The 134,724-nt window shown below is 57.5% G+C and overlaps 8 protein-coding genes and 1 long non-coding RNA gene across 24 annotated transcripts; 3 read left to right on the top strand and 6 right to left on the bottom strand.

Annotated features, from left to right (window-relative positions):
• Window positions 1-13,730: 13,730 nt before the first annotated feature.
• Window positions 13,731-51,304, bottom strand: MEGF8 (multiple EGF like domains 8). 2 transcript variants are annotated; one of them, XM_013063977.2, is made up of 41 exons: window positions 50,381-51,304; window positions 44,680-44,843; window positions 44,208-44,414; window positions 43,238-43,418; window positions 43,076-43,164; window positions 42,079-42,494; window positions 41,493-41,638; window positions 41,241-41,363; window positions 39,422-39,576; window positions 39,047-39,166; window positions 38,548-38,692; window positions 38,301-38,464; window positions 35,927-36,127; window positions 35,331-35,531; window positions 34,672-34,908; window positions 33,676-33,794; window positions 33,456-33,587; window positions 33,247-33,360; window positions 32,555-32,803; window positions 31,868-32,067; window positions 31,322-31,532; window positions 30,971-31,220; window positions 30,329-30,461; window positions 28,680-28,927; window positions 28,490-28,600; window positions 28,238-28,356; window positions 27,457-27,664; window positions 26,941-27,121; window positions 26,279-26,442; window positions 25,392-25,536; window positions 23,341-23,572; window positions 22,053-22,176; window positions 21,728-21,941; window positions 21,385-21,599; window positions 18,589-18,796; window positions 18,244-18,403; window positions 17,731-17,923; window positions 17,072-17,242; window positions 16,850-16,980; window positions 16,206-16,338; window positions 13,731-15,307 (listed from the first exon to the last, which is right to left on the bottom strand). In XM_013063977.2, exons 1-41 carry the CDS (start codon window positions 50,565-50,567, stop codon window positions 14,039-14,041), a joined length of 8,370 nt encoding a protein of 2,789 aa, XP_012919431.1. In that variant the 5' UTR covers window positions 50,568-51,304; the 3' UTR covers window positions 13,731-14,038. The 2 variants fall into 2 exon arrangements, with proteins under 2 accessions (XP_012919431.1, XP_044933181.1); XM_045077246.1 differs by lacking the exon at window positions 34,672-34,908.
• Window positions 51,305-51,731: 427 nt separating this feature from the next.
• TMEM145 (transmembrane protein 145) lies at window positions 51,732-60,400 on the bottom strand. 3 transcript variants are annotated; one of them, XR_006605858.1, is made up of 16 exons: window positions 59,963-60,400; window positions 59,109-59,183; window positions 58,918-58,995; window positions 58,750-58,836; window positions 58,556-58,657; window positions 58,383-58,467; window positions 58,203-58,274; window positions 58,019-58,087; window positions 57,469-57,549; window positions 57,307-57,385; window positions 57,068-57,161; window positions 56,170-56,342; window positions 55,246-55,366; window positions 53,039-53,245; window positions 52,171-52,549; window positions 51,732-52,074 (listed from the first exon to the last, which is right to left on the bottom strand). XR_006605858.1 is itself a non-coding variant. In XM_045077249.1 (15 exons), exons 1-15 carry the CDS (start codon window positions 60,080-60,082, stop codon window positions 51,994-51,996), a joined length of 1,524 nt encoding a protein of 507 aa, XP_044933184.1. In that variant the 5' UTR covers window positions 60,083-60,400; the 3' UTR covers window positions 51,732-51,993. The 3 variants fall into 3 exon arrangements, 2 of the variants coding, with proteins under 2 accessions (XP_044933184.1, XP_044933183.1); XM_045077249.1 differs by lacking the exon at window positions 52,171-52,549; XM_045077248.1 differs by having other exon boundaries at window positions 51,732-52,549; window positions 59,963-60,399.
• A 1,417-nt stretch (window positions 60,401-61,817) lies between these two features.
• On the bottom strand, window positions 61,818-65,943 carry PRR19 (proline rich 19). Of its 4 annotated transcripts, none has more exons than XM_004767764.3 (3): window positions 65,210-65,943; window positions 62,436-63,042; window positions 61,818-62,350 (listed from the first exon to the last, which is right to left on the bottom strand). In XM_004767764.3, the coding sequence occupies exons 2-3, from the start codon at window positions 63,034-63,036 to the stop codon at window positions 61,878-61,880; spliced, it is 1,074 nt and encodes a 357-aa protein (XP_004767821.1). In that variant the 5' UTR covers window positions 63,037-63,042; window positions 65,210-65,943; the 3' UTR covers window positions 61,818-61,877. The 4 variants fall into 4 exon arrangements, with proteins under 4 accessions (XP_004767821.1, XP_004767820.1, XP_004767823.1 ...); XM_004767763.3 differs by lacking the exon at window positions 65,210-65,943 and adding an exon at window positions 63,489-64,439; XM_004767766.3 differs by lacking the exon at window positions 65,210-65,943 and adding an exon at window positions 63,647-64,439.
• A 166-nt stretch (window positions 65,944-66,109) lies between these two features.
• On the top strand, window positions 66,110-68,594 carry PAFAH1B3 (platelet activating factor acetylhydrolase 1b catalytic subunit 3). Of its 2 annotated transcripts, none has more exons than XM_004767768.3 (5): window positions 66,110-66,494; window positions 66,676-66,765; window positions 67,390-67,506; window positions 67,587-67,709; window positions 68,270-68,594. In XM_004767768.3, the coding sequence occupies exons 1-5, from the start codon at window positions 66,417-66,419 to the stop codon at window positions 68,555-68,557; spliced, it is 696 nt and encodes a 231-aa protein (XP_004767825.1). In that variant the 5' UTR covers window positions 66,110-66,416; the 3' UTR covers window positions 68,558-68,594. The 2 variants fall into 2 exon arrangements, with proteins under 2 accessions (XP_004767825.1, XP_012919418.1); XM_013063964.2 differs by having other exon boundaries at window positions 66,425-66,567.
• An 883-nt stretch (window positions 68,595-69,477) lies between these two features.
• On the bottom strand, window positions 69,478-96,639 carry CIC (capicua transcriptional repressor). 7 transcript variants are annotated; one of them, XM_004767760.2, is made up of 21 exons: window positions 96,530-96,639; window positions 90,541-93,354; window positions 78,423-78,572; window positions 78,106-78,340; window positions 77,894-78,023; window positions 77,616-77,798; window positions 77,367-77,532; window positions 76,196-76,398; window positions 75,888-76,113; window positions 75,351-75,454; window positions 73,869-75,105; window positions 73,602-73,789; window positions 73,103-73,224; window positions 72,836-73,002; window positions 72,445-72,732; window positions 72,022-72,347; window positions 71,457-71,716; window positions 71,202-71,356; window positions 70,991-71,122; window positions 70,571-70,702; window positions 69,478-70,474 (listed from the first exon to the last, which is right to left on the bottom strand). In XM_004767760.2, the coding sequence occupies exons 2-21, from the start codon at window positions 93,341-93,343 to the stop codon at window positions 70,107-70,109; spliced, it is 7,575 nt and encodes a 2,524-aa protein (XP_004767817.1). In that variant the 5' UTR covers window positions 93,344-93,354; window positions 96,530-96,639; the 3' UTR covers window positions 69,478-70,106. The 7 variants fall into 7 exon arrangements, 6 of the variants coding, with proteins under 6 accessions (XP_004767817.1, XP_012919412.1, XP_012919410.1 ...); XM_013063958.2 differs by lacking the exon at window positions 96,530-96,639 and adding an exon at window positions 95,744-96,465 and having other exon boundaries at window positions 71,202-71,353; XM_013063956.2 differs by lacking the exon at window positions 96,530-96,639 and adding an exon at window positions 95,744-96,464.
• Window positions 96,640-105,745: 9,106 nt separating this feature from the next.
• On the top strand, window positions 105,746-113,345 carry ERF (ETS2 repressor factor). The gene is made up of 4 exons (XM_045077245.1): window positions 105,746-105,925; window positions 110,325-110,559; window positions 110,945-111,060; window positions 111,182-113,345. The coding sequence occupies exons 1-4, from the start codon at window positions 105,904-105,906 to the stop codon at window positions 112,480-112,482; spliced, it is 1,674 nt and encodes a 557-aa protein (XP_044933180.1). The 5' UTR covers window positions 105,746-105,903; the 3' UTR covers window positions 112,483-113,345.
• Window positions 113,346-115,560: 2,215 nt separating this feature from the next.
• LOC101682534 lies at window positions 115,561-117,182 on the bottom strand. Its single transcript, XR_200594.3, has 2 exons — window positions 115,985-117,182; window positions 115,561-115,758 (listed from the first exon to the last, which is right to left on the bottom strand). It is a non-coding gene; the product is annotated as an uncharacterized LOC101682534 (long non-coding RNA).
• Window positions 117,183-117,338: 156 nt separating this feature from the next.
• Window positions 117,339-126,785, top strand: GSK3A (glycogen synthase kinase 3 alpha). The gene is made up of 11 exons (XM_004767758.3): window positions 117,339-117,721; window positions 119,610-119,797; window positions 121,179-121,262; window positions 121,418-121,528; window positions 123,055-123,185; window positions 123,281-123,387; window positions 124,361-124,458; window positions 124,537-124,632; window positions 124,988-125,174; window positions 125,443-125,535; window positions 126,094-126,785. Exons 1-11 carry the CDS (start codon window positions 117,439-117,441, stop codon window positions 126,165-126,167), a joined length of 1,452 nt encoding a protein of 483 aa, XP_004767815.3. The 5' UTR covers window positions 117,339-117,438; the 3' UTR covers window positions 126,168-126,785.
• A 2,376-nt stretch (window positions 126,786-129,161) lies between these two features.
• ZNF526 (zinc finger protein 526) lies at window positions 129,162-134,003 on the bottom strand. Of its 3 annotated transcripts, none has more exons than XM_004767756.2 (3): window positions 133,943-134,003; window positions 131,953-132,052; window positions 129,162-131,861 (listed from the first exon to the last, which is right to left on the bottom strand). In XM_004767756.2, exon 3 carries the CDS (start codon window positions 131,842-131,844, stop codon window positions 129,787-129,789), a length of 2,058 nt encoding a protein of 685 aa, XP_004767813.1. In that variant the 5' UTR covers window positions 131,845-131,861; window positions 131,953-132,052; window positions 133,943-134,003; the 3' UTR covers window positions 129,162-129,786. The 3 variants fall into 3 exon arrangements, with proteins under 3 accessions (XP_004767813.1, XP_004767811.1, XP_004767812.1); XM_004767754.2 differs by having other exon boundaries at window positions 133,898-133,989; XM_004767755.3 differs by lacking the exon at window positions 133,943-134,003 and adding an exon at window positions 133,639-133,851.
• Between the last annotated feature and the right edge of the window lie 721 nt (window positions 134,004-134,724).

Here is a 134,724-nt window from a genome sequence, read left to right as displayed (position 1 = left end):
AAGTGAGGGAGATTCTTGGGATGGTGGGCTATGGTAGGCTGTGGATACCTCGGTTTGCAGAGATTGCCTGACCTCTCTATGAACTGGCAAAAGGGGGGCCCACTATGACAGAGTGGACAGCTGAGGCAGAAGGAGCATTTTGTGAATTACAAACAGCCTTACTGAGTGCCCCAACATTGGCCATCCAGATGTTACCAAGCCCTTTCACTTGTATGTGGATAAAAAAGCAGGGGTGGCCAAAGGAGTTTTGACTTGGATTCTGGGGCCTTGGCAAAGGCCAGTAGCCTATATTAGTAAGAAACTCGATCCAGTAGTGGCTGGGTTCCCCCCTTGCCTTCACATAATTGCTGTCATGGCCCTCCTAGTCAAGGATGCAAGTAAATTGACTTTGGGTCAAAAATCTCATCTTGACCACCAACCACGCTACCAAGGGCCTTCTTCGGACTCCACCAGACCAATGGATGACGAACGCCCAAGTGACAGGGTATCAGGCCCTCCTCAACGAGCCAAGAGTGACCTTCCGGCCCCCAGCGGTGCTAAATCCAGCCACACTGCTGCCAGAGGACCTGGCTGACCATCCACACAATTGCGGGGAGGTCCTAACTCAAGTCACAGGAGTAAGGCCGGACCTCAGAGACATTCCCCTTCTGGATGTAGAGATGACTCTGCTCACAGATGGGAGTAGCTACAAGGTGGATGGAAAGAGGTATGCGGGGGCTGTGGTGCTTTCCCCTGAGTAGGAACTTTGGATGGCAGCCCTGCCACATGGAACACTGGCACAAAAAGCAGAGCTGATTGCACTCAACAAGGCACTGCAGATAGCCAAAGGTAAAACCACCAACATCTATACGGACAGCAGGTATGCCTTTGCTACTCTCCATATACATGGGGCTATTTATAAAGAAAGGGGCTTATGAACAGCAGAAGTAAAAGGAATTAAAAACAGAGGAGAAATATTGGCTCTCCTCCAGGCTATTTGAAAGAGGTGGCCGTTATGCATTTCCCAGGACACCAAAAGGGGACTGATCTGATTTCAAAAGGAAACCAAATAGCAGACTGAGCCGCAAAGCAAGCAGCCCAAGAAACAGTTCAGGAGCTGGTTACACTCTGGGCTCCAGTCCCACCAGAAAAACCGAACTATTCAGAAGATTTAAAGTATTTACAAAAATGGGTTAAATTGGACTATGAAGGGGGACTGGGCTAAGACTAAAACAGGAAAGTTAATTCTTCCTCAAAGATTAGGTAAGAAGTTAGTAGACCAGATACATCAGGGTACTCATTTAGGGACATGCAACTCAAGGAACTTATAGGCAAGCAGTTCCAGGTTTCTAAATTAGGGCATATGGTTCAGGATATAGTTGATAGATGTGCTCAATGCCAGGCAGTTAATGTGGGAGGAACTAGAATGGGAAGAGGGAAAAGAGAAAGACGTAAAGAACCAGAAGTTTATTGGGAAATAGAGTTTACAGAAATGAAACCCGGAAAATATGGGCAAAAGTATATGTTAGTTTTGTAGATACCTTTTCAGGCTCGGTAGAGGCTTTTCCCACCAAACATGAGACAGCAGGAGTGGTAGTCAAAAAGCTATTCGAAGAAATAATTCCTAGGTTTGGGCTGCCTCTTGCGATCAGGTCAGACAACGGCCCTGCATTTGTGAGTTCAGTCTCACAGGCATTGGCCAAGGCCATGGCCACTAATTTGAAACTACATTGTGCCTACCGGCTTCAGAGTTCTGGGCAAGTAGAGAGAATGAAGAGGACTCTTAAAGAGACCTTGAAAAAGCTAATTCTGGAGATTGGCGGTGAATGGGTGGATCTCCTTCCTTTCACCCTCCTCAGGGCATGATGTACACCCAACTTAAACAAGGTGACCCCATTTGAAATCATGTTCGGGAGACACACACACCCCCGCCCTCGGCTACAAGAGGTGGCCTTAGCAGAAATCACTGATCAGTCTGTACTCCAATCACTGCAGGCATTATAGTCTGTCTTAAAAAGAACCCTCGCAGGGATCCGAACTGCCCACACTAAGACAGAGGCAGAGGTGGAACCACATCCTTACCAACCTGGGGACTTGGTTTGGATACGTCACCACCAAGTGGGGAACTTGGAGCCTCGCTGGAAGGGACCATTTACTGTCATCCTGACTACCCCCACGGCAATAAAAGAAGGCATCAGGGCCTGGACTCACATGGGTCATGTCAAACGAGCCGAGGACAAGGATGTCCCCCAAAGATGGAAGCCGCAGCCAATAGACCCTGCTGACCGTGGACTAAAGTTAAGACTCAAAAGACTATGAGTTTATTGTTGCTCCTATTGTTACCTGTTAGTGTATTATTGCTCCTACCATTACCTGTTTATGTAAAGTATAGGTGGGAAATTAGATGAACAAAATTAGGAAAAATGGAAAAGTTTATACAAAGCGGTAAATGGCTAACTCATCAGCTGACTGTGCACTAGTGTCATATGTACAGAAGAAAACTAGAGCAATAAAATGTTAGACTTACATGCTCAGTATAACCCCTTACAACAGAAGAACATAAAACTGGCTGAAAAGTCAAGGATTTGACTAATCTCCAAAGAAAAGGGGGGAATATAAGGGCCTGCTTGGCCAGAGGGAGTCATTCTATGTTTATATAGTGAACTTAGATTGACCCCACCCCTCCCAGAGGAACTTAATTGCAAAGCCTAGACACAAGGGCAGGTCAGGCCAGGTGAAGACATCTAATCAGCAGGGTGCGCAAATATCTACTAGGGTAAAATGAAATTCAATTGCCCACCCGTGTGTTACCTAGCAGTTCTTGCTGTGTGGCAGACCTAGCATGACTGTGCAGTTTTCTCTGTGTATTGCAATCTCATTGGCCACCTGTGTATAGGCTGGCTAAGCTACCTCTATAAAAGTTAGTCTGTGAGGCTGGGAGGGGTCGCCTCTTTCCAACTGCCCTGACTGGTCAGTTTGATTCTCGATGCCTGGCACGAAAAAGCTTTGCTTGACCTTTGCTTTTTATCACTCTCAGTCCTTTGATTACAGACCCGAACATTAACTATCTGACTCTTGGTTGCAGCTGAGGTCATGATTTCATGGGTGGTGGGATGGAACGTTCTTGTCCTGCTGCATGCTCTGTGGGGAGTCTCCATGGAGATTCTCTCACTCTGCCCTCCCCCAAGTCATGCGCACACCCCAACCCTGTCTTTCTAATGAATCAACAAAGTTCAGAATGGAAGCACTAGCCCAGTCTCCCAACGAGTTGGCTTTCTCAGGACTAAGACACAAGTCTGGGGGCGCCTGGGTGGCTCAGTGGGTTAAGCCGCTGCCTTCGGCTCAGGTCGTGATCTCAGGGTCCTGGGATCGAGTCCCGCATCGGGCTCTCTTCTCAGTGGGGAGTCTGCTTCCTCCTCTCTCTCTGCCTGCCTCTCTGCCTACTTGTGATCTCTGTCAAATAAATAAATAGAATCTTTAAAAAAAAAAAAAAGACACAAGTCTGGATTCAGGCGACAGGAAATCCCCACTGGCTACACCAGAGAGTTGGTCAGCCAGATGTTTCCATTCATCCTTTAGGAAGAAGAGGAAACCTGTCTGGCCTTAGATATTTCTCCACCCTTCAAGCCAGTGACCAGAGATAGCAGTCGTTCAGGGGAAGCAGTGGTGGATTACTCTCTGTGGAAGCTCCTGTGTTTGCAACTGGGCATTCGGTCAATATTCCCTGAATATGCTCGGAAAAAGGCCTCAGCAGGACTGGCAGAATACTCTGCCCGCCCTCGCCATCTGGTCTTCCGAGTGGAGGCATCAGAGGGAGTCAAAGAATAGAGCCAGCTGACCACCCATTCCAGTCCTTCCTCCATGCAGCCAAGCAGCATGCAGTCCAAAGCAGGAGCCCAAGAGTCCTTGGCAATATCTGAGCCTGACTGCTCTGAGCACAGGACCACAAGGGAAACTTGCCACCAACCAAGGAGTGCTGGCTGTGTGAATGACAGCTCCATATCCCAGGAATGGAAGCCACAGGAAGGTTCAAAATTCAGCAAGCTTGGGAGAAGAGCTACAGGAGGGCCCATGTGGTCCATTCCAATGGGAATGAAATCAATCTGACAATTGTATTAACTCTGTTTCCCTTTGCTACAGAAATGTGACCAGGTGTCTCTGAGAACCTCCAGCCCAGCCTCTGCTGCCATATGACAATCCGCAATCCCTCCCCATGTCCATGTCTTTCTGAGACGAGATTGTAGCGGATCCTGGGGCCCAACCTAATGTAGAGGCCTGAGGTCTCGGCCAGACTCCCCGTTGACTGAGACACAGGATTTGAATGGCCTCGGGCCTAAAGCTAGTGTACAATGAGAAGCAATGCATGGAAGTGGATACCAAGGGCCAGATTTCTTCAGTACAGAGGAGGGTGTGATGATGTTGAAAAGGAAGGGACTAGCAAGCACACTTTCCTAGCGAGGTCCCCATATCAGGAATAAGAATCAGCTGTGGGTTTGGGCAAAGGGAACCTCCAGAGGCTACACCTGGGAGCCCTGTCAACATGTGGCCTGGGTCCTTTCTGCCAAAAGACAATGAATGCTTCTGGCCCTGGCTCCTTTTCCTGTCCTTCCCATACTGACTACCATTAGGAGTGGCTCAGGGAGAGCTGGGGTGCTTTGGGGGGAGACTCTCAAGTGTTTGGAACTGGGACTCAGTGCACTCTACCAGGCAAGGGCTCTTACAGAGCATGCCCTGCCATGCAGCATTCTGGACAGGTGTGAACAATCTCTTCTTCCTCATGAAGGCATGTCAGTCAGCCTGTGGAAGGAGACAGCCTGGCTATGCATAAGCAGGCTGACACCAGCCACCCAAGAAGGAAGCAGAACTCTGTGTTTGTGTGTGTGTGTGTGTGTGTGTGTGACTGTGTGGTCAGTGTTGTTTCAGTGTGGTTTGAATCTGACAGGTGTTGACTCTTGAGGTGGTTGTGTGTTTTCCATAGTTGTGTTTCATAAGTGAGTGTATCTCTGTTAGAGGTGTGTTGAGTGCATGCAGTTCACGAGTCTGATGGATATGGTGTGTATCTTGTTTGTTTTACATGGCGTTGGTGTGTGATGGAGATGTGTTTCGTATGGTGGATGTTTGATGTTTCTCCAATGCCTATGGGTGGGGGGTAGGTGTTGTGTATTCATGATATCCATGCACTGTGTTAGTGGGGTATGTGTTGTGTATGGGTTGTTTGTGTTCTTTTCTTCTGGTGTGTGTGCAGTGTAGATTAGGGTGCACTAGGTGGGCTGAGTTTGGGGTATCTATGGTGTGTGCATGGTGTGCTTGTGGGGCCCATTAATGTGGTCTCTGTGTGGTATGCTTGTGGGAGATGCCTGGTGTGCGTGGTGAATCGCGGTGTGTGTATGGTGTTTGTGTGGTGTGGGCATGGCGTGCCTCTAGGTGGGCTAAGCATTATGAGCTTCTTGTATAGAAGGGGTGTTGTGATGTGACCGCTGCATATGGAGTGTATGCACATAATTTATGCTGTCTGTGCAGTGTGCATTGATCCATGTAACAGATGGCTGTGTGTGTCGGTTTTGGCATGGGTTCACTGTGTGTTTGGCATATGCCTGGGGTGTGTGTGATGAATATAAGGAATTCCTGTGGTCCATGTGTAGTGATGTGAGGTGTGGGTGAGGGGTAGAGTTGTGGTATGTAGGCAGTGGATGCGTGGATCATGGGTGCTGTAAGTGCTGTGATTCCTTGGTTGCCTGTGGAGTGTGGGTGAGGGGAGTAGGTGACTTGATTGCCCATCGTGGAGTGGAGTGTCTTGGTGGTGCGTTGGTGCGTTTGTGTTTTGTATGGGTGGTGTGTGCAGGAGATATGTGTTCTGGGTGGAATAGGTGTAGTGAGTGTGGAGCATAGGGTCATATGTGTGGTCTCATGATGTGTGTGTGTGTGTTCTCTATGTTGTCTGTGTCATGTGTATCTGGTTTGTGATGGACATGTGCAAGACGGGACAAGGATGAGTGGTATGAATCGGTTGGGTGTGTGTTAAACAAGTGGTATCAGTGTGGGGGGGGTGTTTTTGCTGGGCACAGTTTGGATGGCATGAGGTGTGTGTTGGCGCTGTAGGGATGCCGGTTGCTGGAGGTGTCCTGTGCCAGTGAGGGAGGTGTTGCCTATGTCTGCTGTCCTTCCAGTGTGTGTGTGTGTCCTCTGAGTGCTGTGTGTGGTGTTCATGGTTTTTCATGGTCTATGTGTGGGTGTGGTATATGGGTGGATCCTGTCCCTGGGAGCCTTACCCCTGTTGGTGTTATAGGTATGGTGTGACTCTTCTGGGTATTGTGTGTTCCATTTCTGGAATTTCTTGGTGGTATGCATGTTTGGTGTCCTGGGACATTTTGGGTTCCCTGTGTGTGTCCTGCCTATGTAGTTGTGTAGTGCATGGGTGATGTCTGCCTGTGTGCTTGTGGCGTATTTCGTTTTTGTGGAGTGCATGCCTGTAGGCTTTGGGTGGGTGTTTGGCCATGTGTCCATTTGACATATGTGCTGTGTGTGTGAGGTTTACGTGTGATGTGTTTGTGAGGTTGAGGCGAGGGGAGTGTGTTGTCCATGAGGTAGGAGTGTGGTGTCTGTCGTGCGTGTGAGTTTTGGTAGGATATGGACTGTGTGTGCCTTCGATGAGTTTGCGTGTAACATCACCATTCCATGCAGGTGATCTATATGTGTAGATCGTAGGGGGCGTTTTGGGGGTGACTGCTACATTGGAGGTTGATGAAATGGGTGTGAATGGTGTATGTCTGCAGTGCATGGTTTTGGATGGGTGTGTGGTGTGCATTGTGTGTTTTGTACGCATTGTGTGTGCGTGCGCACATGTGTGTGTGTGAGTGTTGTGAACTTGGGGTTTCCCTGCTAGGTTTGTGCTCTGTTTGTCCTGTGAGAGTCTTGATTGTGGCCCCTAGGCCCTAATATTAACCCTAGGTTGGGTTTTCAGGCTTCCATCCCCTGAGGCCTAGCCCCCAGGCCTTCCAGGTTAGGGACCCTGAGTCACACCCAGGACTCCAACTCCCCCCTAGGAGGAAACCAAGCCTTTTGGACCTGCGAAAAACCTTCAGAGTGGGAGAAACCTGCATTCCCTGAGGATATCCCCAGGATTGGCTGCCATCATGGTTACAAACCCTGAACCTAATGCGCCAGCAGTGTGCTGCCCTAAACTCAGCCCCCAGGACAGCCTGTCTCAGTGCCAGCGGATTGGTCCTGCCTTGACCCTAGGCCCTAATCCTAATCCTAGATTGGCTTTTCAGGCTTCCATCCACAGAAACTAGGCCCCCAAGTGCTCCAGAATGGGGACCCGAGAGTCACACTCAAGGATTCCGCCTGCTATCCAGGAGGAAAGAATGCTGTTTGGAGCAGAGCAGTACCCTCAGAGCAGGAGATTCCTGCATATGGCCTTAAGACACCCTTACCTGCCTCCCTGGCATAGTCCCAGAGCCTGACAGGCCTCTGGAACACTGCCCTCAACTTGACCCTCAGGGAGACCACCTCAGCACCTGCAGATTGGGCCTGCCATGCCCTGAGGCACTAACCCTAACCCTATGTTGGGTTTCCAGTCTTCCATCCCCAGAGGCCTGGTCCCAAGCCCTCCAGATTCAGAACCCCTGAGCCACACCTCAGGATGGCAGCTGCCACCCAGGAGCAAACCATGCCGTTTGGAGCTGCACAGAGCTATTGAAGGGGAGAAACATGCATGCCTTCCTGAGGACACTGACTTTTGGTGGTGCCCTATCCACAAATCCAGAGCCTGATGTGTCATCTGACACCCGCCCTCAATTTTTCCACCTGGAGAGACTGCCACAGTGCAGGAAGATCAGATCTATCATGCCCCTTGTCTCTAACCCTAACCCTAGTTTGGATTTTCAGGCTTCTGTCCCTAGAGGCCTCACCTCCAAGCCCTCCAGATTTGGGACCCCTGAGCCACACTCCAAGACTCTGCTTCCTACCCAGGTGGAAACAGTGGTGTTTGGAATTGCGCAAAACTCTCAGAGTGAGAGAAATCTTCATGAACCACTGAGGCCACCCCCACATTTGGTGCCCCTTGGGCCTGAAATGCCCCCTGACTCACAGCCAACTAAGCCATTGGGGGTCCCTGCTTCAATGCCAACTGATTGGGCTATCCATGTCCCTAGGCCATAACCATAAAATAGGTTATGATATTCAGTGCCCTGAGTCCTGGCTAACAAGGTCTCCAGATTTGGGTCCTCTGGGCCATACCCTAGGACTCCGCCTCCTACACATGTAGAAACTGTTCTGTTTGCAGCTGTCCAGAATCCACAGAGTGGGAGAAACCTGCATACACCCCTGAGGCCATTCCCACCTTCTGCAGCCCTCCAAACCACAAAATTGGAGGATAACGGCCACCAGAATATCGCCCTCAACTCAGCCCTCAGGGAAGCCCGCCTCAGCAAGAGCAGATCAGGCCTGCCAGGCCCAGAGGCACTTATCCGAACCCTAGGTTGGGTTTTCAGGCTTCTGTCTCCAGACACGTGGACCCCAGGCCTTCCCAGTCAGGAACCCTGAGCCGCACCCCAAGACTCCGACTGCCACCCAGGAGGAAACTGAGTCATTTGGACATGTGAAGAACCTTCAGCACGGGAGAAACCTGCATGCCCACCTGAGGACAATCCCAGCATCAGCAGCCTCCGTGGCCACAAACCTGGAGCCCTAAAGCGCCACCAGAGTCCCACCCTAAACTCAGCCCCCAGGGCAGCTTGTCTTAGTACCAGCAAATTGGGCCAGCTATGCCCATAGGAACTAATCCTAACCCTAGTTGGGCTTTTCAGGCTTCCATCCCCAGAGGCCGGGGCCCCAAGCCCTCCAGATTGAGGACCACAGAGCCATACCCCAGGATTCCTCCTGCAACCCAGGAGCAAAGTGTGCCATTTGGAGTGGCACAGTACCCTCAGAGCAGGAGATACCTTCATTCCCCCTTAGGACATTCTCAACTTCAGTGCCCTCTGGCCACTACGTCTTAGCCTGACAGGCTGCTGGAAATTTGCCCTCAACTTTGCCCTCGAAGGAGCCTGCCTCAGTGCCGGAAGTTCCGGCATCCCATACCCTGAGGCTCTAACCCTAACCTTAGGTTGGGTTTTTTGGGTTCTGTTCCCACAGGCCTGGCCCCCAAGCCCTGCAGATTGAGAACCCCTGAGCCACACCTCAGGACTACAGCTGCCACCCAGAGGGAAACCACCCTGTTTGTAGCTGCACAGAACCCTCTATGTGGGAGAAACCTGAATAACCCCCTGAGGTCACCTGACCTTCAGCAGTGCCCCGGCCACAAACCTGGGGCCTGATGTGCCATCTGACACCACGTTGAAGTTATCCCACTGTGGAGCCCACTGCAGTGCAGGCAGATTGGGTCTGGCATGCCCCTGGGCCCTAACTCTAAGCCTAGGTCATTTTCTGGCTTCTGTCCCCAGAGGCCTAACCCCAAGCCCTCTAGATTTGGGACCCCTCAGCCACACCCCAAGACTCCACTTCCTACCCAGGAGGAATCTGTAGCATTTGGAGCTGTGCAAAACCCTCAGAGTGAGAGAAATCTGCATCGACACCTGAGGCCACCCCCACATTCGGCACCCCTTGGGGGACAAACCCAGGGCCTGACCTGCCTCTTGACCCCACCCCCAACTCAGCCATTGAGGGTACCCACCACAGCACTGACTGATCAAGCCTTCTATGCCCCTAGACCCTAACCCTAAACATACATTGTTATGATGTTCAATCCCCAGAGGACTGGCCATCACAGCCTCCAGATAGGGGACCCCTGAGCCATACCCTAGGACTCCACCGACATGCATGTTGAAACTGTCATGTTTGGAGCGGTGCAGAACCCTCAGAGCTGGGGGAAACCTGCATACAACCCTGAGGCCACTCCCACCTTCAGTGACCCCCCCACACACACACAAACCCGGAGCCTCACGGCCACCAGCACATCACCCTCACCTCGGCCCTTGGGGAGACTGCCTCAGCTCCAGCAGATTGGGCTTATCATGCCCAGAGACCCTAACCCTAAGCCTAGGTTAGGCTTTCAGGCCTCCGTCCCCAGAGGCCTGGCGCCCAGGCCTTCCTGGTCAGGAAACCTGATCTGCACCCCAGGATTTTGACTGCCACCCAGGAAGAATTAGAGCCATTTGGACAAGTGAAGAACATATAAATGGGAGATACAGGCATGCATCCCCTGAGGGCACCACCAGTACTGGTGGTCTCCCTAGCCCCAAACTCGGAGAGTAACACACCACCTGAGCCCCGACCTAAATTCAGCTTCCAGGGCAGTCTGCTTCAGTGTTGTCAGATTGGGCCTCCATGCCCCTAGGCCCTTGTCCTAACCCTAGGTTTGCTTTTCAGGCTTCCATCCCCAGAGGCCAGATCCTTAAGCCCTCCAGACTAGGGATGCCAGACCCACTCTCCAGGATTCTGCCTGCCACCCAGGAGAAAATGGAGTTTGGAGTGGCACAGCACCCTCAGAGCATGAGATACCCGCATACCCTGATCGGCTGCTGGAACAATGCCCTCAACTTGGTGCTCCAGAGAAACTGCCTCAGCGCCTGCAGATCAGGCCTGCCGTGTCCCTGGTCCCTAACCCTAACCCTAGGCAGCATTTTCAGGCTTCTGTCCCCAGAGGCCTCACCTCCAAGCCCTCCAGATTTGGGGCCCCTTTGTCGCACTCCATTAGTCTGCTTCCTACGCAGGCCCTATTGGCCTCCAGAACATCCCCTTCAACTTGGCACTCAAGTTAGTCCACCTCAGTGCCAGCAGATTGGGCCTAACATGCCAGGAGACCCTACCCCTATCTCTAGGTTGGGTTTTCAAACTTCTGTCCCCAGAGGCCTGGCCTTCATCCACTACAGGTTGGGGAACTCTGAGCTACACCCCAGGACCCCAAATGCCATCATGAGGAAACCAAACCTTTTGGACCTGAGAGGAACCCTCAGAGAGGATGAAACCTGCATTCTCCCCTGAGTACACCCCAGCATCAGTGGCCCTCCTGGCCACAAACATGGAGCCACCTGAGTCCGCTAAACTCAGCCCCCAAGTCAACCCACTTTAGCGCTGGCAAATTGGGCCTGCCATGCCCCTAGGTCCTAACCCTAATCCTGGGTTTATCAGGCTTCTGCCTCCAGAGGCCTGGCCTCCAAGCCCTCCAGACTGGGGACCCTGGAGCCATACTCCAATATTCCAACTGTTACCCAGGAAAAAATATGGCTATTGGAGCAGTGCCGTACCCTCAGAGCGGGAGATATCTGCATGCCTCCTTAGGGCACCCTCACCTTTGGCACCCCCATGGCCATAATCCTAGACCTAATGGGCCACTGGTACATCACTCTCAACTTGGCGCTCAAGAGAAACTGCCTCAGCACCAGATCAGGCCTGACATGCCCCAGGACCCTAATCCCAACCCTAGGTTGGGTTTTCAAGCTTTTTTCCCCCACAGGCCTGACCCCCAAGCCCTTCGAATTGAGAACCTCTGAGCCACACCTCAGGACTACAGCTGCCTCCCAGAAGGGAACCATGCCATTTGGATCTCACAGAACCCTCCAACTGGGGGAAACCTGCATGCCCACTGAGGTCAGCCCAACCTTCAGCTGCACCCTGGCCACAAACTCCGAGCATGATGTGCAGCCTGACATCTGCCCTCAATTTATCCCCCTGGGGAGACTGTTGCAGTGCAGAAAGATCAAGCTCTCCATGGCCCTGGACCCTAAGCCTAACCCAAGCTGGGTTTTCAGGTTTCAGTCCCCAGAGGCCTCACCACCAAGCTGTCTAGATTTGGGAACCCTCAGCCACACCTTAAGACTCTGCTTCCTATACATGAAGAAACTGTGGTGTTTGGAGCTGTGTAAAAGCCTCAGAGTGAGAGAAATTTGCAAGCTTCCCTGAGGCCACCCCCATATTGGGCGCCCCTTGGGACATAACCCCGGGACTGGATGTGCCCTTAACCCACACCCACCTCAGCCATTGGGGTGCCCAGTTCAGTGCTGACTTATTGGATCTTCCATGCTTCTAGGCCACAACCATAAAAAAATGTTTGATTTATGATATTAAGTCCCCAGAGTCCTGGCTAACAAGGTCTCCAGATTTGGGTCCTCTGAGCCATAATCTAGGAATCCGTCTGCCACTGTCAAAACCACGCCATTTGGAGCTGTGCAGGACCCACAGTGCGAGAGAAACCTAAATACACCATTGAGGACACTCCCACCTCAGTGGCCAAACTGGCCACAAAATCAGAGGCTGGTGGCTTCCAGAACATTGCCCTCAACTCTGCCCTCAGGACAGCCCACCTCAGTGCCAGCAAATTGGGCCTGCCGTACCCAGAGGCCCTAACCCTAACCCTAGAACGGGTTTCCAGGCTTCCGTCTGCAAAGGCCTGGCCCTGAGGCCTTCCAGGTTGGGATCACTGAGCTGCACTCCCACACTCTGCCTGCCACAGGAGGAATCCGAGCCACTTGTACATACGAAGAACCTTTTCAGCAGGAGAAACCTGCATGGCCCCCTGAGGATAACCCCAGCATCAGTGGCCCCCCGGCCACAAACCTGAAGACTATCGCAACCACCCGATCCCTGCCCTAAACTCAGCCCCCAGTCAGCCCACATCAGTATCAGCAAATTGGGCCTGCCATGCCCCAGGGCCCCAATCTTAACCTTGGGTTGGCATTTAAGGCTTCCATCTCCAGAGGCCTGGCTTCCACACCCTCCAGATTGGGGACCCCAATACCATGCTCCAGGATTCTGCCTGCCACCCAGGAGGAAACCATTCCATTAAGATTGGCAAAGTACCCTCAGAGCAGGAGATACCTACATACACCTTTAAGGCACCCTCACCTTTAGTGCAACTCTGGCCACAATCTAGGAGCCTGGTGGGCCGCCAGAACATCACCCTCAACTCAGCCTTCAAGGAAGCCTGCCTCAGTACCCGATGTTCTGGCACCCTATACCCCAAGGCCTTAACCCTAACCCTAGGTTGGGTTTTCAGGCTTCCATCCCCTGTGGGGACGGATTGAGACGGATTGAGAATCCCCAAGCCACACCTCAGAATTACTGCTGCCACCCAGGAGGGAACCCTGCCATTTGGAGCTTCACGGAACCCTCCAATTGGGAGGAACCTGCATGCCCCCCTGACGCCACCCTGAACTTCGGCAGCACCCCTGCTACAAACCCAGAGCCTGAGGTCCGCCTGACAGCTGCCCTGAAATTATCCCACTGGGGAGCCAACCACAGTGCAGGCTGTTCAGGCCTCCCATGCCCCTGGTCCCTAAACCTAACCCTAGGCTACATTTTCAGTCTTCTCTCCCCAGAGGCCTCACCCCCAAGCCCTCCATATTGGGGACATCTCAGCCACTCCCCAAGACTCTGCTTCCTACCCAGGAGGAAACCGTGGCATTTGGAGCTATGCAAAACCCTGAGAGTGAGTGAAATCTGCATACTCCCCTTAGGGGACCCACACATTTGGCGCCCCTTGGACAATAAACCTGGGACCTGACATGTCAGGTCAGGTCACCCCCAACTCAGCCATTGACAGTACCTGTCTCAGTGCCAACTAATCCGGCCTTCCTTGTCCCCAGGCCCCACCACCTGCAACTCCTTCCCGGAGTTCTCCCCGTAGCCGATTCTCTCGGTCTTTGGGCCCAGCTTCTCTGAATGCCCTACCAAACCTATCCCACGGTCCCTCACGGCCACATCCCGTGATCCCCTCCTGGCACCTGTCCTTCACAGACATGATCACACTCGTGTGTGTGTGTGTGCGCATGCATGTGCAAGCATGGACACGCACTGATTGTTTCCCCCAAGAACCGAAGCCCCACAAGGTCAGGGAACAGGTCTCAGTTTCTGTTCTGCCCAGCACCTTCAACAGCGTAGAGTAAGTATTCAATAAATAATTGTTAAATGCAGAACGTCAAATGCCCTGCCTGGGGAGCCCCAGAGGAAGGGAGCCAGAGGTCTCTGAGGACATGGTGTCTGGGGGCCCCCAGAGGAGCTCCAAGTCCAGGGCGGCGTTATCAGGGCACCCAGCTGCCACAGCTGAGGGCCCCACTGTGGGTCAGAGGGACATGCTGGTAAGATTGTCCTGGCTCAACAGTCCCTTCCGGCCTGCAGCACCCCCATGCCCACTGCCCCCGGCGCCCCCGCCACCCCCACAGTACTCGTGCAGCCGGTGTCGCAGCGTGACGAGGGCTGAACCCAGGCAGGCACCGTTGGGTGCCTGGGGTCCCCCGGGCAGCTGGAGCAGCAACGTGGCCACACCAGCCATGCCATCTTCAGTGGGCTCAAGGGTGATGGGCCCAGCTCGCAGGCCAGCGGTCGCGGCGGGGATGGCTGGAGGGCAGCAGCCTCCTCCCACGGGTCCCCAGGGCCCACCGGCCCCGGTCAGCAACAGGGGTGCCAAGAAGGGTTCGGAACGGTGGAAGGTGGGTGGCGGGAGCCCGGCAGGCTTCCAGGCAGGGGCTAGGGCAGTGGGGTCGGGTGGGAAGCAGACAGTGACCTTGGCAAAAGGGCGGCTGGCCATCTTGGTCATCTCTTGCAGATGCCGGCGCTGTTCCTGCCGCTGGTCCAGGGCCTGTTTGGCCTTCCAGAGGAGCACACAGAGTGAAAGAAAAAGGAAAAAGCAGGAGAAGAAGACAGAGAAGAAGACAAACAGGTCGATGTGGGCCTGGTCCTGACGGAAGAAGAGCAGCCCTTGCGAGTCAGCCGAGCCATTGGCACCAGGCCCGTTCGGGTCCCCCACGCCCAGCAGAAGCAGGTAGAAGCGGCTGGACTTGAGAGCGTGCTGCTCATGTGGGTAGGTGATGACAAGCCGGTCCCGCACGCCACGAACCACGAGCACAGCCGACGGCTCCGTCACGGTCACGTAGGTGATCAGGCCCCGTGGCCACACTTCCCGCACCCGTGGCTCGGCCAGAGTGCCTGACCCGCTCCCAGCTCCCGGTCCCCCTGGGTCCCCAGCCCCCCGGGTTCCGCCGTCAGCAGGGGGTGGGGGAGGCGGTGGGGGTGGAGGTGGCTGGATATGCACGGTGTGGACGCCTGTGTCGGGAGCCACGCGGACCACGAAGGTGTCATAGGAAGTGGACACATAGAGATCCACGGCACCGAAGGTCACATCCAGTGTCAGGCGGATGTCCACATTGGTAAACTTGGGCTGCACACCAAAGAGGACGGTGCGGCCGGGGCCCAGAGCCCGGCGCTTGGGTTCGTGGAAGCAGTTGGTCTGGGACGTGGGGTCAAGGCAGCACTCCTGCTCCACAGAGATGAGGCGGTAGCACTGCTGGCCACCCAGCGGGCTCCCATGGAATGATTCCCGGCACTTAGCACACTGCAGGCACGGGGGGTGGTCGGGTGGCGATCAGGGCTGAGCTCAGCACCCGGCCACCCTCCAAGTCCTGATGTTCTGTACCAATTGGGGAGCAGCCACTGCCCCAGGCTCCCTCAGTCCCCAGCAGCTTCCTTGTGACTGTACCTCCCCTGAGGCCTCACTGACACAGTGTGGAGGCCACCGGAACCCTAGGCTCCATGCTGCTATCCCTCCCGTCAGCCCCAGTGACCACAGCACCCTGATGTGGAGGCCTCTGGAACTCTCAGGAGTAGCGATGAAGGGCTCTGTTGAATCTGCCTCTACTCCTCACTACCTGTGTGGCCTCAGACTAATGACTTAACCTCGCTGAACTTGAGATCATTCCTCTGTACCCAGACAGTAAACAGGACTTGCACATGGGACTGCAGAAAGCCCAAACAGAGCACAGGATGGGCTGGCCTCACCTACCAGCCTGAGATACATCCCACCACAGGGCCTTTTCACTGGCTGATCATCTTGCCCAGATTACTCTCTGCTCGCCCATAACCCCCACGGCTGCTTGTCTGGTATCCTGACTTCTATCAGATCTTTTCTCAAGTGTCACTTTCTCACCAAGGCCTTCCCTGGGTCATCGTATCTTCCATTCCCACTCCACAGTGCTGGCCCTCCTTTCTCCTTACTGCTCATCACTAACATACTCTGCATTTGACTGACTTGTTCATTCGTTGCTGGACTCTTCCATGGGAATGTAACTTTCCCAAGGACAGTAGGCCCTGCCCATTTTGGTCCCTACTGCATTTCCCAGTGCCTCCCAAATGGCCCAGCACATAGTAGGTGCTCAGTAAATGTGTGTTGGATAAATGAGTGGGCCTCTCGGGGTGTGGGGCCCTTGGCCTGGGACTCACTTCTCCAGCCTCACCTGGTACTTGTAGCAGTCCCGACGGTCGCTGGGGGAACTTCCCTGGCATGTGCCCGTCTCTGTGTTGTTCTGACACGGGCAGCCTGTCCCGTCCTGCTCATTACACGTATCTGCATGGCCGTTACACTGGCACCTGAGGAAGGTGGAGAAGATGGGGGTCACAGAGCTCCCCTGGCCCACAGGGCTCCAAGCTGGACACTGCATAGGTGAACTTGAATCTAAGCTCCAAGCCAGAAGAGGAAACTGAGGTTCCCGGGGGCGAGGGGTGTCAAGCCATTTGCCCAAGGCTGTGGAGCCAGTCAGCAGTAAGCTGAGGATTTGAAACGGGGTTGGAATGACTCCGGTTGACTGAGCATTCGGAAGGAAGGCCTGGGGTGGGAGGCCACCCCAAGGCCTTGCCCCTTGGCAGCTCTCTACCCCCGACATCCACGGGGGTGCTCGGTAGCCTGCATGTCAGCACCAGCCTCTGAGCGAGGGGGTCTCCCACCTGGGTCTGGCTCAGGGCCTCTATCTCAGCCTCAGCCCAGGGCCTCCCTGGGGATATTGTCCGCTTCTGCCCAAAGGAAAGAACTGGGGAGGGGGTGTGGCTCCCGGAGTCATTCCCCGTGGGCAGGGCAAGGGTCCCTGGGCCCCCTCCTTCTCACTTGGTGCACTTCCCATCCAGGAGGAAGTAGCCGTGTAGGCAGCTCTCGCATTTGTCCCCGTAGCTGTTATTCTGACAGTTCACACACACGGCCTCATCTTCACTGGGCCCCTCGGTCACCCAGTTGTCAATCTGGCCAAGGAAAGACAGGGTGATCGCAAAGAGGCGTAGGGCAGTCCCTTCCTTCCCGAGACCCAGGAGTCTGGGACCATGGCTTCTATACCTCCTCTGGATCCAGTGAGTACTTCTCAGGCTCCCTCCTGGCCATTTCGAGCTCTTTCCTGGAGACGCAGACGTGGCTGTTGCCACGACAGAAGGCATGGCAGGGCCGGCAGGTCCCACCCCCAACGGCTGAACCCACGAACAGGGGGAGGCACTGCTCACAGTGGCTGCCCTGGAAACCAGGGAAGGGGTGGTCAGAGCAGGTGGTGAGTGGTGGCAGTGGGGGTGCTGGGGAGCGAACAAGCAGCCTCAGGGAGCACCATGGGAGTGCAATAGGGGCTCAGGCTCAGGGTTTCAGGCCTGAACCCCACCTGGGTGCAAGTTAGCCCTCCACCCTCACGTGCCAGCGACCTGGGGCGTTGGGAAGGGGATGGTGTTCTTGCCCATCCAGCCCGAAGCGTTGAGCTCAGAAAGCCCTTCCCTACACCACGCTGTGTCCTCCCCCCCATGGGCCCAGCCTCCCTAGTCCAGCACCAACTCTGTCCACTATTCCAGGGTGGCCCCTCTCTGACACAACTTCAGACAGTGTCCCCAAAGTCTCCCCACGTCCTCCCTGGGCTGGCTCCACAGGGCTCAGAGTAAGGCTCACGACTCTAGCACGTGGGCGAAAAGCCCCCCAGGCTCTGTCCCAGGGTGTGCCTGAGGCCCAGGACAGCCCACCTTGGTGTGGTTGCGGCAGAGCAGGCAGTGGTCGCGGGCCCCCACCCCTGCACACTCGCTGTGGCGGTTGCAGCGACACTCTGTGGAGCAGTTGCGGCCCACGAAGCCAAAGTGGCAACGGCAGTGATCAGGTTCCACACACGAGCCGTTCACACAGCCCTGCGCGCACACGGGGCGGCAAAGTCCAGTCACACTGCAGGGGTGGGGGGTGGAGGGTCAGGGCCCGGCATGGGTCCTCAAGCCTCTGGCCGGCCCGCCACCCACTAGATGGCCCTCAACGGGTGGCTCATCCCTGGGCTGTTCCACGCTCCCCCTCCAGGGTCGCCTCCATCTCCCTCAGGGGCTAGCCTGCCACCCTCTCTCTTCCGAGCAAGCCGTGTTAAGCTCACCAACGTGGCCCCTCCATGCATTGGCCCTTCACCCCTTCCAGCGTGAATCCCACGCCTTGTGCCTTCCCGCTCCCACAGGGCCCCCTGCCGCAAAGTCACCTAGGCCCCGCCCCCACCACCTCACTTGTCCATGGTGTAGCCCGCCTTGCAGCTGCACTCATAGCCGTGCGGCCGGTCGTGGCAGTTCTGCGTCTCGTTGCAGTCATGGTGCCCGTTTGCACACTCATCCTCAGGAGGGCAGGACAGGAAAGCCCAGGAGGCCCCAGGCCGCCCACAGGTCAGCCCTGGCGCAGGGATGCAGAGCTCCGCCTGAGTGCCTCTGTGGCAACGCCCCCCCCAGCCTCCTGGGGCTTTGCTCCACCTTCCCCTGACCCCCACCTCCGAGACAGCCCCCAGTGCCCCCCAGGTTCTCCACGCCAGACCCCAGCCCAAGGGCAGTCCCTCTCACCCGACCCCTAGCGCAGCTCACCGTCACGAGGACCGCTGAGTCCACCCTCCAGGCAGCGGCCACCCCCATCCTGGCCCCCCCAGGCACACCAGCCACAGTGGGGGCGCTGCAGGCACAGGGCACACTGGGTTGCCTGAGCACAGCCCAGGGAGCAGCTCTCGGGTCCACGGAGCAGGCGGCCACAGCCTCCAGCCATACATCGCAGGGGCAGGTAGGAGGGGCTCAGACACTGTACAGGGGAGGGGAAATGAGAAGGGGGGGCAGGGCAAGAAAGAGGGAGAGAAAGAGGATCAAAGACATCCTCGGTGTCCTCCCGGACCACAGTCCCTCCTAGGAGCTCTCACCCCTCTCTGGCCACAGCCGATGGGCCAGAGTGGACACCACTTTGTCAAGCATTTGTAACTGGGAGTCCACAAGGGGAGTCAGGCTGGTGGCATCATTTAAACTGGAGGTGAGGCCTAGAGGTGCTGATTGAATGAGTAAATCACAGCAAATGAAAAGAAGAAGGGGGCAGGAAAAGAGCAGATCCAGAAGGAAGCATTGAGAGGACCACACACCCCAAGCCGGCGGTGGGCAGGGGCGTGGGGGGCAGCTTTCCAGGCTCCGTCTCCAGTCCCTTGTCAGGCCTGGCTGCGCTTTGCACCCTGACCTCTAACAGGTACCACTGTGTTGGTGTGACTGGGGGTGTCAGTCTCCCCACCTGGCTTAGGTCTCATGGCTGTTTCTCACAACCAAAGGGAGGCAACCACCCCAGCAGAGACAGAAATTAGCGACAGGAGCGGGGCTGCAAGCCACCGCCACTTAGGAAAAACGTGGAGCTGGCTGTTGGGGCCCAGGGTCCTCCCGCGCTAAGCTGGGAAGCGGAGTCTGTGGCCAGGGGCTGCCCAGCAGCTCATGCGCCATCACTTAGCACGTCCTGGAGCCCAGACAAGGTGCACGGTCAGGGTCAGACTCTTGGGAACTTACCACAGGGTGTCAGAGCATTTTATTTACTATTCGGGCCGGAAGTATAAGAAGATGGGTATTAGTCCCAGCTGTCCGACAGCACTCAGCAACCACACGATCCTCAAATAAACAGCCCTGCCACTGCGGCCAGAGCTCAAAGCCCACAGACGCTGACGGCCCGCAGTGAGCTAAGCTTTGCCCAACCAGCAGAGCTAGGCTTCCATATCTGTGGGGTTATCTGGAGGGGAGGGACCGGGGGAGCGCAAGTCCCCAGTCTGTACAGCGTTTCTCGCTGTGACCTCCCTAGTGGCCACAGGGGATGCTGTCCAACACGTAAATTGCATTCCTTGTGCTCCCGGGAGAGATGCAAGAGCGTTAAGTCCTGGAAGCGGGGTTCTGGTTCGTCCCGACAGGTGCCTGCAACCTGGCGAAGCACCTGGCACAGGGAAGGGGCTCGGTCAAGAACTTGGTGAAGGGGTGCCTGGGTGGCTCAGTGGGTTAAAGCCTCTGCCTTCGGCTCAGGTCATGATCCCAGAGTCCTGGGATCGAGCCCCGTATCAGGCTCTCTGCTCAGCTGGGAGCCTGCTTCCTCCTCTCTCTCTGCCTGCCTCTCTGCCTACTTGTGATCTCTGTCTGTCAAATAAATAAATAAAATCTTTAAAAAAAAAAAAAAAGAACTTGGTGACGAGGGCACCTGGGTGACTCAGATAGTTGAGCATCTGCCTTTGCTCAGGTCATGGTCCTAGGGTCCTGGGATCGAGTCTCACATCAGGCTCCCTGCTCAGTGGGAAGCCTGCTTCTCCCTCTACCTTTCTCTCTCTCTCATGAATAAATAAATAAAATCTTTAAAAAAAAAAAAAAAAAAAGAACTTGGTGAAAAGAAGCCAGGGAAGGGAGTACTTTATTGCCCATCCCAGGCTCTGAAGCCAAAATCATTCAAAAGAATGACTGCCGGGGGTTAAAATAACAGCACTCCTTGAGTGCACTCCTTATGGGGCTGCTCTGTGCATCTGTTTTGTCCAATCTGTGCTGTCGGAGTTGTGAGAAGCAGAGCCAACACTCCAGAGCTGGCACACGGCATGGAAGTCCAAAGCCCTGACAGAAGTGACCTCCCTGCCACGTGCAGCGCCCTGGAGGCTCCTGCCTTGCTGACAGGCTGGGCGGGCGGGATGTACCGGCCAGCAGGCTCCCTGGCATCGACTTCTGGGCCTGGGAGTGCTCACAGAAATGGATGACGGGCATCCTGATGCTATTTGGGGAGAACCCGTATCACCACAAGGACCCAGGCGTGGGGATGAGGCCTCAATGGGTTAAAGACCCACACTAGAGGGGTCACAGAGAGAACCTCGAGGGGGAGCACTGCCCACCTGGCCCTGGTGACCTGCTGGGTGTGTTCCACAGCGTGGAGGCTAGGATCCTCCCAGTGGGCAGAACTTGGGGGCAGAAAGCAGACAATGGAGAACGGCTGAAATTAGAGACCTCAGGGCTCCAGAAGGTCAGAGCCGCAGGACTTCCTACCCCAATTCTGTGTAATAAAACCGAGGGGGGTCTCTGTTTCTTACAACCCAAAGTTCCAAAAGCAGAGAAAGGGACAGAGAAGGCAAGCATGGAGGTTGGGGAGGGAGAGGTGAGACGGCATGAGCGGTCACAGGAAGGATGGAGGGGACCGTGAACCCAGCTGCAGGGTCCAGAAGGATGTGGTGTCCAAGCAGATATGACAGGGAGACTCAAGAGGCCAGGAGGGAAGGAGGAGATGCTGGTGGGAGAGGAGAGGCAAGGAAGAGAAGGACAGAGGAAGCACCACAGAGGGACCACAGCCAGGGAGGCGGAGAAGGAAGCAGGGCAGAGGCACAGGGGGACAGGCAGGGGTACCTGCTGCAGGCTGCTGCTCCACACGCAGTGCTGCCAGCCCCCATCCGCACCCTTGGAGTCTAGGCAGGATGTGCAGTTGGGCAGGAGATGACAGGGGGTGGGGCAGGACAGCGGGGGCGACGACTCCACCGGCATTGGGGACACGTTCAGCAGGGAGTGGCTGAAGCACGTCCAGTCGTATGTGGGCTGCACTGAGAGGATGCGGCGAGTCTCCCCTGGGGTTGAGGGCACAGGAGTCAGAGCCCGGTTCAGGCCACCAGCCTCTCTCCCCAGCTCTGCCCTTCCTCGGGCCCCCAAAGGCTAGGACCCCAGCCTGTCCTCGTGGGGAGTTCGCTGGCCTCACCTGTCCTCTTGAACTGCCTCGTCCACATGCACTTGCCCTCTCGGGTGCACTGCTCACAGTCTGCCGCCCCGCACACCGCCTCCGAGCAGTTCCCGGCCCAGAACACCTCTCGCTGGTTGATCCGACAGTCATTCTCCGAGGTGCAGGACCCATTCCGGCCGATGCAGGCGCCCTCTGGGCAGTTGGTACACCACTTACAGCGGGGGGCGGATGCCTGGAGGGGGCAACATGGGCTCGCTGGGGTCCTCAGGGTCGCTGGCACCCCTTCTGACCCGGCTCTTCCCACCCAACCCCAGCTGAAATCCCTGAGACCAACCCCCTTCACCTCTCCATCTCCAGGCTGAAGGGTCCGGGGATGGCGGGCCAGGCACTCACTGCAGGTCCGGAGACGACGACATTCCTCGGGGGAGCGAGGCATGGGGGAGCATGAGGGGCCCCCGCAGCCCAGCCTGGGGAGGCATGAGGCCTGGCTCAGCACACCCAGCAGACCCCATCCCTCCTCCACCTACCCTCGCCTCTTCCCGGTGCCTCCTGGACATCGTCCCACAGGGTGCCCCCACATGCATCTTGGACTGGTCTTAGCCCAGGCCTTCCCAACCTGTTCTCCCCCACCCCACTTGGCCGTGGTCTTCCATCCCCCGCCACTCTGGCCAGGGATACTAGACAATATCCTACACTCCCCTGCCCCTTCAGCCACCAAGGTGTCCCCCACTCGCCACTCCTGCAGCCCCTAGCCCAGTTCAGGCCTCTTCTCCAGCCTCCTCCTCCTCCTCATCTCTGGCCTCCCAGGTTTCCACAGCCTCCCCTCACCACTGGCTCCTTCCCAACAGCCCGGGGACTTTCTGCCCAGGCCTGCCCCTGCCCTCCCCTGCTCAAACTTTTCCTGGCTCCCCATCACCCACAGTGGAGGTTCATAATCCCTTACCCCAAATCCCTGAAGGCACATATTTCAGAACTTTCCAGATTTTAGAAAAGCAGTGGGTGTATCCACTGTTACATAACACTCCTAGTGGAATCTGGGGGAGCACCTAAATCAAAGCTTTTAATAATTCAGAAGCAAACACAGTGACACATTTAATGGGACAAGCCAAGGCCATTAGTGGCTTCATACCAGTTCAGGATAATCATGTAGCCAAAAGAGTTTATGCTGAACCAAGGTCAGCCCTTTCAGCTTCCTGAGATGTCTGGCTTCCCAAACAGAAGACCAGCACCATAGCCAGGCTCTGGGAGCCCTTTCTGAGCTGCCCCCACGCACTGCTCTAGTCTCATGTTCCCCCAGCATAGAAGGTCCCTAAAATACACCGGGCACAGCCCCGCTTCTGAACCTTCGCTGGTCTAAACTCCAGTGGTCATTCGGGACCCAGTTCGGTCCCAGCTCCTCCAGGAAACATTCCTGGATGACACCCCAGCCCACAAGCAGGGCTTCTCACCCAAGGGTCCCCCAGCCTGACCCTGCTTGTGGTGTGGTTGTCCATTCTCCCACATGAGCTAGTGTCCTGCCTGGACAGTACACTGCTGAGCACCCCCGCACACTGCAAGCCTGACCTAGCACAGAACCCCCTTCGGGGAGCACGGGTACTGCCCACCATGTGCCGTTTGGTCACCATGGTTACCTATGAGCCTGGTCCCCAGACAAGCAGGCCCCGTGGCACCAGGTGCAGGCCTCAGACTGGTTACAAGCTTCGGGTGAGGGCAGCAGGCGGCAAGGGTCAGGGGGCAAGGTCAGGGCCAGCAGGCGGCCCAAGGCCACGCCCCCGAAGCCCCCTGAGAGGTACAGACGGCCCCCTACTGCCGCCACAGCATGGGACACGGACTCCTCCATCGGGGCCCCCACGGAGGCTGGGCCTGGGAAAAGACAGACTGTTCAGAGACTTAGGGAAGAGAGCCCCACGAAGAGGCCGGTCAGAGAGGGACACCGAGCAGGGCAATGGACTGAGGACCGCAGAGATGGAGAGACAGAGAAGATACGTAAGGCCAGACAGGGCAAAAGAACACAGATGGCAGGACAAGAGAGTGAGGGACAAACAGGAAAAGGAAGTGGAAAGAATGGAATAAGGAAAGGGAGCAAGCTTCTGGAACCCAACAGAGGTCGCACATGGGGAAGGCGCCAGATGCCGCTGCATCGTCAATTTCACAACTGTTCCTTTTCTTATGTGAAGTTCACCTCAAGTCTGTAAAATCCTCCAGAAAAGGGGACGTCCGGGTGGCTCAGTGGATTAAGCCTCTGCCTTCGCTCAGGTCATGATCCCCGGATCCTGGGATCAAGCCCCGCATCGGGGTCCCTGCTCAGTGGGGAGCCTGCCTCTCCCTTTGGTGCTCCCCCTAGTTTCTTTCTCACTCTTTCTCAAAAAAATAAATCTTCTTAAAAATTAAAAAAAAATAGTGACGCCTGGGTGGCTCAGTTGGTTAAGCAGCTGCCTTCAGCTCAAGTCATGATCCCAGCATCCTGGGATCGAGTCCCACATCGGGCTCCTTGCTCAGCAGGGAGCCTGCTTCTCCCTCTGCCTCTGCCTGCCATTCTGTCTGCCTGTGCTCGCTCTCTTTCCCTCTCTCTCTCTGACAAATAAATAAAATCTTTAAAAAAAAAAATTAAAAAAATATTTATTTCTTTATTTTTCCCTGGAGAATTTTTAATTTTTTTTTAATTTTAAGATTTCATTTATTTTTTTTTTGAGAGAGCGTGAGAAAGCACTCTCTCTAAAAAAAATAAATGAAATCTTCTTAAAAATTAAAAATAATTTTTAAAAATGCTCCAGGGGAAAATAAAGAAAGAAAAAGTCACAGAGCATTTAACAATATAGGTTAAGGGCAAAAGGGAATTAGAGACCGAAGGCCAGAGAGAGAACCAAAACGGAAAAGGCCCAGAGGCGTACACAGTCACGCTGGAAAGCAAAAAAGACAAGGTCCAAGCCCCTTTCTGGCCTCTCAACAACAGACTGGAAAGAAACACCCCCAAGTATAACAGGGGTGTCTCCAGAAAGTGGGATCATGAGGATTTTTTCCTTTTTATTTCACCAATTATATACAATGACTGTTATTACTTTTTTTTGGTTTAAGATTTTATTTATTTATTTGACAGTGAAGGAACACAAGCAGGGGGAGCAGTAGAGGGAGAAGCGGACTCCCCACTGAGTAAGGAGCCGATCAGGGCTCTGATGCAGGGCTTCATCCCAGGACCCTGGGGTCATAACCTGAGACAATGGCTGATGCTTAACCACCCAGATACCCCTATTACTACTTTTATAATCAAAACAATAAACAAACGGGGCGCCTGGGTGGCTCAGTGGGTTAAGCCGCTGCCTTCGGCTCAGGTCATGATCTCAGGGTCCTGGGATCGAGTCCCACATCGGGTTCTCTGCTCAGCAGGGAGCCTGCTTCCCTCTCTCTCTCTCTCTACCTGCCTCTCTGCCTCCTTGTGATCTCTGCCTGTCAAATAAATAAATAAATAAAATCTTTAAAAAAAAAACAATAAACAAACTTCCCAAGAAAAGAAAAGGAAGGCAGGCATCTCTGTGGGTATTTAAGTACCAGAGAGTTAAGCAGCTTTGCTTAACTCTGGGGGGTCTAATGGGGCCAGAGGGACTCCAGATGAGTGGGGTCCTAGGACAGGGCCAGAGCTCCTACGGGACGTCCCCAGGGCCCGCTGGGGGGGCACTGGACTTACGGGTCAGGTCAGGCAGGAGCCAGGCATTGCAGTTGACCTGGTAGAGCAGAATGTCGCTGCTGAACTCATCAGGTTCCGAGCGCCCCCCAAGGACCACCATGGTGTCCCCCAGCAGGGCTGAGGCATGGAAAAGTCGGGGGCGGGGCTGTTGGGGAGACACCGGCAAAATGGCCGGTCAGAGCCCACATTCCTCTACTCACCTCTCAGCCCACCCACCACCCTCCCACACCTCAGCCCCCACCAGCCCTACCCAACCCAACCTCCCTCAAATCTCAGCTCCTTCCTCCAGAAGACCTCCTTCATTCTTCAGAGCAGCCCCCAGGGCCAGCTCCCTCTCTCAAACTCCTGGAACCCCCATGCCCTGTGCTGTTCCCCCAGGAACCTGGCCCAGGCTGCTTGAGATGAATCCCACATTTCTCATGTGACCTGGCCAGCTGGGCTGAGGACATCTAGGGGGAGGCTCAGGCCTCCCTTATAGTCCAGTCCCCAAAAGGAAATATGTTCGCAGATGGAACACTCAATCATCTCTAACCAGCACATCCAGGGACCACGTACTCCCACCTACTATCTCCTCTGGCCTTGAAGGCGGCCACCACAAGAGGCATCAGTCCCAGGTTTTACAGAAGGGGAGGCTGGGAACTGGAGGGCCACACCAACAGTGGGGCAGAGTTGGGGCAGAAGCTAGGCCTCTGACCTCCTGCTCTAGGATGCTTCCCTCCAAGTGAGTGATGGAAGAAGGGGAGATGTGATGGGGGCACAGTTGAGTCTAGGGGACTGTAAAGGAGGGGACTAGTAATCCAGGTTTCAGCCAGTCCCTGGGGCACTGGGTTGGGGTGGGGGGCCCTTCCTGCCCTCTCGATCAAGCTGTATATGCCTCTTTTCCTGACCTTTGCCCCCTGGGAAGGGGCCAGCAGGCTCCAGGTGCGATCGGGACAGTGCAGGGAGTAGAGCTCAGGGGATGGGGCAGCCAGCTCCACGTGGAAGCGGAAACCCCCAAACACATAGAGGGAGTCAGTGGCCTCGTGGTACACCGCAGAATGACCGTAGAGACCTGGGGAGCACAAGTGAGCAGACAGTGCGGGGAGGGCTGGTAATTAGGACTGCCCTCCCACTTTCCTAGGTTCCCCTTCTTCCTAGGCTCCCATACCAGGCAGGAGCTCTTGTCAACCCCCGCCTCCTGCTTCGGCTCAAAAGGACCAGCACTTGCAATTCCCGGCAAGAGAAGAGGGGGAGATGGGGTTACCTGAATGTCCTGGGGGATACAGTGAGCAAAGAAGGGAGAAGGGGAATGCCTGAGGGGCAGGGATCTAGAACCTAAGAGAGGAATGCAGAAACCCACTGTCACTGGGCAGGCGGTGGGCTGCCTCTTGCAGGAAACTGAACTTCCCAAGAGTAGGTCTGAGAACCTGGGTGGGTGTGGGGGAAAGACGGGAACATAACAAGGTCTAAGGGGCAGGGACCACAGGGTATGGCAGTGGTCAGAGAGCCTCCACAAAGCCTGGATGGCCTGGCATTCAAGGTGCTGTCCCCTCCTTGTCCCCAGCCTTACCTGTTGGGGGTGTCCCGCTCTGGGCTCCGGACACCCAGGTGCCAGTCACCAGCTGGTACTCGAACAGCTGCTGGTTGAAGCCATTTTCAGGGGAGTACCCACCCACCAGGAGCAGAGACAGGCCTCGGCGGGCAGTGAGGGTGTGACCGGCCACCGCCGGCAGCTCCACGGTCTGGGGCACCTGGAGGATAAAGGGCAGAGGTCACCAAGGAGCCAGAGGTTAGGGCTCAGCTTCCAGGCAGAAACAAGACTCAGAACTCCCCACACTCCCCTTGAACAGATAAGGAGGTAGTGAGCTGCCCGCAGCTGTCAGACCCCAAGCTTCTAACTTGCCATGGTCCCAGGAGGGGTGCGGTAGGCCCCCTTGCCTTTTCTGCCTGCTCAGTGCCATGTACCTTCTGGGGGAAGCTGCATCCCGTGGGGGTGAGATGGGCAGGAGAACTCTGGTGGGCCCTGCTAGAGACAGCTTGTGGGGGGGCAGGAGGGGACACGCTTGGGGAAGGGAGAGGGGCTCACCTTCTCCTGCCGCCACTGCAGGGTGGTGAGGTTGAGCACCCAGAAGTCGCGAGTGACACCCCCAGCTGTGAGTCCCCCCAGAAGGTACATAGCACCACGCCCAGCAGACACGTAGGCAGCCGCGTGGAAGGAGCGGGGTGAGGGGCCCGGGCCCCCATCCTCAGCTCCCGCCAACATCTGTGTCCACCGCCGCTCACTCACTGAGTACCTGGCACCAAGGGGCAGAAAAGGAAGCTCACCATACAGTCATCCCCTCATGACTTGGGGTCACCTCCCCCAGGCATATCCCCAAATCCCCTAGTGTGCCCCTCCTTTGACAACCATCTTACGTCCCTCCCCTGGGGTGGCAACTGCCCAAATAAGGGTGAGCCTCCTGTGACAGGCATCCCAGCATCTTTTGGGTATCTTTTACCTGTAGAGGATTTTGTTGTTGTTGCTGTTTTGATACTTTATCTACTTATTTGAGGAAAAGCGCAGGACAGAGAGAGTGCACACACAAGCGGTGGCGGGGGCAGAGGGAGAAGCAGACTACCCACTGAACAGGGAGTCCCATTCGGGGCTTGATCCTAGGACCCTGGGATCATGACCTGAGCAGAAAGCAGATGCCCAACGAACTGAGCCACCTGGCGCCCCCAAAGCTTTTTGTTAACACCAGTTTTTTTGGTTTTGTTTTTGTTGTTTACACCCGAGGGAACTCATATGTGACACACATGTCAGCATCTCCTGAGGTGACCTCCTCTCGTTCAGGCATCCCCCCACCCACTCCGGAGGCTGTCCTCACCTGTACAGGTTTCCCAGCAGCCCCTGAGGCAGGCCGAGGCCCCCAAACATCCACAAGGTGGCCTCAGGTCCCTCAACCATGGTGTGCCCCAGGCGGTGTAAGAATCGGCTGGCAGTGTCCTGGGGGCAGAGGTGGGGGACGCGTGGGATCAGGCTGGGAGTCGGGGCTGAGGGGTGGTCCCAGGGATGGAGGGAAGGGGAGAACCATCCAGGAAGCGGGCAGCACCTCCATGCAGTGGCACCCACAACTCACGGCTGAGAGGCGGCTGTCCATGAGGGTCTCCCAGACCAGCTGCCCACCGTCCAGCTTTGTGCCACAGTCGGGGCCCCCAAAGCCCTCGGCACAGATGCACACACCGAGGCTCTGAGGAACAGCAGAAGGAGGCTCAGGGGAGCCGGCGTACCACCCCCGCCCCCCTGTGGCTTGCCCGTTCCCCCCATACCTGGTTACAAGTCCCTGCCCCACTGTGGGCACTACAGTTCTCAGGACACAGAGCCATGCGGCAGTGGGGGCCAGCCCAGCCCTGGGGACATCGGCAGAGTCCAGCACCAGTGGCTCCATCCTGGGGCACACACTCCTGGGGGACCGGGCAGCTCCCGGGGCCCCCCGACCCGCAGCGGGCAGAACCCACAGAAGCGTTGAAGCCCCATGATGAGGAGCCATTGGCCTCCCAGTGCAGCACCAGCAGCCCTGTGCGGGGAGAGGGGCCAGAAGCTTGTGGCCGGGCCGGGCTCCAGGACGCGACTCTATCCCCGGGGTTAGAGAGAATCTGGTGTCACCGGGCAGGGCAACAAGGCACTCCTTATCATTTAGGATCAGTGTCATGCTTCACTGTTCCCCCACACACTGCACACCCTCTCCCTCACCCAACCCATCAAATTCTGATCCCAATCCCATGCCGGCAGCTCGAAACCAAGCTGGAAACCCTGCACAGCTCCCTACAGCTCAGACATAAAGCGAGGTCTACCTACAAAGAGATTAGCAGTGGGGAAGGGGGCAGGAATTAGACAGAGCATATGCATATACAATCTCATTAAAATGATGCTCGAGGGGGGCTGTAGGCCCTCTGACCTCAAGGACTCCCACTGTCCCAGCCCTAAGCACTCCAGCACAGCAGGCCCCCTTCCAGCCTCTCAGGGCCTGGGCACCCACTGCTCTTCTGGCCTGGAGAAGTCACCCCCTCTCACCCCGGCACACAAGGACCCCTTCAGACCTCCAGGAAAATATCCCTCTACGAAAAAGCCCTCCCCAACTCCCCAGACCAGCCAGGTGGCTGCTCCTTCCCACTTCCTCTGTCCCTTAGCAGAGGCGTCCCTGTTCTGACTGTAATTTGTTCAGTGCTGTCTGTCCCCCACTGCACCCCACCCCTGCCATGGGTGCCTGAAGGCAGGGCCTGCATCCCCCTGTTCCCTGCTGAACCCCCGGCACCCAGCTCAGGCGTGCCTCACTGGGGGTGCTCCCAACGGCTGAATGAAATGAAATGAAATGGAGGGCCCCTCAGTCCTAGCGGCTCCCTGGGGAGGGGCTGAGGTGGCACACGATCCCGAGCCAGCCGGCCAACTACCTGCCCCAGCCTTGGAGATCTCACTCATCTACGAGGCGAACAGAAACATTTCCCAAACTTGGGCCCCTCAACTGCCACAGGTAATGAATCATTTCTATAGCAATTTGCTCAGCAGGAGCCAGTTTCCCAAACCCTCAGTGCTGCCAACGCCATGGGACCTGGTGAGTCTCGGCTGTGGGGTGTCTGGGGCACTGCAGATTGCAGAGCAGCACCTCTGGCCCCTGCCCAGAACAGAGCCAAAAGGCCCAAGGGGCAAAATCCCTCTGGCTGAGAACCACCAGGCTGAGGAGGGGGCAAGGGCTTTCCCACACTACATTCTGTGTCCCCCAGAGACTTGTCCCACTCAGCCCCAGACAGGCAGCCCAGCCAGGGCAATCCTCTCTGCCACCCAGATGTGACAAGAGCCGGCATCAGCCAGGGAGTCAGGGGCAGAGTCAGGCTGGGCCTTGAGCCTACCTTGGGAGACAGTGTAAGGGGCAAGGGCTACACAGCCTCGGACAGGGTCCCACTTTCCCTAGACCCCGTACCCGACAGGGCCTGCACAGTGAGGGGCCTGTCCCGCCGCTGGCCGCAGAAGGCAGCAATGAGGCTGCGGTCCGACTGCACGACGCCAGTATCCAGGAAGCGCGGGAATCCATCAAAGGCCAGGACGTAGCTCAGCTGGAGGTGGAGGGCACAGAATGAAGGTTCAGGGGACGGCAGAGGTGAGGAAGAGGGATGTGTGGGGTCCAGGAGGAGGAGGAGGAGCTCAAGAGGGGAAGACACTCTGAGCCCAGGAAAATGGGCCGTCTGAAACTTCCGGACATAGAGTCACACTGCGGCCACCATCCCCCTCCTGTGTTCACAGCAGACACGGCTCAGGGATCAGGCACTCTCGCACAGAGCCTCTCTCTCAACACATAGCTCCTGGCGGCCACAACCTACCGGTCGGAGTTGACCCACACACGACAAATACCAAGCACACCTGGACTGGGGCGTGGGAGGCCCAGGAAACAGGTGATTTGGGGAACGGGAGGGTCTGTGGGCTCCGGAATGAAGGTCTGTTATCTGAAGACGACAGCTTAAAGTTTGGAGGATAAAGGAACAGGGATGCGGGGTCAGGGTCCGTCTGCGGATTCGGACTGGGCAGGGGAGACATGGGCCTGAACCCTGGTGCCCTCGGTACTCACCGTGCAGGGGGTGCTGCTGTCGGGGGAGAAGGTGAGGGTGAGTGGGGGACAGAGGGTCCCAGGGGCACAGGGCTGCAGCAACTCGGTGGCTGAGACAACCCACACACAGTAGGACAGACCCAGCCCGGCTCTCGCTGCCCTGCCCCCTGGAGGCAGCAGCCCCCCAACCCGGCGTGAGCCCAGCGCCACTGAGGACACGTTGGTGAGGAGGGCACGACCCCCACACTCCCGGAAACAGGAGCCACCAGCCCTGGGTAGATGGAGGAGAGAGCAAGAGCATCAGACGGGTCCCGTCCTGTCCCATCCCATCCCTAATCCTCCCCCGGCCCTCCTGGCGGGCCCCTGGCTCACCGGGGGTCCCCATAGTAGCCAGGGGAGCAGAGCTGGCAGTGGGCACCTTCAGTGTGGTCCTGGCAGAAGCAGAGCCCGCTGAGGTTGTCACAGTGGCCACGGCGCGGGTCTCCATGCCCATTGCACTGGCACGGCCGGCAGCCACCCGAGCCCGTGGCATTGCCAAAGCTGCCGGGCCGGCACCGCTCACAGCGCTCCCCCCACGTCCAGTCTGTGGAGGCCCGGGGCAGGCAGGACACGGAGTCAGGTCAAGGGCAAGAGGAGCCCTACAATGCTCAGCCGATCCCTGACCCCACACAGCTGCTCCAGACCACGGTGACTGGGGGAACCCAGACTGGGGAGGTACTGCACACCCCCAGAGGGGAGACCAAGCCCCCACCAAAGACATGGGTGGCACTGAAACCGTGTGGGGTCTGGAGCAGGCCATGGGGCAGGAGGAGCACTAGCTGGGTTGGGGGACCCAGAAGCCCAGGCAGAGGAAGGACACTAGAGCCCTGAGGAGGGTCTCTGAGGCCAGCCCCGGGAGTCAAGGAGGAGGCCGCTCACCCTGGCACTCATCACAGAAGCCAGGCCCCCGCCTGCGGCAGTGGCTGTGGAAGTTGCAGCCACAGTCCCGGGAGCAACGGGGCACAGGAGGTCCTGGGGCAGGTGTGGGCGGGGGCAGGTCCGACGTCCAGCCCAGGTCACACACGCAGGTGAAGTCGGGGGGACCGCTACACACACCATGGCCACAGTCTTCCAGGCACCTGAGAGCATGGTGGGGGCAAGACTAGCTGGGCCAGAGTACCCAAGTCACACCCACCTCCCGCCCCAGTCCGCCCCCTCCTCTCCACAACAACGCCATCCCAGGCCATCGCCTGTTCTCCCCGCTGCCACCCGTCCGGGACTCTGTGGGCGTCCCACGTGGTAACTCCTGTCTCTATGGTAACCACATGTCACCACCAGGGATCTGCTCTCTTTGAAAATCCCTTTCAACTCGATCCTCCTCCATCTCCATGGCAACGCAGAAGACTGTGGCTTGCAGTCCAGGAGTGACCCGTCTCCACAGTAACTAGTGCTACACTGGAGACCCCGTCACTCTAATGAGGGCCTAACCCCCAAGGTAAAGCCCCCTGGCTCACAGGGATGCTGGTTCCCCAGGGAGGCACCCCAGCACCACAATGGCTTCCTCCCTCCGTCTACAAGTGCCCCAGCCCCAGGGCGACATCTCCATGGAAATCCCTCCCAGCTCACGTGCGGTTGCAGTAGGTGACGCCATCACCCTGGTAGCCTCGCTGGCAGTGACACTCGTAGCTGAGGGGTGTGTTCAGGCAGCTTGCCCGCAGGTGGCACCGCGCCAGGCCAAGACGACACTCATCCACGTCAGGACAGCGGGCATACGCCCAGCGGGCAGGGAGGGCCGCCGACAGCCCCAGGCCTTCCCCCACCCACAGGGAGCAGTTTCCCCCACCCAGTGGCCCTGAGAAGTCTCCCTGGAGGCACCTGGGGGGGTGGGAGGTTGGGGACAGAGGAGAGGGAGGGAACAGGGAGATGATAAAGAATTGAGAGATTGAGACAGACAGAAAGGGACCAATCAGAGAAAGAGAAACAGGCATATGAATATGGACAGAAAGACACAGCAGAAATGAAGGAGAGACAAAGAAACCCAGCCAGAGGAATCCGACAGGAGGAATTGTGACAAGCAACCAGGGGATGGGAGAGACATACAGGAAAATAGTTAATGGGAGAGAGAAGGAAAGACAGAAACAGAAAGACAAGGATGAACGATGAGAAGAAACCAGTCACAGAGACAGGGAGAGGGTGGAGATGGAGAAGAGAGAGGGAAAGGGAAGAAACAGAGACAATCAGCCATTAGAATCAGAGTGGGAGAGAGCCCCACACCCTGCCCATACACCAGCCCTCCAGCCTTGTGGTCCCGGCCTCACCGGCCCAGCGTGGGGTTGTCCTCGTTGCCACACCAGCCGCACTCGTGGCTCTGCAGACACTCGTGGCAGGTCAGGAAGCGGTCACAGCTCCGGCACCGAGGCTCCGAGTGCACACTGTGGGGCGACAGGTGTGGGTGGGGGTGTCCGAGCCCTACCCACCGCGCCCTGCCCTTCTCTCTGTGAGCCTCACCCCCCTGCCCAGACCACACCTGTCATCCCAGCCGCGGCAGCCCCCATGCGGGTAGCGGGCCAGGTAGGCCGCGAACAAGAAACAGGTATGCGTGGACTGGCACCAGGCGCACTGGCTGGAGTTGGCAAGACAGTCGTCACAGGTCAGGCGCCTGGGGGTGGGGAGCAGGGGCAGGTCAAATTGTGCACCAGCTCCCCCAAGCTCCCTACATCCCCACTCCCTGGGCCCAGGTGGCTCACTGGCTGCAGAGTGGGGGACACTCCTCTGGGCTCTTCAGGGCACCCCGACTCCGGCCCCGCCGGCTGCATGCGGCATCCCCTTTGCGGCTGGTGCTCTGATGCCACTCGCAGAAGGAGTCCTGGGGAATTAAAGAAGGAGTTAGAGCCCAGCTTAGCCATCTACCTCGGGATCCATAAGCAGCTGCTTCCCTCACCTGCCCCACCCCACAGACCACCCCTCCAAGCCCCCTTCCCTCCCCCACTGCCTGTCTCTCCAGACTTCCTCCTTCAGCCAATGGCATCCATGGGATCTGCCTTCCCAGCATCCACCTCCTTTTGAGGCAAAGAACCCCTGTGTCTGGTCCAGTTGCAGCTGATGGATCCTTAAGCCCCAGAGGTAGATAAGGGGCCACAACTCCCGCCCCTCTACCCCAGCCTCCCAGATGGTTCTGAGAACTGGCACAAGACCCAACCAGAGCCAACAAAACCTGCTTCTGGGACTTCCGCTGAGCTGGGGGCGAAAGGGGGGTGGGGACAGAAAGGTGCTCTCTCTTACTTGGGACTTGGAGGGGGGTAAGGAGGGGGATGAAAGTCTGAGGCCCTTGTGGTTCCCTTGCCTCTCCCAAGAAGTGAACATCCAAGGGAAGCGAGGATATAGGATGGAGAAGGTGGACGCCGACGACACTGCCTAAACCACACACCTAAAGACCTATCTCTGGGCTCTGGGGCCCGAGCCCATAAAGGCCCCTCCGGTAAAAAGGTGCTGAGGTTTTCTCACCCTTACAACTGCGAGAGTCCTGACTGCCAGGAGCCCACTCTCTAGCCCCTCTCCTCTGCTCCCCACCTGGCTCTCACCTGCAGATCAAGGACAATGGCCCACCTGTCTCCCCCCACTGTACACAAGGGACCCCTTGGATGCCAGTGCCAATTCCAGCGGGCTCACCCCCGCCCCCACCCCTGGTCGCCTAATTCGGCTGCCTTGACCCTGAGACTTCCCCTCCATGGCCTGGCAGGCACCTGAGTGCAGGCATGACAGTCTCGGTGCTCCTCGCAGAGCGGGCAGAGGGCAGGCACCAGCACCAGCAGGGACCCGCCAGCCCAGTCGTCCCCGCAGTGGGCCCCGCTCTGGCGTAGGTGGCAGGAGGCGCTGCTCAGGCACCAGCCACAGCCCTGGTCTGCCAAGCATCCCAGGCAGGAGGAGTAGGAGGAACAGGCTGAAGAGCGGTAGGGCTCCAGGAAGAAGAAGGAGATCTCCTGGGGGAAGGGCTCACGTGAGGGCCAGGGGTCCACCCAGGGCAGGAGCTGAGGGCCGGGGTAGGGGTCAGGGTTGAGCGCTGAACACTTAAGTGTTCAGAGACAAGGTCAAGAACTCAAGCATGTGGAAAGTCAGGCTTTAGGAGGAGAAGACAAAAGGGGATTGGGGTTTGAGAGCATCCAGATGAGGGAGCAGAGCACAGAGGGCAGAAGTCAGAGCAAGTGGAGTAAGAGATATGGGCAGGGGGTCAGAATGTGAGATCAGGTCAGAGTCTGAGGGTCAGAGGTTGGTGTCTGGAGGGCTCCAGGTGAGGCCCAGAGGTCAAGAGTCAGGGAGTGGGAGGTTAGGTCAGGAGAGTTAGAATTTGCAGCCTGGGGTTCAGAAAGCTCCAGGGGTCTGAGGCCCGGGCAAAAGTACTCACGCTGCCACCTGGCACACCAGTCCGGTCCCACAGCAGAGTGAGTTCGCTGTGCCCAGGGCCTGCTGAGCCATTGAGCTGGCCCCGGATCTCCACTGCGTACTTGTGGCCCCGGCCAGGCAGGGGGAAGAGGCGAGCAGACCCTGGGCGCTGCAGCCGCCTCGTCTCCTTCTCCTGCTGAGCAACCCAGCGCCCCACCTCCTCCTGGGTACAGGTGAGGGACAGATACGGGGGTCAGAACGTTCCAGCTGACCCAACCCCTGAAACCTCCAAGAGCCCCAAACCCACCTCACCTCCGTCCTGGGAAGAGGAAGAGGGCTTCAGAGATCCTTAGACCCCCAAGAACCTCTGAGAACCCTCAACTAACCCCACTACCATCACCCATGGCCTCTTTGGGGGCGTTTGACTTGGTAACTCAGACCTTCCACACCTTCTTCAAAATTCCTTCCCAATTCCATTCATAACTGAAAGCCCCAGGGCACTCCCTCCACTAAGGATATGTCCCATGCCTCTGATTTCTCCCCAGCCCCTCCCTGCACTATATACCCCACTCCCCATATTAGCTACTAACAGCCCCCTGAATGGTCAGGCACCCTTACCATGTTCTCCGTGTCAGGACCCCGGGCCATCCGAGCCACGACGTGCAGACGCTGGGCCCGGGCCCACACAGCTACATCCTCAGCCCCCGCCCCTCCGGGCCCTCCGGGCAGCAGGGGATGGATGAAGCCACGGTAGACCAGGGACACATCGGTCTCTGGGCTGGGCGTCAGGGTGATAGTTGTACTGCGGACGATCAAGACCTGGGCCCGCCGGGGAGGAAGGTATGCGTGAGTGCCTCTCCGAGTGGCCCCATGGTGGCCACGCCTCTCAGGCAAACATCAGAACCAGAAAAAAATCAGGCACCCCAACTTCCTTCCCTCTTGCATCAAATGAGAGACCGAGGCCAGGGGCACTCGGGAGTCAGTACTCCAACTTGGACAATAGATAGCACGGTCCCGGCCCCCCCGCTCATCACCTCCTTCATCAAACTCCGAGACCCCAGACCTTTCAAGAGCTTCTTCCCCAACAGTCCACCTTTCTACTTTCCACCAAAGCCCTTAAGAGTCCACGCTATTTTAAAAAGTCCCTGAACTACAGGGTTCATAGAAATTTCCAAATTGGTGAACACAGCCCATGCCAGCCCATGCCAGCAGGGGGGTCACACCCTAGCTCCTGTGAACTCCCAGACCCTAGCTCTATATGGGGACAGAGCGCCTTTGCTCACGAACCTTCCAGACCTCACCCTATGTAACATGTTCTTGGTTATATAATAATAAACCAGCACACGAGTTTTTTAAAAAAAAAGAGAGAATCCAGATCCAACATTCAAAGTGACAGACATACTACATGATTTATTCGCATGCATTTTATAATCATTTTATAAGTGCAAAAGAATGGAATAAGCCAAGTATTCGTCAACAAAGGACTACTTAAGGAAACTATAGCACTACAGCTCTAGAATCTAAATTGGAGTATTACAAAACTCTTAAAAAAAAAAATTGAGGGTGTTTCCTAAGTTCTAAGAAGCTTGCCAGGACATGTTAAAAAACAGAAGTGGGGGCGCCTGGGTGGCTCAGTGGGTTAAGCCGCTGCCTTCGGCTCAGGTCATGATCTCAGGGTCCTGGGATCGAGTCCCACATCGGGCTCTCTGCTCAGCAGGGAGTCTGCTTCCTCCTCTCTCTCTCTCTGTCTGCCTCTCTGCCTACTTGTGATCTCTGTCTGTCAAATAAACAAATAAAATCTTTAAAAAAAAAAAAACAGAAGTGGCGCAGTGCCTGGGTGGCTCAGTGGGTTAAAACCTCACCTTTGGCTCAGGTCATGGTCCCAGAGTCCTGGGATTGAGCCCCACATCAGGCTCTCTGCTCAGCAGGGAGCCTGCTTCCCCTTCTCTGTTTGTCTGCTCTCTGCTTACTTGTGATCTCTGTCTGCCAACTAAATAAATAAAATCTTTAAGAAAAAAAAAATAGAAGTGGCAGTGTAGTGAGACTGGAATATTACTTTTGGGGGAAGAAAAATAATAATAATTAGGGGTGCCTGGGTGGCTCAGTCGTTAAGTGTCTGCCTTCAGCTTAGGTCTGATCCCAGGGCCCCAGGATCGAGCCCCAGGTCGGGCTCCCTGCTTGGCGGGAAGCCTGCTTCTCCCTCTCCCATTCCCCCACGTGTGTTCCCTCTCTCGCTCTATCAAATAAATAAATAAAATATTTAAAAAAAAAAAAGAATTAAAATGTCACATGTGCATGTATCTGAATAAGCAGACCTACAAGGATATAAAAGAAATCCCAGATGATCTTCTGGAGAGACTCAGGGTGACATCGAGTTGGGGGGATGCTGGGGACAGCTACACGACATACGAGAGTTGGCAAATCCACAGTTAGCGGATTGCCAACGACAAATCACTAAAAGGTTAGCAGTTGCCAGGGGCTGGAGGAGAGGGGGAACAGAGAGGGATTACTTAATGGATCTGGAGTTTCTTTATGGGGTAACGAGCATGTTCTAGAACTAGGTGATGATCGCACAATACTGTGAATGTGCTTCATGTTGCTGATGGTAAATTTCATGTGATGTGTGTTTTAGCACAATTTAAAAAACTCTTATGATGGGGCACCTGAGTGGCTCTGTCAGTTAAGCATCTGCCTTCGGCTCAGGTCATGATCCCAGGGTCCTGGGATCCAACCCTGCATCAGGCTCTCTGCTCAGCAGGGAGCCTGCTTCCTCCTCTCTCTCTCTCTCTCTCTGCCTACCTCTCTGCCTACTTGTGATCTCTGTCAAATAAATAAACAAAATCTTTAAAAAAAAAAAAAACCTCTTATGCAATAAGGAAGATCAAACCCTTGAATGTAAAGGCTTATTATGAAACCACAAGATTGGTATAGAACCATTTGAACAATGAAAACCCCAGGACCACACACTGGGCCCCATCCCCTGGCTCCCCACCTTGTCAGGCTGGGAGGCATTGGGTGGCTGCTGGAAAGTGAGCAGGTGCAGGCCAGGCAGGAAGCTCTGGGTGATGCAGGCCTCCAGGGATGTGACAAAGACAGGCACAGGCCCCCACCAGCCCACGGTGCCCGAGATCTGCTCCCCTCGGCAGCGGGCCTGCTCTGTGAGGACAGGAGGAGGGCAGGAATGGCAGTCAGTGTGGGGTGCTGCACCGCTCCATCCCACACCACCCTTGCATACTCACCAGGCCGGGGGAGGCAGCTTTCATTATGCACACACCAGCCCAGGGAGCCAGGCCCCCGGGGAGGAGCTGTGGGGCTGCTGAAGGCCAGGCAGGCCTGGCAGTCACCCAGAAGGCGACCCAGGCCCAGGCAGCTGGCAGCTGGACACTGCAGGGAAGGGAGGGACAGGGGTTACTGTCCACGGGGGCTTCACGGGGACCTGGGAAGTGCTGCAGGTTCAAGAGTCACAGGGTAGAAAGCGGCAGGCAATCGGAGAAGGGAACTGAAAATGAACTGGAATGAGAAAGATCGAGTGGACAGGACCTAGGGGCTCTGCAGGGTTGTAAGTTCAAAAGGATCAGGATGGGCCAGAGGTTCAGGGGTCAGAGGTCAGGAGTGCCAAGGTTCGTGTGAAAACAAGTCTCCCAAATGGAAGAAAGTCCTCTACTGGGTTTCGACAGAGGGAGACACTGAGGGTCGAGTCTCCATGCGAGGAGAAAGAGCACTGGGATGGTCACTCACAGCCCCAGAGGGAGTCCCAGGAGGTGGCGCAGCTTGGCAGGCCCCCTGACACCAGCTGCACTCAGGGTCACGGGAGCAGACGCTGTGGTCCGTGTACATGGAGCAATAGTCTAAGTGGTACTGCAGAGACACGGGGGTGGGGGGCGCTCCTCAGACTGGGAGCCTGCTCCCTCATACCCACCTTGATGATCCCAGGGAACCCCAACTGCTTGACACCTTAAGGACCCCTATCCACTCTGCCCTCAGCCCCAGGGACCCCCAGTCCTTCTCCCAGGCACCCACCCCAACTTGCTCCCACCTCCCTGGGAACCATGCCTCCTCCCAGTTCCCCCCCACCCCAAGCAGCCACCCTCTCCCTATCTCCCCAGTGCTCACGTCCGGAGCAGGCGCCTGGAACACAAATGGAGGCACCTTGTAGGCCATCAAGTCCCCACGGGGCCGGCCACTGTACCCCCCAGCCACCAACAGGACGCTGCCTCCAAGCACAGCTGCTACATGTGAGTACCGCCCACTGGGAGGTGCTGCTCGGCCTAGAATACAGACACCCCACCCCCCACCAACCAAAGGACATGAGATTCCAACCAGTCTCCCAAGCTCATGGCTCCCTTGCCAGGAGGACTGTCCCAACTTTCTCATGCCCCAGTCCAGCCCCCGACTTCCTGCTTCAACTGAACGCGTCCCCACACCACTGCCCAGGACACCTTTTGATGACAGAGCCTGATCTTCGGAGTCAGAAAAACCTGGCTTCCATTCCTAGGTCTTCCACTTACTTGGGTTCAAATCACGGGTCCAACTAGCTGTGTGGCACTGAGTAGGAGAAGCAACTTCTCTTTATCTTGGTTTCCTCCTCTAGACATAGACCATCTTCCTGCCCTCAGGGAGCCATGAGGCAAGGCCGCTGGACTCTGACCTGGTTTTGTCTGGCATCAGCCTCCCACCCTGGGACAGCCTCTGATCGTCCTCTGGAAAACCACCCTCTCCCATCACAGTCCACAGGTCGAGTTGAGCTAACCCAGCCTCTAGCGGCACTGGGGTGTAGCGGCACTGGGGTGTAGCCTGTCATGTCAGGGACTCATTCAGGAAGAGGACCTAATTCCTACGATTTTGGGGGAAAAGGCATGTGCTTCCTCCCTCTGGGCCTTTTAAAGGGGTAGTATATAGGCCCAGGGCTGCTGGCGACCATTTGCAAAAGACAAACCTGCCACAGACTGAAGCAAACTTGAAAGAGAACTAGCTGATGCCAACCTGTGAACTTCCAGACCCAGGCCAGACTGAAGCCAGCTGTCACTCAAGAGAGCTAAGAAACTTGGTTTTGCTCAAGCTAGTTGGGTTGGAGCCTGTCACTCAGAACTAGGAGTCCTAAGTGATGGGTAAATGGTCGGTGACCAACAGAAGAGCCTTGGATTCGAGGCCTTGAATGCCAGGCCAAGGCTTTATTCCTGATGGTCAAACAGGGTTCCATGGGGAACCCTTCACTCAGCCTACCCCTTAAATGTCAATGTCCCTTCCTTATGACTTTCTCTGTCCTTGCTCTTCTGTCCAGTGGAGCAGGGAGAGGAGATGGGTCTCCTGAAGTCCACAGCGCCCTGAAATGATATGCCCGGTTTGTGTGTACAAGTGTCTTTCCGAGCTCAGGACCTGTGGCTTCCTTCTGATTCCCTAAGCAGTCTGATTTAAGGAGTTTGAAAGGTTCTTCCACACCCCCTTCTTGGCACCTTCATAAAGTCAACATACTGAGCCCTTGGCTAGGCAGTCTTCCTTCTTCGTGCCATCTCAACTGCTCTCACGACAGCCCAGTGGTTTAAGTGCTACTGTCATTCCCGTTTTACAGATGGGCAAGTTGAGGCACAGAGAGATTAAATGATATTTTTGTACAAATGGTTGCCTGGGGCCAGCCATCCTGGTTCTGCCACTTGCCCACTCTATGACCTTGAAAAGGTCAAACACAGGCGGTTCCCTGGGGCAGCTGGAAATGGACAAAAGCTGGCTGGAGCCTAGACCAATGCTCTGGGGCCGGCCTCCCATCTCCATGGCAACTGAGGCCCCACGCTGCCCCCAGCATGGGCTGGCCTTCAGAGCCCAGCTCCAACAGCACATCTGGCTCACCCTACGAGCACCAACATGGTTCCTGCCCAAAGCCCAGTTTCACTGTCAGGGAGGTGTGACTCTCAGGAAAACAGAGGGGGCCACTCACCCTCAGGGGTTCCTGGGGGGGCGAGCTCGGCCCCCGACACCCACTGATGACAGCCAAGGTGGTAGAAGAAGAGGCCATCTTCATAGCACTTCTCCTCCTGATAATGGGTGTGCACATTGCCCCCTGGGAAAGGAGGAAAGGGGCACAGCTGGCAAGCCTGGCGAAGGTGGGGACCCTCAGGCAGGGAGCCTCAGCTCAGTGTGGGCGTGAGGCCCTGGCAGGCAGGCAGGCAGGACCAGGGAGCCTCCTCACCATAGACCACCATGTAGTTCCCCAGGACACTGGCTGTGTGGAAGGCTCTCTCCCGTGGGCCCTGAAGCCCATCCCGGCCCTTCAGGGTGGTCCACACGCGCCGATCCACGTGAAAGAGCTCAGTGGAGTTCACCCGCACAGAGAACCTATTGGTAGGAGCAGAGGAGGGCCTCAGGGCAGGAAGGGCTTCTCTCCCTTCTCCAGGCTCTCAAGAGCCCCATGATGGGTCAGGGTGAGACTGTCGTGATGAGGTTTATGTCCTCACCCGCCTCCCAGTGGACAGGACCTGGGTCTGGTCATCTCTGGATTCTGCATATCATCTAGCCAGGGCTGGCCTTGACCCAGCAGGGCGTAGATGAGCGGACAGATGGGTGGGAGAATGTGGGAAGTAAGTGGTCAAGAGACTGAATGAAGGGTTAGAGAGTCAGATTTGCAGATGAGCAAATAAAAGAACGAGTGAACTAGGGAATGACCTAAGGAAGGAAGGCCCGGATGACTGAGAAAGTCCATCAATGGGCAAACACCACTAAAGACTGAAGACCCAGGTGACCAGGCCAGGCTTGGCCCTGCAGAGCAGGTCACTCACCTAGCAGTGGAGGGCCGGTGTCCACCGTGAACCAGCAAGGTGCGTGAGGGCGCGTGGAACACCATGGAGTGGCCAGTGGCGGCAGGGGGCCGCCCGCCGGCCGGAATCACCTGCTCCCAGTAGCCTCCACTGGTGCCATCGAGGCGATAACGGAAGAGGCCAGAGGAGAAGAGGTCGTGCTGCGTGCGGCCACCGGACACATAGAGCCAGACATCGTCCACCAGGGCAGCTGCATGACCTGCCAGGCCTGGTGGCCCTGAGGAACCCAGGGCAGGTGGTGCAAGGAGCTCCCAGTGGCCCCCGCCCAGTGGGTTAAAGGCCCACACGTCACTGGTGAGGGAGCCATCAGCCAGCTCGCCGCCCATGAGCACCAGGGCGCCGGCCCAGGCCACAGCCACGTGGGAGTGCCGGGCAGCCTGTAGGCAAGAGACCGGGAGACAGGATGGTGACACAGAGTGACAAGAAAGCCAACCAGAGAGAGAGAGAGATGTAGAGACACAGAGAAAAACAGAAATACACAAAGAGAGAAAGGAAGACAGACCCAGCAAGACAGACACAAGCAAAGAAAAACAAATTTAAAAAAAAAAAAAAAAAAGGAGGCTGGGGGGTAGGGATAGGGGATAGGGGAAATGGCAGAGAAAAGCAGAGGGAAAGACAGACTGATAGACAGCCCAGAGGAGACACAGAGACCAAGAGAGAGCAGAAGACCAATGCGCAGAAACAAAAATGGAAAGAGAAACCAAGAGAAAGAGACAGGAGATTCACAGAAGAGTAAGATGCAAAAAAGGAGATACAGGAAGCAAAAAAGAAAGCCAAACGTAGAAAAGCGGCACTGGGAGGATGACGTGGGCCTGTATCAAGCAGCAAGGCTGAGGGCGTATGGGGTGGTGGGGTCGCTCTAGGGTGCCCTAGCTGGGGCTGCCGGAGTGGACAGGCGCCTCCGAGGGGGGAGGGGGAGTCAGGCAGCCTGGGGGTGGAGGGCAGCAGGGATTCATACCGGGGCAGGACTCAGGTCCCAGCGCTCCCAGGTGTTGGCAGAGAAGTTGTATAGGACCAGGTCCCCCAGAGCGCTGTTGAGGTCCTGGCCTGTTGAGGGACAGATGGGCTCAGGCCCTGGCCACAGGCCGCCAGACCCCAGATGCGTGCCCCATCAGCTCACCTCCGAAAATGGCCAGCAGCCCTGGTGGGGACAGGAAGGCACCAGCCGCACCAATCCGGGCTGAGAAGGTGGGGTCCTCGGCACTCACATTGTGCCACCAGCCAGCCCCCTGGTTCTCCCATAGGTGCAGGTCACAGGCACGTCCCAGGAAGCCAGGCTCACAGCGGCATGGTCCCAGAGGCTGGAGGGGGACGGGCACACAAAGGCAAGGATGGAGAGAGAAAGAGAGAGAGAAAGGGGGAGGAGAGATGAAGCGTGGGGGGGGGCACACGGGACCGAAAGGGAGAAGGAAAAAGGTGGATAGGAAAGGAGAGATGGAGTAACAGCCAGGAAGGAGACAGGCCAACAGACAGAGGAAGAAAGGGACATAGAGACACAACCAGAGAGAAGCAGAGAGGTAGGAAAAAGCAGACAGACCATCAAGAAAAGGGAATGGGAACGACAGAAGGCCCTGGAGAGGAAAATGAGGACAGAGAGCAAGAGAGACTGGAGGAGAAGGCAGCGGTGAGGGCAAGGTCAGCCTAGGCTGGACGACCTCAGTCTGGGGAGGTGAAGGCAGGAGGGCTCAAGATGTGATCTAGTCCCAAGGCTGTGTGTGCATGGCTGAGGCACAAGGTCAGTGGTCAGCAGGCAGAAGTCAGGGCTGGGGGCCCAAGGCCAGAAAAAGTGACTGGGTGGGATGATGGAGTCTGGCAGGCAAGGGGAAGGCAGGTAGGTTCACCGGCGAAAGGTAGGTTACAGGCAGGAAGGGTGGACACAGGCACAGGAGGGGTCCCAGATGAAGGCAAGGCGGGGCTGGAGGGCAGATGGGAGTGGGGTCTGGGAGGAGAGGGGAGTCCTGAGGGTGACAGCAGGGTCCTAAGCAGGGATGGCTGTCCTGGAAGGGGCCAGGGAGTTTCAGGCAGGGGCACATGGAGCAGTAGGTGTGGTCACCTGGGGGCGGGGGACACACAGCTGGGGACAGGCTCACCGAGGCGCAGGTGCCGTGGCTGCCGCAGTAGGCTGAACACTCCTGCAGGCTGCAGTCAGGGCCCCCCCAGCCAGGCTCGCAGGCACACACCCCAGGGGCCCGGCACTGCCCACGGCTGCTGCAGCCCCCAGGGCACAGGGAGAAGCGGAAGGAGGCATTGAATCCCAGAAGGTTGTAGTTGGCGTCGCTGAAGAGATGCAGCAGCATCTGCAGGCACAAGATGGGCACGGCTGCAGGGGCTCCGGGGACTGGACTGGGGGGTGGGCTGCTCCCATCCCCACCCCACCCCACCCCACCCGGCGCGTCCCTGCCTCCTTTCTTGGGTCTCTCTCCACCCTTCTTTGCTGCCAACTCTCTCTTGCTGGGTCTCTGCCCCTCCCCCTCTTTTGTTTTCTTCTGTGTATCGAACCCCCTTCCTCCAAAGTCCACCCAGAACTCCAGCCAGAGACCCCCACCAACCGGCCCCACCAACCTTGCCTGAGGAGGCCTCGATGGGTGGAGGCCGAGTGCTCCCACTCAGACTGGCAAGCAGGGGCCCTCGGGGAGAGTCCCCATCATACACGAACAGGTAGTCGTAAGTGCATTCCGTGTCCAGGAAAAGGAAGTCCAGCAGGATCCGGTGCTGGGGGCTTGGGGCTGGGCAGGGAGAGTAGAGGGTGCTGGGCTCAGATGTGGACCCTCTTCCTGTGCCTCCATGTACCCCATCCCAAAATACCAAGGACTGCCTGGTGATGTTGAAGGCCCAAAGATAAGTCAGACCTGAGCTCTGCCTTCGAGGGGCCCCCTGGTCTCAACAGCCCAGAGAGACCAGAGCAGTGACAGCCAGGGAGATGGGGGCCAGAGAAGGAATTACAGTGTCAGCCCCAGAAAGGACTCCTGAGACCAGGCTGAACACCTCCCACCACTCCGGCGGCCAAGCTGAAGGGCCCCAGAAAGAACCCAACCCCGGGGGTTCATACAGAGCTGTAAGCCTCCGACACTAAGCCTGAGGGGCAGGGAAGAGGCCAGTTTCTTCCCCCTGGATGGGCCAAACCTTGGAGTACCACAGCTCCTCTCCCCACCTCCCCAGGTCTCCGCTCGGTTTCTTGTAGTAGCTAAAGGCACAGACTTGAGCCAGCCTGCCTGGGCTCACTTCCTGGCTCTGCCACTTACTAGCTACTAGCTGTGTGGCCTCGGGCAAGTCTCCTAACCTCTCTGAATCTGTTTCTCCATCTGGGAAGTAGAGTTGTAACAGTCCTAAGGCTGACTGAAACTTCTTGGCCGCTCCCATCAAGAGGGGAGGGCTGATTCCTCGCTCCCTGTACCTTGGGAAGACCCTCCAAGAGACTAGCGTGACCGACACACAGCAGCAAAGTGGACATTCTGGCCCTTGCACGGCTGGATCAGAGAAGCCTCACAGCTTCTACCTGGACATCCTAGAATGCTCCTTCTCAGAACACAGCTGTCAAGCTCCGAAAAGCCAAAGCCACATGGGGTGGGTGGAGGGGCGCGGGCCAGCGTCCCACCTGACAACCCCAGCCAGCAACCACCAGCCCCTCGAGGGAGCTTTCATTGACGTCTGGCCCAGGTGAGTGTTCAGATGACCGCAGTCCCAGCGGACGTCCAGCTAGGACCACAGGAGAGGCCTAGCCCTCCATAACCCCCATCCCACATCTTACACTGGGGGCTCGGGAAACTAGACCTGGGTTCCTGCTCCACTCCTGACCTGTTGGGGGACACTGGGCCAGCCCCTTCCCCGATGTCCCTCAGCACACTCCCCTGCGTACTAGAGATGCTCACACACCACTCACTAGCCGTGTGATCTTGGGCTGGTTCCACGGGCTCTCTGAGCCTCGGTTTCCTTTACGTAAAATGGAGATACTCTCCCCACCCACCAAGGCTGATGGGAAGATTCAAGATGGTGACTCCAGGCCTCACTGTCTCTTCCCAGGCTCATTGATTCAGCCTCCTCCCTGGCCTCCCATCTTGCCCTGACAACGGTCCCTGAGAGACTGTCCCCACTTGGCATCTGGTTCTGGCCCTACCCTGTTCAAAAGCCCTCCATGGCTGGGGTACCTGGATGGCTTAGTTGTTATGTGTCTCAGGTCACGACCTCAGCTAAGCGTGGAGCCTGCTTGAAGATTCTCTCTCTCTGGTTCTGCTCTTGGTTTTGGCACCAAAAAAAAAAAAAAAAAAAAAAAAAAAAAAAGGATTCTCTCTCCCTCTACCCCTCCTTCTGCACTTGCTCACATGCTCTCTTAAAAAATAAATAAATAGGGTGCCTGGGTGGCTCAGTGGATTAAGCCGCTGCCTTTGGCTCAGGTCATGATCTCAGGGTCCTGGGATCCAGTCCCACATTGGGCTCTCTGCTCAGCAGGGAGCCTGCTTCCTCCCCTCTCTCTCTGCCTACTTGTGATCTCTCTCTGTCAAATAAATAAATAAAATCTTAAAAAAAAAAAACAAAATAAAGGGTGCCTGGGTGGCTCAGTGGGTTAAGCCGCTGCCTTCGGCTCAGGTCATGATCTCAGGGTCCTGGGATCGAGTCCCACATCGGGCTCTCTGCTCAGCAGGGAGCCTGCTTCCTCCTCTCTCTCTCCTACCTCTCTGCCTACTTGTGATCTCTCTCTGTCAAATAAATAAATAAAATCTTTAAAAAAATAAAAATAATAAAAATAAAATAAAATAAATAAATAAAATAAAGCCCTCCATGGCTCCCCACCATCCCCAGAACAAAGTCCAGCTCCCTAACCTGGAGTCTGAAGTCTCATTTGTCTCACGTCAGCTTACTCCTTGTAACTCCATCAGGAGCTGGGCCTTTGCACAAGCCTCTCTCTCTGGAGCACTTACTCCCTTGGTAAGAGCAAACTCCTCCAGGAAGCCTTCCCTGATGCCCCCCCCCCACTACTAGGTTAGGTGCCTATCTTGGGGGCTCTCGCTTTCCATTATAACCTTCATTTCTCTGCGCCAGGACCACCTATGTCTGCGTCTGTATCCTCTGCAGCCAAGGAGGCCCATGGGGCAGGGCCTAGGCCTAACTCATCTTGGGGTCCCTCCCTGACATTAACCCACACAGTGCCTGCCACTGAGTGAGGGCTCAAGAAATGCTGGATGAAGGACTGAAGAACCACACAAAAGAAGGAATACTGAAGGGCGCCTGGGTGGCTCTGTTGGTTAAGCCACCGCCTTTGGCTCAGGTCATGATCCCAGAGTCCTGGGATTGAGTCCCATATTGGGCTTCCCCTGCTCTGCAGGGAGCCTACTTCTTCCTCTCCCTCAGCCTCTCTCCCTGCTGTGCTCTCTCTCTCTGACAAATAAATAAATAAAATCTAAAAAAAAAAAAAAAGAAAGAAAGAAAGAAAGCTGGCTGAAGTTGGCAGCTCTCCTTCCAGAATCCCCAGGAACATCACACAGACCCAAACCATGGTCTGGGGAATGAAGAAGAACCACTGCACCAGACCAGGCAACCAGACCTCCCAGAATCTTGCCAGCCTCAACCAAAATATAAAGCTCAGTTCCCAGAATCACAACAAGTACATCTTTGTCAAGGGCATGCCAGAAGCCAGCTCACTATCTGCTTTCTCCAAGGTCCTCCCTAAGTTCAAGATCTCCTGCTTCCACCCAACACAGACTCCACCCCATGTACCCCTGGACAGAGGTTCAACCCCAAAACTCCCTGCTTTTCATTTTCTTTTTAGATTTATTTATTTGAGAGAGAGAGAACATGTGCGCACAGGGGTGAGGGGAATGCAGGGGGGAGGGGCAGAGGGGGAGGGAAAGAGAAACCCAAAGTAGATGCCATGCTGAGCTAAGTGAGGAGCCTGACTCGAGGCTCAATCTCACAACCCTGAGATCACAACCTGAGCTGAAACCAAGAGCTGGACGGTTAACCAGGTGTACCACCCAGGCACCCCAACCCCCTGCTTTTCAAAAGCAGAATGCCTCTTTATTCATGAGGATATTATGAGGACTGCCTACGATAAAGTGTGGATGTGGTACAAAAGGAAGTGGGTCAGTGCTTATTTTTTAAAAGATGGGGCAACATGCTGGTTCTCAAAGGTGACGGGCACTAGTAAGCATGGGAGATCAAGGAGGATCTGGAAGTCGCCCAGACTCCCTATTCCAACGTCCAGCCAGGTGGTCCCCAGATCTCACTAGTGAAACTTCCTAAACACCTCTCTGCTCTCGGCTCCTCTCCACCTCCTCCTCTCTTGCAGGATGAACATACCAAGTCTCTAGGCCAGCCCCCACCAGGCAGGTGGCTCTAAATCCTGCTCAAGATCCTTCTGTGGCTCCCCACCAATGCCAAGAGAAAAAGCCAAGTTGCTCAGCATCACATTGAAGGCCTTCCTTCCCCTGCTTGGGGCGTCCTCCATACCTCTCAGCCAGCAGTCTGATCAGACCAGAAAAACCTAGACATGGCTCCTGAGACACATCAGCCTCTCTTTGTCTTCGCAGAAGCTGTTCCTTTTTCTCACCCAGCAAACTCCTATGTATGCCTCAGAACCCTATCCAAGGGCTCCTCTTCTGTGACCCCCCTGGAGAATACTCTCATCCCCCTAGACCCATCTACCCAACCCCTCTACCTCCTTCTGTCTCAAGCCCTGAGCGTACTGTAGGAATAAAATCTGCAGCCAGCGTTACCATCCCCAACAAGGCTGGGGCTCCTTAAGGCCAAAGAATGATGTGAATATCAAACACATACCATACTTCCTATCCTGTGCCCACCCACACCCCCAGACAGGAATAGACCCCATGCTGGGGACAGACAAACTCATCCTCAAGAAACTGGCTTCATCCTTATTTCATACAACAGCCATGGGGACCTAAAGCATAAATCAGATCATGCCCTTCCCTGTTCAAAACCCTCCCACAACTTCCCAGTGTCCCCAAATAAAGACCAAGCTCTGCAGCCTGTAAAGAGAGACCATGCGTGATCTGGGACCTCACTCCTCTGGCTTTTGCCCAGAACCTCCCCTCAGGTACTCTTACTACTCCTTGGATGCCAGCTCCTACATCCGCTGCCGAGAAGCCTTCCTGGACTTCTCCAGCCACTGCCTCTGGACTTCTCATGACACCTCCCTAGTGCCCTCAGGATACAGCTCAAAATCAGTCCTTCACACTCTGGTTCACGGTTTGTCTTCCCATTTTTGTGTCCTAGCACAGATACGTATTCTGTGTCATAGCACAGATTTCTAGGTCCTCAAAAGTAGGCCTCCTGCTACCAGGCCTTTGCATGGGCTATACTCCTGGCCTAGGGGGGCCTTCTGTTCCCTCTTTCACATGCTTTTGGTCTTAGCTACAGGCCAAGCTAAATCAGACAGGGTTCCCACTCCTTGGGGGTGGGTCTGCTTCCCCCACTGGACCAGGAGCCCATAAGCGTAAGGATGGGGCCTTTGCACAGGCTGTTCCCTCTGGAATGCTCTTCCATCCTCCTGGCTGATTCCTGTCGGTCCTTTGGATCTCAGTTCAGACATCTCCTCCCCCAGGAAGCCCTCTCTCTTCTCCCAGCCCCCAGGCCAGCTACTTCCTCTGGCTCCCAAAGGCCCCTGGGGTTCCTCCATCACAGTTCCAACCACTCTAGGTTTTTACTGTCTATTCATGTGTTTGTCTTCCCCACTGGATTTTAAGCCCCAAGTCATCACAGGTTGCTAGGGTTGTCTTGGTCTCTGTTATGTCCCAGTAGCAAATATAATATCTGGCATGTAAATGACTAGGGGAAAAAAATGCCTTTACCGGACTACTTTAGAAATAACAACAGTATTATCCTAATACCATTTACTGTGTACTTACCATGTGCCAGGCACGTTAAGTAATGATCTCATTGAATTCCAACAACCCTATGAAGTCAGTACTAGTATGAATGCTACCTGGGAGGAGGGGAAGCTGGACCTCACAGAAAGGAAGCTGCAGTGGAACCCAAATTTGAAGCAGGTGGTTGGGCTAAGAGCCTAAGTTGCTAACAGTTATTCGGAATATCTCTCACTGATGCTCTTGGCTTGTAACTGTCCATCTGGGCCTGTGGGCAACTCCCCCACCAGGCTTCCAGGCGTCCCAGGGCAGGGCCCATGTTGGCTGCACTTCAGAGCAAAGGGCCCGGACCAGAACAGGGGTGTGGGAATGCGGTGAGTGGGGTTAAAGAGTGCACAAATAAATTAGCGAATGGGTGGGTGTGTGACCCACGCGGCCCCACTCACCCTCGATGAGCCACTCGCAATTGCCATTGACGCTGTAGTTGCCCGCACCATCCGTCACGAAGCCGGGCGCCTCCCGCAGCACTTGCCGCTGCCCCTTACAGTCCCCTGCCTGGGCCCCAGGGAACAGCGGCCCCAGCAGGGCCAAAGATAGAGCCAGAGCCACTGCCGGAGCCTTGCCCGGGGCCATCGCCTCTTCCCGCACGGACTCTGACAGACTGGGACAGGCCTTAAAGACCGGGGAGGACCCTGCCTGCGGCGGGAGGCCCTACAAATGTGACCTCTATAGACGGGACATGGTCTTGTAGACCACGGAGGTCCAGGAGTCGCAGACCCCTCGAAGGGAACCGCCGCTGTAGACGGGCTCTAGAAGCTACGTAAAGGCCCTATAGACCCATGTAAATGAGGTCGTTCCGGACGGGGCCCACCCCTAGGGACCGTGGAAGTCCCTTATAGTCACGGGTCCCCATAGGCTATCTGACCCCATAAACGGTGTCCAGCAGTTATAAACGCGGGCCACTGCAGGCCGAAACGGACCTTATATACGGATCGGTCCCCAGGGGGCGAAGGGCTCTACAGCCCGGCGGGGGCCTCCAAAGAGGGTCCGGGTCGTGCGGGGCCAGGCCCGGAAGGTCCGAGAGAAACCCCTAGAGCCGGGTGCGGGGCGCGAGCGGGTGTCGGAGCCGGAGCCTGTCTCCAGGGGCTCGGGCCTAGACCCCATACACGTACTCCCTCGCTCACCCACCCGCGCCTCCCTCCGGAGCCGGATGGACCAGATCAGAGAGACGAGGGGTTGCTCGGGCTAGAGCGGCCTAAGAAGACCCGCTGGGAGGACGAGGGGGCGGGGGCCGAGCGGCCGCTGTGGGAGGAAAGATGGAGAGGAGGCGAGAAGTCGCAGAGACGCTGGTCAGAGCGGCCCTAGGAGGACTGCGGAGCACTCAACCCCACCCCTCCACAGAGAGAGACTTCCGGAAACTTCCCCGCCCATTTGTTCCCAGACGCGTGCGCAGCAGTGATCGCCTTGGCCTGCGAAGAGAGAATTACACATGCGCAGTGCTGAAATCACGACCCAGCCTGGGGGTACGGGTCGTTGAGGAAAGTTTGTGCCACTGGAGGGCGCCTGTAGCTCTGACTGGAGAAGGAACGGTAAAAACAGAGGAGCCGCGCAGTAGGAGAGTTCTGTTAGATATCTAAATATCCAGTGCTCCCAGATTCGGGGCCCGTATCGAGGCCAGGTTATACAGGTCCTCCCAAAGTGCCATTTCACGGGTGGACACACTGAGGCCCAGGCCCTGGAATGGCTCCTGCTCCGCACCGCCTCTGAGAACCATCAAGATGTAAAGAGTCCATTTTATAGATAAAAACTCAACGAATCCGCTTTATTTTGGCAAGAAGGGAAAAAGTCTTTTTTACGGGGACCTAAGGGAGGGCCCCCAGATGGAGACAGGGGTGGGCAGAGTTCGGGTCCGAAGTCACAGAGATCCAAGGGAAGGTGTCAGAGTCGAGACCAGATTCACAATATCCGTCCCAGGAGCAATGGCTGGGGGTCGCGGAATCCTGGAGAGTCACGGGCAGGGTCCCGGCGATCGTCACCGTTGTTCCGGGGTCCGGCGGGATCAGAGGTCTCGGAGGGGGCCAGGGGGCCGTAGGTCTCGAAACAGCGGGAGCCCAGAATCCGGCGCCGCTCGGGGCAGGGGCTGAGGGAGGGGACGGGGAGAGCGGCTCCCGCGGGACCGTTTGGCACAAAAGTCGGGGGGAGGGGCGGGGAGGAGCGGGACAGTACGCACCCCTACCTGGGCGCGCAGGGTGGGGAGGGTCGGGAAGGCCTGGGATGGCAGAGCCCTGGGGCCCGGATAGAGCGGGGATCCGGAGCCCGGCCGGGGCCCGGCACGCGGACCATGGGGTGGGGGTGGGCAAAGGTGCTCAGACCGGGGGTGCGGTGCCCCCGGCCCTGTGCATGCTGAAGTATTCCGTGAAGCCGGTGTGCGGCGCCGCCGTCTGGGGCACGAGCCGCTGGTAGGGCGGCGTCGGGCCATCCCAGCTCGGGTCGGCCGCCTTGGGGAACCGAGCGGGAAGGGGCGGGGAGGCCGCGCCCGGCTCGGCCATGGTCACCACGCGGCCCCTCGGGGCCACCGCCGCCGCCACCGCCGTCTCCTCCACCTGCTTCCCGGCCTGGGAGGGGGGTCAGGGTCAGAGGCCGTCCGGGACCCACGGGGGGCAGATGCGGCCCCGAAGTCCCGACCCCCTCCCCGCAAAGGAGCCCCCCCTCCCGAGGTGCGGGCGCAGGTGTCAATCAGGGAAGGAGCGGATGGCCGGGCGCCTGGGCAGCGGGGCCAGGTACTCAAGGGGCGGCGTCGGAGCGCGCGGGGCGAACTCCGGCGGCGGCCGGAGAGTGGGGGCAGAGCCGCGGAAGGCCGGTGGCGGGGGCACGGCGCCTGGCGTCTGCGGGGGCGTGCGCAACAGCGCCAGGACCCAGTCGGGCAGGGTGGGCGCGGGCGCCGGGGTGCGGTCGCGGCGCGGTGTTGGGGCTCCGGGCGTGCGGAAGGCTGGGGGTGGGCTGAGGCGTCTGGGAGAGGGGGGCGGCGGCGGGGCCGGGAGCGGGGTCAGGTACTCCAGGGGCGGCGCCAGCAGCTCCTCGTGCGCCGGGAGCGCGGGGCTTACGGAGGAGGCGGACGGGGGGATGGAGAAGAGCTCCGTGAAGTTGGGCACCGAGTCGCTGATGAACGTCACGTTCCCATAGACGTGCTGCGGGAAGGCCTTGTCGGTGGATTGGCTCCCTCCGGGCCCCGGGGCCCCGGCTGAGGCGATCTGCGACGTGCGCACGTGGTACGGGAAGTTCTTGTTGGCCGCAGACGGGCGGGTCATGATCTGGGGCGAGAGGCCAAGTGCTGGTTGGAGAAACACTGTCCAGGCCTCAGGCCGGCTCCGTAAACATGGGGTCCTAAGGATTTCCCCTCACTTGACATCCCCCAGGATTCCCTGTGGCCCCTCAGCCTTGATTAGGCACCTACTCTGGACTTGCACCTTTTTCCTCCATCCACCGTCCTGTGATGCTTCCTCCATTGGGGCCCTGATCACTGACTTATTGCTGGTCGGTTAAGTGTCAGCGTCCTTCACTGTGTGGTATGACAGCCACTGGCTGTATGGAGCTATTTACGTTTAAATTAATTAATAGGAAACAATGAAAATTTTTGTCTTCACACTAGCTACATTTAAGTGCTTAGTAACCACATGTGGATAGTAGCTACTGCATTGAACAGCACTGAGTACAGAATATTTTCATAAACATAGAAAGATCAATTGGGACAATACTGGGTAGATTCTAGAATGCTAGCACCATGAAGGCAGGAATTTGTTCAGTTCCCTGCTGAATCCCCAATACCTTCTAGAACAGTACCTGGCTCATAAGCGCTCTGTAAATATTGATTGAATGTAGAGATGTGTCTAGTCTAGTAGGTCACAAGGGCAGAGACTGGATGTGACTCTAGCATTGCACATGGGAGCCCAGTATGACTTCCCCCCACCCCACCCCCCACCAAGGCTGTGCTCAGTAGGGACAAGGAATGCGGGAGGTGGACCTGTGCTCAACTGAGCATTTTTTAGGAAAGAAACTGGCTGAAGGTGAAATATAGCTAAAAGGGCGCTGCATTTCCATGTTTAGGCCCATACCCCACCTCTCGTCCCACAGCTCATTGAGTATGGGATCTGGAGCATGTTGATAAAACTACCTGAGCCTCACTGGGGAAAAGGGACTACAGTGCCTACTTGGAAAGATGAGGAGACAGCAGAAACGCAAACCCCTGATGCAGAGCTCGGCAAGTGATGGTTCCCAGCATTTCTCTTTCTGTCCCTTTCTGACTTCCTGCAGAGTTTCCAGAAGGGCTGTACTGGGAAGGTGAATCCCTAACTTAAGTCAGACTGTGGGGTGGAAGATGGGGGACGGGGCCATCTGTGACTGAGTACATTCCCCACCCAGAGCACATTGTGGACACCTGGGGTCAGGCAGGCTCCAGGGCCCTCATCAATGTTAGTATTCCTGTCTGGCTCCCCCTGCTGGAGAAGGATTGGGCTCAAAGTCCCTGCCCTAATACCAAAGGCCATGGAGCCCTCACAGGTAACCTCCCCTGTTTGGGCCTTAGTTCCTTCCCCTTTCTGTAGAGTGGGTTCAACAACCATTACCCATCCTGTCCTGGGGCTGGTTTGACAATTAAACAAGATGTATGAACATATAGACACATGAACTGTCTCCCAGAAGGCCAGATAGGATATAAACAAGGGCAAAGAAGAGGTTTGGTGCTGATATCTTCTTGATATCACTCAGATCTAGGCCCCTGGAACCCCAGCCTGGCCCATCCCACCTGCTTCTTCCTGAACAATGGCCTGTAATGGCAGATGAGAGAAGGTGACAGGGAAGGGAGGAGTAGTGACCAAGGGATTCGGGAAAGGCAGAAGGATACAGAAGGGAAATGTGAGAGTCTGGGGTCACAGGTCCGGAATGGGAGTGGGAGGGGGTCAAAGAAAGAGGGTGGGGTTGTTGGAGTTGTTGGGCACCTGACTGGCTCAGTTGGTACAGCATGTAGCTTCTTCATCACAGGGTCATGAGTTCAAGCCTCATGTTGAGTGTAGAGTTTATTTAAGAAAAAAACACGGAGGGGGGGTGGGGGGTGGATAGGGTTGGGGAAGAGGCCAGATGGGAGCAAGGAATAAAAGAGGCTGGACTTTGCGGGGATCCAGCAGACTCTCAATGTCTGTTGGGTGACTAAAGGGATGAAGTGAAGGAAATGGAAGGAGAGCTAAGAACAGAAGGTTCAGTCTCATGCAACCTCTGCCCATCAGGCTCCCACCCTGACCTGGATGCCCTTCCTCACCAGGAACACGCCATGGGCATACAAATGGATCCCCAGCTGAATTCCATTGACAATCTTCTCCCGGGCCCACTTGGGGATCCCAAAGTTGGCGATCAGGGCCATCACAGGAACTGCAAAGAACCTGAAGGGGAGGCACTGGGTCAGCAGAGACACTGCCCCTGCCCTCGTCCCCACCCCAGGGCCCCAGCTCCCCTGCCACACACACGCACACACACACACACACACAGGGCCCAGGTGTGTCCCAAACTGGAGAAAAGCCAGTGTGACCTTCAGAAGCCAGAGGTTAAAAGGGGGCAGGAATCCCACTGGCCTGGGAGATTCTGGAAGGCAAAGACTAGGTTGAATTTAACTCAGTTCCACCCTGCCCCAAATCCCCAGTGCCTGAGAGGAAAAAGATGTTTGGTGAATGAATTAACAAAAGAGCATAACAATTAAGGACTCACTGTGTATCATACATATAAATTCATTAAGTCTCACAATGATGCTATGAGGCAAGTACAATTTTCATTCCCATTAAACAGGTAAGGAAACTGAGGCAACAGAACTTACTTGATTTGCATGAGGTCCCACAGTTTACAAGCTTTAGAACTGGGACCTGAACACAGGCAGTCAGGCTTAGAATTTGCCTACTATACTGCTGTCATGTTTGAATGATAGAAAATTACAGCTAGCTTTTATTGAACACTTAACTATGTGCCAGATACAAGGCCCTTACATACTGCCTGACGCATGCTCAAGAGAATGCTTTCTTTATGAGTAGGTAACCTGAATCCCTCTTTTTTTTTTTTTCCAGGTCACAAAATGAGTCAGCAGCAGACTCTGGGACAGCTGCCTCACTGAACAGGGCCTGAGAAATGGACCGCAGTTTCCAGGAAGCCCCAGGACCAGGAGACAGGGACGGGTTGAGGGCCCAGCATGTCTCACCAGAGGGTGTAGGCAGCAAAGAAGGGCACATAGAAGGGCTGCTTCTCCGGGAAGTGGCGCAAGGAGATGAACACGGCGTAGGAGAACCACACGTAAGCCGCCACCTGCAGCCCAATGAGCCCATAGCCCGCCGGCGACTCATACGTGTACAGTACCTGGCCCGGGTCAAAGAACTGGACCCAAAGAAGAGGGTTTGTCATAGCCCTGACTCCCTGCCCTCCTACACAGGGACCCCCAGGCCCACCCCTGGGCACCCAGGGGGCAGAGGTACTTGGTCAGGACAGAAGCAGCAGGAGAGCACAAAATGGAAACAGAAACAGGTAGAGGAAGAGAATACATTAGCTACCAGGGGCCCAACAAGGGGCGAGGCACCTGCCATGCGTGAGAGTTACATTTGCTTCAACTCGGTGAGTCAGGTCTTATTATCACCCCACTTCACAGAGGGGGAAACTGAGGCTAAGAGGGACACATTTGGGCCAAAGTCAACCAAGGTGATATAAAGTTTTAGAGGAGCCCCCCAGAGATAGGTAAGATCTTCCTACCTTTCCAGAAGAGGAAACAGGCTTAGAGGGGGCAAGAATCATCCAAGTTCAGCTAGCTGGGGAGTGGGAGAGCCAGTGTGCGGGACTCCTGAACTCTCAGGCATGACACTGAGCATAAATGTGACAGACAGTGAGAGACGGAGGGAGGGGGAAGAAGGCTCCACTGAGATGGTGAACAGGGGAGGCAGGCACTCAGAGAGACAGATGGGCAGGCAGAATCACAGAGTGGGAGAGAGCGAGCCAGCAAGAGTGCGATGTGGGGAAGGGCTGGCAGACCGATGGAGGAGGTGGCCAAAAGCCTTGGGTGGGGTGTGTGGTGGGGAGGCAAGGCCTGGGCAGTGGCGGGAGGCACTCACCTCAGCCTCATAGATGAGCAGCACCACGTGGGTAAGGGTGTACAGGGTCATGTAGACAGACAACTTCACGGAACCCGAGTGGCTGATGCGGCCCCTGGCGGCCGGCCATGAGGGGAGACAGCAGGGGTGGGGGCTATCAGGGAGAAGCAAGCAGCCACCCCCCAGATCCACCCGTGTGCCCTGTTCCCTAGCCCAGCCACACCTCCCCCCAGCACTCCCTCCCGCCCCAGCCTGGGCACCGTGTCACCGTGAATCCCTTCCCCAGAAGGATGAGCATCAGCAGGAAGATGAGGAAGCTGGAGGAGAAGAGCAGCTTGGCTGGAAGGAGGGCGGAGAGGGTGTGTCAGACACAGGGCTCAGAGAGAGCCCAGGCAGCCCTCCCCGGCCCACTTCGTTCTCACCCAAGATCTTCAGACTCTCATTGCCAATGCCGTCGGTGGCATACTGGCCCCAGTAGATGCAGAAAAACAGGAGGCTCAGGACTGAGGGGAGAATGGGCAGAGGGAGGAAAGGACAAAAATTGCATTGGGGCATCGCTGTTCCCTAGTTCTATAATCTAGACGGCCAGAATTCCTCCTTCGTCCCTATCAGGATTCTAGACCGTTCCTTCACACTGATGTCCTAGGAGACTCTGGAGTCCAAGGCTCAGCCCCTCGTCTCTGGGACCAGAGTTCAGGCCCACAGCCACCTCCTCCCCCAGACCCAGGAACCCAGGGCCCCAGCCCTCTCCTCCCTCAGACCCAGGGGTCCAGGCCCCCAAACCCTCCTCCTTCAGACCCAGGAGTCCAGGCCCCAGCCCCTCCTCCTTCAGACCCAGGAGTCCAGGCCCCCAGCCCCTCTTCCTTCAGACCCAGGGTCCAGGCCCCCAGCCCCTCCTCTCTCAGACCCAGGTATCTGGACCCTAGGTCCCTCCTCTGACAGCACTCAAAGTTGGGCTACTCTAAACCTCACCCTCCACTCCTGCTGCCGCCATGAACATTTTATAAGTTGTATGGAGCAACTGACGACCTTTCAGCAAATCTAGAAGAGGTAGGGGAAGGGGGTTCACAGACAGGAAAGGAGAGTAGCCCACCTCCCCCAGCCCTTCCCCCATAACTCCCAACCTCCCACCACTCCCCCCATGTGCTGGACTCACATCCAAAGTAACAGGAAAGGAAGAAGATGAGGATGAAGATGAGAAGGAAAGTCACATCTGTCTCTAGGATCCCTGCCGATTTGGTAGAAGGAAGAAAGGATTCAGTCAGACTGGGTGTCAGCAGGTACCCAACTCTAGAGTCCCACAAAGATCCTGGCTTCTGGGTCCCCATATGCTCACCAAACTCATCGGCCGAGAAATGCCGTGTCCAGAAGGACTTGCCATTGGTGAGGACCATCTCATACTCCAACTGCAGCCCATCTCCCTGTGGACAGTGTGGAGTCCTGAGCAGGTAGGGGGGCCAGCAGCAAGGCAAGGAGGAGGAGGCCCAGGTGGCCATCCAGGCCCCTTACCCCACACTTGCTGAGTGCGATGTACCACCACCTTTCGCGCACGGAGCGGAAGCTTCGGCCGCTGGAGCAGCTCAGGTAACGGGTTCCCTCCTCTGACACTACCTGGTGAAGAGAAAGAAGGGTGAAGCCTCTCTGTGCAGCCCCCAGGCCCTCAGCCTTCAGCACCTGCCCACTACCCCAGACTGGGCCCATACCTGACAGCCTGACCAGGCGTACTGGGTGGTGAGGTTGATGACCTGGTTGTTCTCGGGCCTGATCACGGACTCCTTGGCCAGGCAGTCCTGGAGAAGGCAGGGACATGGTCACCCCCTGACCAGCCTCAACCCTCCCCCCTCAACCCCATATACCCTCACAGCCTTCACCTTGTCCCCTGCCTTGTACACAGCTGGCCACTGGGATGGGTCATCGAAATAGAGGAGGATGTTCTGGCAGCACTTGGCCTGCAGACCCAGAGATTTTACAAGTTTGGGGAGTCTGGGGAGCTGGGATGGCCCTTGCCTTGGGAGACAGAGGGAGTCTCCAGCCTCAGCAAGACAAGTCAGGGAAGGCTCACCTCAGGGTATCGGAAGCGGAAGTCCAGTCGGCCATAATCCGAAAGAAAGCAAAATCTTGTCAGGAAGAGCCAGTCCTGGAAAAGGGGCCCAGTCCTGCTGAGTCCTCTGAGAACTCTCCTCCACTCCACGGGGCCCCAACTTTCCTTCCCTACCCTTGCGTACCTGATTTCCCAAGGAGCATTAACGGGACCAAGTTATCTCCCAAATTCTTCTGTGATCCCTTTGCCTTTTCTTTCCAGGATTCTTGCCTCAGGTGCCTCCCCACCCCAAGTTATTTTGTCCCCTCAAAACACTTCTCCCATTTTCCCAGTGCCCTAAGAAAGACCCTGGGGGGCAAGATACCCACCCCAGCCACGTTCAGTCCCAGACACCATCTGACTGCCATCCCCCCAGGAGTTATGCACACACATGTCCCCCCCACGGGGGTCCCAGAGACCATCTTGTCCTGGGGAATAGTCCAAACGGCCCTCTCCCGACCCTGAGCAGAAGTGTGAACTCAAGGCTCTCCGCGGAGTGAAAAGTGCTGTCCCTTCAGCACCACCTCGGCGTTTCCCCCCCAACCCCCACCCCAAACTCTGACTCTCCCAACCCGTCCCTCCTCCCCGCCCAGCTCTGACCTCAATGTCCCTCCCATAACCCCCAAGTCTCTTCTCGACCCCACAGCCCCTCTCAGCCTCATCACTGACCCAGTCCTCCCATTCGCCCCCCAACACCAGCCCCATTCCCCCCCCCCCCGCGGCTCCCAGGGACCGCCGGGGACGGGCGGCAGGGGGTGGGGCGGCACCCTCCTCCCTCCCTTCCCTCCTGTCCCCGGGGACCCGGCGGGTGGCAGGGGAGGGCCCAGCGCGCTCACCTCCTTGGAGCTGAGGTTGCCCCGCACGTACTTGGCCCGGGCGCGGGGGGGCAGTGGCAGCAGCAGGAGCAGCAGCGGCGGCAGCAGGCGGCGCAGAGCGGGCGCGCGCGGGGGCTCCATTCCGCCCGCTACCGGCCCCGGCCCCGGCCCCAGCTCCGCTCCGGCTCCGGCTCGGCTCCGGCCCGGCGACGGCAGCGAGAGCGCGCGGGCCGGCCAGCGCGCGTCCCCGATTAAAGGGGCCGCCGGGCGCCACGCTCCCCGCCCCCTACGCCGGGGTGCCCTGATCTGGCGCCTTCTCAATCGGTGTGAGAGAGGGCGCCCCTTTCCTCGCCTCTCAACCCCGCCCCAGCCTCCCCTCTGGGAATGTCACTGACACCTCTGGCTCCCCGTGTCCTACACTGAACTCCCATTCCCCCAAGCCCTTCCTCCTCCTCTAGACTGCCATCTTGGTATGACCCCCAACCCACAGACCCCAACTCTGTCCTGACCTCCCCCGAATTTAGTCCCCAAACTCCTCTTTGGGAGTAGTTTGTCATCCCCGCTGGCATGACAGCCATCCTCATCTGTATCCTCCCAAGATCCCATGGGCTCCGTGAAGTGCCCAGAGAGACATAAGAGGCGGGAGAGGGCAAACCACTTGTTCTGAGTCACAAAAGACAGAGATGGCACAACCCTGGGCCACAACCACTACACTTCATAGCCTGACCCTGTCCAGTCACTGCTCACCAGGGTGTGAAACCTGCTCACTGCCTCTCAGAAGAGGTGGTGTTGTGAGAAGCCCAGAGAGGACTGAAATCAACTGCCTGGGTTCAAAACCCAACATTGCCACTTACTCATTAGACCTCAGCCAAGTCCTGTAATCTCCCAGTTCAGTCCCCTACCAACTGGTTCCAACCTTATGGTTTCCCAGTGGGCAACGGGATCCCTGGAAAGGCTTTACAGAGTAGCATCCAAGTCCCTCAGCTTCCTTTTCCTGATCAGATTCCAGCAAACATTTCTAGCTTCGTTCCTCCCCCTCCTCTGCAAAAAATGTGCTGCTCCTCAAAATATCATTTTATGAAACTTTCTAAGCCAGGTGCCAGGCAGGAAACATAAGGGCATGAAACACTTCAGTGTGAGCCCCATGAACAGGCGGCCTCGGTTCCTCGGTTTGAGCCAGTTGTTGCCAGAAGGGATAGTAGATCTGCTGGCAGATCTTTTCTTTCTTTCTTTCCTTTTTTTTTTTTTCCCCTGAGAAGCCAGAAATGTGTTGGGCTTTTTTGGTTTTGCTTTTGTTTTAAAGCAAACTGGTTTGTAATAGTAGGCAATTAATTAAAAAATGTAAAATGTATCTTGAGCCAAAGTAAAAAGTCTGGGGGTCAGGTTCAGGCCTCATCTCCCCCTCCTGTCGTGATCCTGCAAACGCAGTCCCTGTGCCTGCCGGACCAGGAGCCCATCAACAGCAGGGCCTGGACGTGACTCACTCTTGGTACCAGGACAGCCTAGGCATATGGACTACATGCACATACTATCCCACAGAACAGCATTCCTAGTATTGCCTGAAATGTTCTTTTCCTCCACTACTAGTAAGTTTTTACTCATCTTAAGACTTGTAAAGGTCTAGGTCTGCTCCCTTCTGAACAACTCCCTCATCACCGGGGCAGAATCATCACTCCTTCCTTATACTCCTGGCATATAGCTGGCTTCACTGGGTGAATGTGTGGAACTGACTAAAGCCCCAGGTTTCCCCAACTCTGGCCCCTCAAACCCTAGGAAGGTGATAAATGATGGCATCTTCCCCTCCATCTTGGACCCAGAACTCAGAGCAAAGCAAAACTGCTATCCTTGGTCAGCTACTCACTGAAAATCAAGGGGATCATGTAGAAGGTACTTTATTGAGGTGATTAGGAGTACCCCCGGCCCAGCCTCAGCCCCCTCAGTACAGTCTCATGGGTGGAAAGGACCAGGCCTCTGGGCTGCTCTGAGCCACTACCCAGGAGAGGCTGGGCAGTGGGGCAGGAGGGCTGGGGCTCCAGTCCAGGGCAGAGGTTTCAGGCAACAAGGGTGATGGTGGCTGAGGCAGGGGTTGTTGTGGCCCGACCCCCCAGGGCTGGGGAGGGGGTGGTGTAGCTACGAGCCAGATACTTTTCAGCAGGTCAAAGGCTGTTGGGGGGCCCCAGGCTGCCCCAGATGGTGAAGGCAACAAGGGCAAGGGTGGTGGCCAGGGACCTTTTGGCGGTGCCAGGCTCACCCTGTGCACCATGGGAGTGCTGGAGGTGTGAGAAATGGCAAAGGTAAGCTCCTTTGTCCTCCGTTGCCTCCTCTGCCTCCCCTCCCCTAGGGCCTGCTCGGGGCTGCTGATCCAGGAGGGTGTCATCCTTTGGCTTTCAGGGCCTCCAGGCTTGGTCCCTGGCACAAAGGAAAAAAGCATGGGGGACAGCTGAGCTAGAGCAGACAGCGGAAGGGGAATACAGGGAGCAGGAGGCAGGCTCACCTGGTAAGGGTGGATGGAAGTCATGGAGCACCAGGGTGAGGTCAGGCACACAGCCATGACAGGACTGTAAGGTGCCCACGATGGCATCCCTGGCTTCTTGCACTAGGTTCCTCCTGGGGAAGGCCTGTGGCAGAATCAGCTGGCACTGCAGCTCCTCCAGCAGCTTTCCCAAGCCAAGGATCTCTGGGGGACTGGGTGGGCCTGGGCCCGAGCCTCTAGGAACCTGGTTCTCCTTGCCCCCTGACTGCAGGGCTGGTTCTTGGACCCGGCTTGGGCTTGGGGAGGGTTTGGTGGGGAATGAAGGGGTGCCTGGCTCCAGGGACTCACAGCTAAGCAGCCGTGCCACGTCCAGAGATTTCACTTCATGGTTGAAGAGACCCCAGTGCTCCCGGCTCAGCCGGCCCTGGGTTATGACCACAAGCTTGGGAGCGGTAGCGGCCACAGGGAGATCCTGACTGGCCACAGGAGGATCCTGACGGGTCAATGGCCGGCGGTTGCCCATCAGGGCCTCATTGCGCTCCCGCCTGGTCTTCCTACGGCGCACACGACCAGGTTTCTCAGGCCGCTGGAAAGGCTGGGGGGCTGGCCCCCGGGGGTCCATTGTGTCCTGGAAGAAAAAGCTAGGATGGTCATCGGTATACAGGTAATCAGGAACTAAAAGTGAACGGTGAGATGAAGAGATGGTTTGGGGTGAGGTGGAAATACTACTTACAAAGATGAGATGGGAGTAAGATAGTGGGGAGGGAGCCACTGGCAAAGGCTTGGTCAGAGAGGTCGGGTGGGGTCAAGGGAGTCGCGGTGAATGGGAAGGTCCTTGGCTATGGATGTCAGGGAATAGAGAGGGTTACAGGGTGCCAGGACATAAGGAAATAGCTAAAAGATGGGAGGGGACGGGATCATGAGACCACAGATATCTGCTGAACCAGGAAGATATTGTAGATAGAGGAAAAATCCAAGGATAGAGGAGGTACTGGAGAATGCAGAAAGAGATGGCAAAGGGAGAAGGGCAGAAGAGATAAATAGCAGAAAAGAAGCTGGAGAGGCTGAGAAGACCTCGGTAAAGCAGAAGGGGCAACGGCGGAGCTACCAGGAACTGGGGCCTAGTCACAGGACCAGCCAGGTGGCCTAGGGTAGGAGACGAGGCCAGGGTGGGCAGTTGAGGTTAGGGAGGGAGGGTACGGTTGGTGGGGGCAGGGCGTGGAGCATCTCACCTTCTCCTGGACCAACGAACCCTGCCCCCTACCCACCCCACGTGGCTGTGGGGTGCAGTGGCTTCTTTTCCGCGGTAATCCTACCTCACCACGTACTGGGGTGTCTTCGGGGCCTCACGCTGGGCCTCCTGCGTACAACACGCATGCGTGTGCCCTCCCACTCACTCTAGCTTCCTGCTCGCGGACTTCTGGCTCCCGCCAGGCACGAGGCACCAGTGCCGGTTATAGTCCCACCCATTCCAGCCTTACTGTCAGAAACATCTCTCATTTGTCCTTAGACACCTCCCATCCACCAATTGGCTGTGAGGCCCACTGGGGCCCTCCCCCTTTCTGAGTGCTGATTGGTTCAGATGTCTATTAGCGGACTTTCTCTCTGGACAGTGCGATGAGGCGAGGCACAAGGGGAAAAGGGGCCATTGTAGCCTTTATGTGCAGCCGGTCACCAGGCAGTCACAGAATTCTTCCCCAGTGTGGAGTCATTCAGAACTTGGATCTGCAGTTAGGCTACCCAGCTTCAAATGCCCAAGCTGGCAAGTTTGAGTTGTGTGACATGGAAAACTGTGTAACTGCCGAGACCCTCAGTGTCCTAATTTGTAAAATGGAGTTGGAAGGAGTACCTCCTTCTTCATGTGGTGGCTGTACGAAATGAGCCAATATACCTAACTTGAAACAGTTCTCGATTTGAATGAAATAAGTGCCTCAAAGCTGTTTATTGCTAAGCTTTGCTTCCAAAAGCCCTTCTCCACCTTTCCAATTTATCTATCTTGCTCCCTCAGACTTTTTTTTTTTTTTTTTTTTTTTTTAGATGTATTTATCATGGGGCGTCTGGGTGGCTCAGTTAGTTGAGTGTCTGCCTTCGCTCAGGTCATGATCTCAGGGTCCTGGAATTGTGATCCGCATTGGGCTCCCTGCTCAGTGGAGAGCTTGCTTGTCCCTCTCCCTATGCCCTTACCCCAGCTCATGCCCTCAAATTAATTATTATTATTATTTTTTTTTTTAAGTTGTATTTATCTAAAGAGAAAGCGAGCTTGAACAAGGGTGGGGCAGAAGGAGAGGGAGAGAGAATCCTCAAACAGGCTCCCTGCTGAGCGCAGAGCAGGACGCTCAGGACCCTGAGCTCATGACCTGAACTGAAATCAAGAGTTGGCAGCTTAACTGACTGAGCCACCCAGGTGCCACCCCCGCCCTCCTGACACACATCCCCAAGTCTTTAAAATCAAGCTATGGCCAAAGTATTTCCCATGCCCTAATAAGCTACATTACCCATGTAATACTGCTTACCCAGTCTTCCTGACTTTTCAAGGCCTAACTCAAATACAACTAGGAAACCTCTCACACTCAGAGTCCTTCTCTTCCTCCTCCTCTACTCTCTTAATCACAACCTTGATCCTTCTCCCAGCTGTGTCTCATCTCTCTTCCCCAACACGCTGGGATGAGGCCAGGATCTGACCCATTCATTTAATATTCATCCAAGTTCTTGGTACTGAGTCAGACCCTGTTTAGGCTAATGGATGGAGGCAAAACATTAACATGATAAATAGGACTATCTCAGTATCAACCTACCTAGAAAGAATCAACAGATGGAAAGGTTCCATCTGGGAGCAGAGCTACAGGAATATAACCAGGAAGTTTAGGATGGTTGGGGGTCCCTGAGAACAGGAAGAACTGGGAAGACTTGAGATTAATATGGGGCGTTGGGGGGCGACTTTAGGTGGCTTTGGCTATGGATGTAGGTTTCAGAGCCCAGACACATCTGTCGGTTTAGGGAGGGGAACGGAGGCCACGAATCTGCAAGATGAGCTGGGCGGGAGGGGCGCCAGGCTGGACCTGGGCCTTGTGGCATCTCTAGTTTCCTTTCTCTTTCTGCAGCTTCTGCTGCCCTCTTTGCAGCACCTGTGGTGTATGTAATGCAAAGATATGTAGTTTAGGTTTTATGCCACAAAAACTGGTGTTTTTGAGAGGGGGTCTGGGATGGGGGCACGAACATATAAGCTCACTAAAACTCTGGTGGTGCCTTAGCCTTACAAGTGAGGCTCTGCCCATTTTGCCATCTTCCTTTTTTCTCCCCACATAAGTAGAAAATGGGCGCGTCCCCTCCTAGCCAGGTGCGTACGAGTCACCCCCTCAAGGGATGCAGGAATGGACTCGTCCACTCACTCCCCTCCCCCAACCACCACGTGAATGAGACACAGAGCTGGTGATCTCTCACATACACACACACACACACAGCTGGTGATCTCTCTCTCTCTTTCTTTTTCTCACACACACCCACAGTTGGTGATCCCTTCCGCACATTTCTCGCCCTATAGCAAACGGTTTCTACCCTCAAGGAAAGAGTCTAGATTCCACCCCACCCCACCCCCGCCAATTCTCGGCCTTTCAGGTAGCTCGCCCCTCCCCCTGACGCAGGTGCGGTGGTTTCTCCCTGCCCCCACGGGTGCTCCCTGTTCTCGCCTCGGTCCCCAGGCGCCCGGGTGCTCCTGCGGCCGCCGCCCGAGAAAGAGTGGCCTGGGCGGGAAGCGCTGGACGAGTCCACTGCATGACCGCCGCGGGGGAAGCGTGGGCTCCCGACTCTACCTCCCCTTCCAAGTGAAGGTTTCCGCTCCTGCAGAGGAGGCGGCGCCCGGGGTCCGGCGTTGTGCTCGCTGGACTGCGGGCGTCTGGACCCGCCATTGTTGCCGGGAAGGGAGGGGTGGGCGTGGCAGAGCTCCTCGGCCCACTCTCCCGGGTCGGCCCCGCTCGCCCATCCTGCAGGAGCCGCGGCGCCAAGATGAGCGGAGGGGAGAACCCGGCCAGCAAGCCCACGCCGGTGCAGGACGTGCAGGGCGACGGTCGCTGGATGTCCCTGGTGAGCGACCCGGCCTGCGTACTCAGGAGTCCGGGAAGGGCCTCGGGAGAGCAGCTGTTGGGCGCCGCTCTCTGTACGTGATTAGGAAACCGGGCAATCGGGGTGGTGCTGCCTAAGGAAGCGGAACGTGGCGGGCCCAGAAGCGCGCGTGCCACGGACTCTCCCCTGTACCTCCTCATAGCACCATCGCTTCGTGGCCGACAGCAAAGATAAGGAACCCGAAGTCGTCTTTATCGGGGACTCGTTGGTCCAGCTAATGCACCAGTGCGAGGTGAGACCCGTCCCGGTCCCCCTGCCCCACCCCGGCCTGTGCCCTCACAGACACACCTGAATCAGAGTCTGAGGTACCCAAAATAGCCTCAGGCAGCATCCCACACCCAAAATCTTGGTGTAAGGTGCAACATTGTTCCGATGAGGAACTGTGTGACCTGTCAGATGGAGGCTTTCTTGCAAGATTGCCTGAGGTGAGACTCTATTGTTTGCTTAAGAGAGTGCACAGCCCGAATGGATATTCACAAAGAATGGTTATCCACAAAGCCCTAGTGTTTCTGTTCTGCGAATTGAAAGTCAACTGGAATAGCTCTCCACAAAGGGGGCTCAGTTGTGTTACCTTTCCACTAAGTGAGGTCAAACTGTAATGGTTTTCATCGGCTGTAAGGCTAGTAAGTAGTTGAGTGCATGACTCAAGCTGAATGGGTTTCCATAAAGCGAGTCTTGCTTCTATGAGTCTCCAGGAAAGGGAGACTAGACTAAGTTTGCATCAGGTGAGGTTTTGACCAAACTGCTTCCATAAGGCAGGGCCGGCTCTTCCTTGCTGACATTTGGTGCACACTCGGACAGAGGGCGGTGGTCCCTGCTGCTGTCGCCCCTGTGCCCACACCACTTCTTCCCACAGATCTGGCGGGAACTCTTTTCTCCTCTGCACGCACTTAACTTTGGCATTGGCAGTGATAGCACGCAACATGTGCTTTGGCGGCTGGAGAATGGGGAGCTGGAACACATCCGACCCAAGGTGAGCAGAGCTTGGGTGGGCAGCGAAAGCCCCCTATAAGCCTCCCCCTTTACCTCTGCTTCCTGCCTCTCTTTCCACAGATTGTGGTGGTCTGGGTGGGTACCAACAACCATGGGCACACAGCAGAGCAAGTGACTGGTGGCATCAAGGCCATTGTGGACCTGGTGAACCAGCGGCAGCCCCAGGCCCGCGTCGTGGTGCTGGTGAGATGTGTGGGGGGGTGTCAGGGAAAAGAGAATGGCAGTGGCCCAGGACCCCCTCAAGTGCAACCGCAGCTGGTTCTGGGGAGCAGGGCGGCAGAGCAGTGACTTTCAGGCAGAAGCTCACATCAAAGCTTGCTAGAGACCCAGCAGCTGCAGTTAAGGTCACGTTCAGGAACCTTAGCCTCTTTTGTTCAAGAAACTGCTGAAGGTTCTGGTAGTGTTGCCAAACCGAAAACAATTAGCCAGAAGTTGTCAGACATTCCCAGGGCAAATCCAGGCTCCATCACTTCTAGCCAGAACCTTTCCTCCTCAGAAAGAGGGATTGACCCTTTGCCAGGCTATTGATATTTTTAGGATTGATACTTGGAAAAGATACACCCAAAAGGTTCTTGCTGAATTGGGGTCTCAGATGCAGTATTGGGAATCATCCCGCTAATCCCCCACTTTCCCATCACTAGTGTATTGCACTGCTGGGGACTCTGTGGTGAGGGTGAACTGTTTGGCCCAGAGCACAGATGCCGGTAGGATGTCTCCTCACAACTCTTGGTGCCCTTCCTCAGGGCCTGCTTCCGAGGGGCCAGCACCCTAACCCACTTCGTGAGAAAAACCGACGGGTGAACGAGCTGGTCCGAGCAGCACTGGCTGGCCACCCACGAGCCCACTTCCTGGATGCCGACCCCGGCTTTGTGCACTCAGACGGTACCATAAGTCACCATGACATGTACGATTACCTGCACCTGAGCCGCCTGGGCTACACACCTGTCTGTCGAGCCCTGCACTCCCTGCTTCTGCATCTGCTGGCCCAAGATCAGGGCCAGGGGGTCGCCCTGCCAGAGGCCACACCCTAAGCATTCTCCCTCTCCAACATTAAATTTTCATTCCTCAGTCTCCCGTTTCTTCTTTTATGGGACAGCCCTTCTAGGTCCCTCTACCTCTGTGACCCTGGAGCTCTGGAGGGTATTTTGTTTCTGCCCAAAGCAGGGATTGGCCGATCCATCTAGGCCCTCTGGTTCTTGTGGAGTCTGGCAGGTTTCTACTACCAGTTATGCTAAACGCAGGCCCCACCCATCAGTAACACACTGGGTGAAGTCAGTTTGCCCACTCTACCCTATATAGTCAAGGTTAAGTAAGAATTCTGGAAACCTAGTGACCAGCAGTCAAAGCCCAGCCAAAGCTGTCCTCCCCTCTTTACAGATCTCCCCCAGGCTGGAACTTCTGGTGCTCTGGTCTCAGCTTAGATGCCACTTCCTGCAGAAGCCTCCTGACCCCCCCATTGCAGGTGGCCCTCCCTACACACAGGGCATGGGTTTTCACCTTGCCAGGGAGGCACAGTCCACAGGCTGGCCCTGCAGGGTGTAGCCCCAGAAAGGCTCCTGCTGCCTGGCTGCAGTGCTGGCTGGGGCCATGTGGGGGCAGCAAGAGGCACCGAGAACAACACTGTACCCTGCCCCAGGTCCAGCTTCGGCTTCCAGGGTGAACTGCCCACATTGTAAGAGCCTCATCTCACACCTCCAAACCCCCTCCTGTTGGATGTCTGCGTAAGACGCAGAGTAGCCACAGTGATCCTCAAGCACCAGGGCCAGAAAGGCTGCTCAGTCCACAGTGAGCCGGGGTCCTCGGCCCACAGGGTACGACCTGGCATTGCTCCCTGCAGTGAGGGTTGTGTTGGGGGGGGAGCAGACAGCTAGTGTATAGCTTCTTGCCCATCTGAAGGCAGGACCAGCACAACCCATACCCCTTCTCCCTGTAGAGTGGGCAGCCACACAGGTGTGTTAAACAGCTTTAATTTCGGTCATTTCGGCTTCTCGGCACAGTAAGAAATATTGCACATGATCAACATGTTTTGTTCTGGGGATGGGGACAAGGGTAGGGGGAATCACCTTCTTAGAAAGTACAACCCAAGTTGGGAGGGCAGAGGGGGTGGGGAGAGAACCCTCCCCAGGCCTGTGGCAAAGTGCAGGAGCCCCCACCCCAAACTAACCTGAGTCCAGCCCCTCTGGGGAAAAAAGGGGTGCATGAACTCCCCCTACTCCACAGGCACCTCCCTGTGGCCCAAGGCCCACACTACCCACCAGCTTGTAGCCCTCACATGAGCCATTTTGCATAAAGTACAAGTGAAAAGGTCTGAAGGTAACACACTCCAGGTTATATACACGGGCTCGGTGGAGGGAGACTGTGCCCCTGCTTCCCCTCAGCTGCCCCCCATCACAGGGAGAAAGCTGTGGGGAGAGGGGGATAGACAAGAGGAGCAGGCCTCATTCCGCCCAAAACTAAAAAGGACGAAATGGCTTTATTGGGGAGGAGGGAACCATCCTGCCCCCCCCCCGATTCCTGCCACCTACATACTGTCCATATCCTGAGGGGCGTACTGTGGGTCCTGGGGTCTTCTCGGAGCCCTCACCTGCCTGTGGCAGCTGTGGAGGGGCCGGGGGGCGGAGGGGACGGCTGGGGGGGACCCTCCCAGCCAGGCTGTCCGGGACCCGGCTCTGGAGGTGGAGGCAGTGGCGGGGCAGCTGGAGCTGTGCCAGAGTCCGAGCCAGGTGAGGTGGGGTCAGGGCCCCCAGCAGGGCTGGGAGTGGGAACAGGGGCAGCAGCAGTGCCAGTGGGGGGCGGTCCAGGAAGGGAGGCCTCAGCTCCAGGGGGCTGCTCCGTGGGAGTGGCCGCCTGCATGATCTTCTGGCGCACCTCACGGATCTTCAACTGCAGACACACCTTGGAGGGGAAGATGTCTGCGTAGCGGGCCTGGAAAGCTGCCGTGGCCTGGGCTGGGGACAGAAGGACAGTGGGGGGTGGGGAGGCCAGGGTGAGAGGAGCAGGCAGGACCTCTGCAAGTGCCCGCCAAGACGCGGAGCCACACTCACCTGATGGGAAGAAGCCATGGTCCTGGAAGAGCTGCATGACCAGGGCCCGGCGCTGGTCCAGGGTACGCCGCAGGGAAGAGTATGGCACCTTCTCATATTCCAGCTCCCCGAGCACATCCTCCGCTTCCGTACCTGGGAGTGGAGCAGGCAGCAGGGTCTTGGGGACTGCGGCAGCCAGCCCCTGCCCCGCCTGAAGTGTCCACCCAGCCCTCACCAAATTCTCTTCCCTAGCAGAGTTCAGAGAGGGCACCTGCCTCTGGACCCTATCAGACTCCAGAACCCCCCCAATCCATCCTTGACCCGCCATCCTTCCTCTTGGCGACATCCACCCCACCTCTCCTCTGTAACCCCATCTCCAAGACCCCACCCTTCCTGCAGGTGTTGGGTCCCCCATAGCTCCGCCTGCCTCGGTGCCAGCACCTGTACGGTCGAAGGTAAAGATGTCCCCCTCGCACTTGGCACTCTTGGGGGTGTTGGGCTCTGAGCTGCAGCTGGAGCGTCTCCTCATCTTGCGTTTCGGCGAGGTGGGGTCTTCGGGGGCCGAGTCCAGGTCTGGTCCAACAGAAGCAGGCTCAGCAGAGGTGGCCCCCATCTGTCCCCCGCCTTCCCCTGGTGGCCCGCACTCGCCTACCGGTGGAGTTCTTCCTCTTCTTGCGGTAGGAGCCCAGGATGGCCCGGGGCGAGGTGGCCAGAGACTGCAGGGTGGGCGAAGGCAGCACCTCCTCAGGCCGGAACTCAGGCAGCTCAGCAAAGCGCTCTTCGAAGTCCACCTCTGACAAGACCCTGCTGGAGAGCCAGCAGGGTCACCTCCACCGTCCCAGGCTGCAGCTGCCCCCCTCTCTTGCCAGCCCCGCACACGCTGCCGCAGACCCCAGCCCATGCTCACTTGTCCACAGAGTCAAAGGTCTTCTTCAGGGGCGGGGGCCGCACCTTCACCTTCTTGCCGGTACCAGCGGCCTCCTTGCGCTCAGGGGTGTCCCCGGCTGCCCTCCCACTGCTGCCCTCGCTGCTGCTGCTGCCACTGCCGCCAGGGGCTGAAGCCGGAGCTGGCGCTGGGCTGGGAGGGGTGGGAGGCTCCCCACGGGTCTCCAGACCCAGCCCAGGGACTCGCCAGTCTGAAGACGAAGAGCTGGGGAATTTGCTGGCCTGGGGTAGGGATAGCAGAGAGATGGAGAATACTGGATTCAGACTCAGTGGTGCAAAACTCAGAACAACAAAGAGGTAGGACGCTGATTGACCCAGACATAGAGTCTTGGAGAAGACTCCGTCATACAGACAAGCAAAAGGAACATAGGAGGCCCAGCTCCACCACAACCCCCACCCCCGGGGGAAAACAAGAACATGGGTCATACAGGTGTGCAGGGAACGGAAATGGAGCAGAAAAGCAGATGATGGGCTGAAACGCAGAGCCAGGCAGCAACAGGAGCCCCTGGGGCCTGCTGAGCGCTCACCACAGTCTCAGGGCCCTTGCTGCTTGTCCGCTCCTCAGCAGGCGGGGGAGGCGGGGGGCTGCTCCGGGCCATGGGAGCCCAGGTCTCTAGGGGTGGTGGAGGGGCCGGTGTCGTAGGCTGCCCCTCAAGCTCAGACTCAGTGGGAGGGGGCTCCCGGGCTGGGCCAGGCTCCAAGGGCTGCCGAGCTGCAGGGCCTGACCGCCCAGGGGCACCTGCCTCAAAGGAACCCACGGGAATGCTGGCAATGGCAGCCTTCACTTTCTGGGGGGCCTTGGGGGTGGGCCGCTGGGCCTTGGGGGCCACTAAGCTGTAGGTCATGGAGCCTGCTGGTGGGGAAAAAAAGCATTTGCTGAGCCAGGCCTGTCTGGAGCCCTTCTCCTGAGTCCCCCAACTCACCCCACCCTGGGCTGGCCCAACACCCACCTGAAGCATTAGGGAAAGGGCTGGTAGGGGCCGGGGTGGCAGTAGCAGGGGCTGGTGGGCCCTTCGGCAGGATGGTGGCAGCAGGTGGGGTGCTAGTGGCCACGGTGTAGACCAGACCTGGGGGAGCCTGGGATGGCTGGGCTAGGGGTGCAGAGGAGGTGGGTGCAGGGCTGCCAGGGTAAAATGCAGTGATGACGGGACCTCCGGGGGCTGTGCAGGCTGGCGGCAGCTGGGGGCTGGGCACTGGCGACACGCCCACCTGGCCAGGAGCCAGCAATGGAGCTTGGCCTGCAGGGACGGAGACACAGGAGAGGCAGGGGCCCCAGTTAGGGCCTGGGCTGCCTCCGCACCACCCTGGGTCCCCAGCTCTACCTGCCACACTGCCCCTCACCTGAAAGCAGGGGCTGCACAAAGGCAGGTCCACTGGGCCCCAGCGAGGTGAAGCCTAGGGCTACCGAGCTCGTGGGCCCATACGAGGTGACTGTTCCAGCCTGGCTGGACGTAGGGCTGGTGCCCAAGGGCAAGGCGTGCCCACCCGCTGACTGCACGTAGGTGATTCTGCGGCAAGGAGAGGAAGGGGGAGGAGTGAGGTGAGCTGCCCACCCCTGCCAGACCCTTCTCTGGCCTGGCCTCCAGGTGAGGGCTCAGCTGCCATTACCTGGTAGAGGAGGGCAGCAGGACCTTCTGAGGCTGGGAGGTGGGTCCGGAGAGTGTGGCTGGGCTGAGGGGCGGCACCAGGCCACTGGGTGTGCTGACAGGCACCGGAGTCAGCTGAATGATCTGTGGGCAAGGGCACCCACAAGCTGGGGTGAGCTGGGGATTTGGAAATGGGATGGGAGGGTGACCCAGACCTAGAAAGGTGGGTCTCAGCAAAGACAGGGAACACAAAATTTAGAATTAAGACAGAAAGGAACAAAGAAAACAGCAAGGCATGTGAAACACAAAGGCACAAGGTACAGACACTGAGAGCAGAATTGAGATGCACACAGACACCGAAGTACGCAGAAAAACGCACTCACAGTCCTAGAGACAGTTCAAGAAAGACATATGAAAAGGGAAAAAAGCACGAGAGATCAAAGGAAAGACACAGACACCATGGCACAGAAACCCACACCCAGGAGGGGAGGAGACAGGAACAGGAGCCAGGATGCCCTTACCTTGCTGGGTGGCTGGGCCCCATTCTGCAAAGGTACTGAGAAAGGCGGGCTCACCAGGGGCAGTGGCTGGCCAGCCCCTCCACCCCGCACGGACATGCTAGGGGCCGCCAGGGGCACCAGTACCTTCCCAGGCAGCAGCTGAGCTGAGCCACCCGGGGGCGGAGCCTGTACAGGAGACACCGACTGGGCTGCAAAGGGAGAGAGAAGTTGCCAGACAGCTACAAAGGCCTGGGGCCCTTCTCCTTCCCCACTCAGCCCAAGCCTCACCTTTGGGGGGCGGGGCAGAGGGTACGGACTGCAGGATGGGAATGCCAGGGGTGGGTGCGGTGGCCGCCAGAACTTTGCCGTTGGTGGAGGTGCCCGGGGGGAGGGTGAAACGGATGCTGGTGGTTGGTGCGGGGCCGCCAGGAGCTGCTGCCTTGGTCCCAGGGGCTGGTGCCGGGGCAGGCGCCACCTGAAGCTGCTGGGGCAGCGTGGGTAGGATGTACTGCACCTGGGTGATTCCCCCAGCCTTGCCCAAGGTGCCCGGCTGCAAGATGCCCAGGGGCACTGGCCCATTGGGGCCACTCCCAGCGCCTGCTCCAGAGCCTGTGGTGGCTCCACTGCCAGGGGCCCCCTGGGCTATGAACTGAACAGCAGGGGGCGCTGGGGCACCATAACCCGGTGTGCCCACCAGCAGGTTGGTGACTGTGGCAGGGGCCTTTCCCACAGTACCGAGGAGGGGCCCAGCCACCAGGTGCGGGGCCGGCGAGGAGGCTGCTGCTGACTTCTTGTCCGAGTACACTAAGCTTACACCCAGCGGGGAGCTCCCTGGCGCCCGGGACCCCGTGACCGGCTCAGTCCTGGCACCCACAGTGTCATTTGGAGATGCCTCAGCCCGGCCAGAGGTAGGGAAGGGCTTAGAGGCGATGGGCACAGGAGTGCTACTGACGGGCCGCACCACATTGGTGACCATGGTAGCAGCTGGGCGGGACAGGGGGGCTGTTGGGGCCCCATAGGCCAGTGACGGGGCTGGGGCCGAGGGCATGCGGGTTCCGCTGCCTTCCCGTTCCTCCTTATTTGGGGGCAGGACCAGCGTCTGCAGGACACTTCCTCCCCCGCCGGGAGGTGCTGCAATGACTGAGGGGCCTGGTGGCTCCAGGCCTCCCACACTTTCAGGTCTCTTGCGCCGGAAGGCGGCAGGATCCGATGGGAGGAACCGGGTGGCCTTGGAAGGTGTCCCTGGGCCCCCAGCCCCAGGAGGTGGGGGTCGTAGTGGGCCTGCCGTGCTGCCCTGACCTGACTCCTGGGCCTTGAAGGTCCCTGAGCCCAGTGGGAAGGAGGTGGCGGCTGAGACTGAGGAGGAGGCAGGTGAGGACGAGGACGACGAAGGGGTGGGCCCGTAGCCTTTGCCAAAGGCTGGAGGTGATGGATCCGGGGGCCCTGGGGGCTCAGGGTCCAACGGTGGGCGGCAGTGGGTGAAGGAGGAACGAATCACAGGCGAGAACACCTTCCGGCCAAAACCCTAGGTGGAAGGAGGGGACACAACCACATCAAGGGAGCCCGGACACCCACAACCTGACCACCCCTCTCCTGCCTGGCAGCAAGGCCGGCTGAAGGCCTCAGTTCACCCAGTCTGTGACCCAATTCACCATGGGGTGAGGAGCTTGCCCTCTTTGGGCCTTAATCTCTCTGTAGTGATGCACACAAGAGCACACACCTCCCCTTCCTGGGACCGTGACGAGACAAAAGCAATTCCCCAACTCTCACCTTGCTGCCCTCTGGGTCCTCCCCAGAGCTGTCTCCGCTCTCGCTATCAGTCACCCGCTCCTTGCACTTAAGGTCAATGTCAGTGGCGCCGAAGCCATCATCAGCTGAGGGAGCGAAGAGTATTGGCAGAAGTGCTGGGTGTAAGACTGTCCAGGAGGAACAGCAGGGAGCCCGGGCCCTTACCTCAACCCCTTTTTGCCAGCAGTAACTATTGTTCAAGAATGTTGTTCCTCTACCTAGGGTGTGCCCACCTGCCCACCGGGGGAGCCTAAGAGCATGCAGGTACCACCACCTAACACTGTGCCCCATGGCCTGACCATCCACGCCCCTATCATCCTGGTTTCCTGCCTGGCCAGGAGCTTCCCAAGGGCAAGGCTGGGCTTACTCAGTTGGGCCTGAGCTGAACATGCCTGCAGTCATAAACAAACATGCAAGACAAGAAAGAAGAGCCTGAGACCTAGATCAACTCTTTGCCCACCCCCCCAAACCTTAGCCTGCTGTTCTCTGGGCAGGATTCTAGGCCCTGCAACTGCTCACCAATGACATCATCGTCTCCCTCCTCCTCACAGATGACCATGCGTTCCTCGTCACTGGTCATGTCCTCACTGGCTGCACGCTGGGAACGGGAGGCCCGGGTGGGCAGCAGCGGGGGTCGCCCGCCAGCCGCCAGGGCACCTCCCTCACCAGAGGCTGAGAAGGGGCCTGGAGCCCCATACTGGGTGGAAGGCTTTGGACCAGAATAGGATGCGGGGCCGGATACCATCTGCAGGGCGGGCACCAGGAGAGTTCAGTGGGGGCCATCACCTGGGGGCAGCCCTCCCTGCCCAGCTCCCCTGCCCCCAGACCTGAGTCAGTTCCTGTAGTGCCTGGCTATCTACTTCCCCACCATCCAGGCTGTGGACCCCACTGTGGGAGAAGGCTCGGGGCCGGGCCGAGCCAGGTCCCCCCACTGTGTGCAGACGCTCTGTCCCACAGGAACCACTCCCTGGAGCCTTGGTATCCGAGCTCAGGAGTGTCTGGGCTGCGACGGAGAGGAGCTCCGAGGACACTGCACAATATAAGGAGAGAGGTGTCACAGAGTCAAGAAGTCTTTTAGCGGCACCCAGGCTGTCCACACATATCTCTAGGTCCTGAGCAAAAGAAGTTTGAAAATCCTGGGCTACCTGGGAGCCACCAGCCTGGCATTTTCTAAGGGACTGTTCCTCGGGAAGCAGGCCTTCTCTGAAGGTCGTGTGACGCTCGCTTGCTAATAACCATGGACCTGAGTCTCCATCCCCAGATCTCAGAGAGGAAGCAACCCCACCTTCAGAGAACTGCAGGCCCGAACCCACAGGTCACTCTAAAAACATGCCTCAGAACAGTACTACGCAGGTGAGACACTCTGTCAGCAAAAGCAGCCAACGAGGGGCTTCCAACTATGGTTCTGGAAATCAACCAAACTGGGGTTTAAGCTTTGGCTCTACCATTTACTAGTCTTCTACAAATTCCAACAAGTGACTCTGCCTAAGTCTCACTTTCCTTTTTTTTTTTTTTTAAGACTTTATCTGTCAGAGACAACACAAGCAGGACAAGCAGCAGGCACAGAGGGAGGGAGATGCAGGCTCCCCCACTGAGGAGTGAGCCCGATGTGGGGCTCAATCCCAGAACCCTGGGATCATGACCTGAGCCAAAGGCAACCGTTTAACTGAGCCCCCCAGGCGCCCTGAGTCTGTCTTCTCATCTGGAAAACGAGGGTATGACTTTCAGAAATAGAGCTTATACTCCCCTTGGTGCCTGGCATGTAGTAAATGCTCAATAAATGACAACTGATAATGAAAAGACTGCCTGGGAACTCTATCTGTCTGGACCTCCCTGGCTCTTTTATTTGAGAAAACTACCAGTTCCCTTATGGGTAAGGGTCTTCAAATGAAATGACAGCACATAGGGTTCTGGGGTAGGGGCTGAGCAAACAAAGGGGTAGCTGGCACCTCTCAGGGAAGAAGGGGGCAGGACAAGTCAACCAAGGAGCCAACCAACCTCCAGGGGCAGCGGCAGTCCCCGTCTCCGACATGCTCCGCTCCCGAGTCTCCTTGTGTCCTCCTGCTAGCCCCAGGCTCGCAGGCTTGGCCTCTGAGCTGGACTTCTTCCGGTCCTTGTTGCACCACTTCCAGTCTGGGTGAGCCTTAAAGTGGGCCTCTTTCACCTGGCGGGAGAGAAAGGAGGGACCCTCCACTCACTTACCCCACCAGAGGAAGCTGGGGAGGAGCCAAGCGGAAGAGGCATTACCTGGAAGGCCAGGTCATGGTACTTCTGCTTCTCCTTGGGCCCCAGGGCGTACCACCACTCGCCCAGAATCTTGCTGACGGTCCGGTTGTCCTGGTTGGGGTGACGCTGGTGGACCAGGGCCCGGTGCCGCTTGCTGAAGATCATGAAGGCGTTCATGGGCCGCCGAATATGGTCCTTCTCCCGCTGCAGCACACAGAGGCCCGAGTGAGATGTTGGAACCACAAAACAGACTTGGGCAGCCAGAGGGCAAGCTGGGGACAGGTATAGAGATGAGGTACCTTGTTGGGGCTGCGTCCATCCTTCTCCGAAGAGGAGTCTCGTTCCTTTGGCAGGGCACTGAGGGACTGGGTCCGGCGTTTCCCGGGTGGCAGGGGCAACTGGATCTCGGGAGACATGATGGAGAGGAAGCTGTGGCGGGAGTGGCAGGGACAGTGAGGGCCCCATCTCTGGTCACCATCCCTTCCCACTTCCCAAGTCTCGTGGCACTCACGCATCATCATGGTCACTCTCCGTCTCGCTGTCCAGCCGGGGCTCTCCTGGAGGGCCAGGGGCCTCCTCCTCAGTGGTGGGAGGGGGACCCTTTCCAGGTTCCACCACCCCCAAAGTGTGGGGGGGTCCGGGCCCTGGGCTCTCAGGGCAGGTGGCTCCAGGGGGCCGCCCAGGGTCAGCACTCCCTGTCCCACCTGGTGGCTGCTCATGAGCCACAGCCGCCGACTCAGCAGGTTCTAGGGGCAGAGAGGCAGGTCAGAGGGCTCCTGGGCTCCCTGGACGCTATCCCCATGTGTTCTGCAGCCCCCCACTCCTCACCTTTGCTCTGGGTGGAGGCCACTGGGTGGCTGGCAGGTTGCTGGGCCTCACTTGGCTGCACAGAGGGGTCGGGCTGGCTGGGGGCCAGAAAAGGGACTAAGGAGTGCCAGGGGAACACGGCAACAGAGCGAGGTTCCACATTTGTCCACACTGTGGGAAGAAGCCAGCTAAGCTGTGCAGCAGGAAACCTTGGCCTTGAACCCCAACTCAAGCTCATTTCCACCCTGGATGAGGTGGCTCCACGCCTCCTTCACACCCCCTTCCACTATTCCAGAGCCCCGTGGGCTCATGCGTGCAACATCACTTCAGGAAAAACTCCTCTCTGTACGATTCCGAGGTTTATACGAAAGAAAACAGAAGCTGGGAACGGAAATAGGCCTCACGCCCCATTCCCTCCCCCCACCTCCACCAGCCCTGCCACCAGGGACCAGGCCAGAGGAATGACTGGCTCCTGTCACAAACCAGGCCATGTTTAACTGCCATCTCATACTCCCAAGGCCCCAAAACCTGAGCAGGGCTAGGAACTCTCCCCAGTCATGCCACATTCCCAGCACCCTAACTGACAGCCCCTCATCTTCACCTCCTACTCCCTTTTTCTCTCTTGAGGAGACCATGCTTGGTTTCCCCTTCTCTTTCCTCTCCATTACCCACAAGGTGTGGGGTCTTAAGTCTTTCTCCTTGCCTCTCTCCCCATAGCACAAACCCCAAGGAGCCAGACCTGCCTTTCCCGGGCTGGGCACAGGTGGCTCCAGTGTCTCCCCTGTCCCTTAACAGAATCTACTGCCCACAAAGAGGTCTCCCAGCCCCCCTCCCTCTCAAGCTCTGAGCTTATCTTGGGTGCAGCGTCCAGCGTCTTTGCCCAAAAAGGGGAGGGTGTGGTAAACCCTTTGGAAGAAAAGGCACAGACAATGAGGCAGACAAGAGAACTGTTACAAGTCTGTGCCCAAGGAAGACAAAAGTGCCAGGTGTTTTCTTGAGAATTTTCACAGGAAACCATTTCCCTCCCAGAAGAGCAGTTCCAGGGGTCCCACCTTCTGCCCCAGGAGCTGGGTGGTAGCAGGGTTAAGCCCTGGGCTGGGACCCATCCCTGGCAGGACTCCTAGAGCAGGCCTAGGTTAGGAGTGGGCTGTCCTCTCATTGCTGGCTCCCTGGGGGAAGTGGAACCAGCTGAGGAGGCCCCTGTGAGGGAAGACGATGAAGAGAGAAGGGAAACGCCCTAGCCTTGGTCTCCATCATTCCTGGCCTCCCCCTGATCTGGATCAATCTGACCTGGGATGACCCCTCTATGCCTTCAAAAGCCTGGACTAAGAAAGCTCTATAGAAGAGGCTAGCCTCGAGACCTCATTCTGCAAGGGGCTGACAAAAGAAAAAGTAGACGTCAAGTCAACAGAGGAGGGATAAGGAAGCCAACACTAGAGGGGGTCTCAAGACACTCTAAGAACCCTGTCCCCAATCCCTGGAGCACTGGGGACCACAAAAGCCTGCTCAGCCCTCCAACCCCAAGGACCTCAACCTGTCCCTCTCTTCACCAAGATCTTTCTCATTGGGCCTCCTCATCTGCTGGGTGCGGAAGAAGGGGACCAGCAGACAATGGGGGAAGAGTCCTTTAGTCCTGCCCCTCAAGTCCTCTTCAGTGTACTATGGTCCAGGTTCTTGGATCCCTCCTTCTGCCTCTCCAAAGCACACCACACACACTCCAGCCCATCACTCTGCTCTAAGCAAGCAGTACCTCACTCACTTCCCAAACCCTGTTCTTAGCCCCACTACTCCATCACATTCCCTTCCCCCTCTCTTCCACACCTAAGACCAGCAGGTCTCATGCTGCCCCTATCCTGATCTATGCTCCCAACCCAGTTACTCTGCACCCCTCACCTCCAATGACAACGGACCGTGCCACCCCATTACCCAAACACCACAGCTGTCCCCAGCTACTCCCCTCGCCTCACTCCCATCACTCCCGCTACACTCCCACCTGCCGTCACTAACCGCTTGGCCCAGCTGAGCTCTGTAACTTTCCCGTCACCCCTGTACTCCGCCTCTATCACTCTCGTACTAGACCCCTATCACCATTACGCCGCACTTAGCACCCCAACACCCTGACCCCTGCAGTCCCAGGGCCCAGGCTCTACTGACCGAACATGCCGAGGCCACGGGAGGCCGCGCCGGACGCGGGCACCAGGGGCCTGTGGGCTGAGTACATGGTCCGGCGCGGGGGGGCCCGGCCGGGGCTCGAGCCTCCTCAGCGGCCGCCGCCACTCCGCCCGCCGCCGGCTCCTCGGCCGTTGCCGCTCGGGCCCGGGGGGAGCTGGAGGCCGTCGCCGCATGCCCCCCCCGCCGCCCCCCTCCGGCCGCCCCCCTCGGGGGGGGGGGGTCTCTGCCGGGCGCGCCTGCGCACAGCGCCGCCTGCCTCCCGCCGCCCGGGGGGCGGGGGAGGTCAGAGCGCGCCGGCCCCGCCCCGCCCCCTGGCGCGCGCGGGGGCCGTCACGGGGCGCGCGGCACAGGGGCCATCGGCGCCGCCCCCTCCCTCTCCCTCCTCCCGCTTGGTGCCCGGCGGGCGGGGCAGGCGGGGCAGGCGGGGCGGGGCGGGCGCGCGTGCGCGGGGGTGGCCCCCTCCCTTCTCCTCTCGCTGGCTCGCTCCCTCCCTCCCTCGCAGCTCCGGCGGGTAACGGCTCTGGCCCCGCGCGCCCCGGCTGCCGGTGCTGCCGCCCCGCCTTTCCGGGCTCCGGGCCCGCGGCTCAGCGCCGGGTCGACCTTCGGCTCCGAGCGGCCAGACGGACCAGCGTGCGTGCGTCCGTGCGCTCCGAGCGAGCCCCGCGCAGAGCCACCGCCGCCTCCCCGCCCCGCCACTACTACGCGCTCCCCTCCCCCCGCCGCACCTCCCCCCGCCCCTTCTCCGCTTCCCCCGCGGCCTTCCGCGCAAGCCCGGCCCCCCGCGCATGAACCCATTGGCTGCCGCCGCCGCGCGCGGGTCAGGCCCCGCCGCGCCCGCCCCCATTGGCCGCCCCGGGGGAACGTCAGTCATATGCAAATAAGGAAAGGGCGGGGCGGGCTCCGGTTGGCCCCAAGCCGGCCCGGGGCGGGACCGCGGGAGGAGGGTGGCAGGGAGGGCGCACTGCAGTAAAGGCAGCGAGCCAGGGGGGCGGTTCACGGCACCGCGCTGCGGAGGCCCCGGAGTTGTGTGTGGCGCTACGTGTGTCCAGTCCACGCGAAGAACACGCTCACGCGCGGCTTGGCCCGCCTCCCTCACGCCCGCCTGAGCGCTCATGGCTCCGCAGGCCAGAAGAACTGCGCGGTAGGGCTACGCGAGCCACCGGGAGCCCTTACCAACTCAACACCAGCAGACTCTTCCCCCACCACACACTCACACACACACACACACCCTTTCATAGACAGAGTTTTCCTACCACACCCATTATTTCATACACATCCCACGGTACTATGTACCCTTGGCCTTACACTCACACTGGCACACACGAAGTCACACACCTTGAACACCTGCTCACATGTCTGTACAACCTCCCACACTCCGGGTCCCTCACTCTCCAGCCATCCTCACACACTCGTTCTCACCCATCCTCCATATCACCCATTTCATACATGCCTTGTCATACATGCTCACCAACGCACATTCTCACTGCCGGCCCACATGAATCATCATACAAAAAACATATCAAACGGGCAGCATTATCTCACACATCTAATCACAAGTGCTGCTTGTCCATCACACACACTACACACCCCACATCCCTCCCACACAACCACACACACTCTTCCATCTTCACACACCCTCATGTGGCCTTCCTGGCCAACTCCCGTCCCCAGTACAGGCTAACTCTCACAGATGCCATTGTACTGACCCCCCACACACTACCTAAACTTAGACCAGTAAGCACTACTTCAATACCCTGGCCCCCCAGGGATACAGAGCACCATGGTCACTCACTGGCCTGACACTCAGCAGCCACCTGGGACCCTCCACCTCACAGTAAGGCAGTAGGAGGCAAGCAGGGGTGGGGGCACAGAGCACTACCATGGGCTGGCCCTGCCACTCTAGGCTGGAAGCTACCCTTCCAGAAAGGGGCCAGGAGGAAGAAAGGAAATGAACACTGGGGCTTCAGTGTGCTGGGAGCTTGAATGTATTATACTGCTCATTGAATCCTCACATCCACTAGGGAGGTACACTTTATTATGCCCATTGTTCAGATGAAAAAATGAGGCTGAGAGAAACTGAATAAATTGTGCAAGATCATCCCTCCAGAACCTAACAGCCCAGTGCTCCAACTCAGCTGCTCTTTCCACTACTGAAAATTTAACCTCGGGGTGGACCCTGGCAGACACTCGCAGACCTCCAGGAATATGGTCAGACAAGGATACAAAGAACTACAGAAAGGCCAGAGAGGGGCGCCTGGGTGGCTCACTGGTTTGGGCCGCTGCCTTCGGCTCGGGTCATGATCCCAGGGTCCTGGGATGGAGCCCCGCATCGGGCTTTCTGCTCAGCAGGGAGCCTGCTTCCTCCCCTCTCTCTGCCTGCTTCTCTGCCTGCTTGTCATCTCTCTCTGTCAAATAAATAAATAAATAATCTTAAAAAAAAAAAAAAAAAAGAAAGGCCAGAGAGTACCCACAGAGACATATGCAAGAGTCTAGGGTCCACCAGGGAGAGAGGCAGAGGCTCTGGATCACTCAAGATGGGCCTGGGGGTCACATCCAGTAGAGGCAGAGGCCTGGGGTCACACCCAGGCAGCTTTTAAAAGTTGCACAACCTCCGATGGACAAAGAGTGGGCTCCTACACAGGTGGAGTCAGCGACAAGCACAAACAAATCCCTTTCCCAGCCTGTTCCGTCCACTGATAGAGCCAAAGGCATGGAAAGGGTACAGAAACCAGTAATCTGGGCCCAGAGGGGAAGGGAAGGTCCATAGCCCTCTGACCTCCAGAGACTGCAGGGCCAGACACTTGGCTGTGAGCCTGGAGGGGGCCACTGGAGGGACTATTAGGTGACTGCCCCCTCCTCCCTATGCAGCCCCAGACTCAGACCCTCCATTACCTCACTGCCCCAGGGACTGCAACGTGAGGCAGAAATCAAGGCTGAAATCAATGTGGCCCGCTATCTCCCCACCGCTGCCCCCTTCTCTCCCTTCTCTCCCCACCGGTGAGTCACCTACTGAAAATTAACCCCTTCCCTACTGCAATGCAGCCCAGGACAGAGCTCGGAGAAACACTGCCCCCAGTTCCCCTACTTCTGTAGGGTGAGAAAAAGAGCAAGGCCTGGCATAGCAGGGAAAGAGGGCCCCACACATCTGAGAGGGTTGCACATCTGGTAGAAGACACAGTGCCCACATAGGAGGGATGGGAAGAGGCCCCTTACAGGGTAGGGAACAGCCAAGTGGGGACCCAGCCTGGCAGGGAGGGGCCGGAATCTGGGCGGGAAGGGCCCCCCTGCCCTGGGCACTGGGCCAGCCCTATACTTAGCTTCCATTGTTCAGAGTGGAGGAACCCTGGGTGGGGGTGATTAGAAGTGGAGAAGAGGGAGCAGGTCCTAACCCCAGACAGCTCCATCTCTCCAGCCATCCTCAACCCTAACTGGGGCCTCCCTAATTGGGAAAGGCTGAGGGGGTTTCCCAAACCAGGGCCCCAGCCCCATCTGAGAGGAGGTGCAACACCATCCTTCACTCAAAGCAGGTACCCCCTACACCACCCACCACCAATTTCACAAAAGGTTTGGCGCCAAACATCCCCCGCAGCACTACCCCACACCCTAGTCCAGGGACAGGGAGCCCAGACAGAGACACCAACTGCCACCCAGGGTGGCACAGGCTGAGGCCTACCCAGAGGTCTGGGGCTTACAGCCAGGGATGCTGACAGACTGAGGGACAAGCAAACACACTCTGAACTCACGGGCCCATTTATTGAGCCCCAGAGGCACCGCGCCCCTGTCCCCCGCAGCTCCCCACCCTGCTCTACAGGCCTGGGTCCCCGCCTTGGCTCACCACCCCGGTGTCCCCAGCTCCCCTCACCCGCTCTCCACATACACACACACCTACCCACCCACCCCGGGCGGCGTCGGCGACGGCCAGGGTTGCCTGGGGAACGAGCCCAGGATTGGGCTGGTGCCGCTCCGGAGGGATGGGGGCCTAAAAATAGCGCCGGGGTGAGTCAGTGTGAGTGGGGCTGGGGTAGGCAGGGGGACTAGGAGGGAAAGAGGCAGGCGAGAGGTGTGGGGGAGGGTCCCCAGGGATTGGGAGACGGACTGTGATAGGACGGGGGGGGGGGGGAGGGGGCATGTGGGTTTGGGGGTGGAAAGGGGCGGGGGTGTGGGGGAGTGTACAGACACCCAGGCTAGAGAGGGCTGGTCGACGCGGACTGAGGGAGGCACCCCAACCCGGGCGGAGGAGGGGGCGCCGCCCTGCGTTCTCCTCCCCTCCCCGCGCTCACGAGATTTTCCACTCGCCGCCTGGCCCCCAGCCAGCCCCCGGCGGGCCCCACAAAGCCGCTTTGTGCTGGGAGGGCGGGCGGGCGCCCGGCCGGCCTGACACCCACGCAGGCCGCGGCGGGGCACTGGCCAGCTGGCACCCGAGCTGTCTGCGGGGGGCGGGGGGGCACCCACCCCGAGGGCGCGGCCGCTTAAGGGTTAATGGCGCAACGGAGGGGGGTGGTCTCGGCCAATCAGCGTCGGCAGACGCATAGGCAGCCAATGGAAAAGACGGAGGCCCGTCGCCCGGGGCCTACCCCTGGGGCGCGGGAATCCATGCCCCTCCTTGCGGACAGGGCCGGGGCGCGGCCCTCAGGGTACGGGTCCGGATCTGCAAAGTCCGGGTGCACCCTGTTTCCTCGGCTGCTTCGCAAGAAAAAGGTTCAAAGGGGTTTAGAATCTTGCAGTCAGGTGGTGGCACGGTCGGGATTTGAACCCAGGTGTGCCTGGTCTCAATCAGCTTTGCTGCGGAAACAGGGAGACAGGGGTTCCCTGGCCCAGGCCCCCGTGGGGAGCGGGAATAGGGGACGGGGTGCGGGCGGAGGAGGCGGCGCGGCGGGCTAAGGTCCAGCCGCCTGTGGTGCAGCCGCTGCCGCCGGTGGTAATGGGAGCCAGACGCCGTCGCCGCCGCTAATGCGCCTCCCTCCAGGCCACTAATGGAGCCATTAATGCCGGGGCGCCGGGGGCTCCGGGCCGCACCCCCCCCCGCCCCGCGCATGCGCGCGCCCGCGACCCCCGCCGTTCACCGCGGCCACCGCCGCCAGGAGGCAGCCTACCCCTTACAGCTCCCGCTGCTGGGGTCTCTTTAGGGAAGTCTCTAAGATTGACTACCGCTATCTCAAAAACGCCCCTTCTCTTCTCTCCTGGCAGGTCATCCTCTTCTTCCCAGCCTAGGCCTCCTTCCTCTCCAGGACAGTCTCCAGGGATCTCTAACATCCAAATCAAACCTTTTCCCTCTCCGGTCTAAACTTTTGCCTCTTCACCGACCTACCAGCATTCAAGCTGGCTTGGCTAGATCTGTGCTCCTTGGCACCCTTCTACCAATCCTGGGCTCTAGTGTCAGCTCCAGCTTCCACTAAACACAGAGATGTCACGCACTTTGACGCCTCCTGGCCTTCCTTCCTATGGCTGCCTCTGCCAGGAACACGCCTTTCACTCCCCTGAAATCCACTCATTCCTCAAGCTTTAGCTCAAATGTCACTTCCACTAAGAAGCACACCCGTACCTCCCTCATCACCCTGCATGGAGCCACCGACTTGTCTCTGTCCTCTGGCTTCCCCAGACTCTATACCTCCCTCTGCTCATCCTTGCCTCTGCCTGCTTCCATGTCTGCCTTCCCCACCCACATTCCCCAGGACTGCTCAGCCTGGACCTGGGAGAGATGAGGGACTTCTGGTCGGAGAGAAGGGGTTCCCTGTTTGAAACAAAACAGAAACTCTGCTGGGCAGAATATGGATTTGGGGAGTCAAGAGAACCTAGGCCCCTCTCTGGTCCTTATTTTCCCCACCTGGCCAAGCATAGTGTCTGAGGTCTTACTACATGTGGGACTCCGTTAAATGGAGCTGGCACCAAATGTGTCTCCTGCAAGGCATTGAGGGGGTGGTCGAGGTGATCTGGGTCATACCCTCTAGCAGGTGGGTGGGCACAGGAGCTGCTTTCCTGTTGTTCCCCTACAACCGGATCTCCTAGCTTGGCCCATGCAGCCCCCGCCTTCCTGCCTGTCTTGGGAACAGGTGCTTGGATGTAGATGGCTCCTGACACCTCTCACCATGTTTCAGAGACAGTGGTGGGCCATTAATTTGTCAAGAAACAGGAAGGGGCTCCCAGGCCAGTACAACCTCCCACCACTCCCCAAGAAGGGAGTGAGAGACCTAGTGCTTAGCAACTGTCCACAGACTCAAAGGGGTGGAGCGCCTGATGGGCACAGGGTGGAGGGGAAGGGCTGGGAGAGGGGCAACAAGTTTGTCTGAGGAGGGGGAGGAGGGTCAGGGGAGGGAGGTCCAGAGACACAGGATCCCAAGATAGGAGCCCAAAACAGAAGAAAGGTAGAATGAAAGAAAGCTCAGAAAAGGACTGCTGTCTAGGGAAGGACAAACCAAAAAAGATACAGAGAGGCAGAGAGAGAGAGAAAGAGACAGACAAGACCAGAGAGAGAAACTCAAGCCCAGGAATAGAGACCCAGACAGACAGATGTAGGGACCCAAGGGAGAAAGACACACGGTGGCTCAAAGGCAGGCAGACAGAGGCCCAGGAGAGGGGGCACTGCCTGTCAGTACAGGGAAGCCAGGCAGAAGCTGGGAGCTGGAAAGGAGGCCGTGCCAGGAATGGGGCTGAGACATCTGGCCTCCTGGGCTGGGGCTGTAGGCCCTGGGGCGGCTTCCTCTCCTGGGGAGCAGGCGGGAAGAGTCAGAGGGAGGTGGCAGTGGCAGCTGGCTGGCCCGGCCATGCACAGAATGTGGAGAATGCCGGCCGCCTGCCCCGGCACGTCCCCCAGCGGAAGCAAATGCCTGGCGGGGGACAGGAGCAGGCACGCTGTCCCAGACCGCCCCCTCACACCTGCTGCCCTGGGTGAGGGTCAGGCCTTGGCATGAGCAGGCAGAAAGGGATAGGACCACGGCCTCATTATGCCACCTGGCATAGTCTGCCCCACCTGGGCCTCAGAGGCAGAAAGCCCCAAGGTGCTTACCTCCCAAGGGCTTGGGGAGGCCTCTGGGGAAGAACAAGAGGACCTACTGGCTGGGAACCTGAGGGCAGCCTGGATACCTCGGCATGGGTGTTATTAGGGAAGCGCTGCTCAGAACTGCCAGGACAGGCCCTGTACAAGTTCTGACGACAAGATAGCCCGCAGCCTCCCTTCCCTGAACCTCAGCCCAGCTGCTAAACCAGGCTGGTAATCCCTCCTGCACAGCATCGGGTGGATTCGATGAGATCGCTTGGGGCTGGGCACGTGGTAAATGTTTAATGAAAGGCTGGTTACTATTACTGTTATCATTGTTAGTGGCAGGACTCAAGGGCCTGGGGCTAGACAGCCTGGGTTCAAATCCTGACTATCCTTCTGCCTAGCAGGGTGACTTTGGGCAAGTCACTTAACCGCTTGGGGCGTGGTTTCTTCCTCAACACTGGAAGTACTAATGGTGCTGGCCTCCTGGGGTGTTGTGAGGATTTGGTGAGTAAACGCTTAGGCGGTACTTAGAGAGCCGAGTACCATGCAGGCGCACACATGGGTGGTGCTCAAGAAATTAGGACCTCCAGAGCTTCTGGCAGTGAGCATCCTATGATCTGGAGATTGGGAGACCCAGTTCAAGGCCCAGTCCTGACCTTCCCTGGCCGGGTGACCTCAATCAAGACTCTTCTTCTATAAAATCTTAAAAAAAAAAAAAAAAAAAAAGGGTGCCTGGGTGGCTCAGTGGGTTAAGCGCTGCCTTCGGCTCAGGTCATGATCTCAGGGTCCTGGGATCGAGTCCCGCATGGGGCTCTCTGCTCAGCAGGGAGCCTGCTTCCCTTTCTCTCTCTCTGCCTGCCTCTCTGCCTACTTGTGATCTCTCTCTGTCAAATCAATAAATAAAATCTTTAAAAAAAAAAAAAAGACTCTTCTTCTGCCGCTTTTCCTCATCTGGAAAATGGTGACAGGTACCCCTGTTGGGTCTGCCCTGGTGGGCCTCGGGTGCCCTGCATCAGTGCCATCCCCCTCCAAATGCCAGCAGTGAGGGTCACGTGATACAATGCTATGAAGGCAATGTTGGGGGCTGTGGGCATGTGGGGTAGGGGGGAGAAGAGGATAGTTCTAGATAGAGTCCTTCTGCTTCACTTTCTTCATCTGGCTAAAGACAGAAATCCCCGTTGTGCCCGTTTCTGTGGCAATGGGCTCCTATCAACTACACTAACAAATGTAAAAAATGCTGGGGGCAGGGCGAAAAAACACAACTCGCAACCTCAGCATATAAGTCTGAGGGGCAAGCCCAGCGCCTGTGTCCCTGTGCTCTGGGTCTGGGCTGGAGCTCCGTGAGGTTAGGGCCTGGGATCCCAGCCACATCAGCCTCTCTGCCCCAGTCCCAGCTCCCACCCAGATCCCACCACAGCCCCCTTCCTCCTGCTCTCCTTGTCTCTGCTCTCAGGCCCTGGAACTCACCCTCCGCGGTACAGGTGTGGTCAGATGATCAGCTCAAAGCCTATCTTGGCTCCCTAATGCCACCAAGATAAAGCTCCCAAGTCTCCTGAGGGCCCTCGGGGATCTGACCCTTGCTCCTGGACAGAGCCATGCATTCCCGCATTCACCATCCCTTAGAGCCTTTGGTTTTGCAGATTCCACTTCCTTTAAATACTTACTTTGGCCTCGAGGCCTTTGCCTAAACTCTTCCCTCTGCCTCATGGTCCTCCTGCCGGCCTTGCCAGACTCGCTTCTGCACACCCTGCATATCTCACTTTAGACACCCTGGCCCCTTCTCCAAGAAGCCCTCCTGACTTCCCACGGCCTCCTGGGCTTCCCCCATCCCAGCTCTGACCCCTCTGGCTGCTCACTGTCCGGTGACAGATCTGTCTGTTCCAGGACTGTGTGCCCTGTAAGAGCAGGGCTGTGTCCTCAGTACCAACTACCACACGACCAGGCCACTCCAGTCAACAGTGGATTAAGAAATAAATTAAAAAAAGATGCTCGGGAAAGGGCTGGTGACTGGTCACCCTCCCTGACGGTTGCTCTGACAAGGCCCAATCTAGCCTGGCCACTGGCTCTCCCGGGCTCTGGCCTCAGCGCTCTGGCCACAGTGGCTTTGCTCCCCTGTGCTCCTTCTGGTCTCCTAGGAGGCTCTTCCAGCCCACGGTTGCTGGTTCCAACTCATCCTTCAACTCTTGGCTTACATGCCCTCTCCTGAGGGCAGAAGACTGGATTTCACACCTGGAGGCCTGCCTAGCACACCCCCAGCTCCACTCATGCACTGACTGCACCTGTGATATTTCCAGGGCACAGGTATGAGGCGAGCACTCCGGTCCTGATCCTGCTACCCCGAGGCAGAAGGCACCTTGGAACCTCCATCTTCCCATCTATAACCCGGCACTGTGGCCCAGTGGGGACCAGCCAGCTGGCCTGCCTGGCTGTGCAGGCTGGGCCCAGGACTTACTAACTGTGGGATCCAGGGCAAGGAAATAACCTGGCCTCAGATGCCTCTAAATGAGCCTAATCCTACTTCCCCCACCCCCACTGCCTGTTAGGCTCGTGAAGACAAAATGAGCGAGTATTTCCAAAGGGCTGAAAACAATCCCAGGTACAGTACGGGGTGTGTCTGAGGGTTCGCCAGATAACTCACAGGCAATGCTTATTATGATGATGTCCCCACCAGTCCTCCAGACATGACAGCTGTCATCGCGATTATCAACTCTGTTATCCAATGAGGATTGTGGGGGCCTGGCTCCCAAAAGCTCTGGAAAGGTTTGCTGACTGCTCAAGCCCTTGGGAGTGCATTCTGAACAGAAGGCCTCCAGAAACCGTGCCCTGAGCCTTCCAAGCCCAGTCCCTTGCCTGGATGTGAATTCCTGCAGTTACTCTGCAGAGAGGAGGCTAATCTCCCCTTGAGCTCTTCCCCAGGTGGGGAGCCAGTTTTCGAGTAGCCCCGTCCCCATTAAGCCCTCACCCAGCCATTGCACTGGCATCTCTTACCTGTCCCAGGTCGGCCCATGATGACTTCCTTTTTGGGGGCAGGATGGCTGGTGTAGCTGCTAGGGACCAGGACGGGCAATAGGGCAGCAGGTGAGGGGTGGAAGGCCACCGGCTGGAAGGGTGAAGAAGCCAGGCCGAAGGTGGGCATCGGCTGGGCCACAGCAGTCGGCGCGGCTGGAGGCACGGTGATGGGCACAGGGGCTGGCAGAGGTGGGGGCAGGCCAGGCTTCCCACTGGCCACCCCAGGGGGCACTGGGGTCTCTTGGCAGCCCCGCCCAGGTCCTGCTACCCGCGCCTCGCCAGCAGTGCTCACCTCCCCAGGGAATTTGGAGGGCAACGGCACATCAGGGTTGCGAACAATGACGGGGGAGTCCCGCTGCACAGCAGGAACCCTGCGCACAGAGGGCCCGGGATCCGAGGTCAGGCCAGCAGGTGGGGGCAACAGCAGCAACGGCGAGGGCTGGCGGGAACGGGAGAAGGGCACGGCAGGCGACACGGCCCGGAAGCCAGCCGGCGTGGAGGGTGTAGGTGTGTGGGACACCGAGTCCACACCAGAGTCTAGGCTGTCACTCTTGGGGAAATCCGGGGTGGCTCCTCCACCCCCTGCGCCAGGGGCCCCCAGAGCCCCCGGATGGGGGAGCAGCTCTGTCTTCCTCCGCCCGGGACTGATGGGCACGGTGAAGGTCAGGTTGGTCTGGAAGGTGGGTAGGATGCCAGAAGAATGGCGCTCTCTGGGGGCAGGTGGCGGCGGGTGGGGACCCAGGTCTGGTGGGGTCAGCACGCCTCCCTTCGGGGTGCTGGCGCTCAGGTGGCGGCTGCGGACGGCAGTGCGCTGGATGACTGGTGAGGCGTTGATGGGGCTGAAGTTGGCTGGGCGGAAGCCAAAGAGCGGCGACGGGGAGGGCGATGGGGCAGGTGAGAAGGGTGACTGCGTAGACACAGGAGAGAAGGAGGGTGTGCCAGAGCGAGAGCTGCCCAGCGACACCAGCATCACGGCCGCCTCACACTCATCAAACTCAAAGCGGGACAGGTCAGCAGGAGCCACCAGGCGTGGGCGCGAGTCCCCGCGGGCTGCCACGCTGCTGGCCTCGCTGTCCCGCGATGTTTCGTCACCCCAGTCAAACTCGGTGCTGCCCTCCCGTGCCGCCACGCCTGCTGGCCGCCCAGCCCCAGCTGGGCCACTGTCCGCCAGGCCCTCCATCTCCTTGGTTCGCATGGACAGGTGGCGCGAGCAGTAGCCCCGCCGCTGCGACTCCTTCATGCAGCCATCTCGGGAGCACAGCCGGCGCCACTGCTTGCCATTGAACTTCTTGCGGATCCCGTTGGGTGTGCAGACCACATCACCCTTCTTATACTTCTGCTGTGCGGCTGTCAGTGGTGTGCGTGCTCGGGCAGCTGGCGCTGCCCCCTTCTCCAGGGAGGCCACACTGCTGCTCCGGCTGCCGCCCTGGCTCCCCTCCTGGCAGGGTGATGGCTGCTCCCCAGGGCGGCCCGGGCCCACAAAAGCTGGGGACTTTGGTGGCGGTGACAGGAGCTGGGGCGGAGGCAGCGGGAGCAGGGCTGGAGTGCCCAGGGCCGGCGGGTGCTTTTCCTCACCCTCCTCGCAAGTCCCCAGGTTGCCACCAAAGCTGATCTTAGACACCTCGGCATCCTCAGGCTGCTTGGGGTCCAGGGCAGCAGGGCAGGGGGCCAGGGCACCCCCTGCCTCAGCCTGCTCCTCCTCAGGGCCTGCGGGGGGCTTCCTTGGCAGGGCCTCAGGCTCCCAGGGGGGCCGCAGCAGGCGCAAGCTGGAACGGGCCACCCACACGGCCTCCTCAGGTTCATGGTGTGGCAGCTGTGGGGGCTGTGGGACAGCGGCCGGACCAGGCTGGGAGCTGGGGCCAGGACTGAGGCGGACCTTGTAGGCAGCAGGCTTGGTGGCCACCTCCACCACCACACCCTCACGGTAGGCAGCCACGCCAGGCTCTACGCAGGTACAAACAGCTGTGCCCACCGCAAGGGCAGCTGGCGGCGGCGTAGCATCCAAAACCACATGAACACCACTGCCAGGCGCCCCCTCATAGAATGTCAGTGCCCGGTCCCCAGGGAACTGCACGCCCAGGTCCTGGCTTCGGCGCACCTGGCGCACCACGGCCGGCAAGAAGAGGCCGTCTCCACGCCGAGCCAGCACCCGCTGGGACCTCAGCTGCCGCAGGTCGTATCCGCCACTGGTGCCACTTGGGGGCCAGGGGCCTGGCCCACAGGCTTCGGCGGGCTCATCCTCCAGGTCAGCTGAGTGCTCGCTGGCTGTGTCGGTGGAAGAGGAACGGGTGGAGGTGGGTGGCCGTGGAGGGACCCCCAGGGCGCCGGCCTCCTCAGGGGTTCGTGCCCGCTCCTCAGGGGCCCCGGCCGGCCCACCGTTACCACTGCCGGCTCCATGCTCCTCCACATACTTCTTCTTGGGCGCTCGAGACTTGAATGTGGCCGTCTTACGGCTGAGGGAGGGTTCCCAGCGACTTGCCTCCCCCTCTACCTTAGGGTCCTCAGCAGGGCCTGGGGCCGCCGGGTCATCGGGGTGTGGCTCCGGGGTCAGCCCCTCAGCCCCAGAGCCCCGCTCGGACTCCTCCTCCTCACCCTCCTCAACCTCTTCTGGCCCCGGAGGCTGCTGGGGCTGCTGCTGCTGTACCTCTTCATCTTCCTCCTCTGGCTTTTCGCCCTCCCCAGCCCCTCGCCGTCTCAGGGCCTTGGCCCGGGTGGCCGGTGGGGACTTGCCGCCACTGCCAGAACCTGGGAGGCCGACACATGCCTTCTTCATTGGCTTCATCTTTTGTCCACCTGCAGGTGGGAGGGCAGACAGGGATCATGGGGAGCAACTCAGGAACCTCCCAGAGCCAGTGTCCCCCAAGACTTCCCACTTGCTGAGGCCCTAGTTAGGTCCCTGATACCTGAAGCCCTTCTCTTGGCTGTCTTCCACTCATGGGGGCCCCTGACTGGCACCTGGACACAGACTGGCACCCATGTCCCCTGAGTTATGTACTCTGGCTCGTTGGGGACACTGACATATATCTGTTCCCTCTACACAGGCCACAGCAGGTATGTGCAACTGCCCGACGGGGCACAAAAAGGTAGTAATGGTTCATGCCTTTGTGCCAAGCCGTGGGCCGAATTTGATTTTATTAACCCATTTCATCCTGACAATATTCCTGAGAGGCAGGTATGACCGACAGCCCTACTTGAGGAAACTGAGGCACAGAGAACACAAGCAACTTGTTCAAATTCATCCAGCCAGGAAATGGCAGAGCTAGGGTCTGAACCCAGGCAATCTGGCTGCTTCAGAAGTCTGTGCTCCTAACCATTTCAGTGTGCCGCCTGTCACATGATCCAGGGGACACGCTTCCTTGCACTGTCACTGTCCAGACAGCACACACACTCATACACATACACACACATGCACAGGAACACAGTCACAAAAAAGGAGGTGACTGGGCTGTGATGTGAGCCTCTCTCCACCCCCACCCCCACCCCTCTGGGCTGCCTGGCATGGCCAGCCATCGTGGGAAGGAGTGGGCAGCTGAAAGTCCTGAGGGATGGCTGCCCACTCTTCTCTGCACCCAGGCCTGCCAGGTATAGCCATCTCCCCAGATCCTGGCAGGGAGCAGGCAGGGGCACGTCTGGGGCAAGAGCTTATACCCGTGCCGCCACGGGGCCATGCATGAGCACACGCACGCGCACAAAAACACACACAGAGGCACACACACGTCATCACACAGTGGGACACAGAGCTACACCCCAGGGTTTTGCTGTCCCACTGGATGGGAGCCTGCCCCTCCCCTCCACAGCACCCAGCGTGAGACCAGCAAGCCCAGCCCCCCTTCTGGCCTGCATGAATCCCCCACCACCACCACCACCACTGGGCTGCCTCTGACAGGGTGGCTGAGCTGGCTGGGACCAGGGGGCCCCCAAATATAACTTCTGACTCCAAGTGGGGGTAAGTGGGAGAAGGTCAAAGAAAGCAGGGCAAGCCCAGCCCAGCAGGCCAACCTCACCCACTTCCTGAACAGTCATTACTGCCCGCCCCCTTTCAAGCTGCCCTGAGAAAAGAAAAGGGAAAAAACTTTACTCTGAAGTGACTAAGAGAAGCTGAGAGGCCAAAAGGGGGCCTATGGGAGGGTGGGGGTACCCAGGGCCCTAACCCAAACACAATCAGAGATACCCCTGACTCAGTCTGCCGGCTCCCCCAGGACCCCTGATCTTGTGTTCTCCTACTCGAGGCCTGCTCCTCCTGAGGACCATACAATCCAAGGCTGCTCCTTCTCTGGGCCAATCCTGGGGTCCTCACAGGCAGAGCTGTAGGGCCCGGGGCTTCTCACACTGGGGCAGGGATCCAAGTGTCCAGGAGTTGGGCAGCTGCCACCACCTTCTCCCCACTGACCCGCTGGGCCACTGTCCTGGGGACCGAGATCCGGCCCCAGTCCTGCCCAAACACAAACCTTTGCATAACCCCTCCCAGGGCCTACAACCATATTGCCTGGCACCCCTGGACCCTGCCACCTAGTCCTGCCTCTTCACCCCAAAAGCCAAGCCTTTTTTTTTTTTTCCCCTGGGCCTACTCTCTTCCTGTCCACCCCACTTTGGATAACTCCCACCCAAGGCCCTGTGGTTCCTCACCTCCTTCAGAATCTAAGCAGGAACTCCCGAAGCCCAGGCCAGCCCAGGCCCTGGTTCTTCAGGGTCTCATCCTCTCTGCTCCCATAAGCCCTCCTGGCACCAGCTTCTCTGGCACTCTCTCTCCCGTCCTGTCACCACCTCTACCTCTGCCTCTCTCCTCACAGGCCCTAGGCTCCCCCCTCCTCAGCCACCCCATCCTTGTCACCCCTTCCTCCAAGTCACTCTCCTGTCAGCCATCTCTGGACCTATCACCTTTTCTCTCCATCACCTCTCCTTGTCACCCCTCCAACTCTGTCCCCTCCCTCTCCCTGTCACCCTGATCTAGTCCTGTCACCCCTCAATTCCTGTTACCCATTCTCTGCCCACTATCCCCTCTCCGTCACCCCTTTTCTGTCACTGTTCCTCCCCACCACTTCATCCACTCTATCCTCCTTTCCCACCATCCAACCCCCCCTTTTTCCCCTGTACCCCCTCCCCGTCCCTGCCACCTGTCCCCTCTCGGCCCCCAGCACCCCAAATCCCCCCTGCCCGTGTCAGCCCTGGCCCCGCCCCTCACCTCGGGCTCGGCAGGGTTTCGGGGCGGGGGGCCTTGGCCCCGGCTCGGTCCGGTCCGGTCCCTCCCCGCCCCCCCTCCGGCTCTCCCTCTCGATTCTCCCTTTTTTTTTTTACTCCAACACACAAAATGGTGAATGGACCTGCAACAGCTGGAGCAGCCAGCCAATCACCGGCCACAACCCCGCTGACCGGCGCCGTCCTAGACCAATAGATATCTGCAGCCTGGTCGGCTCCGCCTCTCCACGACGAGCGACATTCGCCATGACCAATTCTGCCCACCCGGCAGCGCCAGGAGGCGGGGACAAAGTCCAAGACCGGCCTCCCTCCGGGACCGACACCAACCTGAGCCTACGACCGCCTGATCTGCCTAGGGCCCTGCCCCACAATACGTGATGGGCATCAGCCAAGACCAATCGCAAGCCGTCTTAGTGCAGAATGACGAATACAGTAGCCAGTCGCCCTGCAGTCTAGGCCGGAACCCAGCCTCTGTGAGGGACAGTAACCAATGAAGTGCAAGAAGGAAGGGCTAAGGGATAGGCTGTCCAATAAGCAGGCTGAGGAGGCGTGGCCTGGGCGTTTGTTGACCGGCTAGTCGCAATTCTTGCTGGGAATGGTAGTCTTCTTACGTCTCCGGCCCATAGTCAATAGTACAAAGCAGACTACAACTCCCATGTGACAGAGTGCTGTAGCACCAAAGAACCCGGGCGAGGAGAAAAAGTCGGACAGGGCAGTTCCTCTAAGTCTCCCTGCACACCGGGAGCATCTTAGACCCAGGGCCCCGACTCACCCGGATTCCCGGCTCTGGCGTCGCTAGTGGCTCCTCTCAGTGGCGGCGGTAGCGGCACGAGGGGGAGGTGCGAGTAGCAGCCAACCGCCACCCGCAAGCCCCGCAGCCAATCAGCGGCGGCCGGGGCGGTGCAATGACCTCACCGAGTTCTACTCTGTTACCCCTCCCCCACGTGGTTGTTGCTGTCGGGAGCCGGGAGTAGGGAAGTTTGCGGGGGGGAGGGGAGGAGAACGAGTGATGTCACCTTTCCCCCTCTTGATTGGCTGTAGGGTGGCCGGGACTATGGCCAATCAACAGTCTCCGAAAGTCCGGCGCGGCCCCGCAGAAAGCCCTGTTGCCACCGGGAGGGGAGAGAACGTGCGCGTGTGGGGAGGCGCGCGCTGCCGTGGAGTAGTGAACGCGCGGGGCCCGGGGCTTGGGGACCCGGGGGGACAAGTCTTGTCTTCCAAGACTTTGGCAATTAGAGCGGTGCAGTTTTCTGGCAGCTCGGGCCACGAGATGGGAAAATACGGCGCTTCGTGAGGCTTCACACCAGATTCCCCTCACACTACTTTCTGTGGAGAGCTGCTTTGTGGGTGTTCGCACTTGGCGGAGCGAGACTTTTATAAGGTCTCTTTACTAAGGGTGGGGGGCACGTTCACACGAGGTCGGGAGGAGAGGGATATGCCCCGTCGGTTGTAGATTCCCGCCGCCCAGACACAGGGTTTACCCCAGGTGTGAAGCGGTCTGCAGTGCGCGCAGACTCTCCGCAGCATTTGCCAGGACAGAGGGTAATGGGGAGCCGTGACCGCGGGCCTCAGCCGAGGCTTCGGCCATCCGTGATTGGTTCCCAGTATGCGCACGGGATTCACACCGGCTGTGAAGGAAACCCACCCAGCCGCCTGCAGGGGCCTTGCTGTGCAACATTCCCGCGGCCGGTGACATGTGGCCAGTTCTCCGCGGGGCTGGGAAGAAATATCAGGGGTCCAGGGGGGTTCCTTGAGTTTAAGGGAGATTCGCCAGGAGATCTGCTTTGAGAGAGGGGAAATTCCACTGTCTGCAAGTTCACACCGAGAAGGATTCTTACACAACCTCTTACGCTGTTTTCTATTATGACTTGCATCTACTATTTTATAACGGTGGTATTTTATACTATTTAAGTAACATTCTAGAAGAGTGTGCACTTAAACATGGCGCAGGCTTTGTGGGAACTTTTACAGGGCAGTTGAGACTGGGTCCGTGCTGGGTCTGAGGGAAGTTTATACTCATCAGAGGGTTCCCATTGCCTACTTTTTGTAGATCTACCATGGAGAACGGTTCACCCTGGCACAAAAGGGGCTCATAGTACATGGCAATGTTCCCTGTTCTTCACTGTGTTGTGGGTAGGTGACTTCATACTGTCCGCAGGGAGACACGCCCTGGGTGGGAGTTCACATTGCCCATGGGAGACTGCTGGGTTAGAGGGAGACTTCCATTGATGGGGATGGTGTTTCACGGTCCACAGTCAGTTCACATCAGGTGCGAGCGAGAATCCCACTGTCCGTGGGGATGTCTGTCCTGTCCACGAAGGAACTCATCCTGCCCAGGAAGTAGTCGGCTGTGGTGAAAGGGGCCTCTGCTGTCCCATTCAGGATTGTCTTGGCTGTGGCGAGTTTACAATGTCCACAAAGGAGGGGCACCCAGGTGGCTCAGTCGATTAAGCGTTCTACCCTTGGTTCAGGTCGCAATCACAGGGTCATAGCATTGAACCCCACATCAGGCTCCATGCTCTGTGCAGATGGAGCCTGCTTGTCCCTCTCCCTCTGCTCCTCTCTCCCTTTCTCTCTCATAAATAAATAAAATCTAACACACAAACAAAACAAAAACAAAAGCCAGCGTCCACAGAGGAATCATCAGTGCTTACTGGAGTTAATAAGCATGCACGAAGGAGAGAGACCTGTCCACAGGAATTCATGCTGCCTAAGGCCTATTTTCCCTGTCACTGGGGAAAGGTGTGCACAGTGAGCTGTACCCATGCCCCTGGGAGAATTACATAAACTGTAGTTAACTTAGCTCTACAGTTCACTGCAATTACATTGTCCTGCGAAGGGGAGGGTGATGTTACAGGAAGCAGGATAATACGGGCTTAGCCAGGCTGCTGGGGTCAAATCCAGCTGGGCTTCTTTCCTAGCTGTGTGACTATGGGAGAGTCATTTCAGACCTCTGTGCCTCCATTTTTACATCCATACAGGGATAATTATAAAAACAAAAAAACAGGGGCACCTGGGTGGCTCAGTGGGTTGGGCCTCTGCCTTTGGCTTGGGTCATGATCTCAGGGTCCTGGGATCCAGTACCAAATCCGGCTCTCTGCTCGGCGGGGAGCCTGCTTCCTCCTCTCTCTTTCGCTCTGCCTGCCTCTCTGCCTACTTGTGATCTCTCTCTCTCAAATAAATAAATAAAATCTTTAAAACAACAACAAAAAAATCTTTAAAACAAACAAAAAACAAAAAACAACATCTTTGCATGTTGTAATGAGTTAACACGTGCAAAGCATTTAGGATATTGTCTCCAGCAGAGCAGATCCTAAAAAAATGTTAGCTATTAGTGTGATTATCAATATTCAGGAGGTTATTACTGCCTGAAGAGTTTACGCTGTTTCAGTCTCACTGGTCACCTTGTCCTCACACTTTGTCTGTGTGCTGCTGGTGGTGTTGGTGGCAGGGCTTCAGGGAAGGAGAATCTATCGGGAGGCATTCCTATCCCGTACTTGATGCCCCAGCTGTCACCATGTTTAGCTATGTTGTCTTGGGCTTGAAACCTAAGTCTCACTCTCCTCATCTGAAAAATGGGTATCATTGGAGTCCCTGCCTGATAAAAGCTGAAATGACAGTGAAAGCAGATGTTGAGGGGCGCCTGGGTGGCTCAGTGGGTTAAAGCCTCTGCCTTTGGCTCAGGTCATGATTTCCAGGGTCCTGGATTGAGCCCCGCATCAGGCTCTCTGCTCCACAGGAAGCCTGCTTCCCCCTCTCTTTCTGCCTGCCTCTCTGCCTACTTGTGATCTCTGTCTGTCAAATAAATAAATAAATAAAATCTTTAAAAAAAAAAAACATTTAAAAAAAAAAAAAAGAAAGAAAGAAAGCAGATATTGAAACCAGGGCCTTGCATGTCGTACATGCTCAGTAAATAGAAGTGGTGCTTTTTATGTGCCCTGTCCTGTGTTGGGACCTGGGAAATCCCTGACATTCACAAATTCACCATTTTGTGGTCTTTCCTTGGGGTCTCATTGTCTGTGACAGGTTACACCATCCTTCAGGGAGTCCTACTGTCTTAATACATCTGTGTTGAGGGGCATTTGGGTAAATTTTAATGGGAGAATTAGAATTTGGGGAGGGAGGGTGGATAATATAATCTAGGAAGGTTACAAAGGCCCAAGAGGCTTAAATGGAACATGGGGTTTTTCCTTGTTTATGGAAAAGGGCTACATTATCAATGACTTATTAAAACTGACGTAGTGACATTGAGGTTTATTGCAACCAATGGATTTTTTTTTTTAAAGATTTTATTTATTGGGGCTCCTGGCTGGCTCAGTGGGTTAAAGCCTCTGGTTTCGGCTCAGGTCATGATCCCAGGGTCCTGGGATCCAGCCCCGCATAGGGCTCTCTGCTCAGCAGAGAGCCTGCTTCCTCCTCTCTCTCTTCCTGCTTCTTTGTGATCTCTGTCAGTCAAATAAATAAATAAATAATCTTAAAAAAAAAAGATATTATTTATTTATTTGACAGAGAGAGAGGGGTCACAAGTAGGCATGCAGGGGGTGGAGGCAGGGGTGGAGGAAGTAGGCTCCCCACTGAGCAGAGAGCCCAATGAGGGGCTTGATCCCAGGACCCTGAGATCATGACCTGAGCCGAAGGCAGAGGCCCAACCCACTGAGCCACCTCGGTGCCCCAACCATTGCATGTTTTAAAAGATTTTGTTTATTTGACAGAGAAAGAGAAAGAGACCCCACAGAAGCAGGGGGAGGGGCAGAGAGAGAAAGGGAGAAGCATATTCCCCACTGAGCACAGACCCTGATGTGGGGCTTGACCCCAGGATCCTGAGATCATGACCTCACCTGAAGTCATACCCTTAACTGACTGAACCCCCCAGGGACCCCTATTGTAATCATTGTGAAATCTATGCTATACACCGAATGGTCCACTGAGAGAGATGGCACTGTCAACGCAAGGGTACAGCGTCCATGGGTTATATTGCATGAGGCTGTAGGACTATGGAGCTATACTATTCACATGAAAAGTCTCACCAGTGGGGTGCCTGGGTGGCTCAGTGGGTCGGGGCCTCTGCCTTCGGCTCAGTTCATGATCCCAGGGTCCTGGGATCAAGCCCCATGTCCGGCTCTCTGCTCAGTGGGGAGCCTGCTTTCCCTTCCTCTCTCTCTCTGCCTGCCTCTCTGCCTACTTGTGATCTCTGTCTGTCAAATAAATAAATAAAATCTTAAAAAAAAAAAAAAAGGCCCACCAGTTACAGAAATGACCCTACTTACACGCTTGTCTTCACTGCTCATGTGGGTTTACCTAGGTTGTACTAGTTGACCCTGTGGCTAGAGGAATTCACACAGAGTTCAACAAGCCACGCTGCCTCTTTGGCAGAGCACAGTAATGAGAGCTGTTTTAGGGGGACCCGCACGGTTTATTTGCTGTCCCACCATGTATATGGGGCTCGCACTGTTCATGAGCTTTATGCTGGCAATGTGAGGTTTACACCATTTATGTGGGTTGCCCTTTTTTACGAGGCTCACAAAGTTTATGAAGGCCATGCTGTTTGAATGGGGCTCATATCACTTATGAGGGTTACCCTACTTGCATGAGGTTTATGGGGGTCGTGCTGCCTGTCCTGGGGTTCACGCCATTTCTGAGCATTGTACTATTTGGGTTTCCACCGTCCATACGAGAGCCACCCCGCAAATGGGAGTTTGAATCCGTTTTGGGCTTTGTTCTGTCTGTATGGTGGGTTCCCACAGTGGGGTTATGCCTTCTGTACACGGACTCAGTTCATTTCAGCAGGTATGTATTACCAGACTGTTCTACGATACCCACCCGCCACCACCGGTGTAGGCGCCAGTGATAGAGCAAGGCTAGAGGAGGGATTCAGATGACGAGTTAGAATTCTAATATTCTAACAATGTTAGAAACACTGTAGTTTCTAAGGGAACTACAATGACATAGAAATATATGTCACTTGAGAAAAGTGCCATGGAGAAAACGCAGGGGCCTAGTACGGGGGCTCCAATTTAAAATGGCGTGATCATGGGCACCTGGGTGGCTCCATGGGTTAAAGCCTCTGCCTTCGGCTCAAGTCATGATCCCTGGGATCAAGCCCCGCATCGGGATCTCTGCTCAGCAGGGAGCTTGCTTCCTCCTCTCTCTCTACCTGCTTCTCTGCCTACTTGTGATCTCTGTCTGTCAAATAAATAAATAAATAAAATCTTAAAATAAAATAAAATGGCGTGATCAGGTAGGGTCTTTATTGGGAAGGTGCTTTCTGAGTAAAAAGCCTGAAGGAGATGAAGGGCAGAGCTATGTAGACTTCTGGTGGCTTGGGGGGCTGCGGGGAGACTTACAAGCAAATGGAACAACACTGGCAAAATCCCCGAGGCAGGCATCTGCCCGGCCTGTTCAAGGAATCTCAAAGAGGCTGGGAGTGCAGCTGGCACAGAAATGGAGGGGAAAGGTGGGAGGCAAAGTCAGGGAGGAAGAGTCCTGCTGGTCAATACTGGGAGCTGGCTTTTACTCCAAGGGAACAGAGGATTGGGGACAGCACAGGGAAGTCAAGTGATTTACTAGAACCCCTCTGGCTGTGGGTGCACGCAAACTCTAGGGGCTGGTGGCAACCAGGAGAGCGCTAGGAGTCCCCAGACCAGGGGTGTGGTGGTGGCGGTGGTGACTAGGAGCTATATTCTCAAGCAGCTGAAAGTTCACCCCATGGGAGTTCCTTTCCAATCGGATGAGGGAGGAGAGAGAGTCAAGAGGACTCCAAGAATTTGAATTAGGCCTGAGCAGTTTGCAAAATGGCACAGCAGGTGCCCAAGATGGGGAAGTTTGGGGGGAGCGGATAGAAGCCATTTTGACTTGTCAAGCTTGAGAAATCCAAAGGGAGACACCAGTGAGGCAGTTGGGTGTGTGAGACTGGAGACCAGGGGTGAGTCCTATGCTGGAGAGAGAAATTCGGGTGGAACCAGCATCGAGAGGGCGTGTGAAAACATGGCGCTGGTGGAGATCACCAAAGGAACGAGCAACAGTTGGAGGAGAGAAGAGGACCCAGGTCTGAGCCCAGGGGCCCTTCAGCACTTTGATACTCTCTAATGGGATCACATTTTGTGTTTGAGGGCGTTCACCCTGTTGAGATGGCTGCATTCTCTCTCTGGGGTGATTCGTGTTATTTCTAAGGGAGCTACAATGTTCACACTGTAGTACCGGCTCACTCTCGCTCATTACAGGTGATGGGACTATGATTTTCATCATCCATACAGTTTCCTTTCCAGGAGTGAGGTCCGTGGAGTGTTGGGACTTCTTTGAGGACAAGTTCTGTCCTTGCCTTAGCCTGACAGCAACAGGATAAATGTTATCTGTGTCAGGATAGTAAACTGGAACAGGGAGTGCTAGGTCCGTGGGAGCCGAGGGCACCTTCACTGTCTAGACAGAGTTCTTTTCTCCCCGGAGCGTGTCTTAGGTCTTAGTGAGAGGCTGCACTTTTCACAAGCCCCAGGAGGCATTTGTGGAGGTTCTTCTAAGGGGGCGGGGGTCCCCGGAGGAAGAGGGTCCCCTTGTTCAGTGGAATTGATATGGCCTTGATTGGATGGCATGTCTTTAAGGAATGACCCGAGGTGATGGGTCCACTTTCCTTGAGGATGGCTCTCAGCGTTCATGAGGCAAGTGAACTATCCAAAAAGGTCCACACTTCTGTGGTACAGTCGCATCAATCCCTGAGGGGTTACAATATCGGTGGATAGGTTTTCACAAACCACCAGAGGTCAACTACCCAAGGGACATTTTCACCAGGAATGCCCATTCTCTGTGATGGCCCAGACTCTATCACGAGGCGTGCCACCCTCCATGACTGTATGTCATAGAAACAGAAAGATTGAATTACCTGACTGGGTCATGGTGGGACTTATGCCATCAAGAGGCCTTTTCACACAGTCAGTACACTGTGTTTGTTGTCTGTGATTGGGGGTCTATACCGTGAGGGGTGCCTACATTATCTACGGGGTATATAGTTCGTTCTGCTACTAATTATTCCCAGTCTTTTCTGCATGCCCACTTCACATCTCCGATTTCTTAACACAACCTGGTCACGTAGGATCTAATAATATCCCCATTTTACAGATGAGGAAGTTGAGGCTTAAAGAGGCAAACTTCCTTGGTCTATGTCACAGACAGGAAATAGCAAAGTTAGGGTTGCAACCCAGGTCTCTCTTGTTGATGGGAGCGTGGCATCCCTGAAGTTGTTACAGACCTATTAGCTTTGAAACTCTTCATGGTCTTTTTCTGGCGGGGATGGGGGGATGGACAGTAAATGCATTCCTAAAACTGAGTGGTGAAGGGTGGTGTTTTCGAATGGGATAGGTTGGGTTCAAGTCCTGACTCCTAACACTTTCTGGCGGTAGCAATTTGGCAGACTGATTTCCCCTCTGAGCCTCACCTTCTTAATCTGTAAATGGGGATAACAATAGTAACTTCCCTCTTTGGGATTTTGTGAGCATCAAATGACAAGATGCCCCAGACAATGCTTGGCCCAGTGCCTGGCACATCATGAGCACCAGGAATTCGGGAGCTGTTATAATAACAATGATGGCAATTATTATTGCTGGACCACACAGCTCCCAGAGGGTTACAATATCCGTGGGGGAGTTGCACTGGCCGTAGGCAAGGTTACATAATTCCCCAAGGAGGTGATGCTTCCCTGGAGGCTTTGGTCTCTACGGAGGAAGAGGCTAGAGACTTCTTTGGCGATGGTGACAGACGGCTCTAATGCATCTAGGAACGCAATGTGGGTTGAAGACCTAAGGAGTCAGAGTCTGACCCTCCTGACTCGTTTTTCCCTGCCCATCTTCTCAGTTTCAATTTCTCTGAGCATCACCCCCCAGCCCCTGCATTATTCCCCTCCTTTGGTACCTCCCAGTCTTCTTTGAAACTCACTCCAGGCTCTGTCTGTGGGTATTACTTGCTTCTATTTGCCCTCTTCCTACCCTGCTGCCGGCTCCAACTAGCCATCTGATCGCGCTGATTTCCTGTTTCCTGAAGCCTCAGGCTCCATCCATCCCTCCCTGCTACGGAGAACAGACTTAACACTGCCCTACGCACTGGCCTTCATCTTTAAACCCTACCTTCCTCTCTCCTGGCGATCCCCCAGTGCCCCCTGGGAGCACATTTGTTCAGACTTTGGTCGCCCCCTCGCATCCTGGCCCCACCTCCGGAACCCCCGCGCTGGTGGTGGAGGTGGGGGGTACTTCAGACACCAGCGTATTCCTCAGGACAGCTGCAGCCTGGGGACAGAGTCGGGGGGATGCTCCAGAATGCGTTCTCTCTGGTCACTTCCTTCCCAGCTGGGGTTGGGGATATCTGGAAGACCCCATCCCCGGAGGAGCGGAGAGCACAGCCGCCTCCCCATTTCCGATGCTGGGAAATGCCTCCCACCCATTCCACCCCACCCCTGGACAGCTGCCCCCATTCAGGGTCAGGGCTGGGGGGAGGTGGGGGAAGAAGGGTAAAGCCAGGGTGGGAAATGTTGTGGTCTGGATCACCCTCCAAGGTCTTGACCCCGCCCCCTGCAGTGAAGATTCTGGCCCCTCCCGAAAGGTCCAGGCCTTTCAAAAGTTTCTGACCCCCCCCTCGATGACCACCTCCCCCCCACCCCCCTCCCCCGCCCTCTTACAAGCTCCCTAAACAAACTCTGGATTCTGCAGCAGGCAGGAGAGGAGGAGGGGCGGCAAGTCGCGAGTGCCGGGGACTTAAGTTATCTGCAGACTTGGAGCCTCGGAAAAGAGTCTTGACCCCCAGGACCCCATCCCACCCCCGCCCCCTCCTTCCTTCCTCCCCCGCCGCGCGGCCCCTTTAAGCCCAGAGCCGGCGGGTCCTCAGTGGCTGCGCGCCGGCGAGTGTGTGTGTGAGTGCGCGGGGAGGGGGCGGGCGCAGTGTCTCCATGGCGACGCGGCGGTGACGTCGCCGGCCGGGGGGCGTGGGCGTCCCGGCCCCGGAGTGCGATATTAACCCGGGAGGCGGCGGCGGGGAGGGGAGAGGCTCTGAGAGGCGAGGCCGGGTGAATCGCCGAGGGCGGCCCGACGGGCGCGGGACGGGACGGGGCAGCGCGGGCGCCGGGAGCTGCGGCTCGGAGTCGGGGCGCCTAGCCCCGGGCCCCCCAGCATGAAGACCCCGGCGGACACAGGTGGGGGCGGGGGCAGCACGTGTGGGGGAGACTTGTTGCCCCGGGAAACCAGGCGGAGAAACTTTGGGGGGGCTGGAGGGTTCCGGGGTAGCCCGAGTGATCCCTAGTTCTGGAGGGACCCCCGAGCACTCGAGACCTGTTGCTTCTTGTGGCACAAGCGAGGGGTGCTGCATGGGACCCCCCAATTTCTGGGTCCGGGCGGAGTAGTGTGGGTGCTGCGAGTCCTGGTCCTCTCCCTGCTGGACCCCGAAAGCTGGGTTCTCGCCCACTCTCGGGATCACGGGGGTGGCGGGGTCCCTCCCCGCCGCTCTGTCACGTTGCACTCTGGGGGCCGGGACGTGTGCGGGGCGCGTGGGGGGGGCTGTCCACGGGGCCCGCTATTCCCGGTTCCGCGCTGCGTGGTCCGGCCCATGACCTTCACCGCGGCGCGTGCCCCGCACCGGCTTAGCGGGGCATACGGGATGGTTTCTAGGAGGAGGGCGTGATTGGGGAGCCCAAGGCTCGGGGTCCGGGCTGCGCCGCCCCTCCCCCGCCCGTCTCCTCCGGCTCCTCCGGCTTCTCGCTCCCCCTCCCGCGCCGAGTCGCAAAGTTCCAAAGCGCAGCCCGAACGTTCGAAAAAGGAACTTTTTGTTTCCGACCTTAGAACGCGCGGCTTTAAGGTGGCTCCGGGGAGACCTGGGTACCCTCCTCCCGCGTCGCCGGGCCCGGGGGTAGAGGAGGGTGGGGAAGGTGGGGGGAGCCGCGGAGGCTCCCCCCCTTGGCCCCCCCCATCCAGCGCTTCTCTTTCAACCGGCCGTCTTTTCCCTCCGCCCCCCTCTTCCCCGCCAACTTGCTCCTCCTTAAGGGGCCAAGGTTCCCCAACCCCCTCCGTTGGCGGGCGGGGGGCAGCGGGATTAACCCCCCTCCCACTCGGACTTTCCCCCCTCCCCTCCCCCGCCGCCCCCGGGCTCGCGCGGGCTGGACTTTGCGCCCGAGCGCGCTGGGGGGAGGGGTCCCAGCCGCCCCCTACCCGTCTACCCCGTCGGAATCCGGCCTGGGGCGGGGACGGGGGAGGGGGAAGGGGGCCGGGCGCCGCTGTTCAAACTTGTTTCCTTCCCCCGGCGGCGGCCGCGGCTAGGGCTCCTGTGTGCGGGTGTGTGCCCCGACCGGCCCACCCACCCCGCCCCCCCCTCGCATGGCGGGTGGGGTCGGCTCTTAAAGGGCTCCGAACAGTGCTCCAGCGCCTGGGGATTGGAGACGAGGAGGGGGGCAGGGGGGTGGGGCAGGGGTACGGAGTGCTGTAGGGTCAGTCACGTGCGTCCCACATACTCCCTGGCTCCCACAGGCTGTAGGGCCGCTGGGCCTTGGGGGCAGCAGGAGCCTCCTCGCCCGAGGAGGGGGCCTAGGCGCCCAGACAACCCCGCCTCGTCTTCCCTCCCTGCTTCGGGCCTTCTCCTGGTGGGACTGGCTGGGCCGCTCCCCTAACTCTGTCTTGGGGCCGAGCCGCGTGTGGATTCTCCGGCTGGGGGAAGGGGCGGGGGCCTGGAACGGCTTCCCCATCGGTCCATCGGTGCGTCTGTCCGTATGCACACCCCTCTATCCGATCCTCCATCCCGGCCCCTCTTCTTTCTGCCGCGGCTCTTTCCCACTTCCTGTTTTCTTCCCGGCTCTGGCGCCACCGAGGGCTGCCTGGAGTGGGGGAGGTGGTAGGGCCCCCCAGAAGGTCGGCGTGTTCTTCCTCTACCACCACCCCTCCCTTCCGACCCGTATAGTCCCTTTAAAAAAAAGTTTGGCCAGTTACGTGAATTTGGGGGGTGCCCAGGAGCTCGCCCCCCCCCCCCGCCCTTGGTTTCCAGTCTGTCTGGGAGAATCCCTACCCCGCCTCTGTGGGACCCAGGTGTGCCTTCTGGGACCCTTCCATCCCAACCCTTCCTGTCGGTCTACTGCCACCTCTCCACCCTGTCTCAAAATGTCCTGAGCACCTCTCTCAGTGTCAGCTGCTTGCTCCCTGTTGCAGCAGCCCCCATGCTCCAGAGGTCCTGCTCCGTGCAGGCCCGGTGGTTCCCTGTTGAAGCACGTGGACCCATACACAACACACACTCACACATGCTCCCCTTGCCCGTGCCTGGCTCCTGGCTCCAAGGCCTGGGGAACAGAGCCCCATTGAGACACCCTGACGTCACCCCTGCTCTTCTTCGCCCCGCAAAGCCAGGAACAGGCCCTCATGTATGCTATGTCCAATGAGGAAAGCCGGGTTGGGGTGGACCTGGGAATGGGGAGGGTCCCTGCCTGGAGTGGGATCCAGCGTTCTAGCCACAGAGGGGGGCTTGGTCAGGGAAGGGGGGGCGGTTAAGAAGGTGGCCGGAATGCAGCTTGAGGCCTTTCCAGAGCCCCCCACCTCCCTTCCGAGTTCCCTTTGTGTTGCATGTAGTCTCTCTCTCACTCCTTCTCTTCTGCAAAGTTTATTTTTAGCCTCCTGCTCCCCCGCTCCCAGGACTGTCGCTGCACACACGTTGCCTGGTTACCGGGACAAGGAGGCTGGGGCTGGTGGGCTGGGAAGGGTGGCTTTAATTTTTTGGGGGGGAGGATGGAAGTCAGTATACCCCCCCAATTCCCGACTGCTGTCTCAGGGGCTTCCCCCCTCCCCCCTCAACACACACACTCCTGGGTGTGAGAGCCAGATTGAGGCTTAGGTGGGAGAAGCACAGAGCTTGGTGCCCTGAGTCGGGGAGGAGGTGTAGGAGCTTTTGAGAGGACTCAGAGGGTACGAGGAGCTAGTGACTTGGTAACTTGGGTTCCCAAGGGCCTTGGGGACCTGGATTCTCAAACGGGGTGAGAATAATGGGGTGAACACCTGGATTCCTATGAGAGTGATGGGGTTATGGATGCTGGGTTCTATGGAAGGCATTGTCCGGGTCTGTCACTTCTAAATGGAGCAGGGCTGCTGGTGTAGGACTCTGGGTCTGTAACCAGCTGGAGGGCTGGAGGTCGTATCCTTGGAGCCCTGAGGGGCTGGTTTGAGGCCAGGATTTCTGAATGGGGTAGGGACTGCCTGGGGAATGCTGGCCATCCCATTCTCCCCAAGGCCAGGGCTTAGGAAGCTGGGTCACTGTAGGGAACAGAGTCAGTTCTGGAATAAGAAGGGGTGGTCCCTGTGGGAGCAACTGTTGAGCCTCCATGTCCCCAAGGGGAAGGATCCCCTGTTGGAGTCCAGACTGCGGTGGAGTCTGAGGGGGGTTCACCATTGGCTCAGGCCCGGTTGGTACCTGCTTGAGCTGGGGCTTGATCCGGGGCCCAGGGGCCAGAGGCTCACCGGGCAGCCTGAGACTTGGGACCCCGCCCATCCTTAGCTGTCTATACCTTGGTCTTCTCCCTCTGGTGGCACCAGAGCCCCTGCCTTGCCTCCCTCTCCTTCTCTTCCTCCCCTTTCCTCCTCCCACCCCTCCATTACCGGCTGCCTAGTGCTGAATTATTGATGGCCCCTGATTACCCGGGGGTTTGGGAAATGACAACCGCAGCCCCCCCACACCCTCCCAGGCTGCCCACCCCCTCCAGGGACCAGCCAGCCCACCACCAACCTCTACCCAAGGTTAATGCTGGGGGCGGGTAGGCAGGTGGGCAGGGAAGAAGCTGAGGATGAGAAGGCAGAAGGGGGAACTGGCTGCAGCATTGCCTGCTCAGCCTCCCAGCCTGGGCTGGGGCCTTCCAGCCAGGTTGTGTCCATGTGCCTGGGTCCCGGGAGTGCAGTGCAACACAGAGGGGCTGGGGCTTGTGGGGGGGCCTCTCTCAGACAGTCTGGGTTTCACTCTCCAGGGAAGACAGAAGCCTCTGTGTGTGCAAGCGCTGACCTCATCGTCAACCAGCCACCCAACCCCTCCTGGTCCTTTTAAGAAAAAAAAAAAAAAATCATCGAGTCCTGGGGTGGGAGTAAGGCTCTGGCAGGTTTTGGGAGGGAGACAGTGTTATGTTCTCAGGAGGGGACTGGAGCTGTGGGGTGAGTTGGGGGAGGGGTATAACTGTCCCTGAATGGGAGTTGGGGTTGGGGGGGCTCTCCCCAACCCGCTGGCCACGTGTGCCCCTTCCTGCCCCTCCCCCCACTGGCAGCCCTGCCCGCTGGCCTGGCTTGGTGCCTGGCCCCCTGGCACTGGCCCCGGGACCCGCCGCCGACGGTTTCCTGTTTCTCCCGGTGTCGCTGGAGCAGGCTCCAGCTTCCCTCCCCACTCTACCCCCCCAAGCTCCCGTCTAGCCCCCTCACACACAGACACATACTGTCTCCCTCTAACTCGGGTCCTGACTTGGCAGAGGGGAGATGGATTTCCCCAAGTGGAGGGTGGGGTAGGAGGGTGGACCCTGGGAGGGGACCCAGAGCCTTGGACTTGGCGTCCTGACCCGGGGCCACTCCCCTGCCTCCCGTCCCCAGGGTTTGCCTTCCCGGACTGGGCCTACAAGCCGGAGTCGTCCCCTGGTTCGCGGCAGATCCAGCTGTGGCACTTTATCCTGGAGCTGCTGCGGAAGGAGGAGTATCAGGGGGTCATCGCCTGGCAGGGGGACTACGGGGAATTCGTCATCAAGGACCCCGACGAAGTGGCTCGGCTCTGGGGCGTCCGCAAGTGCAAACCTCAGATGAATTATGACAAGCTGAGCCGGGCCCTGCGGTGAGGAGAGGCAGAAGCCCCTGGGCAGATTTGGCTAGCCCCCACTGTTTGGGGAGCCTGTAGCCCATGGGAATAGGCTTTGGGTTTGATCCTCTGCCAAATTGTAGCTGTGTGACCACGGATGGGCAAGTCCCAAGCCTGCACTGAACACCTCTGTCCCATAGAGGTGTCCTAAGGGGAGAGATTGCAGTCCTGGGTGTGACCTCTAGTCTGGCCCTAGACCTGAGGGGAGAGCTAGTTCCATTCCTCCTGCTGCTTGGTTTCTCTCAGGTGGACCAGGGTTCTTAGTCCCTCTTGGTGAACTGCACTGGACTCCCCGGTCAAGGAACAGGGTCTAGACTGGGGTCCTGTGTCACCAATGATCCCATGTGTTCTGCGCCCACAGCTATTATTACAACAAACGCATACTGCACAAGACCAAGGGGAAACGGTTCACCTACAAGTTCAACTTCAACAAACTGGTGCTGGTTAATTACCCTTTCATCGATGTGGGGTTGGCTGGTGAGTTACTGTGGCTGGCGGCGGGGCCTCAGATAGAGGAAGGCGGGAATCTGTCTCTGGGTTCCTCCTGGGCCAGGGGGCTTGGCATGGGCATTGACAAGACATCTTCCCTCTTCTGCAGGGGGTGCAGTGCCCCAGAGTGCCCCGCCAGTGCCGTCAGGTGGCAGCCACTTCCGCTTCCCTCCCTCAACGCCCTCCGAGGTGCTGTCCCCCACCGAGGACCCCCGCTCACCACCGGCCTGTTCTTCATCCTCATCCTCCCTCTTCTCTGCTGTGGTGGCCCGACGCCTGGGTCGAGGCTCAGTCAGTGACTGTAGTGATGGCACATCAGAGCTGGAAGAGCCACTGGGAGAGGACCCCCGGGCCCGACCGCCAGGCCCTCCAGAGCTGGGGGCTTTCCGCGGGCCCCCATTGGCACGCCTGCCCCATGACCCGGGCGTCTTTCGCGTCTACCCCCGGCCCCGGGGTGGCCCTGAACCCCTGAGCCCCTTTCCTGTGTCGCCTCTGGCCGGGCCTGGCTCCCTTCTACCCCCTCAGCTCTCGCCGGCTCTGCCGATGACACCCACTCACCTGGCCTACACTCCCTCACCCACGCTGAGCCCGATGTACCCCAGTGGTGGCGGGGGCCCCAGCGGCTCAGGGGGAGGCTCCCACTTCTCCTTTAGCCCTGAGGACATGAAACGGTACCTGCAGGCCCACACCCAAAGCGTCTACAACTACCACCTCAGTCCCCGCGCCTTCCTGCACTACCCTGGGCTGGTGGTGCCCCAGCCCCAGCGCCCTGACAAGTGCCCGCTACCGCCCATGGCGCCCGAGACCCCACCGGTCCCCTCCTCGTCCTCGTCCTCCTCTTCCTCCTCTTCCTCCCCATTCAAGTTTAAGCTCCAGCCGCCCCCGCTGGGACGCCGGCAGCGGGCTGCTGGGGAGAAGGCTCCGGCGGGTGCTGACAAGAGCAGTGGCATTGGCATTGGCGGGGTCAGCAGCGCAGGTGGGCTGGCGGAGGGCGCCGGGGCACTGGCCCCACCCCCGCCGCCTCTGCCACCTCAGATCAAGGTGGAGCCCATCTCGGAAGGCGAGTCGGAGGAAGTGGAGGTGACTGATATCAGCGATGAGGATGAGGAAGACGGGGAGGTGTTCAAGACCCCTCGTGCCCCACCTGCACCCCCCAAGCCGGAGCCTGGCGAAGCACCCGGGGCAGCCCAGCGCATGCCTCTCAAGCTGCGCTTTAAGCGACGCTGGAGTGAAGACTGTCGCTTGGAGGGGGGTGGGGGCCCCGCTGGGGGTCTGGAGGATGAGGGTGAGGACAAGAAGGTGCGTGGGGAGGGGCCCGGGGAGGCCGGGGGACCCCTCACCCCGAGGCGCGTGAGCTCTGACCTCCAGCATGCTACAGCCCAGCTCTCTCTGGAGCATCGAGATTCCTGAGGGCTGTGGGCAGGGGGCCCCAGTCCCCCCACCTCCCATGCTTCTTTTGCTGCCTTAACCCCCCACCAAGTCCTGGAGGTGAGGACGGCTCTCTGGTGTCTTCCCTGTTTCCTCCCTTTTCCTGCCCCATGTTTTGTATAAAACTTTTAATTTCTTTTTTTTTTAATGGTGAGGGTGGGTGGGTTCCCAGGCTGGGGGCTTCCCCTATCTGTGGGTTTCTAAGCTCCAGGCAAAGTGGGGGTGGGGGGGAGGGGAGTTGAGGGGGCCACCTCCATACTGGGGAATTTATATTTGAACTGAGGCGCTGGCCTCAATGCCCAGGAACGGTTTTTATTACAATCGCTTAGGAAGTAAAAGCCTTGTCTCCCTCCCTATTCTCTGCCTCCTGTCCCTGTCCCTTTCCACTCCCGGCCATCTTCAGCCCCGATCCTGCCTTCCCTGCCCCTCCAGGGGCCCTGAGTGCCTGGGTTTCTCATACCCCACAGGGTTGCAGCAGGGGAGGGAGGGACATTTTTATGATGAACCAAAAATTCCATGTTGGGTGGGGGGCAGAGGAAGGGGAGGGGTGTCGCCCATAGGCCACAAATCTACAAGTGCCTGCTATTCCTCTCCCACTCCCTACCCCAGCACTGGTCCAACCCCTTCACCCCCAGCTGCTCCTAGGACTAGCCCATAGGCAGGCGGGTGGGGGGGGGTGGGAAGGGGGTGCCCTGAAACCAAACTGGAAGCCCCCTCTGCCTCCTAGCTGGGGCCCCTGGGGTGGGGGTCTGTGGTCAAGCCTTATTCTGTATTGGGGATGGGGGGGAGGGAAGTTGGGGGGCTGCTGGAGAATGTATTCAAAACAATAAAACTTTGGGCCTTTGGATGTGGTGATTTGTCCTGGGTGCTGGGAAAACCACCAGGAGGTCGCAGTCATTGATTGCAAAAAGACAGGCGCCTAGACTGCTGCTCCAGTGGCTTTATGGCCAAAGGATCTAATCCCCATCCGAATAGGTCCAATCCAGGCCTGGGAAGTGATCGGACCCTCAGGGGGATGATAATCCCCAGGGCCTGATGGTAAAGGTCTGAGGCATCTGCTGGCCCTGTGATAGCTCCCCTGTTCCCGTGGGGATCTGCCAGTCCTTGGAACCATGCTATTGCCCCTGCTCTTTGGATCATCAGAACTGCTTTGCCTTTCTGCTGATTTGTGTTCAGTCCGTGTTCTCGTAACCTGGAACTTTGGCAACAGCCCTGCAGGGTCACTTGAAATGTAGGCCTTCCAGAGTTCCTTATTGGTCCTTCTGTCAAACCTAGGGAACTGTCCTCCACCAGCAAGTTGAGAAGAGACAGGCTTAATTCTGGTTGCTCCTGGTTGGCTTGCTGGGGACCCAGTACCTGATGCCAGGTTGGCTGCAGCGCCGTATCTCCTACAACCAGCAAGGTGGGGGCCGGTGGCTCAGTCAAAGGACTTGCTCAAGGCCCTAAGCCCAGGCAGGACACGAAATGAGGTCCATTTCTGAAGTCCATGTTCTTTTGACAACACCTTTGACTCCTAAGGCCAGGATGGCTGGCTCTAGATATGGTCTCCAGATCATAGGCTCTGAAAGTTGAGCTTGTAAAGTCAGCAGCTCAAACTGGAGAGCTTGATTCAGGGATGAAAGAATCGGGAGGAATTCTAGCTGAAAGCTGTCATTAGGAACAGCCCAACTCCTTCAAGTGCACTTGAGGTGCAGGAGGCCCAGAGAGGGGAATGAGTTTCCCTAAGGCCACACAGCTAAGAAATGGAGTGGGAATTGAGGACTCAGGTCTGTTGAACTGGCTTCAGGGAGAAACTCCACCCTGCGCAGCCCTGAGGGAGAAGGAACTGGCAGCTCCTATCTACGCAGGCTTCACCCTCCTTTCCTGCCAGCCAAGGGTGGGTGGTCCCAGATGATGTTGATTGGCAGTAAAGAGGATCCAGGGCTGGGGTACTGGCAGGAAACCGAGGCTCCCTTGGCAGCCTGTGGGCAACTGCTCCCTCTCCTGGGTGATGTAAGTCACTCCCTGGGGTGGGGGCCACTGGGCTATTTCTGGAAGTTGGGATGAGGCATGTCTCCTGGCAACAGAGAAGCAACGGAGTTGGTGGTGGTGGTGTGATGGAGAAAGGGGGATGTTATCACTGGGGGAAGGAGGGAGGACCCGGACTAGTAGTCTTAGGCTGATTCCAGTGCCTTCAGAGCACCTCCAACCAGGTCTAGTATGGATTAAAAACTGCTCAGCTCCAGAACTGCTTTCCAGGTCAGACCAGAGCAGAGCCAGGCTTGTTGCCCCATTCTGATCCAGTGCGATGTCACAGGTGGCATCCCGTTTTGAAAACTCCAGCTGTCCTCCAATCTTTAATGACTCACCTAAGCCTATTCGGTTTCTGCAAGACCACACCCTTGCTCCCTTCTACACTCCAGGATCGCTGATTCCAAATAGGGAGCCCTTTATAGAGCTCACGACACTCCATCAATTAATTCAACCTTTCAGAGACTCTCTTCATGCCTATAATCCCCAGCATTGCCCTCCTCCAGCCCCCCAGTCCCCTGAAGCTCCTTCCTGATGGTTCTTAAACATCGCTTACCCCTTTGGGTCCCTCAGAGATCCCACAGACCTTTTAAAAACGCTCCAAATCCCCTGTGACTTCTCCACTGGTCCCCAGGAAGATCCCTTGACCTCTCCACGGACTCCCCTGAACACCTCCAGACCCCCACAGACCCCTCATAGACACTTACAATCTGCCCTAGCACCCCTCAACAAATGTTCTCACGCCTGCAAACATCCTGGTAAGATTCTCTCAGGCGGTTGCCCTCAGACTCCCACCGACCCCAGTCCCCTCGTGGCGGTTGCCCACGAGCTGTACACTGCGCGCATCCGGTGAGTTTTGTCCGTTAAGTAACCGCCCCATCCCCCCCCCCCGCTCTGCTGCCCTTTTGGGCCTTGTTGGTCCCGGGTATGATTTCCCAGGCTTGAGGATTGACTCAGATTTTTGCTTTTCATCTCTGAGCTGCCGTCAGAGGGCAGCAACCACCATTTGGCTGAAAAACTACAACTCCCAGAAACACCCGCTCTCGACTGTTCCGAATGCACCCGCATTTATTGAAAAGGGAGCGGAAGTATGTCCGCGCTTTGCCTTTTGGTTAACGTAGTCCGAGAAAGCTTTGGCCTTCCAGGCGAGACTGTCTGCAGGCCCCAGCGGGGGCGGGGGAGGAGGAGGGTGTCTTGTGGGTCCGCTGGGAATTGCAGTCAGTCCCAGTGGACGAGACTTTCTTCAGGCTTCAGAAAGGGCAGGACAGTTAGTATGAACAGAGATTCAGATTAAAATTAAGTCTAGAGACTCCATTTCCCATTATTCTACAAGGCGGGGGTGGGCTGAAGATGATTTCATTCTAGTTCTAAGGATTTCCGGGAGAGAGAGAGAGAGAGAGGGAGACACACACACACACACACACACACACACACGAACTCCGTTTCCCAGCGTCCTTTGGGGATAGTGTCTTACCCGGTATTAATCGATAAATAGGGCGACCTAGTCCGCGCACAAAACCCGAGGCTACTCTCAACAGCGGGCTTCCTTGTTTGGGGCCTCCTGGATCCTGTAAACTTAGGAAGCGGAGGACGCAAAAGGCTGAAAGGGGATTCAAAACAAATTCTGTCCTCACCCTTTTAATACCCGTCTCAGCTTCTTGGTGCAGCCCACGTTGGCAGAAAAAGCTGGAATGTATTTGAAGCATATTGTTCTGTGAGACCACCGGGAACTTTGTTCCCCAAATTGTTTGTGGGAGACATTTCCTTCCTAATTTTGGAAACTTGGAACTTGGAATGTTTGGACACCATTTTCTTGCGGCTCCTGATCAATTTTAGCTTTTTCTTGAGGCCTGGGGAGGGGAAGGAGGCGTTGAACACTCTGCAGTCTCCCCCACGGGACTGATGTCTTTCACCGCTGGCTCACGCTTTCCCAAAAGCACCGATTGAACTTCACTTCCCAGCAAGCCTCTGCAGCCGCGTCTCAGAAAGAAAGGGCCAGCATGCGGGGGGACTATTACCCAACATGCTCAGGCTCCTGGTAGATTTCCTCCCCGTCAAATGGAGAGGCTGCCTTGAACTCCATTTCCCAGAAGACACAAAGGCTCGCTGCAGCAACTACTCTGAAGCCTTGGCGTTGACTACATTTCCCAGCAGGGACTGCGGCCTAGCATAGGAGGGCGGAGGAACGCCGTACCTTCCTATTCTATTTCTTAGCCTAAATCCGTAATTGCAGTGTCCTCTTGGGGCTTGGGGAGCACATGGGACTCCATTTCCCGGCATGCTTTGGAAGCGCGTTACACCTGCAATGCGGTGAGGGCGTGGCGACGACTCCGTTTCCCGACTTGCCTCACGGCCCGATAGCTGCGAATGCACGGGCGCCGACTCAATTTCCCGCAGTGCCCCTAGCCCCGATCGGCATACACAACCAACAGACTAAATGAGCGTCTGGACTCTGTTTCCCGGCATGCATCAGGTCTACAAAGCTCACCGAAAGAGTGGCAGCGACTACCTTTCTGAAACACACCTAGGGCTCGCAGCTGCTGGAGTGGAGTGAGTGTGTGCCTCGGACTCCACTTCCCAAAGTGCTTCAGAGTCCGCCGTCGACACTTTCCGGGGACTCTATTTCCTGACGTGCAACGCGACCCGTCATACCCCGCGGTCGACTCCGCGGCCTCTGCAGACTCCATTTCCCGGCGTGCCACGCGGTTCTCTGTGCAGACCGAGGGCGGCGCCCGCGGCGCGTAGGGCAGGCGGACTGCATCTCCCGGCGTGCCCCGCGGCGGGCGCTGGGCCGGAGCCGGAGCCCGAGCGGCGCGGCCTGGAAGAGGCCAGAGCTCGGGGGAGGCGGCGGCAGCGGCGGCGGCAGCGGCGGCGGCGGGGGCAGCCCGGGCAGCCCGAGCCCCGCGGCCTGGGCCTGCGCTCGGCGCCATGAGCGGCGGCGCGCCTTCAGGGGGCGGCCCTGGGGGCTCGGGCCGGGCGCGGACCAGCTCGTTCGCGGAGCCAGGCGGCGGAGGCGGCGGCGGCGGTGGCGGCCCCGGGGGCTCGGCCTCCGGCCCGGGCGGCAGCGGCGGTGGGAAGGCGTCAGTCGGAGCTTTGGGTGGGGGCGTAGGGGCCTCGAGCTCCGGGGGTGGCCCCAGCGGCAGCGGCGGAGGAGGCAGCGGCGGCCCCGGTGCGGGCACTAGCTTCCCGCCGCCCGGAGTGAAGCTGGGCCGTGAGTATTCGCGGTGTCCGTGGGGGTGGAGATCAGGGTTCCTGAAGCCCTTCAGACGTCGATCTGGTTCTTCCATATGCCCAGAAAGAAGCTCCAGTTCACTGTGCTTACCGAAGATGGGATCTGAGCTCTCCCCCGCCCAGAGAAAGGGATTTGAGGGGTTTCCATCAATTGGGAGTTTAGGATTAGAATTAGTAATCCTCAAAAAAACAGGGGTCACAGGTTCCTGTTCTTCCATTACCGAGGTCTTGGATCCTTGAACCTCAAAAACAGGAATCTGATGTTGCCATCCATTAGACAACCGCATCAGGAGTCGTCGTCGCTTGCAAATGGGGCTAGAGAGTTATTGTTCCCAAAAAGAATAAGATCACCATCACCCCAAAAGAGGGGGATCCGAATTTGCTCCCCCTTAGGAGATGGGGATTTGGAGTGAATATCACACAGAAACGGATTTGGGCTTCCTCCGAAAGATAGGGTCAAGGCTTCCCAAACCTGGTACCCAGGTAGTCTTTGATTTTAAAGCACAAGACCTGTTACCATCACCCATCTGTAACAGGTAGAACTGTATTCCCCAATGGTAGAAATTAATGGTTGCTGTTTCTTACAAAAAAGGACAAACTGGGAATCAGGGCATCTTGCAGATCAAGTCCATAGTCACTTTTCCAAATGCTTGGCTTGGGGTGCCTGGCCAGTCCAGTCGGTAGAGTATACAACTCTTGATCTTGGGATCATGAGTTCAAGGCCCATGTTAGGGGTAGAATTTATTAAAAACAAACAAACCAACCAAAAAAACCGAAAAAACTTGTCATGGTGGGTCTTTTTCCACAAAAATGGAACAGAGTCAGGGAGGATCGTAGTTCCCCATAGACTGTGGATCTGAGGTTAAACCCCTTTCGTTATTCTGAGGTATGGTGTCATTGGTTCTGGATGAATAGCTATGTAGGAAATCTCCTTCCAAAAGAAGGTGTCATTGGCCCCTCAAATCGAATTTGATTTCAAACGAACTGATGAAAGTGTCCCCAAAGAAAAGGGATCACTCTTCCCTAAGAATGCCATAAAAGTTTGCTGCTGTCTAGAGAATGGAACTGGGAATTGCAACGTTCCTTCGGAGGACTTGAGACCTGGATAGCCCCTTCTTAACAGAGGTCAGGTTCACCATTCCCATCACTTAGTACTTGTCCGTTTGGGACCACCCAAATACATGAAGGGTTCTAGGGCTCTGGACACAGATGAAAACCAGATGAAGAGGTCAGGTTAGCACCTTTTCTAGCTGAAATATTTGGGGAAGGGCTAACTCCTCAAAAAGTGAGAGTCCTGGCACTGGCACTCCTACCTGAAGGGGTCCTTTCTGCCACCAAAACCCAGTGGCAGTTACTGGTTCTACCAAGGAGTACTTAGACGTCACTATCCCCAAGCTGTCAGAAGGCTAGTGCTTTCCTAAAGCAAAAGTACCTCAGGGTTACTGCTCTGGTAAGTGGAAGAGGTTGGGTCAGGCTTTCCCCAGTCAGGAGGGGCCCCAGCAGGCAGTAAGCTCAGAGCGGACAGAGTCAACCTGTAGACATTTGAGGGTGCCCTCAAACCAAAATGAACCAGTGATTTACTGCTTACTAGTGGTAGAAATTACCATTTATCAACACTTGAAGAGCAAGAGGTTTAGTTGTCCATGGCCTCCCACATGAGAAGAGGCAGGATTTAGGGTTCCCTGAAGGGAAGAGGAGAAAGGGCGCCTAGAGGCATCCAACACCCACCTTTGCCCAAAGACAAGGAAGGGACAAGGAGGCCCTCAGTAAGCATCCTATAGTGATGTCCCCTCCCTCCCACAGCCCTGTGATTGGGTGGTGGCAAGAAAGGGAAGGTCAGTGGATCGTGTATCCCCTTTGTTCCCCAGGTGACAGCGGGAAGGTGACCACAGTGGTAGCCACTCTAGGCCAAGGCCCGGAGCGCTCCCAGGAGGTGGCTTACACAGACATCAAAGTGATTGGCAATGGCTCGTTTGGGGTCGTGTACCAGGCACGGCTGGCTGAGACCAGAGAACTGGTGGCCATCAAGAAGGTTCTCCAGGACAAGAGGTTCAAGGTAGCTTGGGGCAAATGGGGACAAGGAAGTGTGACCAGGCATGATGGGCGAGAGGGCCCTAGTGAGAGTGCTAAACTTGGGTTTCCACGGGATCTGAACATGGGCCAGAGAAGGGAAGCAGAAGGGCATGAATTGTGTGGAAGATGGGAGTGTGGGTTTAGAGAGAGCCCAGAACTGATGTTTATTGGGCTCTGGGTTGGTGTGAATTGCTTTGTAGGCAAGTTCTTGTTTAATTCACGTGAAGATTCTTGGAGGGTAGGTATTGGTGTGTTATTAAGGCTGAGAATCGGATAAGAGAATTGACTTGCGGCAAGACGAAACTCTGGCTTGTCTGATTCTAAAGCCTCCAACCTTACTCATTAAGTTACCCTTCTGCACAGAGGGGAAGGAAGCTGGTAGAGGTGATGAGTGTGTTTGTGAAGGTCATGCTCTGACCCAGGTGTCTGGCAAGTGTGGGGTGAAATCCAGCCAGCCAGACCATGTGGCTGGGTGTGGGGCTCTGTCCCCCTGAGGAAGGGGTGCCCTTTCCTCCTCATACAGCTGTGCCCTGTAACCTAGTGGAGGTCCAGGGAACAGGGAGCAGATGGAAGAGGTAGAAGTTGAGGGCCACTTGGCATTGCAAGGACTGGTGTTTTGGAGCTGAGGTCATTCTGGACATAAAGGACCTGAGCCTAACCTGGAGGGAACCAGGTCAGGGCCTGGTGTTAGCAGTGAGAACCCTTGGGCAGGAGGATCTCTAGAATGTGGCTCAGAATTTGATTAGTGTTGAGGCCTGGAAGTGAGAGGGATCTGAGGGCAGGAGTTCCAGGGGCAGAACTCAGGGGAATGGAGAACAGCGAAGAGACCAAGACTCTATCTCGGAGAAGAGGCTGAGACCAGACCCCCTTTTGGAAGATGAAAGTCTGGAGCCTGGGACTCAGGATCCAAGTCAGGGTTTAAGGACCTGGATGTCTCTAGGGAAAGCAGTAGAGAGGACTGGAGACTGGGGTGAATTGGGTGGGGAGTACTCATCTTTTGTCACTTGGGTCTTGTGTGGCCACAACATTTGATTATTCAAGATAAGCTGGAAAACTGAATTTATAGGTGAAGCCATTTGATTTTCAAAGGTCAGCAATAAATTGGAGATTTTTGGATGGTGGGCTGAAAAAAACTCACCTGTAGGTTGGGTTTAGCCCATAGGCCTCCAGCCTGCGTGTGGGGAGAATGGGTTGGGGTGAGGAATTAGGGGGTGCCCCAGAGGGGCCCTGGAGCTGGGATGCAAGGAGTCGGTGCGTGGCTCTGTTGGCAGGGGTGGAGGAACAGGGCTGTGGTGAGGGGTGCCAGAAGTGGGGAGGCAGGGAGAGTTGGCTGTTGTCTGAGACACTTTCCCTTTGCCCCCAAGAACCGAGAGCTGCAAATTATGCGTAAGCTGGACCACTGCAATATCGTGAGGCTGAGATACTTCTTCTACTCCAGTGGGGAGAAGGTGAGACCTTGGCTGTGCGGGGGCATCCTCCACCCCTGCTCCTGTCTGCCTTTCCTGCGACTGTCAGTCCTTCCCCCGTTATCCCCCATGAGCCTTCCCTCCCCTTCCCCGCCTGTTCCTTGCAGTGCCTCACACCTCTCCTTTGCTCTCTGCAGAAAGATGAGCTTTATCTAAATCTGGTGCTGGAATACGTGCCCGAGACAGTATACCGGGTGGCCCGCCATTTCACCAAGGCCAAGTTGACCATCCCTATCATCTATGTCAAGGTGGGTAGGCAGGCAGGCCAGCTGGCTTTTGGGACCGGGGCTTACAGAGCCAGGGGCCCTGGATCCTCCTGTCTTCTGTGGCTTCCCTTCTCCTCCAAATTGATGTTGCTTTCTGGAGCCCTTGAGTTCCCTATCCTTGTCTCCATAACTGTCATAGAGCTTGCCCAAGGTGGGGCAGGCCCCCCCAGGGCCTGACCACATCAGGGAGGCAGGCTGATTGGGGTCTGGTGAGACTGCAGGGTACCTGGTTGGGTCCCCGCTGGGAGCCCAGGGGCACTAGGGGTGTTGGTGGAGTTAGCGCAGAGCCTGATAATGCAAAGAGAGAGAGGTCAAGTCCTGGCCTTTGGACCCTTGGCAGAGGGGGTGTGAGAAGGAGGCAGGGCTGGAGGAAAGCCTGTGTCTTCATCGCTGTGCAGGCTCATTCCCCAGGGCCTGGTGCTGGGTCCTGCATGTTACAATCCCTCAGCAGGTGTTTGAATGAATGGATGAGTGAATCAGTGAGCTGAGGGCTGATGTGGAGAGCAGAGGCTGCAGCAGCCTTCTGCACTGGGAGGAAGCGGTGGGTTCAAGTTTGATGAAGGTTGTTCCTCCTGCCGGCCTTAAGAACCTTGACCCCATATGGGCCACAGAGCCCTACTGGTTGTGGTGTTGGGAGACCGTGCCTCCTGGGAGGGGACCCCTCTGGTTTGGTGAGTCTGTGCTGTGGCTGCCTGTGTGCTGGATCCAGCACTGAGCAATTTCAGAAGGCCAGTTGACGGAGACCCAGGCTTTGCTCCGGAAGAGCTCTCAGTTTAGCCCGAGTGGACAGCTGTTGTCACAAAGAACTATAGATGACTAGCTACTGCCGTACTAGAAGGAGCACAGGGAATTCTGGAAACAGGCCCCCAGGCCTGCCTGCTTTGGGGGTAAGAAGGATCAAGGAAGGCTTCTGGGAGCCCATGAGGGGTAGGGTGAAGAGCCGGCATCTGTAGCCAAGGGCAGCGGGAACAGGAGGAGGGGGGCCCAGGAAGCTGGCCTGCGCAGTTACTCCATGCCGGGCACTGGTCTAGGCCCTGGGAGACGCGGCGGTGACGAACACCCCAAGATCCCTGCTCTCTTGGCACTTATGTTCTAATCAGTGGGAGGCAGAGTGGCAGGAAAATCCAGCTGGAGAGAGGCTAGCCTGTGGGTGGTTTGACTGGCAGGCAGAGGACGCTGAGCCCTTCCTATAGCCAGTGGTTGTGGAGCTGAGAGACTGGCTCCCACAAGGCCTTCCCGCCATCCGAGTCTCTTTATCAGGTTTCTGAGGTGTGTGGCTGAGGCAGTATTCTCAAAGTGGGGAGCAGCAGCAACCTGGGAGGGCCTGTCTTAAATGCCACACCCTGGGAGCGGGACTCAGGGGTCCCTGTTTAAAAAAGTCCACTGAGTGATTCATACTAACGCTTGAAGACCCAGGGGTAGCACGCTTGGGGCGGGGTATGTGTGTGTGTGTGTGTGTGTGTGTGTGTGGCTCGGCTGCAGCTGCCCTGTCCCCTGCCCCCTGCCAGGTGTACATGTACCAGCTCTTCCGGAGCTTGGCCTACATCCACTCCCAGGGGGTGTGTCACCGTGACATCAAGCCCCAGAACCTGCTGGTGGACCCCGACACTGCTGTCCTCAAGCTCTGCGATTTTGGCAGGTGGGCCTGACCTGGGGTGCTCTGAGTGGCTGAAGGGGCGATGGGGGGACGCCAACCCTCACCTTCTGTTTACTCCTGGCCCTCTGTTTCCACAGTGCAAAGCAGTTGGTGCGGGGGGAGCCCAACGTCTCCTACATCTGCTCTCGCTACTACCGGGCCCCGGAGCTGATCTTCGGAGCCACCGATTACACCTCGTCCATTGGTCAGCTTTGCGGGGTTGGGGGGGCAGGGAGTGGCCAGCCTGGCAGCTTTCCTTCTTTCTGTGGGCTGTCTGCCGCCCTCTGTGATACAAGCTTAACCTGTGTTCTTTTATCCAGTCCTCACAAACTTTGGAGGGCGGTGTTGGTGTCTGCTCGTTGCACAGATGAGCAGTCTGAGGCTGAGAGCGGGGAGGCCACCTGCCTGCATTCGCACTGCTGGGGTTGGGCACAGCTGGGCAGGGCTGGGCTTTGAAAGTTGACCTGACTCCAGAGTCCACTCCGGCTCCAGAGCCTCTCAGTCAGCCTTCCCTTCTTGGCCTAGCGGGGAGGGTCTGGTGGGGGGAGGAGCTACCTGTGACCTTGGAGGCCAGGCGTTTCAGCTGGAGGGTGTGACTTGCCCACCGGGGGCCTCCAGGACCTTCCCCATTAGTGGGGATGACAGTGCTACCTTTCCAGGCTTGAGGAGAGCGAGTGAAAGGGTTGGGAGAGAACATCCCTCAGCAATGTGAAGAAACTGTGTGGTCCTTAGGGGTGAACTTGTGCCTTGGGGGCCAAGGTACATACCAGGGAGGGGGCAAGACTGCCTGCCTATAGCTGTTCCCGCGGGCGGGATGGAGTCTAGGCCTAGGACTTGAGCCTTGAGCTTCTCGAGGCCCCAAGAACACAGAAGCCTGTTAGAGGTACGTTGGGCTACCTGGAGGCTAGAGGCACAGCAGGGACTTCCTGGGGTTCCTGCGGGGAGAGAGGCAATGAAGGTGGCAAGCACAGGCTGCACAGTGTGGCGTGGCCAGGTGGACCTGGAGGTTCAGCAGCAGGCTCCCGTGTCCCTAAACTGTGTAGGACCTTGAGCAGGGTGCTTCCTCTCGGGGCCAAGAAAATGGGGCTCCCTCCTGGCACTCAGGATGACTGTGGGGGAGATAAGCCTTTGTGAGGGGCTGGGTGGGCAGCCCTGACCCTCCCTGCATTCCCCTCCAGATGTGTGGTCAGCTGGCTGCGTTCTGGCCGAGCTCCTCCTGGGCCAGCCCATCTTCCCTGGGGACAGTGGGGTAGACCAGCTGGTGGAGATCATCAAGGTGAGGGTGCAGTGGGGTGGGCAGGGATTGGGGCTGAGGGATAGGGGCTTTGGCTCAGAGCCCTCCCTCCCTCTCCAGGTGCTGGGAACACCAACCCGGGAACAGATACGAGAGATGAACCCCAACTACACGGAGTTCAAATTTCCCCAGATTAAAGCTCATCCTTGGACAAAGGTGGGGCAGGGCTGGGGGCTCAGGCAGCATGGCCAAGGTCCCCTTTGGAGGCCAGCTGGTCTGGGGACCTGGCTGTAGGGCTTGGGAGTGGGTCCGTAACTCATCAGATTTCAAAGTTCACGGCATCTTCCATCCTCCGGAAGTTGAGGGTCCACGGTGAGTTTGAGAGTGCCATTTCTCTGCTGGTGAAACAGGCTCTCTGCAGGGCCTGTCCAATGATGGGACCCATGTGAGCTGCTCACCCGAAGGAATGTGGCTTCCCCTCAGTAGCTCTGCCTTGTTTGGAAAGTGGGGGTGCAGGAGTCCACAGGGCCTGGGCGGCTCACCCTCCTGACCACCGTCCCCTCCCCTTAAGGTGTTCAAATCTCGAACGCCACCGGAGGCCATTGCACTCTGCTCTAGCCTGCTGGAGTACACACCGTCCTCAAGGCTCTCCCCTCTGGAAGCCTGCGCCCACAGCTTCTTTGATGAACTGCGATGTCATGGAACCCAGCTCCCCAACAACCGCCCGCTTCCCCCCCTCTTCAACTTTAGTCCTGGAGGTGAGGGCACAGCTTGGGATGCGGGGAACCAGAAGGCAGGCAAAGGTTGTGGAAGGGGGCTTGGTGTTTAAGATAGGAGTGGGATGCTGGGGTTGGGGGTGCTCGGGAGATGCCCCCAATACAGACCTGAAGTGGCTTCACCCGTGCTGGGCCCCTTCCAGTCTGTCACTGAGTGTTCAGTGGTTACACGTCCGTTGTCCTTGCCAAGAGCTGGCCTGGTCTCCCAACACCCTGCGTCCTGATTGGGCATGTCCATTCCTGTTTCTAGAACTCTCCATCCAACCATCTCTCAATGCCATTCTCATCCCTCCTCACTTGAGGTCCCCAGCGGGCACTGCCACCCTCACTCCATCCTCACAAGGTAAGTCGGAGGCCCTCTTTGCAGATGAAGGCCTTCCTCAGCCTGGGAGGCTGGTGTGTTGCCACAGCCCCTGAGTTCCCTGCATGGGTATGGGAATTGTTGATGTTTGAGTGCGCATGTGCATACAGCCACCTTTTTGGGGCCAGATTGCCCGTATTTGTGTTGAAGTGCTAACTGGAAAACCAAAAATGTATGTTTGGTTTGCACAAACAAAAAGTTAAATTTGTTGTCCACATTTAAAAATTGAGGCCATTGCATGTACAAACTCAGATTTCTTGTGTCTTTTGGGAAAGAAAATCCAACTGGGCAGTAGTGGGCCTACCTTTTCTCAGGGCAGTGCTGTGAGTCGGGGCCAAGTTCTAAGTGCCCTCTTTTCTGTGAGGCCCAGCTCTCTGGTGAGTCACTCAGTGACCAGCCTGGCCCTTGGGCATTTGAGTATGTGGAGCTGGACCTAAAGCGGCAGCTGTCTGTTTCTGATGTAGCTTCTCCCACCAGGGTCCTGCTCTTGGGTGGGAGATCCGAGAGGCCAAGGGTAACTGTCTTTTTCCTCCCCCTCAGCTTTAAGTGAGGCTCAGACCGGCTCGGACTGGCAGACACCCGACGCCACAGCTCCCCTCACCAACTCTTCCTGAGGGCCCCACCAAACTACCCTTCCATCGGGGAGCCCCCAGTGGGGCTGGGAAGGAGGGCCATAGCCCATCAAGCTCCTGACCTGGCTGGGCCCCTAGACTAGAGGGCAGAGGTAAATGAGTCCCTGTCCCTACCTCCAGTCCCTCCCTCACCAGCCTCACCCTGTGGTGGGCTTTTTAAGAGGATTTTAACTGGTTGTGGGGAGGGCAGAGAAGGAAGGACAGGGGGTTGGAGGCATGAGGACCTCCTACCCCCTTGGCCCCCTCCCCTCCTCCCAGGCCTACACTCCTCCAATCCCTCCTCCCTTCCTGTGTCCCTTGTAAATAGAACCAGACGAGCCCGTCTATTCCTCTTCCCTTCCCTGGTCCCCCCGGGTGTAAATAGATTGTTATAATTTTTTTCTTAAAGAAAACGTCGATTCACACCGTCCAACCTGGCCCATCCTCCTTCTACAGCTGTGTTCCCCTTCCTGTCCTCTGCCCCTAAGGTCTCCTCCCTCCTCTCCCCACCCTGGAGGGCCGAGGGGGTGGGGGTTGGGGAGCTCTTGATGTCTTAGTTTCCACAGTAAGGTTTGCCTGTGTACAGACCTCCGTTCAATAAATTATTGGCATGAAAACCTGCTTCCTGTCTGGCTACCTTGTTTCCACAGAGGTGAGGGAGGTGCCTGAGGAACTGTGCTGGGACAGGACCTCTCAGGCAGGGACCTGCGGAGACTGAAGCCAGGCTGGGCTGCCAGAGGCCTGAGTCCCGGCCTGGGCTCACGTGCCCAGCCTCCCCTGGCCTCAGCTCTCCTTCACACGTGTGGGGATGACCAGTCTGGTTCACCTACTGTAGAGGTCGCGGGAAAGCCAGCCTCATGGACCCCACCATTGTCCTCTTCTGCCTCAGGAGGGAGGGAGGCAGGCACTGTCCTCCCCAGGTGATAACTGAGAGAATGGGGGATCCAGGGTCAAGGCCACAGGGTAGAGGTGGGAGAGTTCAGACTTGACAGATGGCTGTGTCCCACAGCCCGAACTACCTGCTGCTTCACAGGACACCGTATGCATGGTCACTCAGGCCAAAACAGCCTGGATGTAGACTCTTAGTGGGCACTGACGGGGCAGAGATGCGGTCCCCCAGAGCTAACAGCTCTGCTAGCTTTCTTTTTTTTTTTTTTTTTTAAAGATTTTATGTATTTATTTGACAGAGAGAAATCACAAGTAGATGGAGAGGCAGGCAGAGAGAGAGAGAAGGAAGCAGGCTCCCTGCTGAGCAGAGAGCCCGACGCGGGACTCGATCCCAGGACCCCAAGATCATGACCTGAGCCGAAGGCAGCAGCTTAACCCACTGAGCTAGCTTTCAAACAGGGCACACATCTGGCCCCCATCTGGGTATGCTGGAAGTGACAAGCCTGGGAAGGTTGATGCAGAGAACCTGGCTGCTTCCACTTGCTTCAAAAACATGATGGGCCAGACAGGGGGTCACAGGCAGAGGGCAATGGCAGCTCCTTCATGTGGTGCCAATGGAGGATGTGAGGGCAGGAGGCCCCACAAGTGAGGGGGGGGCCTGAGGAGGAGCAACTGGTACGTCCTCCACTGGACAAGGAGTTTGTTGCTTTAAGTAAACTCTGTCCTGTGGGGGTGCAGTGGCTTGAACTCAAGATTCTGAGATAAGAGTTGCATGCTCTACTGACTGAGCCAGCCAGGGGCCCAGAAAGAGAAATTTGAACATGTCCCAAGAGGTCAGGGACTGTTGCTGTGGCATCTGGACTCCAGTCTGCTTAGGCCAGCCCCAGGGGCATCTGTATACTGCCCAGAACAATCCCTGCTCAACACCCTTTGGGTATCACCTTGTTTGTAAGATGAATATGCAGAGCAAGCAGGCCAGAGGGGAGCAGGGCTGGTCCCCCACCTCCCTGCTGCTCATGTCTGTTCAGCCGCAAGGTCACTGAGGGGGTCCCTTCCCCTCCTCCCACTCCTCTGGTCCTGTCCTTTTCCTTTTAGACCAACTTCCACCTCCCCCTTGCTCCACCCTCATGCCGGGGAGGCAGAAGCCCCACTTTTGACCCCCCACAACCCTACTGGGGCATGCCTTCCTGGCTTTCCCAGGTCTGGGCCTGCCTGCCTCCCAGACAACCTTCAGCCACAGCCCCCCACTGCCTGAACGCCTCAGTCTACATAGGCTGGCGGGAACTCACCAAAGGGACCTGCTTTAACTCCTCTACTTCCATTTAAAGAAAGGAGTGCCACCTTAGGGAACCTCTGAAAAGGCTGGGGATCCCTTCCTGTTCCTAAGACCTTTGATCTTCCGAGGCCCCAATAAACCACCTGCTCTGTGACACCGGCTCACTTTTCCTCCAGGTGTAGCAAATCCTCCTGAGTACTGCTCTGAACCTCCCCCCACCCCTCGCTGCCCCTATCTGTCTCAGGTCAAACTCCCTCAATGGTACTGGTTACAGAGATGGGCTGAACAATCCCCCTGGATTCAAATCTCCGTGATACTGCTGCCTCATGTGAGACCTTGGGCCAGTCTCTGCCCATTTTCTCGTACAACGGGGCTAGTGCAGAGATCACCTCACGGGCCCTCTGGGTCATAATCCTCATACAGGGCTAGCTGCAGTGCCTGCCACGGCTAGGCAGTCATGTTTGCTGTCACTGTAGCTGTGAATAACTGGACAGTCTCCAAGTATACCAAGAACTCACCCTCTTTGCAGTGCTGTCTTTCTGCTACATTCTCTTCCTCTTTTGTTAGCAGATTCCTAATTTTTCCTCAAGGACTACTTCCTCTTGGAGGGGGTGGGGGGGTGGGGAGGGTGGGGGAGGTGGGGGCAGTCTTCCCTGCTCTGGGATCCCATCCTCCCTGCACATTCCCATCACAGCCCTGAGGATCCCAGAGCTGAGATCTGCCTGCTCCCCAGGGGCAGGGCAGAGGCCTAACTCCTCTACCACCCCAGCCTTGCCCGGCACATGCGAGGGAGGCCTGAGGACTCCCAGGCTGAATGAATCAATGAGACACACTCAAGAGAGCAAGGCCGTCTGTACTTGGGTGTTCCTCCTACCCCACTGTGCACCACCTGGGGTAGAGCCTGGCTCCAAGTCATTGCTGGGGCTCCAGCATCACCTGGCCCGTAGCAGAGTACCTGGGTAACTAGAGATTTCCTGCCACACTGTCAAAAGTGAGCTTAAGGAAGCCCAAAGAAGCCAAGTACCTTTCTCCACCAGGCAGAGCCAAGACCCGGGAGCCCAGGGTCCAGGGGAGGGGAGGGGAGGGCTTGGGGACAAGCGAGGGCCTGAAGAGGTATATGACAGTGCCCAACACCGAAGTGGCACGTACTCGGGGCTCAGGAAAGGTAACCTGATGTAGCTGGGCACCAGGGTGAGGGAAGCAGAGCGCAGAGCCCTGGCGAGCCCCGTGATGGGTTGCGGGTGGGGTGCCCTGAGCCGGATCACATCAGGCCTCAGAACTTCAGTTTCCCCATAGGCAGAGAAAAGTGGCAAGATACACCTGGGTAGGGCTCTTATGAGGAGTCAGTGGCTAAGAGGCCAGGGTGGATGCTGGCACCCTTGTAGGGAGGGGGTGTCTCCGTGCTCCCCAGAGAGGCCCACAACTGCTGTGGCAACCCAGCTTTTTCCCTGTGGCTCCTCAGCTGCGGCCCACAAAGGCCGTGTCCAGCTGCAAGAGCCCGCTGGCCTCCCCGGCCCCCAGAGCGGCCTGGCACAGCTGCAGTGTGTCCTCAAGCGCCAGCGGCTGGGATGTCTCGATGATGGCGATGGTCTCCCCGAGCTCGGTGCACATGATAGTCTGCTGAGGCTCAGGGGGTGGGGGTGGGGTGGGCGGTGGGGCTGGCGGTGGCGGCAGAGGGGGGCCAGGCCTGGCGCGGGTGTGGACACGCTGGTGCAGCCGCAGGCCGGCCAGGGCATGGAACCAGCGGCCGCAGGTGCCGCAGTAGTAGGGGCTCTTGTTGTACAGGCCAGTGATGGGCAGTCGGGGTGCGCGGGCAAAGGCCACAGGCCGCAGGTGCAGCCGCCGGTGCTGCTGCAGATTGGAGCTCTGTGTGAAGCGCTTGCCGCAGTCCAGGCACTGGTAGGGCCGCACACCCGTGTGGGTCAGCTGGTGGCGGCTTAGGTTGGCCAGGGAGGCAAAGGTCTTGCCGCATGAATGGCACTGGAAGGGCCTCTCGCCCGTGTGTGTCCGCAGGTGGTTGCGCACATGGACCAGCTTCTTGAAGCCCTTGCCGCAGACACCGCAGCGGTGCCGCCGCTCGGGTGGCCCGTGCACAGCGCGCCGGTGCCGGGAGAGCCGGGAGGCCGAGGCGAAGGACTTGGAGCATTGTGGGCAGGGCAGCTGGGCGGGCGGCGCAGGTGGCAGGGGGGGAGGCGCGGGCTCGGTGGGTGCGGGGGAGGCTGCTGCTGTGGCTGCCGCTGCTGCTGCGGATGGGGGCGCCCCGCTCTTGCCTGCATGCGTGCGCCGATGGTAGAGGAACTTGGTCATGTTGCTGAACGTCTTGCCACAGCGGCAGCGATGCAAGGGGTTGGCGGTGTGGGCCCGCCGGTGTGCCACCAGCGTGAGCTCTGTGCCAAAGCCGCGGCCGCAGTCCACGCAGAGGTAGCGTGCTTCACCGCGGTGCAGTCGCAGGTGCTGCTCCAGGGAGGCAGCTTTCTTAAAGACCTTGGAGCAGGTGGTACACTCGTGCGTGCCCCCGACGTGGGCCCGCCCATGAGCCAGCAGCCGGTTGGCCGAGCTGAAGCTGCGCTGGCACTGGCCGCAGTGGAAGGGCTGAGTCCCCGGTCCCGGGCCTCGGGAGGCCCGCCGATGTCGCCGGCGCACCTCAGCGGAGGCCCAGCGTTGGGGACAATCCCCACAGCCCTGGGCCTGGCAAGCTGGGGACCTGTCACCTCCCACAGCATCATCACTGACCTCTGCCACCACCTCCTCTTCCTCCTCAGTGTCTTCCTCGTCATCTTCCTCGTCATCTTCCTCTTCCTCTAGCCCATTACGCTCTTCCTTGTCTAGGGAGTCAAAGTGGGTGCCCTGATGCTCCAAGAACTCCTCAGGAGTGGCACAGAGGGTAGAGCACTCGGGACACTCGTAGGGCTCCATCTTAACTTCGGGTGGAGCTGGGGGTGGAGGGGGTGGTGTTGGTGGGGACAGCGGGGGCGGCCCTGGCAGCTCACCAGCTGCAGAAGAAAGGTGCTGGGCCTTGCGATGGGCCACCCACAGCTCAGGTGAGGGGAAGAGCTCCTGGCAGTCCCCACACTGGTACTGGATCTGGCTTGCAGACTCCCGGAGGTGGGCTTCCTGGTGGGCCAGGAGTTCGCTGGGGGACATGATGAGCTGGCTGCATTCTCCACACTGGAAAGGCCCATCCTCGGTCCCTGCCATGAGCTCCGGATCAAGGCCAGGATCCTGGGTGGCCAAGGCCTCATCTTCAGCAATGGTGGGCACGTGCTGCTCCTGGTGTGAGAGGACTTCCTCTAGCGTGTTGTAGAGGCTGCCACACTCAGAGCACATGAACTGGTGATGTTGGAAGAAAAGGGATGAGGCCAGGGCCTCCCCTGGTGTCATCTCAGTCACCTCTGCTGACATCCCTGACATCTCCGTCATCTCCCCGAACATCGGTGTTGACATCTCCACTGCCCCTGGAGACATCTGTGTGGGTAGCTCAGCAACCTCAGCCACCTTGGCTGCCACCTCCGCCATGCTGGGGAGGACAGTGCCTGGAGAAAGATGGCAGAGCTGGTGAGATGTCAGGAACCAAGGAGGATGGGGGCGCGGCTCAGGTTCTTCCCGGCTCGTCCCCTCACTCACCAGCCTTTATCACTCAGCAAGCCTGGATCCAGTGCTGGTGCCTTAGTTTTCAATGAACATGAGACTCAGAAGTGCACACAGGCCCCATGGTGCCAGACACCTGTAAAAGAGTGAAAGGTCCCCTTCAGTTTGGCCTCTGATGTTATTATCTCTCCTTTCCCAGAGTGCCACTTGCACCCTTTCTAAGAACACATGTCTCATTATGCCTCTTGACCTTTTCCTGGTTGGTTTCCTCATTGGGCACCCCCTTTCCTCCTACTGTAAGGACACACAGAGATACAACAAAGAGTTCAAGAGCACAGGCTTCTGGACCAGATTGCCCTTGACTTGAATCTGAGTTCCAGCTCTTACTTCCTCTCTCTGATGCTATTTTGTCACCAAGGATGACCAGGAAGACCCTGGCACCTGAAAAAGGTCAGACAGAATCATGACTCATAGTTCTCTAGAAATGTTCCTGAACCCGAAGTCTTCCCTGTTGCTATTCCTTCTGCCAAGAAAATTCTCTCTTTTTCTGGTCTAGCAAAACCCTACCCAGCATTTCCTTTGTGAAGCCTTTTCTGACAATCTCTCTATATCCTCAGAGGGATGTCCACTCCTGCCTCCTTGGTGTTCCTATGGTAATCTGTGCCACCTCTATAAAAGCCAATGTCACCCGCCTGGGATACAGTCTGTGCTTCTCTCCAGACTGAGCATGTAGGCACAGCAGGGCTGATTCACTGTAGGGGCTGATGTCACCAAAAAACCCATGGACCTGGGATGGGCATTTTTAACTTCTGAACTTCGCTCTCCATGCCCCCATCTCCCTTTCTACATGTGTGGGGTCAACACAACCCTGGCCTCTGAGCTTCAGCAAGTGGCAGCACCCCTCACAGCTGAGTTTCTGAATCCAACCTCCACTGTCTCCATCTCTTGTTTAACTCATCTGTTAGTGCCAGAGGTTAGGCAAAGTTCCTCATATTAAGGTCCCAGAGAGTAGGGAAGTTAGTGTCTTCATAACTGATGTACTTCCAGCACCAGGAACAGTGATTAGCCCACAACAGGTACTCAGTAGATACTCTGTGAATGAATGGTACTCGCTCCAGGAAGTGAGGCATGAGAGTCTAATTCTCCCGGTGCCCATTCCACGTCTGGCAACAGACCAATGCTCCCAATGGACGTGTACTCCCACGGTGACACAGCCCAGCACATGACCCTGTTTTTTTAGCAGATGCCCAATAAGGGCTCGTCGAATAAATGATTCACTAAAAGCCCAGGAGTCACTTTTTGTTAACTACCTACTCCAACTCCCTCACCAGTATTTGAGTTGCCAGGGTCCTGCACACAACAGCCACCCAATAAAGAATCTTCCGGGAAGGAGTCAGCCCGGAGCCCTAGAGTTCAGTTTTTCCTTGTTTACAGCCACACTCCAAACACAACTCCCATGGGGTGAGGCCCAAAGCCTGCTGTAAGGCTTACACAAAGTAGGCACCCAGTAAATGTCCCTCTGGAAGGAGGCCCGAGCAATCTAAAACTGGGACTTTTAGTCTACATTCCTCCTTTCTCAATTGCTGGACAGTGTAGTGTTGGTGGGGAGGAGATAGGGGCTTTTCGCACAGGAGATCAGTAAGTTCTTCCAGGAAAGAACCCACCGGAAGCCTGGAAGTTCAACTTTTCCGCTACACGTCCCTGTTCATCGACCAGACTTACCAGCTCCGCTGCGGGAGAGTACCCTGCAGGGGTGGGGGTCTTGGGCCCCAGGGTAGGGTCCTGCACGCCGCAAGGCGAACTCAATGCTCTAGGGCACACAGGAAGGAGCACTCTCCTTCCACTCCACGCCGCTCCCGCCCTAGCGCAGGCCCCGAGGCTCTTCGTCCCCTCCCCCTCCCCCGGTGTCCCCTTCGTTCTCCCTCCGCCCTCTCCGGACGCCCAGCGCTCCCGTCCCCCGCCCGCCCCGCGGCGCCCTCACCCGTCTAGCCAGCCTCCTGCAACCCCCGCCGCTCTTGACACAGACCCTCTCTGCTCCAGGCGTGCGGGACCCCTCACTATCCACGCCTCCCATTGGGCGGTGCCCTTACCCGTAGTAGCCAATTAGAGGCGGCAGCGAAGGGCACGCGCCCTTGCGCCTGCGTGGTGACGTTCAGGCGGGGCTCGCCGAGTTTCTCCACGCACACAACTGTGCCCTGTGGGCGGAGTTGGGGGGGGGAGCGGCTCAGAAAAGCGCCTGCGCAGTTCTCTTGGGCTAGTTTGCCAAAAATCATAAGTGGTGAGAAGTGGGCATCATTGGAAAGCGAGGGCGTATGGAATGAACTGGATCTCGGGAGACCTTGACAGAGGTGATATTTCGTAGCCGAAGAGGCTGAGCATCCCTGAGAGCATAGATTTGACGCCAGACACACTTGGGGTACCTCTCTCAGGGCCTCACTCTTACTTCTCTGTAAAATGGGCTTGAATCACATACACCTCAAAGGCTGTTGAGGGGATTGAATGAAATCAAACACGTGAAAGCGCTCAGCGCAGGGCCCGATACACCGCAGACGCTCACTATAACCCATCTAACATGGACGGAGTCCTTCCCAGTTTGTAAAACCGCTTTCCCTTCCCTCCCACTCTTCAGTTAATTTAACGATATTCACTTAACCGTCCCCTACTGTGTGTCCGGCCCAGGACTAGGCCTCAATAGGTGACAATTGCCATTAGGGAGAGGGACTCTTTCAAGGTCACTGCTGCGGCCTAAGCAGAGCCAGTGCTGAGCCAGTGCCAAGCAGGGCGTAGGTCCCTTCCCTTTCAAGGGGA

Source organism: Mustela putorius, unplaced genomic scaffold, assembly GCF_011764305.1.
Source record: "Mustela putorius furo isolate JIRA1106 unplaced genomic scaffold, ASM1176430v1.1 tig00000196_pilon_pilon_pilon, whole genome shotgun sequence".
Classification (NCBI taxonomy): Eukaryota; Metazoa; Chordata; class Mammalia; order Carnivora; family Mustelidae; genus Mustela; species Mustela putorius.
This window is presented reverse-complemented; position numbering and strand designations above follow the sequence as displayed.

Excerpts from the sequence above, each read along its gene's own strand:
- GSK3A (XM_004767758.3), top strand. The coding sequence starts at position 117,439 with ATGAGCGGCGGCGCGCCTTCAGGGGGCGGCCCTGGGGGCTCGGGCCGG. Across the intron at positions 123,186-123,280 it reads AAGCTCTGCGATTTTGGCAG|TGCAAAGCAGTTGGTGCGGG; the intron begins GTGGGCCTGACC and ends CTGTTTCCACAG. Across the intron at positions 124,459-124,536 it reads AGCTGGTGGAGATCATCAAG|GTGCTGGGAACACCAACCCG; the intron begins GTGAGGGTGCAG and ends CTCCCTCTCCAG.
- TMEM145 (XM_045077248.1), bottom strand. The coding sequence starts at position 60,082 with ATGGAGCCCCCGCGCGCGCCCGCTCTGCGCCGCCTGCTGCCGCCGCTG. Across the intron at positions 59,184-59,962 it reads GCAACCTCAGCTCCAAGGAG|GACTGGCTCTTCCTGACAAG; the intron begins GTGAGCGCGCTG and ends CCCCTTTTCCAG. Across the intron at positions 58,088-58,202 it reads CCTTTCCTGTTACTTTGGAT|ATTTGCTGAAAGGTCGTCAG; the intron begins GTGAGTCCAGCA and ends TACCTCTTCTAG.
- ZNF526 (XM_004767756.2), bottom strand. The coding sequence starts at position 131,844 with ATGGCGGAGGTGGCAGCCAAGGTGGCTGAGGTTGCTGAGCTACCCACA.
- PAFAH1B3 (XM_004767768.3), top strand. The coding sequence starts at position 66,417 with ATGAGCGGAGGGGAGAACCCGGCCAGCAAGCCCACGCCGGTGCAGGAC. Across the intron at positions 66,766-67,389 it reads AGCTAATGCACCAGTGCGAG|ATCTGGCGGGAACTCTTTTC; the intron begins GTGAGACCCGTC and ends TTCTTCCCACAG. Across the intron at positions 67,507-67,586 it reads TGGAACACATCCGACCCAAG|ATTGTGGTGGTCTGGGTGGG; the intron begins GTGAGCAGAGCT and ends CTCTTTCCACAG.
- PRR19 (XM_004767764.3), bottom strand. The coding sequence starts at position 63,036 with ATGGACCCCCGGGGGCCAGCCCCCCAGCCTTTCCAGCGGCCTGAGAAA. Across the intron at positions 62,351-62,435 it reads CTTCCATCCACCCTTACCAG|GGACCAAGCCTGGAGGCCCT; the intron begins GTGAGCCTGCCT and ends CCTTTGTGCCAG.
- ERF (XM_045077245.1), top strand. The coding sequence starts at position 105,904 with ATGAAGACCCCGGCGGACACAG. Across the intron at positions 105,926-110,324 it reads GAAGACCCCGGCGGACACAG|GGTTTGCCTTCCCGGACTGG; the intron begins GTGGGGGCGGGG and ends TCCCGTCCCCAG. Across the intron at positions 110,560-110,944 it reads AAGCTGAGCCGGGCCCTGCG|CTATTATTACAACAAACGCA; the intron begins GTGAGGAGAGGC and ends CTGCGCCCACAG.
- MEGF8 (XM_013063977.2), bottom strand. The coding sequence starts at position 50,567 with ATGGCCCCGGGCAAGGCTCCGGCAGTGGCTCTGGCTCTATCTTTGGCC. Across the intron at positions 33,361-33,455 it reads TGCCGCGGCTGGGATGACAG|TGTGCACTCGGAGCCTCGGT; the intron begins GTGTGGTCTGGG and ends GTCGCCCCACAG. Across the intron at positions 18,404-18,588 it reads ACTCAGCGGTCCTCGTGACG|GGCTGACCTGTGGGCGGCCT; the intron begins GTGAGCTGCGCT and ends TCCCTGCGCCAG.
- CIC (XM_004767760.2), bottom strand. The coding sequence starts at position 93,343 with ATGAAGCCAATGAAGAAGGCATGTGTCGGCCTCCCAGGTTCTGGCAGT. Across the intron at positions 71,717-72,021 it reads GCAAGGGCCCTGAGACTGTG|GCCAGCAAATTCCCCAGCTC; the intron begins GTGAGCGCTCAG and ends TCCCTACCCCAG. Across the intron at positions 71,357-71,456 it reads ACCTTTGACTCTGTGGACAA|CAGGGTCTTGTCAGAGGTGG; the intron begins GTGAGCATGGGC and ends CTGGCTCTCCAG.